General features: G+C 41.2%; 3 protein-coding genes and 1 long non-coding RNA gene across 14 annotated transcripts; 1 reads left to right on the forward strand and 3 right to left on the reverse strand.

Annotated features, from left to right (window-relative positions):
* Positions 1 to 3152: 3152 nt before the first annotated feature.
* Positions 3153 to 16433, reverse strand: LOC124303115 (synaptic vesicle glycoprotein 2B-like). 9 transcript variants are annotated; one of them, XM_046759959.1, is made up of 12 exons: positions 16226 to 16432; positions 9271 to 9324; positions 8943 to 9104; positions 8428 to 8554; positions 8028 to 8149; positions 7032 to 7276; positions 6515 to 6690; positions 5533 to 5716; positions 5356 to 5470; positions 4579 to 4738; positions 4344 to 4471; positions 3153 to 3355 (listed from the first exon to the last, which is right to left on the reverse strand). In XM_046759959.1, the coding sequence occupies exons 1-12, from the start codon at positions 16278 to 16280 to the stop codon at positions 3303 to 3305; spliced, it is 1581 nt and encodes a 526-aa protein (XP_046615915.1). In that variant the 5' UTR covers positions 16281 to 16432; the 3' UTR covers positions 3153 to 3302. The 9 variants fall into 9 exon arrangements, 7 of the variants coding, with proteins under 7 accessions (XP_046615915.1, XP_046615895.1, XP_046615905.1 ...); XM_046759939.1 differs by having other exon boundaries at positions 8428 to 8590; positions 16226 to 16431; XM_046759949.1 differs by lacking the exon at positions 16226 to 16432 and adding an exon at positions 9415 to 9487 and having other exon boundaries at positions 8428 to 8590.
* Positions 16434 to 19038: 2605 nt separating this feature from the next.
* On the forward strand, positions 19039 to 22936 carry LOC124310248 (brachyurin-like). The gene is made up of 6 exons (XM_046774060.1): positions 19039 to 19080; positions 19814 to 19980; positions 20429 to 20598; positions 20939 to 21040; positions 21106 to 21251; positions 22404 to 22936. The coding sequence occupies exons 1-6, from the start codon at positions 19039 to 19041 to the stop codon at positions 22578 to 22580; spliced, it is 804 nt and encodes a 267-aa protein (XP_046630016.1). The 3' UTR covers positions 22581 to 22936.
* A 26834-nt stretch (positions 22937 to 49770) lies between these two features.
* Positions 49771 to 59471, reverse strand: LOC124297549 (uncharacterized). Its single transcript, XR_006906630.1, has 3 exons — positions 59153 to 59471; positions 50003 to 50446; positions 49771 to 49926 (listed from the first exon to the last, which is right to left on the reverse strand). It is a non-coding gene; the product is annotated as an uncharacterized LOC124297549 (long non-coding RNA).
* A 401-nt stretch (positions 59472 to 59872) lies between these two features.
* On the reverse strand, positions 59873 to 103612 carry LOC124302623 (uncharacterized). 3 transcript variants are annotated; one of them, XR_006907748.1, is made up of 7 exons: positions 102581 to 103612; positions 95167 to 95552; positions 73579 to 73721; positions 68693 to 68786; positions 67523 to 67902; positions 60202 to 60260; positions 59873 to 60064 (listed from the first exon to the last, which is right to left on the reverse strand). XR_006907748.1 is itself a non-coding variant. In XM_046758971.1 (5 exons), the coding sequence occupies exons 2-5, from the start codon at positions 95365 to 95367 to the stop codon at positions 67732 to 67734; spliced, it is 585 nt and encodes a 194-aa protein (XP_046614927.1). In that variant the 5' UTR covers positions 95368 to 95552; positions 102581 to 103612; the 3' UTR covers positions 65807 to 67731. The 3 variants fall into 3 exon arrangements, 2 of the variants coding, with proteins under 2 accessions (XP_046614927.1, XP_046614913.1); XM_046758971.1 differs by lacking the exons at positions 59873 to 60064; positions 60202 to 60260 and having other exon boundaries at positions 65807 to 67902; positions 73579 to 73697; XM_046758957.1 differs by lacking the exons at positions 59873 to 60064; positions 60202 to 60260 and having other exon boundaries at positions 65807 to 67902.
* Between the last annotated feature and the right edge of the window lie 40567 nt (positions 103613 to 144179).

Genomic DNA, 144179 nt, shown 5'->3' on the forward strand with positions numbered 1-144179 from the left:
AATTCCAGACTCTTACAGATATAATTCCGAGCCAATTCCGAAGCTTTCAGGTTTTTCAGTCTCCGCAGACTCTCGGTTGGGAAAAATTTAAGCCACTCTGTAATTGACTGACTGAACGCTGGATGTCAACAACTCTGATTAAAAAATGTTAAGCAATAGTACGAATTGTACAGTTGAATGTAAAAATGATAGTCCTTTTGTCGATTTGAACACTATAATTTTTTCATCATCAACCGAGTCACAGATCACATCTTACCGCGGTTATTTGTTATTGTTAACGACCAGACATGTTACATAATTATTTACCGTCTCGGGAGGTGTTCGGGACTCGAATCCAGACCGGAGGAATTCCAGAATCAAGAATTCAGCAGCCCCGCGTTGACCTCGAATTTATATTCAAGAAGGCATTGGAATTCATGGTTTTCGCAGCGAAGCATTTCTCATTTAAATCAGAACGACCCTCCGGGACCCCATTGACTCTCCGAGCAATATCCATTTCGTTGTACGTACGTATTTACGTGGGTGCATGACAAACGGATACCTCGACACACCGTCCGGAGGCAATTAAATTGACAAGAGGAGCCTGCTGCCGGGTAAAACTTGCGGGGAATTTAATATTTCGGCAAATACATATGTATGTATAGAATTTGCGAGGTCCTAAGCCCTGGGATTCGCATGTGTGCAACAACAACGAACCGCCTTCCATCGTGGCTGTTATCCGGGTAGCGCTGCTGGAGAACTTGCGGTCTATGTGACGGAGTAATTAACAGGAACCGTAAACAACCGGGCATAATGCTTAGCTTATAGACCCACCGTTCGTTCACTTACCACTCGACTTGGAACCCTGCCGCGCGTTACAATCGCTAGTTATGCACGGGTTGAATGCCGTTCCAGATTACGGCTATGGGGAGACGTATACGTATGTATGTAAACTCGCGTAGGTATGGTAAAGTCGAGCGATGAATCCACCGAGGTACAAGAGTCACGGAAACTCCGGAAATCCTGTGGAAGAAGCCTTGGGAAGGTGAATGAATCGCGTCTTGGACGTCTGGGAGGTGTTGAGAATTCACGGACTGATCGTAAAAATCTTTACACGATTGACGTGATTGGGATGAGGATTCGGGAAAATGTTGGAAACGTGAGAAATTGGAAAAATTAGATCGATGAGGTCAGAAAATTGTTGACAGAATCGAATCAACTGTGCTTAAATACCGCAGAAAGTTATAGTGATATATTATGCTCGGAGAGTTTCGTTATTCGCTTGGAAAAGTTTTTCACTTCGTCTGAGGAATAGAATAAAGACCGTTTTCTTAGTTGGAAAATAATTTTGTTGAAAAGCACGGCGGATTATAATATCAAGGGAAAAGTTTTTCAGAAAGCTTTTCAATGAACCGCATGGTATATTCGTATACTACAAACAATTTTACCATCCAAAGCTTATGGCAATTCGACAATAAACGCAGAGTGTAATTTACAATGATAGGATATTTTGTTCATGACCAATTACTTTCGTTATTGCCCCGAAGTTTTGAGCTGTTGATTGGATTATTTTTAGTAAGTTGTGCCCGCTGATTCTTATCGGGAAAATACTGGATTTTCAGCGCAAGGAAATAATAATAAGGGAGTTCTTTTCCAGTAGTCTGGTATAAGCGGAATTAGCCTGATGTATCATTTCGCCAATTTCACGTCCAACTTTCCGAAAACTTGGGAGAAAATAATCACCGTGCTGTTAATTCCTCGTTTGTGAAATCGCTTGAAAAATTATTCCTACAAAAATGAATAACAGCCGACGAGAATAAACGAACTTTATATTACGCAGCCGAGTCATGTATTTAGATTTCTTGGCACATTCTCTCGCATTTTTAAAGCACTGAATGTGTAACGCGCAAGCAGCTTTGCGTATCAGCTTTGAAAAATACTACCGACTAAGATTCCATTGTTGTTTTCGCGACGTTTTCCCACGAAAGCGAAGAGCAATAATGGCTCTCACCCGTTTACCAAATGTACGCAAACTGCGCGCTTTGCATACGAAATAAGATTCCCGACCGCACGTCGCGTATTATCGGTCACAAAAATCGCAAATCCACCCTTCGATTGCCGCTTGGATCTACAGTCACTTTTTTCCTTTCTCTATTTTCCATAAGATTATTACCGGATTTCAGTGTCGGGTCCCAAACCGCATCGCTGGAATGCTTTTTGAATTCAAATTCTACACAAACCCTGCAATTCAAGCCAATTGTGCACTGAGAAACGTTTCATTTATTATGGTCACTAAAAAATTCTAGTAAGACGAGTGCGTCGTTGCAATTACGATCCAGATGTCGTTGGAATTACAAGAAAATGAGGTACACCAACTAAAACTTTTATCCGTGGTAAAACTTGAAATAGAATTATAGTAACGTGAAAAAACAAATTACGCGATTCCCTTATTTTACCGGAAAGATAGTAAATCCAACACTAAATTTTTTCCGCGAGTGACCATGATTCCAAAAAATAGTAATATATATTCTGAATTATCTGGTCACTGCTAGGAAACTTGTTTTCATTTCGTACCCAAAGTCCTATTTTTCAGTTACGGTGAGAAAATTAAAGTACTAATCACACTTGTAAAACTTTCTCTCGGTATAAATAACAGACGCACGTGTATGGCTGATAACAATTTTAACTAGTGACACTATTTTCATCGAGTATCACGCCAATCAACAGTTTTCCAACTTTTATTTCGTTCACTTCCACTGCCGTTTGATTCCCCGCATAAACCAGAGATGCATTGTACGCACCCACGTACGATAAACAAATGGAATACACGTATTGAAAATCGATGGCATCTCCGTATTTGTGTATCACCTTTCTCTCGCTATCGCTATTTTTCGCTTTGCCACTTTGTGGTTCACGCTGATGGTACAATTGTGAAAATAAATGGAGACACGACAATATTATTGGACGATGCGAGAATACCTGCGTGTATTCGTTCACGTTAGGAAAATTCATCCATGACCGTGCTACCTCAATCGTTGTTTGGCTGACGATCGTTTTATAATCAAACTTACATTTCCGACACCTTGATAAAATTTTTCTTGCAGTTATTATCACCTCGGCGTAAACAATTGCAGCTATGCATTATCCAGTTTCAGTCGCAACAATATCTTGTCTGTGTGTAAAAAATATTTTATTCACTGCTCTAACTGCATATACGTGAAAAATGCAGTTAATATCACTAATATTGTCTCTATTTACAATTTGTTATTTTCCAAGATTGCTCGAATGCCTGATAAATATCCTCAGTCATCAGCACCCTGTTGCTACGGTAGTTTTCCCGAATATTTTGACAGGAATATTCCCAGCACAAAGCACACTGAAACACATAAATCAACCTCGATGATTAACCGATAATAAGGATAATAATTGTTTATTTATGGGCTGTTGTTCCGTCATAAAAAACACATTGGACATTTCCTAACATCGTTTTTCCTGTGCCTTTGCGAGCCTCTCTCAACATCTTTCAGGGACGCGAACGGGAATTAAAATATAATTGGTTGGATGCAAGAAATTTACTTCAGGAACAGTGCAAGCCGTGGTGTGCACGCAAACACTACTGCTTTCAAGAAATTACAGTAAAGTAATGACAGAGATGGATGAATTTTATTACCTAGGTACGAAACTAGGCGGCACACCAAGAGCGTAAAGAAGTCGGGACTAAATAGTGTAGAATTAACCCCGGAACGGTAACGGGGGATGAAAAAACAACCCTCGTGAATTTAAATTTCCCGCCGCAAGATAACAGCTTATGTTTTCGATTCGAGATACCGATCATGATTCAATTTCATTATCCGAGAGTAAAAAAAAGTGTTTTGGCCCGAGTGATTCTTTACTAAAAGACAAAGAACATGAGACCCTGTAAGATCCTGGACCATATCATCTATGCGAGAGATGAAATTTACAAGATTGGGGCGTTTTTCCGTCCCCCCGTTACCGGAACAGGTAAGAAAAAAATAACTTTACCGTTCCAGTGTTAAAAAGGAGGCACGAATACGATGTTTTTGAAAATACGATGTAACAATGTGACTTAATTCGGAAATATTATTCCAACTTGTGAACGTTGACTCGAACCGTTTCCACCCTTAAACGAGTTCCAAGTCAGCCGGTATAACAAAAACAACAATCTCTCGGTGACCCACTCGGTGCGGAGCAAACACTGTAAACTGGAAAGCTTAAAGTGTCGCATTTCGCGTGAATGCACCAAAGTTCTTGGCGCAATCCGAGGGTGTTCGGTGCACGTGCTTTGGGGTGTATTTCGAGCGGGTATATAACACCGCAGTGCATGTGCCGTTCCCGTTACTCACACGTGAGAAATCCACCGATGTAGTAGAACGGGGCGTCGCAGGATACATTTAGAAGTATAGGAAACAATAAATTTCCAGTCAGTGCTCCGAATCTGCCCGTCATCAGGGTGACGCTTACAGCGGTAGCTCTGCAGAGGAGATGACAACATGCGAGGGAGAAAGAGTAGCGTTGGGTAAAAACCATCTCCAGGATTATCAAACGGATGGAGGAGTTATTTCACCGTCCGAAACCTACCTCAGGCTCGTTGGGACGACCTCGATTATCATCGAGGTTATCGCGTTCGTCGATATACCCGTAAGTGCGATAATCGCCGAACAAAGTACGAGGAATATCGTCGTCGACGGTGAGAAGCTCAAACCCAGATAACACGATCCTCCGGACACCAGAGATACCACTGCGAAAAGAACCGTGATACACCTTCAACAAGTGTCCTGCCGCGAATATAAATGCGACGGAAAAATGAGAACGGGGCGAAAATCAACGGTTCAAAAATTTATGTCAGACCATTTGTTGAGACGTCATTTGCATACGAAGCGAGAGCTGAATTTGCGAAGAAAAAATTTAAAGGCAGATTCTTTCAGCGAGATCGAATTCAATCAATTTCTGTTTAGTTTACTTTTTCGAACCTTGATTTTACCGCTTCTTCGATTTAGGTAAGTATCTATCCGTGACACATTATCAAGTACAAATATGTAGATGAACCTCAGTAATGGAATAGCGTATTATGATATTCCTTTTTTTTTTTTTTTGTTATTCGTTGTTGTATATGTTCAACTTATTCACATTACTAACAAACCGATATCATCGTTAAAGATTAGGAGAGAAAAAAGAGCAAATCGTTGATGGTAGTCAGTCATTACCAAAAATTGAAAGGTTGATTTAAACGTATTGTGTAGGATGCAAAAATAGACTCCACCTCTTTCCGAATAAAAAGAAAAAAGATAAGAATAAGAAAAATAAAAAAAAAATGGCAAGAAGTGTCTTGTGACCAAAACACCTAAAAGGTCTTACGCAAAATGCTTTTCTTCCCGACCTTGTTGACGATGGCCCCGACTAAGAGAGAGCCCGTAACTGCGGACGCGGCAATGATGGTAGCATTGGTATAAACTGTGGTTGAAACAATCATCTGAAAAGAGAAAAACCGAATAGCACGGATACCCAGCAACTATGAATATAAGAAAAACTCACCGGAATGCAAGTCTCGGTTGTATTGCCAAGAGCAAGAGCCGCCTGGGCACCAAAAGCTTCGATGGCTTGGACGTTAAGTTTTTCACAAATTGTCGGCACGATGGGAGAGTCGTCCGACTCCTTGGGGTCGAAGTTGTTCAGAATAACGATTAGCTGGGGTAGCCACGATTTCATTACGTGCATCCTTTGGGCAGAAATTTAATTACTTCCTCCGAGGGAAACCGCCATGATTAAGCGAGCTCTACAGTCTACGTGCACCTTCTGCGCGTTGACCGGAATGAAAAGCCTTGAGAAAATAAATATCCGCGGGATTCAAAGTCGATCCTCGTTGTGTCGAAGAATCATGTCTGCTGTTGCATTGCTGCTGAGATGTATGTTCATCGTTTCTCAGAAAACGTTTCTCGACGCACCCGAAAGTCGATAAGTTAAAGCAATTACGAACCGTTTCACCCTGGCTGTAACCATTAACTTAAGGGTGCTTGCTAACCGCGTGCCACCGTGATATAAGGTTAATAGAAAGGCATCATCGGTGGTCTTAAAGACTTCGTCGTGATATCGCACGCATAGAGGTGGGTGGGGAAAAAATTCATACCAATAAAGCTTCGCAAGTTTTCTTTTTCCGACAAAAGGATTACTTATTTTATAGCAATCGTACAACGTTGAGCCGAAATTTGGTTAGGCGTTTCTGATACTAATTGCAACGAAGTATAAACCAAGAAAATGAAACACAATTCAATCAGCACCTTACGTTTCGAATGACTTCGTTGCTGTATTGCAAAAGTATTTTATTCCCCATTCTTAGCGCCATTTTTGAAACCTCACGAATGGTATTCCCAAGTTTTTAATTTCCAAAAAATAAAAGTCATGACTGGTTCGTATAACCCAAAATTATAGGTTCTGTACTCAAGAATTTCCAGAAGCAGCTCATTAGAAAATCGCCGAGTATTTGAAATCTACATAAAGAACGATATAGTTTACTCACCCGGTCATGCTTGCGAAAATAATCACATTGATGGTGAATAGAGGGAATATATACGGTGTTGGGAAGAGGAATTTCATGCGATAAAAACTTCTCCGCGGTCCATCACGAGATGATCTGTTCGCTGGTTCCAATGGCGTTTGAAGCTTGGCCACGTTCTCTATTCGCAAAATTTTCACCTGTGGAGTGAAAACATGTCGTGTAAACGAGCTTGCAGCTATTTTGCGACGCGTCAAGTCGCAAGCGTGCAAATTTTCATGCCCATTGATGCGCAATTGCTTTATCAGCTGTATTGAACGGGCAGCAGGCTGTTAATTTCGAGTTAAAACGACGGAGTTGTATCAGCAATTGTTAACACGTCAACAGGTAGAGTTTATAACGTTTGCATTTCGTCAAATGTAAATATGCACGCGTTTATACGTATCTACCTATTTGGAGAAACAATGTTTGATCCGTGAATCTACTCCGATATATCAATTACAACGAGTTGGCCGGGCAGAGCAAGCGTGATTCAGTTTACCGGATAATCGTCCTCCGGCTTTCCAGTGTTCATCGAATACATTCGCCGAAATACTTTGAGAGCCTCCTCCGATCTCCCCTTGGTCATGAGGAATTTTGGACTCTCTGGAAAGCTCCACATCGCCACGAATCCCAGAAACGGTGGCAGTGCGCAGATCAACAAAAATATTCTCCAAGCGTCAAAGATCAGCGAATTGTTGAGTAGCGAAAACGACCATGTCCGGGGCAACACGGCTCTGGACAATGCTGCAGAAATGACATTCAATCGTATTTCAAATTCGCGATTTACTGTCGCAGTGGAAAGCCTTTTGGTGTTCGGAGACGAATCGGCCATCTGAATCAAAAGTTAGAAAGTGAGAAAAAAAAACTTTTTGAAAAAAACCTCCGGCAACGTTATTTGCTACAATCGTAGCGCACAAGAATGAAACAACAATTATTTCATATAATAGAAAAGAGTACGTGCAAATTTGAATAACTTAAGCAGTACGATACTAATTTTCTGTCACAAGGTTGTGATTAGAAACTTCAAAACGATCAGACTCTGGTATTTTTTATCATCCGATTTCAATGTTGTTGGGCTTGTTTTGAATTAAGACATCCTGAGATGAATAGATTTGTCTAACAATAAGTACCGTACAAAAATATTTATATACACATAAGATTTCTTTTTAAGAAGCTTTTTCAGTCAATTTTTTGGGTGATCTGATCAACGAGAAAAATGAGTCTAGAAACATCAGAAGAATCTGTTAAAAAAAAAAAAACGCGAGTGCAATCATTTCTATCGTTGTAATTATAATACCTTTTGTCAAATTGACGACGTCTTAGTTAACTTTTGTTATTCGAATTCACTCAGATTACTTTCCATTACGTACAGTGTGTTCCATCATATCGGTCGACTTCACTAAAATTGGTGCAAATAACATTGTCGGAGATTGTTCAAACGGTTCCTTCCCCAACTTTTGATTCATCGTCAAAATATCGTGTAAACAACGATTACCTGGAACCGCGACGTTTCCCAGGGCGAACAGCGATCCCGTCCACATAAGAACTCTGCTCCGATGACGTTCGCCATGAAATTCAGCGATGTACGTCATCAGGATAGCAAAAGGACCGCCAACGCTGAAACGAGATGAAGTTAGGGTTAGCGATAAAGAGATGGGTCGTCTGTTGTTTGTGATTTCCTCCGGTGTCCAGGGTCCTTACACCGTATTCATAAGGGTTGGAATCTGTCATTTGTCACAGAGTATTTTGGCTGAGTGAGTGGGAGTGCTTTTGTGTCATGACGGATAGTTCTGCTGTACTAATTTCGTACAAGCTTGCTCTCCCTGCCCGTATGGTTAATTTGATGGCGAGAACTACGCCTAATTACACGTCAAACAAGTTGTTGATCTACTCACATTATACCGCTGGTGAATTTGAACGACAGGTAAACGTAGTAGCTCTGGGCGGCACTGCCGAAGACGTTGCAAAGCGTGTCTGACATCAGGCCGAAGAGCAAAAGGTACTTTCTTCCTATATGGTCCGCTATAAAGCCCCACACAACAGCGATGCATATCATTCCTGAAAGAGGGAAATCCTGTTCTTTTCCCATATCGCGCGACTCTCGCCAGTGCTCGTGACCGCGTTAAATTTAATAATAAAAACACTCCAAGGCAGAAATGATTCCCTCTCTCTCTCTCTCTTTCTCTATATTTATGAAAATTAAAAGCAATGCGGATGAAGGCAACGAACATCTTCTGGATAATCAGAAACTGTTCACGAATCGCGAATGAAAAGGATATAAAAGCACTGGCTACATTCCCGCTTGGACAGTGTAATGTTAGTGAAATTGCAACACCGGGAGGAAAAAATTATTGCACTAAACAGCGTGTGTTTTATTCTCGCATTATTTGGATCAGCCGATTCTACGTACCTGCGTAAGTACTGGCGGCCAATAACCCTTTTCGAAAAAGGCTTAGATCAAGCTCACACTCCGCCGATGGCATTATGAATGCGGTGGTCGAAGTGTCGAAGACCGTTGTCCATCCGGCCGGAATTGCCGCCATCAGAAGAAGCACGTTGAATAGTCCATACCCTAAATATTTCCACGTCTGCATGAGTGTACGACCATGGGACAGTACTCGAAGGCATTGGATATGTAGAAGGAGGGTTGAAAAAAAATTAAGAAACTTAGCAGACCGTAATTACGTGTCGCGGAACAAATTCGCGCTAATGGGGATAATGAAAGTTGAAACACTCACCAGTGGCCGATACCGCAGTTTCAAAGTCTACCGCAGCTTCCGCGCTCTCGTTTTCTGCGGATTGTGTAAATATTTAATTTTTAATGTTTTATCCGGATAGATGAGGGTAATTTTGTCATTCATTTAACCCCGTATACTTCTCACCAGGTACTCGAGGCACAGATTCCCTGTCGCCATTAACTTCCATATCCGACTTAACATGCGCTGATTGAAAAATTCTTTAAAAATCTAACGCTCGAGTAATAATGCTCGGATTTTTACGAATGGGTTGTTCATGAAATCTCTGCTACGTCATTTTTGGCTAAATTTAACGCGGTCAATCCTTCGATTCCGCGATATTCTCGAATTCATTTGATCCGTATCACGAGAAAAATATTTTTTCTCCGCAACCTGAACTCTGGACCATAAAATGAGTACCTAAATTATATATCAATTTAGCGAAGAGATCCGACTGGCTGAAAAATACGGCAGGATAATTTTCGTCGATGCATAATCTGCAGTCAGTCACGTGGTCGAGCAGTGTCTTTGTATTGATATCTTTGCTTGAGTGTAAAAATCTGTAGTCTCACTGTCAGAGATAAAATTAATCGCTTTGCCATTCAGAGAATGTATCTGACATTTGGTATTTATTTAAGAACGTCAGTGACGGTCTTTTGTTTCGAAAAAAAATAGGATCTGGATTTGAAATGTGTATATCGCAGGTAAGAAACAAAAGAATTTTCTCACAAGCTCGAAAAGTAAAAATCAGAAAGGAGACACGAAAGTCACTTGTCGGTGATAATAAATAGAAAAATACATGCAGCGTAACGAAGTATCGAGATAAGTTTAAGACTCCAATTAACGTGCGCGTTATTTTGTTCGTTTTAAATGCAATCCTACATATTACATCTTTCCTGTTCTTTTATCTCAACGACGCGAATACCTATCCGGGGATGAGCTTTCATACGCGATCGTCATCAATTACCCCGCACTTTGAAATCTCGTTTTAAATGCCAAGGATGAATTACACCGGCTATAACTCAAGATTTCCACGAGTTTGGCCCAGTTTCGTAGCCAACTAAAACTCGAATAGCAAATCTATAGACACGGATAGTCCTGCATTCCACTGTCTTCCATCTCGGTTATCGTGTACTGTGAAAAATCTTTTCCAAATCAATTTTAACGGCGCTAATTATACTACACGCGAATGCAACCGATCAAACCATTTCGATGAAATTCTTCTTCACTTTTGTAATGTAAATTTCGCGATCAGTAACACTTCGCATAATCCGGCAACTACGCTAATTTCCTTAAACTTTTCCACTTTGCACTTTTTACCAGTAGGGTTTTAGATGAAGATATCTTAACGCAGCTTTACGGCTCGAGAAGCAATCGGCATCCACCCTACGCACAGCTACGCAACCAACTGCGTCCTCATGTTACTCCAGTTTAGTTTACCAGTTGACAGTTTCGCTCGTGACTTTGCTGTGACAGGTGCGAGGCCAACAATGCGACGCCGTTATATTAAGATTTAGAGCCCCTAGATTTTCAGATAAGCCTCTAGCTGCTGCTTCCACGTGCGTATAATTGCACTCACGATCAGACAGCAGCAGCCGCTGCAACCGTTCATTCTCAACATTCCAGCCGATTGGTAGCTGTAATGGTTTGTGCAATTTTTAATCAGCATTCTTTTCAGCTTTAACCAGATTATACGAGCAAAGCGTGAGGCCATTATAATCGCACTCATCTCCCGCCAATGAAAATTATAACAGTTCATATAATGACGGTATATCTTAATATGAACGTAGATGCTATCGTTGAAATCTTTAATTATATCACACGATTTTCGGAATGGTAATGAAATCAGCTGCACGCTCGTCGCAACCCTTAATAAATTCAGGAGTTCCTCGAAAATGGATTACCGATAGCAAATTAAACCAGCTGGAAATATTTCACGCTGTTCGTCATGCTTTGACGATCATTTGTCTAGTTGGGCGTTGATTACTTTAATGAATAGATTTATCGCGTTTCCTCCAATTCCACTTCCAAGTGCCATAAGCCCATCGGGCTGAAATTTGGAACAACGTAGTTATCAAACCTTTATCAGTTCTGATACGCCGTATTTAGTTGAGCGCATCTATGCAAATGTTTTGAAATTTGTGTATTCTGTCAGTAGGAGGATGTGGCAATCGTCTGACGGCCGTCTGTAGCACTCTCTGAGTATTAATCTTTCTCATAATTAACTGCTTTGATGAATGTGTACATCATCACGACCGCGGCTGCTTTGTACAAACATCGACTGCGGTGAGACTGAATCAAAGTCAAGTACCGGCTGTGGCCCCTCTATGGTTACCTTCAGCTATATGTGTATATGTTAAAAGTTGTACAACTACACCATCCGTTATTGGAGAAAAACTCTATCAACGCAGCACTGATTTATACACCTACCAAACAAAGTAAACTTCAAATTTTGGATTACGATCAGTTCCTGACGTTTTTTTAAGCTTATTGAAGCTTGCTACTAAAACTGGATCGTGGCGTATAAGTATAATTACTTTAAAGAAATTGTAAAATGAAAACAAAATCGACCACGATATTATCATAAGCACAATTATTTTCCTTTATTTTCACTCCGACTAAACTTCTTTGCACTTTTTTAGTTCGCATGTTTTTTCGGAAGATTCTCTGACTTGCTTGCCTTGTCGAATTGTCTGCATGATGATTCCTACAGGTATAAGTCAAGAATGAGAATAATTAGAACTGCGGTATTTGGAACTGAGTGTTGGTAAAAGTGGGATAAAGTTGGCGTCGTTGAATAATATATTTCTGATGAGTGTTTTTATTGCTTCGACCACGAGGTATAGTTCTTATCAAATATCTTTACAGTCCTTATCAACGGACATGTCTCGACAAATTATTTGGCAAGCTTGCAAATATAGACTTGAGAGAAAAGGTTCCGAGCACGACCACCATATCCACCATGCAGAAACGCTTTCGCACGTCTTCGAAATGTTCATAACTCATCGTCAGCATTCTCAGACGATAATTTTAACACCCCGTCATAAACATCAACCAGTTACCGTGCCACGACTGGTGTAGCCGTTGGATTAGGTGATAGTCATCAAACGTAAATATCAAAAAACTAAATACGTTGTCACCGACATGCATGCGTGTATTGGTAAAAGGTATAACTCAGGTGACTTTGAATCCATGAAAGATGGCTCCACTTTATAGATGAGTTTACCCACGTTCGAATTTCTCCTAGGACGCCTACTTCATAAAAATTAAATGGTTAAAAATTCATCAGAGAAATCATTATTTATTTTCCTTCCAAACTAATTGCAGCGTCAGCAGCTGAATAAGCGTGTATATTTTTCCGACTGTCCAAACTATAATTTCTATGTTTGCTTCGAATGTCGATGATCGATTAAGTTTCAATTTTGACCAGACTGGTGAGTGATAAATGTTTCAGATTCGTATTCATACATTTTTTACTGGAGGCAGTTTCGAAGAAATGTAGACTCGTTCGGTAACTAATTCAAAGATCTCCGTCGGTATATGAGAAACCTTCAGTGATCGAGATTGTTGAAATTTATACCGACTGTCAGAACCGTTCATTATTTTAAAATAAATACCAGCACGGTTGATTATACGGGTTACATATTACAGTGCTCGTTTTAAAAAGAGTGAATGACTAAACTTAATCTACTACTCATTTGGGGACGCATCATCGGAAATTTACTTGCCGGTTCTTTTTTTTTTTGGGACAGCCTAAATTAGAGAGCCAAATTAAGAACTTTCACATATTAAAATCTGCCAATCGTAACGCTATCGAAGCTTAGCTGTTTTCCAAAGAAACGAAAATGTGGATCTTTTCTCATACCATCGAATTGCTTGATAATTTTGTTTTTCATTCAATTGGAACGAGATAAAACGTGAGTTGTAGCTTGCATGTGATTCCTATTAAGCTAAAAGTCACTCTGAATTTGATTTAGGAGCAATCATTTGATGCTGCTACGTCACATGATGAGTTTCATATCTTTATAAAATTGAATAATATTTACTATTCATTAGATTTTTTAGTTGGCATTATTTTTTAGTTTAGTATAAATTGACGGCCTAGTTGAAAGTTATATGCACACTTTTTAGGATACCTGATATTGAAATTAATACCTACGTATAAAGATCATGCAATCTAATTCGGTATTTCATACCTTTTATAATATCTACAATAGCATCAAAATGATCCATAATAACTCGCGAAATGTGCTTTAATGACAAAAGTAGAATATCGTATCTGATTATTATGCTATTAAAAAAAAAAAAAATTCGATCCGTTAACACTAATCGCGATGCGCGTGATGAGTTCAGTTAAAATTTTTCAACGCTGGAATTCCAAAACTCGGAAGCTTTTTCAAGAATCATCGGTTATACTCAAATTTCCCTCGGATACTTCGATAAAATTGGATACAAAATTTCAAAAAACATATGTTTCTACTAAGAAAGGTTGAATTGAAAGATTTAATAACTGATTAAGAAGCTTGTAGATACATGCGGGGATAAAAGTCGATTTTTTATTACGACAATTCTGGTGCATAGATTGTCAATTTGTCATGCATTTTAAAAAAGATTGACCTTTATTCCAAATTTATTCCGAACTACATCTTTGCGCGGGGATTGATCGATACAATAATTTTCAACCAGAATTCAAAGGCGATTTTCAAAACCATTCCAGCGAATCAGTAACGCGTGAAAGTCGCTCCCGGGTTAGCTAGAATATAGGTATCGGACTTTCATTAAATAGTAGGTATAAGGTATATATAGGCTTCGCCTCTCACAAAATGGTTAGGGTCACACTCAAGTGCCCATCAAAGATCACGCGGACATTACGCCAAGGAGTTTGCTGTACTACAACGTAATCGACATTCCGTATCACGAATGAAGATCAAGTATCGAACAATTACGTCGAAAGTGTAGCGCTGGAAGCAGTAGCGAATCAATTATGTCTGTTCGTTTATTATTAGGGTTAATTGAACGTCTCGTTCAACGTCGGGCATTCAATAATTTCACCGTATATAAATCAAACTATTTGCGAAACGAAGGTTCAGATTCACGCAGATTCACGCCGATTGCACTTGGCGTGCGCGTTAATTGGAAAGTCGAGAGATTGTTCAATTACATGCCGACTAAACCGCATTCTCGCAGTTTGCTTATCATGAGCAGTCTCGATGAACGACGGGAACGAGGAATTGAGAGTGGAAACGAAAATCCACTGGGATTGCATTTGCCCATCGGACTCGATTCCGCTTCAAGATATGGATTTCAGTCTCCGTAAAATGATAACACACACCTGGTCTCTCTCTAAACACTTTGTTTTATTATCAACACTGGTTCATAGCGTTGTATATTGTGGCCAGAACCCGGTTTAAAACGAACCTGAAATCAATTCAGCCCTACTATGAAACATAGATCATGTATTTTTGTGCCGCTAATAATATGCCACCTCTACGAATAAAAGCTCCAAATATTTGAGTTGATGAACATACTCCTTGTTTCAAAGGACGTAGAATTACCCGGAAGTAAAGTTTCTGTTTACTCGGATAAAACCCTGCCATATGCAAATGCGTCAGACTGAGAGTAAACAGAATTTTAGGAATTGATTTTGACACCGGGAGGGATGAAGAACCGATTCCAAACTTGCGGTAATGATTAATTGACTCATGTAATGGTAGTCCTTGAATGAAGACATATTTCTGAGCCATTCTTAGTCTCGGCCAGACTTGATCTTGATTTTTTCAATGTCGAATGGACGCATATTACTTGGCTGAGAATCGCTGGAGAGAACGGCTCGTCAATCAACTGACTACGTGACTATACAGTGTAGTATAATCGACGCGTGGCGTGTGTTTGTAAACTTTGTTTGCGGTCATTTGTATCCCGGAAATCATGCGGCTGCAGCATCATTGAGCCCGCAAAAAATTGGACTTTGATCAAATACACTGATTGTGAGAGAAATATTGAGTTCCGGTTACCGCTCGGTCCTTAACTATTTTCATCTTTTACCACAATCGAAAAATATAGTTCTAGGTACAAAATGAAAATTAGTTTTCTAGCTGTTACCGGAAAGTCTAGTATCCGTTACTATTCTTTCTCATTACAATCACTGTTACTATATTTTCTTGCAACTATTGCGAAAATTTAATGCTTGTGCAACAATAAATTGATGTTAAAGCCTTATTTAACTAAAAAATTTCAGTAAACCGAACAAACTGATTTTGCGTTGCAATTACCAAAAAAGGAGCGACAATAGCGCAAAATGGTTACGCGTATCTCGGTTTTCGTAATTCCAAAAATATTGAAACAGTTTTTTTTTAACGATACCTGTTGTACTGAATTTTTCTAGTTACTGTAACAAATGAAATTTTTCGCGGTGTACTTTGGTACCCGATGAGATTGGTGGGCATAGAAAACCTTAGTGATATACCTTAATTCGTTTAGACTACATAGTAACACGTGCTTGTCCGAGAAAACGTTTGGTGAAAGTGACGACACAGTCACGAGACTGTAAGAGAAATTCTCCTTCGGAACTGGAATGACTTATGTAATAAACAATACAATACACAACCTGGCAAATTATTTTTCATGCTCAACTCGAGGCGCAATCTCTGCGAAATGATCTTACGCTGATATGCACGCGCACATAACACGCCAAATGACCAATAAAAATTGCACAATGGTTTCGTAAGAGGAAGTTGGATGAGGTGGGCAACGTAATATGCCTTGGAAAATTGGAATTCATAAGCTTTTGTCGCCGCTTTAACGGCTCCGATATCAATGCCGAACCATGCAACTATTTTTTCAACGCAGATCAATGACCTGGTCTAGTCGCGAAGGAAAATGAATGCCGATTGTCCGATTGATTTATATTTAAAAAAAAGAACGGTTTTGGTACAGATATGATTGAAATTTTACTTACCACGTTCGGCAGTCGATATCACGTGATAACGGGTCTTGTCAACGATCAGGGCCATCTCAAGACCTTGCCGATCTCATTTATACCGTGAAGAAAATTTTATATCCGCAAACTCTCAACAGATTCACTACAACTACTCCTGCAACCTTAAGCGCCGATCTTCGACTCCGATTTTTTGGCGCGTGCGAAATCGCGGCGCTCAAGTCGTGTATTATAGTGCCAACTATTGTGCCTGAAGCGTACTCAAAGCGCCATCTGTTACGATCTATGCATAGATGAAAAAAGAAGAGGAACAAGTAAGAATAGAGATGTGCTTAGATATTGAAAATTACGGCAGCACTTGAGTCATGGCTGCGGGCAACGGCGGGATTTGAACACTTACGCAAGTTCTGTATTAGCACAGCTCAAGCGATATTTTCAATGTCATATCACGTGTGGTCTACGCTATCATCTATTGTTTGGATCTCTAGTCAATGCAAATTTCTCGATGGGTCTTAAACGGTGTTTTTACTACTCAGTGATATCGGCATTCGGTTGTAAACTCACCTCATATTGAAAGAATTCAAAACAATGAGAGATTTCGAAGCCAATGCAGTCACGCCTTTTCGAATGGATCTTTGAATTGACGTATCGAATCTTCAGGATTATTTCCCTCTAGAAGTATGTAGTTCTAGTGGTAATTATTTGAATCGTACGACTGAATTACCGACAATGTTCCCCGATTGTTCACCTCACGAATCCAACACGGCTGTTTAAATATGGATCCAAAAGCCGGTTTAGCGGAGCCCGTTTTTCTTCACAGAAATGACAAAATATAGGCCAGTTTTATAAATTCGATAACGAAACGAAACTGTTATAATTTTTGAACAACTTTTGGCCCCGAATAAACACGTCGTAAGCACTTGTATACTTGGTCGTTAATATATTAGCGCGCGTGACTAGAAATGATAAGGAATTCGCATGGCATAGGCGTACGTGCAAAACATTTCCACAGTTATACCGAAGCGTACATCATGCCGTATCCAATTTCGAGAATACTCTCTTCCATTTACGGTTACATGGGTCTGATTGCAATTTACTGTCTGTTCCTAACCGCATTGATTACTGCGAACGCGTGATGTGGTGCGTAGGAAATTGTTTTCCACCAATTCAGACTTTGATGACTGAAGCTAAATTTAACAGTTTGCGACAAGTGTTGGACTCATCCGAATTGTTCAACGTCTACATTTTCATAAAGGGTGATTGGTGATACATGAGAAGTTTGTGCTACAGAAACTTGGCGTGTCGACAGTAGACATGGAACAAGAAAAAGCTCGTTACTAAGCGAACGATGTTGAAATTTACTCGAATCATTTGACGCGCTTGGATTCATCGCCACTCTCGATATTGGTACTTGATGAACGGCTCAGCCACTCGTGATCCAATTGGTTGTATTAGCGTATGGACGGCAACACTTATCGTTAATTAGAAATTCGATGTTACGCCTATGCCATTCCTATTCCGCGCTATGTCTCAACGACTCTTTCTCTCTCTGGTGTGCAAAAAATTCGCGGCTAAAACTCGTTCGCATCATTTATGCAAGCTTGTATAATAATATACGCATGTATCTGATGCATTGTTTTTTCAATCGCGTACTCAACACTGTCTCCGCCAGTCGTTGAGGCAACGAATTTTGCAAACGAAAAATTTGTCCTCTGCATGTAACGTGCAACGTCAAATAAATTGATCTTGCGGCAATCGATACGACCGAGAAAAAATATCGGACGTACTCAGTTTATGCTGTTATTTCGTCGTAATGAACGCGGAAAAAAATAAACCGGTTGACTATACGGAAATAAATGTCTGAATATAGTTAATGACACGCACAAACTATCGCACCGGTACAATGACCGGTTAACGCGATTATCAGGTGAGTTGAACAACTTGAACATCGTTTCCAGATGTAACTGGAACAGCCTAAACTGGTTCACACTCTGCAAAGTGTGTACAAATGTAGGTGAAATGTTTCAATTCTTAAGTAAGAAACAGCGCGATCACTGATATCGAACATCGTGTTGATGGCGAAATGTTTGGCTACGCGGTATTTGATTTAAAAATCGATTACGATAATTTCACACGAGTTGAATCTTTCAGTCTCGTTGCGTAATTAAGAGCAGAGTTTTAAAGTCTGTAATGCCGTTTTCTTCTTCCATACCTAATGTAGATATCTGAAAGAGAACAAAGGCAGACGATGGAAAACTCGTAAGCATCTCGTAGAAGCTGAGCTGGAGATAAAAATATACCCTCTCTGAAGGGAGCAAATTTTCGAACACCTTCTCACCGCGTCGTGTCGTAATTCCGTTTGTTTGCGACACGTCGGGTTTGAGTTGGGGGCGCAAAACAAGGGTAAAATTTTCATTCTAGAGTTCCATTATACCCGCGTCTCTTTATCCGCCGTTCGCTACACGCCATTTACGATCTTCAGCTTAGGGGTATACGTATGTGTCGTACACACCGTCGATAGTGGAAATAAATACCACCTTAATCGCAGATAGCCAAGCACTCGCCGTTTCTCACGTTTCAAGTTCCGTCCTCGTGCTTCCTTGTTTTCTCTGCCTTCCTCTGTATTTTTCACGCTCAAATTTCTTGAAATTGATAAGCGGTTGTGCAATCTCATTTGTCCTATATTTCGTACGTTTACCTTGGGAGGAGGTGAGCAGTTAAACGCAATTTAACTAACTCGAAAACGTAAACGACGAGAAATCCGCATATTTTAGATAACAACGGCCGTATAAGTATAAAAGCTTTTGGTGAAAAAAGGGTTTTCAGTCCCGATAATGCGGTGGCTGTTGGTTGCGTTTCCCGTTCTCTTGTTCTCGGTAATAAAACCCCGTCTGTAGGGTTTCCTATAGCGATTGGGCAAACGCAGTGCGATGGGAAAAACGAAAGTTCAGTTTTAGAAATCACTGCTGCAGCTTCAGAAACGTGAACAATGATCGTCATGCCCGTTTTGTGTACGCATGCGGCTTTATGCACCTACTCGCGTGCCTTTATTCTTGTAATTTTTAACTTTTGTTCCCATGCTCGCGACTCTCATTGTTGCTTTTTGTCGTTGAAAAATTTACGTGGGCCGGATTCACCTTTTGTCAAATTCTTCCTCTTTTCATGGCACGTTGGCGTTATGGGATGGGGCTGGACATCTGTAATGGTCAAAATACCGAATTTCCAAAGAGGAAAAAATCTGTTTCATGCAAAAAATGCAAGATGCCGGACTGTCAAAGTATAGAAAGTTAAAATACCGAATCGTTAAAATAAATGACACGGAATAGTCATAATTCTTTGGTTTTCAATACATTACCTTTCTACATTTCGACTATTCTATAATTGGACTACCGATATTTTGAGAATCTACGAATCGGCTTTACGCGTCATTGAAAATTGGACATCGCGACCTTTCTACTCTGTAGACATTTCACTTTTTTGACCGATGCTCAAATTTTACAGTTCATGATTGCAATTCGCGTTATGCAAAAGTTCGTACAATCTCTTGCTCCGAACTCGGCGTGGAAAACTTTGCACAATTTCTGACCTCGCGTAAAACTTCTATCGTAGATCAACGAGTTCGAAGCCTTCGCCCATGAGCGGATCATAGGAGGCCACGATGCAGCTCCAGGAGAGTTTCCTTGGGTTGCAGCGATTTGGGCGGAGGGTATCTTCTTCTGTGGTGGATCCTTGGTGTCGCCATTATACGTCTTGACCGCTGCCCATTGCGTCCACCGGTGAGCTAATTGGATTACTCCAATAAATACTCGCCTAATCCTCGTTGTGCCAATTAGCCGCCCTGGAAATCGGAGTTCGACTCCAAAGGCGCTTATGTTACGCATTTCGTAACGCGGATTAGCTGATATGAAAGGACAGTGAATAATCCAAAGAGTAAATTCGTTCGCATTTCTTTGAGTCTCGTTATAATTTCGAGATGCCACTCATCGAGAGGTCACAAACGAGACGAGTTCAAATATTGTCTGATGATATCAAGTCGATAGTTCCATAAAGAGAAATATGCTGTCGATCTAACGCCATATGATGTTAACGAAACACTGTCAGCTGATGTTGAATCTTCGAATGGACCTCAAAAACTGTTCTATTACAGTAGTTAGTACCGGTCAATTATGATCAATTTCACCTCCGCCATTTTTTAAAGTACGAACTGTTTTTTCACTGGCGCAGGTTCAGTAATTTTTACGTCATCATGGGGGCTCACGAGTTGTACGTCCGGTCTGAGGCGACGAGGCAAAGTAGAAACACGACAACGGTGATCATCCACGAGGATTTCGAGCCAAAGAGTTACAAAAACGACATCGCCCTGCTGCGTCTGAGTATTCCATTTTTTTTAACACGTACGTACGGCGTTCATTTCTGAAGCTATTATCGCAAGCCCATCACATTAGCGTTCTGCTCCCCCTTGAGTAGAGGAGAAAAAAAAATCGGGGGTAGGAGAGAGGAATCGCAGGGGTGTGAAACATATCATCGAAGAAAATATTATCACCTCCATGGTTGAAACGGTTTACGATCTTGGCATTACATTTCCGTAAATACAGCTTGTATATATAATACGTCTCAGAATTTGCTATTCGCCCCGCGTTTGCCAATTTTTCAACCCTTTTTACGCCATCGACTGAACGTGGCAGTCGCTCGCCGCTGCCCTTATTCACTGTTTTGATTGAATTTTGATTACAGCTTGGGTAAGAACAATTCGGCTGCCGTCGGCCCTTCGCCGGAAGGACAATACGCTCGACCTCGAAACAGCGACCCTTACCGGATGGGGTTTGGAGCAATATGGTAAGAAATTGGCCGGCCCAACGACGATGTAAATTAACACGCTAATTACGCCGGTGTCATTACAGACGCTCCAGAACTCTCCACTGTACTTCAGAAATTAGATCTCAGGTTAATTTCGAACGAGTATTGTGCGCTGATGTTCTCTCAACCCGATGTCATCGGAAACATTCAACTTTGCGCAAACACGACGAAGGATCGGTCGCCGTGTCGGGTAAGGCAATTGCTGTGTGCCTTGGTACCCTTTTACAGCTTTTATAATAACAGTTCAAAGCAAACACTCGTCCTGAGTTTTACTCGAGGTGCCAGGGGAATTTCGCCAAACTAATGAAGACGCATCGTCGGAACAATTACGTAAATTCCCCTCGTAAAAACATCTCATTGCATTTCGTCAAATGTTTTATACGAATGTTTTATCGCGGAGAGTGAAATTGAAAGTTGTTTTTTTCTTTCACTTCATCAACGAAGCGACGGAAAAAAGCTCTCTGGTATTTATTCTAGCATACAAAGGGTGCGCCGAACGGGATTCGATGTGTGGGGTATTCTCTGTGGACTGGATAACTTTTTGAAAAATATTTTTTTGAAATTTCTTACAATCTTACTAATCATAACGATGAGGCAGAGCGATTTTTAAAATTATCTTTTCAATGTTATGAAACGAACCGTTTTGGTGGCCCACTTTTTCATAAATGGATACAACGCAAAATCGTGAGTCGTAAGTACGGAATGTGAATTTGAAAAGGTTTCACTTTTCGGCTGTCTTTCTGATGCAGCTTTAGTTCTCACTTGAGTTACAATATTTCAGTCGTTTTTCCTGAGAAATTGTCGAATAGTAGTTTTCTGCGAAATGACAGGCTTTTAATTCACTTTTGACAATTGTACCAAATTTTTCACATATTCTGCAAAATTTAAGTAGAAGAAAGTTGTGGAGTGGAAAACATGCGAATTTATACGACAAGAGATAAGGATCTCACAACTTTGTACACTATCGAACCATTTTGGAGTGAAATCATTTCTGCGATTATGCATTTGTTCCACTTTTTCATTCCTGAATTATTTCAAAGTTGCCACTTTAACCATTTTGAACCAAGTAATTAGTAGTACGATTAAAAAATGTCTAAAATTTTAAACAAACTCAAAGTGTAATATACTCAACGAAAATTATTGTAATTATAATAATTATAATCATGAGTGAATTGACAAGTCTTGAAAATGATGTTTCAATCTCACAATTGTGAATAATTTACAACCGGTTTCTTTTAGCAGTAATACTGTTTAATTAACTTTAAGAAAATTTCGCAAACTTTTTGCCAAAATGGTTCAGTTCGCGAAGAATGTCCCACAATCTTTTGTTTTACATTCGCAGGGTGACAGCGGCGGTGCTCTTACTGTGGTTGAACATGACGGACGCAGAACTCAGATTGGAATTGATTCGTTTAGTTCTGGTGCCTGTTCAGAAGGGTACCCGGAAGTGTTTTCAAGGGTGTCTTTCTTCGTGCCTTGGCTTCGTAGCAAAATGGGCTTTTTAGCCAACTTCTTGTAGCATATGAATCATTATTTAGTCAAAGTTTTAAATAATTGGTCAGATGAAGATCAGAGTGTCGATTTGCGTGGTCACTTTTCATAAAAAATTAACCAGCTCTTCGCATTTGTAAGGATTTACATTAAAATCATTCAATTGGTTTAATAAGGTCATGGAAAGCTGTGAATACAAATGATCCGTTGAATTTAAGGTTGAACAAACGTTAAGAGTTTCTGAACGCTCTTAAATTTATTTTGTAAAGATTCATTATTTTCATTGAAATTTTTCAAGCGGATCCTAAAAGCTTTCGTTGCTTAAATTTTCAGTAGGTTCATTCAGGTTATTGAAATTTCTGATTTTACACTCTGCAATAGAGATTGACGTTGAATTTCAATTCTAGTGTAACAGAAAACCGAAAGTTTTAAATAAAGAAATTGTAAGCAAAATTACTCCTAAATTTATTCATGACCCTTAATAATTAGTCCGCAAATCTATTACAGTCGTTTTTTAAAGTCAGCCAGAGAAGTCTAAGTTCAAGGACTCGAGTATTTGTGGCACGCTAAGTAATATTTAAAAACTTTGGCTTCTAGTATAAATAACAAACGTGAATGTACCGTCCACCCTAAAAATAATAATATCCAAGATCGAGGTTTGTCTCATTAAACTGAAGTACCATTTCCGATTCCCAACTCCGGATCAGTCCCAAGTGACACTTGTATTAAATTTCACCTAGAGAAAATACGTATTTCTCGAGTTATACGTAAGTTTCAATGGGTCCTGAATATCGAAGCAGTTTCTTCTGAGGGTAATTTTTTCAAAGCCCGTGCAGCCTCCGCTTTGAGATAATCAGGTTGACCCGGCTGATGAAAGCTACTGCGGGGATCAAATGTCCGCTTCAAAAGATCAGGTCAAAGTTTACGCGTTCGCCAAGGCCGGGCTGCTACCGTTATAAAGGGTGTAACGGGTAAGCGATTACCTTTTCTAATTCAGCGCATTAACCTCCCTGACATTCACGCACGTCTCTGCTCACCTTCCACGAAAAGCACACCGCTTTTCTCGCTAACGGAAGAGCAAAGACTAGTTCCTGCATTTTGCTCCCCGGAGACCTTGGAGCCTTTTCTCCAGCACACGATGGGCTACTCGAGGACTTAGAACTTGAGGTCCTCTGTCCTGAAGCCAATTCGAACGCCTTGTAACCGGGACGAGACCGGCTGCTGCTTGCCCAGGGTCACCGTCCTGAATGCAGAAGGCAGTTGCCAGTAACCAGTCGAGTGCCTCAAACCCTCGACCCCTAGTCAAACCAACTCCCTAATGAGTTTTCCAGCCGGGCGTATTCGATGTAGAATGCGGGCGCTATTCAAACTTCTTCTAGTCTCTTCTTCCTGTACGTTCTGGCAAATAGCATTACCGACGCTGCATTACCGGGGATGAGAAATTTTCTTTATATTCCGAACGAAACACGCCTGTACAAACAAGCCTTTGATGCGAAACCGATCGCGTCTGTCCGGACCCTGGTTTGAACTTCTGGAAGGAAACGGCGGATACTTTTGTTCCAAAAAATTCCGGCTATTGTTTCTCCTACTGTTTGCTTCGAACGACAAAAGACACTTTGGGTCTGTACGGTACAGCGTGTGGTAGAAGTACTCGATATGCTCTGAATTCTCAAACTTTCGACGACAAAGTTACGGGAAATTTTCTCGTGATTATCACTCTGCGTTACCGCAACCGTGCCGCGTGGCGAACTGCGCATTAATATTTTCCTCAGTTTCACAACCCTACATTACAGAAATTTCGATCGATATTTAATCACGGTCCTCGTCATTATCCTCCAAATTACGAGCCTATTCAAAGCAACAATCAATTAAAAGTTGAAACGACAGATTCTGAATTCTACTAACACACCCGCATGAATACAGTGATTGCTGATTCAACAATTTCAATTGATATATAATTAGGAGCTGGATGGCGTATTGCGATTACAGGCTGGTACCCTCATCAAATTCTTGTCCTTGTATCCGAAATATTTGATAAGCTCAACCCAATCGTTAGTCCCATATTCCTCATAACTCAGAGCGTAAGTGTACACTCCATATATATGTTTCAGTCCTAAACAAACTTCAATTAATATTTGCAGTATGCTACACTCAGCGTCGCGGGCATGTTATACGTTACGTCAGGCCTCAACCTTGCGAAATTGGCGTTTGACGAACTGTCGGTCAGTGAAACGTGAGCAGACATTCGAATTTGAAATTGAACTGTTATTAAGCATTTGGTATTCAGGATATCTTCTGATTGAAACATCTGTCAAATGTATTATCAGTAGATACCGAGTGTCGAGATCAATCCAATCAGTCGAATCCACGGAAATGTGGCTTCAGCAAAGCGATGTTATTGGAATCAATGTCACACGTCCTTTTTAAAAGGAGACCCCATTTCAAACATCGCCTTAAAAGGCATACCGATATCGTTCTTATAAAGTTGATGAGCTATGCTTGGGAAAAGGTGAGAGGCACGTACTCTGCCGAGTCTTGTTCAGCAGGCCAGCCAGCGCCCCGATTAAATTTTGGCTAGCTGTCGAGCGCCTGAAGAGGGTCTCGACTACATTTCTACACGGGTGAACCAAACCAATTTGTGTTTAACTCAGCCTATTTTCCAATCACGAATGTATCTGACCTACTGTTTGAGACACATTTCACTGCTCGACGACGGTCAATTCGTTCACAAGTTCTGAGAACCGCCAGTATATTACTCTACAAAGTTGATATGATCCTTAGCTGTTTGAGGTACGTATACCCACTGAGGCAAAGGGTACTCTACGTCAGTTCCCGGTAATTAAACATCTATCCAGCGTCCCGAGGGACCTTACGAAGCAGTGGCTAGTTTCTGGACTTCGCGATGCAGGATTCATCTAGCTCTGCTGTAAGAAGGGGTCAACTGTTTCTGCGAAACATCGTTACTCCACTTGCCGTCAAGATTCCAAGTTTTCGCCAAATCGACGCAACTGTCTTACAGTGACGCATGTGACATATGAAGAAAAGTCAACGAATCAGACAATTAGCGATACACGATCACTTTCACGATCAATTCTTCATTTTTCAAACGGGTACAAGTTACGTTAGGAATGGTTGCTCGGTTTGATTGGCTTGGGAGCAAATGTTATCCTCTATTAAATTGTTTATCTCTCACCCACTCCATGGAATCGTTACTATAATCACCATCGCTCCATTATCAGCGCTGTTCTTGAAGCCGAGCTTCACGCTCACCCTCGATTGATTTGGAGTCCAACGAAGAGGTCTGTTTACGGTCACGTCGCGGACTGAGCCGCATGTACACCGGACTTTAATTGCTTCGAAGTTGGGGTTGGGTTAATAAGATATAATGGTACCGTTGTGGCTCCGGTGTCAACCCCGTCCGCAACTCCATCAATCAATGGTGAACCCGGACACCCGGTGTCCAACGAACGACTTCGAAGTCCCAACAAGCAAGAGAATATCCAGCCCGAAGTTCAGTTAGGGTGAAACGAGCCAATGGCGAATGAGGGATGACGGAAGTCGGCGGTGGATGACGCCGAGTTAACGAATGCGCCACGGTGACGTCACCATCTGCCGCCCTTCATTTGCATAGATATATGCAGGCGTAGCCGGTGATCGAGTCCGGCCGCATAGTTATTCGATCCCTTCAATTATACTTGCTGTTCGTTTCAGCGATATCACTCCATACCCCGCGGGATGCTTTCTTATAATTACCTGCAGACTTGATTTGGAATAATAATACACGACCGAGACGCGGTTTGGAAGCGAGTTATTTCATCGATTTTTCAACTTCGGAAGACCGTACGAACGGTCGGCAGCGCAACTTTGGTATAATCCGGTGTATTCCATCCCACGTTCTCTGCGTCTGACTGCTCTGGGCATGAATGTTAGCAACAAAATTGGCTCCCAGATAGCCGGATAGAACGAGATGGGCACGATGCAAAGCCGACCGAGCTCAACATTTGTTAGATTCACTCGCAGTGCCAACGAGTGGTCCGTTGTTCCGACGATACGGTGAGCATATTGGTGTATTTCACTCGGCATTGTGCCGTCCCTATTAAACGAACGTATCCAAAGCGTTTTCGAAATTGCACCTCAGTTATTGTCATATGATTTTTCAAATCGACGAGAAAAAAAAATTAACAGGAATTTATTGAGATTTCTTTTTTAACAGGATGAACCGAGTTATTATGTTGTCAAACTTAGTCCCTATGAAATGGATTAACGTGAGTTTCGAACAAAAGTTTGGGGATAAATATACGTCAATTGTCAGCTGTGGTCAGATTTTAAATTAGAGCGATCAAACTGGATTCAAGGAAAATTCTGTTATTGATATTTTGATGGATTAATGCAGGGCTGTGTAGATTCATAAAATTTGTGAGCTCTACATCGTTTTTCACATAGTCTCGCCAATCAAGATTCACCGAGTGCGACTGTCTTTCAAGCCTTGGCGAATTTCAAAAACGCTTTTCTTTCAATAAAATTCAACATCAATTATACGAAGTACTTTCCGGCAAGTGTTAATCTAACACAAATTTCCAAATAATACACATATATTTCAAGCTTGAAATTGAATCGATGCGGTGTTGCAACGTTCATCGATATATTCATTCTCATCTTTAGCTGGTCTGCTGAATATCGCTCAGACTAATATCTAAAAATCAGAGTTCCAGAGTCTGAGGTGAAAGTGTGATACGGTGTTGCCTGAAAATGCGAGCGTCTTTGATCCTACGGCATGGCAGATTTCCATACCCTTGTTGTTCTCTGTCGAGTCTAGACGTCGAGTTTCACGGTTTTCATCCGATTAAGACATTACGAAACGTAGTCAAGATTTCCATTCAGCTGTGTAAAGGAAAAAGATGGATGTTTGCGTTGGGTAACAGAGTATTTTGCATATGCAGAGCTCTGTTTTCCCTCGAAGAATGTCGATCATGGGATCGAGAGACGCGCCTGTTCAAGAAGAGATAAAGCGGCCGTCCAATTAAAGCTCGAATCTGTTGCCAAATTCGAATTAGCCTTCGGCCACGGTAAGCGGCCCTATAGCTATTTCCGTCAGCAGAATTGTGATTTAGTATTTCCAAGGAAGAGGTCATTAGCGCTTACTCCAATTAATACCTACCTGCGTGTCCCTCGAACGGATCGGACTTCCTCTAACCCGAAAACAGGGTACGAACGACCCCAGACTTGCAGGGTTAAATAAAAGAGACGGAATCGTGACTTGCATTTCAGACACAGAGCGCCGAGTAATCCGCACCGATATTATACAGCTGTATATTACACCTTTTCTTTCCTCGTTCAGAATCGTCATATCGCCTCGCGTCCCCAAGGAGAATAGATAATTGCCCGGGAAATTGACATTTCCACCGATTTCGACCTCCGTTTTTTCCTTGAATCGGGACCTTGGGACATTGTTTGCACACCAATGAGGACTCTGGTACTAATGAAAGGATCGTTGGCTCAGGTATCACGGCGGGATAACCGCAATGAAAAAGTTCCGAGGTTCTCCTTTACAGCCATTTTGCCATTCCCGGTTATTAAAACGCGGAATTACGTCTGCGTTTTACGCTGCTTCTGATAGAAGAAAAAAAGAAAATCAACCGAAGGGTAAACATCTCCCTATCTGATTTCTGCATCCTCAAACAAGGAATCGATCTGACATCCAGACGCCGTCTCTAATCAGCGTCGAGACAAACTCTCGTCGCGCATATTTGCTCGTGCTGCAGACGCCTACGTAGCACTGTTGCCTTCTTAAACGTACACGTCTCCCTCATACATTATACACGTAAATTTACAGCGTAACGGGGGGCTTGTCAACGTATGCAAATTCTCCCCGAGCAACCCTACCTCTGCACTAAAAGCTAATGACACAAAGATAACCCTATTTACTGCTGCGACCCTGTGCTTGCAAATTAAGCTGCGGATTGCAACGCTTCGTTCGCACCTCGCCATGGCCTCGAAAATTTTACGATCCGGTTAAAAATCGTACGATTCTGCTTCGAGAAGCAAGCTTTGCAGCATCGGTTCATTTTTCCGACCCGATTAGAGGATTTGGATCAACATTTGACTGGTTAGAATAACGAATAACTCACAGATTTTCAGGGGATGAGAAATGTCGATCGACCCAATTTTATTTCATCCGAATATCTGCGGCGATGAGTTTATTTCTCAGCGCGTAAGTTTATCACAGAGATACATCGATGCAGAATTACTACAAATTATTAACGAGGATAAACTTGTGCTTAAATATTAAAAAACTTGAGAATCAGCTCCTACCCTAAAATTAACTTTCAACGGCACATTGAAAACAATTTTTAGTTGCGACTCCTATACTATCCTAGGTATAACCAAAAAGTATAGTTCCGGGTAAAATGTAGTATAAGTATGTATCATTCTTTTTGATTAAGCTTACTCGTACAATATTTTCTTTCAACTGTTACTTGATGTTGGTGCGACAATAAATTGTCGTTAAGGGGTTAGGTAACTGTGAAGTGTGGTAAAGCAAGCAAATAGATTTATTGTTTCCATAATCAGAAAATACAGCTTTGAAAACTAAATACTTGCTCGTACCACATTTTCTTGTAATTCCAATGACATTGGAACTGTTTTTCTTACGATAACTATATTTCGTTCGTAGGGAAATGCAATCATATTTCTTGATACACTACACCTTGGGCATGAAATAAGAAAACTACGATTGAAACTAATTAAGCAATTTGGTTAAATGCTGTAGGCTTGTGGAACACAAGCCCCCGAGGCGAGCGCTCCTGGGCCGTTTGTTAGCATTTCGGAAGTAACGCGGGTCGGCGACGGGCTAGATAGAATTACCAATTTGTCAATTACCCGGGTTAATGAATTTCCCAGTGTATTCTTGATGATTATTTCATGCCCACCAACAGCGCGCCTCCTCCTTTAGGTTTCTCGGTTGTTAATGGTTGGTAATGACGTAATAATAGGCCTAGGTTGAGGTGGATCCAGAGGCGAGTAAATAATTAATTTAACGGAGCCTCATAATCCGTTTGAGAAATAAGTATTCGTCAAACGTCGCCATTCTCTGCGGCAGCTGTGTCGTGCAGATTAAGCGTCTACAGAAAAAATAACAAAATAACGATGAAATCAGAAGAAACGAACGAATCTTTGATCAGGGTAGAAAAGCTTCAGAGGGGAATGCGTGGTCTGGCTTCGCTTGACCGGTTGGATGAAAATTGTTAGAAATATTAGAGAAAAATTGGAAATTTCACAAACAGACAAGCGAAAAAGTACAGCGCAACTCGTTATCGTGAGTGTGAGAATTGAAACCGCTCCCGCGTATCGCGGCTGGTAGAAATAACGCGGGGAATTGTTTCCACTTTTTTTTTCTCTTCTTTTTTTCACTTTAAAAGTTAAATGAAATTTGAGAACCGTCTGAAGTGCTTGAGCAGAGCGGCCATATTCACCCAGGGTTCAATTTAGGTCAGGTTAGGTATTATTGGCACGTGAAACAGATCCTGTCTCGTACGGTAGAAGAGCGAACCATCGGGGACTGAATTGCCTCAAATGGAATTGTCTCGATGGAAAAGGCTGGCAGAATTTCCTCCCCGCGAAAAGCACCAACCATTTTCATGATCCCACCGTAAATTTGCCTATATACTTCTTTTTCCCCGTCCCGGCTTGCACCGAGTTTCCTATAAATAAGAAAATTGATAATTTCCCGGGAAGGGAGAGGCACCGAAACAGATAAACAAAAACTTTCCCTCAAAACTTTCCCCCTACGCACTCTACTTTCTTGATCAAAGCCACCTTCTATGCCTCGATTACTTTTCGATATCGCTCTTATAACCCGCCCGCCGCCCGCTTTGTTCGCCTACCATTTTTTACGAGACAATACACTTTGGGCAAACAGATCGGCTGGTGCATCAGACTAGGCGGAAGGGATCGAGGAATGATAAAAGTTGAAAACTTCGGTATCGACTGCGCCGTCGCCCTCGCCGGCGGCTGACTTCCGCCTTCAGGATCCATCGGGCTTGACGATGAGGAATATTGATGCCTCAGCCAGCAGGATACACTCCTGCGTCTCGATAAGATGATGGATATTAAAAGGAGGAGGCGCAGACGCGAGGATGCGGATGTAACTGACGTCGACAACGACCATCGTGAACGTCTCCAAAAACCGGGGCGTCAGGTCGAAGGAATTTTTCAACGGTGAAACGGATTCTCCGCTTTGTTCCTTTTCATCGCTCTAAAGAAGCCGATGGAAATCCGATATCACGTATCCTAATATTCCAAACACAATTCAGCAACGTGCATTTTAGCACCGAATCAAAGATTCGAACATTTGGAGGATATCTCGAATTTACAATTAAATTTTTCCAGCAAAGTACGAAGTGATCACGTTTTAAGCCACACGTTGCAACGAATGATATACGTCCGAATTTCCAAGACTCGTGGAAGTTCGTATGTGATTTAAAGAAGGATCTGAGCTTTCGAAAACGTATTATAAGATGGTTAGAGAAAAATCAAAATTTCAATTCATCTTCATAACGGTAACTGAGAACTTTGAACACTGATTGAAGTCTTGAGTTTCGAATCAACCGAACGCTGTTAAAGTAAAGGAATTAAAAATTGGCGTTCTCAAAGTCTCTCTCTCTCTCTTCAGCCTCTTTTCGCGCGGAGCGATCAATTCGATGAGGCTAATCCCATGGAAGCGTATCCCGTCCCATCAACTTTCACCGTTAAGATCATAGTGAAAAGAACGTATACCTACGCGAAAAGCCTTGGAATAAAAAGAGGAAAATTCTCAGGATAGCCGGGTGTACGTATATACGTAATACACGTATAGCCGCGCTATCGGGAGGAAAGGCATTGTGCCAAAGAAAAGACCGCAGTCTCCCGCCGATCCGCCAATATGAAATATCGGTTCGAGCGAAGCGCGGCGCTCGCCTCCCCTTTGATTCGTCCTGCAGGAGCTGCCTCGCGACCCTTAACGTTCGATTCGCGAAGGGCTCGCGTATTGCGGGAAGACAGCCGCGGGGTGAAGGGATGAAGACAACGTCAGACAAGAAAACTAACGATCCATCCATCCATCCGTCCGTCTATCCATTCATCCATCCAGCCAGCCGTGGCTTCTTTGAAAAATCATTCGAGAAATTGGCCGCGCAGATTTGCCGGTTGGCTGCCTCGTTGCTCAACAAAGAACACCTTCGGGGGGCGGGGTGGGACGTCTTGTTTCGGAAAAATAAATAAAAAGTTTCGTAGCAGTTTTGCGAGTTGGGGAGGAGGATCAGCCCCTAAACGGGTTACAACAGACACCTGCGGGCAGCCTATCCAACTTTTTGACAAGCCAATGCTTTTGGTTACATACACGTACATGTCGTACATGCATGTTTTATATGTATATAGAACTATATCGGATTAATCGAGACTCCGAAAATCTTTGTCTTATCACGTTTTTGTATCGAAAAATTTTTTCACCGGATCGTGAGTCCCGTGAGTGCTTAATTGATAAAAGAGTCTCCGGATACCCCAACTGCGATTTTTACTCTGATTGGGACGCTGTGATGCATGAAGTAGGAAATTACACGGACTGTCAAGATAACGCGAAGTGGATCTCTCGCGTGGATTCCGTGACATATGATTGATTTTTCCCTTTTCTTTCCACTACCGCCTCTTATTCCATTTCACCCGACGTCTTGTGTTCGGCGACCGCTTTTCCGTCTGTTACTTCGTTTTTGTTTCTTCATCCGTGAAAGTCAGTCTCCAGACTGAGAGAGCGGAACATTAACTGCCCGTCGAGAGCCGAGACAGACCGTGAGACGAATGAAATGAAGAAAGAAAGAAAGGAAGTGGAAAACGAAGGTTTGTACACTTCTGAAGCATGGCAGAACGTGGCGGCCGATCCTTGTACAAGAGCTTTTAGGGAAAATGATACAAACAAGGTAATCTTGAGGCGAGAGTGTCATTTGTCTTGCGGTCTTCTATATGCCGGTTCGGTTGCCCCGAAGGGAGGATTCCCGTGATGAACGATCCTCTGCCCGGCGTTTATCAACCGCGTTAAATGAGCCAAAAACTATCAGCGCGATAGCGCCAGAAGCTTCTGACAAATAGTGCCCCTGGTATCGGTCAGTTGAAAGCGTTGCGAAGAATTTTATAAACGGAGGCAATTTTTGTGATAACGTTTAAATTAAAAAAAAAAAAAAGGTACAAACTTTCTTGAACCACCTGAGACGTCGACCGGAATTGGTACTCGATCGAATCATACTTACTGCATATTGTGGCAGCATCCACGTACGCGTGGTACCTCAATCTTTATTATCTGAAGGACGCGTGAGGGCGGAAGGCGAGGGGTGAAACGTAGCGCGTAAAGCGGAACCCTAAACGGATTTATGCCCCGGGAAATACGTCGACATCAATATTTTCTCACGGGCTCTTCGGTAATACTGACATTTCAGCGAAAGCACGACAACACTTGACGCCATGTATCACCTTTTCAATTCCCACCGCGACCCCGTTTTCTCACCCCCGGCCATGAAAATGCAGCCCTCAAAAGGGAACCTCTTTCTTTCTCTCTTTCTTTCAACATCAAAACTGACGGATTTCTGTCTTCGACCGACTCTCTCGCTCCCCGCGACTTCTCTCCGTTTTTTTTTTCCTCCTTTCTTATAAGACCTTTCGTTATCTTTATTTTATTTTTCTCTCGTACCTTGGAAAAGTGATGGAATGTACTTCTGGAAATGAAACGGTAGCTTTGGTAGATAACAGACAATTATATTCATATAAATGACATGTGAAAATGAAAAAATTATGAAAAGAAAAAATTAATTTTCTAAAATCATGGTTCAGAATTCTTGTTCAAAATATTGATAAATGAAATTTATGGGGAGATCGAACACGGAAGGGTTTCGAACGTGCTATTCGTCGAAGGGCGAGGATCGATAATAGACGTGTTTTTTTCTTCACGCAGAATACTCTTGCGATATTTTTTTTCTCCCGACAGCATAACTGCCGTTGCGAGAAATCCGACTAGGCATGATCGGCTTACCTTTCAAGCAGCCACTTACCGAATATCAAGTCGTAAAGTACCCTCTGGCTTAGCGACTTATGTTTCGGACTACGGTTCTAGCGCGGACGCGTCGGAAGGTCCAGATAACACTCGAGCTTAAAGTCGTCCAACAGACCATACATTATACGACAGAAGTAACCATTTCAGGAAATACGATTACCGGTGTAAAGAGGGGTTGAAAAAAAGATACGAGATTTTCGCATTTTTTTCTTCAACTTTGATTTTTCCGTCTTTCCAAAACTGGTTTTATCGCCGTTTCGCACGCTTCGCAATCAGTGCAGCACTTGATGAGATCAAGTATCATCTGCTATCGCTTATAATTTTGAGAGTAAAAAACAAAAAGAGAATGACAGGCCTTCCGTAAATCTGTTCTGTCCTGTATACGCGGCAATGGTGAAAGAAAAATTTCACCGTTGCAAAAAATCACACTTTACCAATCCACCTTCGATAATCGATGTTTATTGCGCTTTGGGATCGGTCTACCGAAGCGTCAAACACACGCTTGTGGAGTAATTGAATTGTAATCGTAATTAAATCGGCACAAGAATTGAATGAAGCAGTTTGGAATATAAACGTCAAGTTATCCGGTGGTTGAAATTTGTGCAGTAAAACAAGCACACAACGATTATCTTTGTGCACGTATAAAATTGACCTGATTTCGATACAATCGACACGCGTCGATAGGTTGAAAAAATATTTCAAGCGTGTGGTTACTTCAGTGAAAATCCGAGTCAACGTAAGAAAAAAACTGTTCACGGGAATTTAAAATGGAGTGAATGTATATGCCGCGCGGGGATTTAAAGTGCAGAATGGTTCCTCGAATCTCGTTTAGCTACGTCAACAAACTTTCCTCCCGCGACACTGATCTCACCGTTTCGAGGGACCGTTCCTGCACCGGTGATAAGGGCAGAAACGGTATAAGGAAAAGGGGTTCGAGGAGGCGTTTTGGAGCATAGAGAGCGTTGGGCCACGGGGAGCATCTCAAGTTGGTCCGAGTAACCCGGTCGATGACATCATGCATTATTCAATGCCAATTCCGTGCGACGCTACGCGCTCCATCACCTTGAGTATATCTTCTTTCGTATTGGCAAAGGAACCGGAGTTTCCTCCCGATGCGGTAACAACGCGCTCTCCCAACCGCCGGCCATATTTGGGATATCTCGATTCGCATCATGGCCCCTGGAGATGCTGACCCTGGCAAGAAAAAAACAAATCCACCCACTCCCCGTCTCAATAGTTAATATAGCCGTGATTCGGCCGCCATATTCCACCTGCGGTCTGCCGTATATCCATTACTTCAGACTCAAATAGCGTAGTGCCGAGGCGCCCTGATCAATGTTTTATTGCTACATATCTTCGGCCACTGGGATAGTCACCGTAAGTTCTCATCGTTATTCTTATTGCACCTGGCGCTGCCACGAATTTTTCCAATTAATTTCAAATAAAAAATGTGCGTATTGTTAAACTTAGAATTTTTGATCAGCAAACAATGGAAAGAAAAATTTCGTCTTGGACTTCCTTGGACTATCTAATTTGATGTCAATTCAACAATATCTGGTAACAAACCTAACAGTACCATATATCAATTCGACACTAGCTGATGTCAATTTGACACTATTTGATGTCAATTCGACACTATCTTATGTCAAACTAACAGTGCCTAATATCAGTTTACCATTATCTGATGTCAGTCTGGCATTATCTAATAACAACTTGATACTATCGGATGCTAAACTTACGAATCGACCACAAAAATTGTTCTATAGAATTCTACACCAGTGAATTTCGACGCGACTTTTTTTATGGTAAATATACAGCAAGTGTACGTTTTTTTTATAGTACACTGTGCTTGAACCATGGAACTGACATACTAGTACCATCCGTACAAAACCCACGGGACGAGCCAGTTCACGTCATCCGTTGCACCAAAGCTGATATTATAACGATGGCTCGAGGGTATAACGAAGACGGTGGGCGATTGAAGAAGCTGGGATGAGAAGAGAACAAAGCGGGGGTAAAGAACGGTGGTGAAATAAATTCGAAGAGAAGTTTGAACAAGGTGAAGAGGGGGATCCTTTCCTTCGTTGGGGCATCGGGGGGCGCGGGGGCGTGTCTCACGCGGTGTAGCAGCCTCGGGGTAGCTTCTTCGTTGGTGCGAACGCGTCTCTCATGGGAACGGTTGCATCTAGGGCTACCGAAGAGTCCTCCCTTCCTCTCTGGCTTCAGGTTCAGGATTTACCCCCCGGAGGCTTTTCCCGGAACGGATAAAGAGAGTTACGATAATTGCTATGTAAAGAGCGACGAGGTCACCGATAGCGGTCTGCTGCAACTGCTCTCGGCTTTTCTACGCCCTTACAGCTGGGTGCAATTTGTTCCGAACGTCCTCCTGATCCTGCGATTGTGCCGCACACCCCGCAAGTGCAAACTCTTTGTAGGTACCGATTATAAGTCGAAGAGTGCGTTTCGCCGATCTATATTGCCTAGTTCGGACATTCGGATTCTGTGAAGAAGGAATTGTCATGAGTTTAAATGATAAACGGGTAACGGAAGCAAACCCAGATGTTGAGGATATATGTATATGCTTTACTCTGAAGAAAAGTGTAAAGAATGAGTCGATCAATATGTACATCGAATCTATTTCTGTTATTCCGTAGAATAAAGAAGATTCCTGTCACGTTCACGAGTCCATGTGCGATTGCGGTTTTTCACCCTGCACGAAGGAAAATTTGTTTCGTTGTTACAGTCGGTAGAAAATTTTAGTTTAATGATTATCGTTATAACAGCGTGGTTGCAATATCGCTGGAAATACTAAAAATGTACCCAAATATGTAAATATTTGGAGTAGTCGTAGTTATCGATACTACATCTTCCGATTATTGCAACACACTTGAATCTACTTGTTTGGTCAATTGCGTTTTTTCAGTTAAATAAGACCTTATATTAATGCTTCAATTATCGCAATAGTTACAAGAAAATATAGTACGAGTAACCATAATCATAAAAAATAGTAAGGCATACTCCAACTAGATTTTGTGGTTACAGTTACAAGACTTGTTTTTATTTTGTAACCAGATCTATATTTTTCGGTTATGGTTAAAAATGAAAATGAATATTCCCGGTAAGCTAACCTCGTCACATAGATGATATCGTTTAACTATTGTCGAGTATTACGAAGTGACCAGAAGTACACAACTTACATAATCGAAAGAGTGCAACGGAGGACTATATAAGACAAAGATGAATGAAATTACTACCGACGAGGAGAAACAGGCGTGAAATTGAAATTCTTGGTGAAAACTTCATCCAGGATTCGAAAAGAATCGACCAAGTCGCGTCGAGTGGTTCACCCCAGTTCTCGAATCCTTGCTCCCGTCGGCAGCGTCGGTGAAGGAGACGATTGGGTGAAAGAGGAAAAGGGATTGCGACGGGTAAGGAGAATCTGATTGAAGCCTCAGCCTTTTACTTGGCTTGCCAGCTTCGACAGACTCTCCGGAATTTTGGGCTCGGGTTGAAGCGTCCCGAAGCGACTGCTCCTCCTGAGGACGCGTGGTAACCACGAGCGAGTGGAGAACAAGGACGAGATCCTCCTGAAAGGGACGCGAACGGTAAGGTAAGTTTAAGAAAAAATGAAATCGTCACATCGTGCGAAAGTGGGGAGTGAAATTCTCCTTCTCGTGATTCCCCTGCTTTTCCAGTATTTGCTATCGCAACTTACGCAACTCGAAAGATCGTGACATTCTTTCACATCACATCTCGGCGTCAGATGGGAGTTACCGGATAACCTGAGCTTTATGAAGTGCTTGCGAGGTGAAGGGAAATTCCGGGACTTTTAGATAGATCAACATATTTACGGGGATGGAAACGTAGTGCTGTGAGAACTGAAAAGAAAAATTATACTTTGGGGTAGCGTTTTATTTAAATTTCGTTCGATCGAAGGATAGAGTAACGGTCATTTCCCTTAAGAATTTAACCAACTCGTCGTAGCTTTCGATGAAGATGGTATCGGAATAAAAAGGCATGGTCTGTTGCTAACTTTTGATATTACCTGATGGTAAAGAATCGTATGAATTTTTTAGAAGGCGTATTTGCAAACACAACATAATTTGAAACTCCTTTTCTCACATGCGAAGAAGTTCCTCCTTAATTGATCTACTTTGAGATAAGCTTCGCAAATGTTTACAGTAATATCGAATAGCAATTGCACTTTATACAATTTTATCGAGATCACTCCGTCACCATTTTCAGGATATTGATTATTTAATACCGACCCATTAAACATATTGATTTTGTCGAGTCTAAAATAGAAGATAAACTCCGGTGTGCTTACATTGTGAAAAATTTGTGTAAAACACAAAACTATGAAAAAGCTACTAAAAGCTACATTTCTAAAACTTTTCTAATTTTCCGGTCCCTCGAGTAAGAATTCTAAAACTCGAAACTTTTTTCAAGCTATGTTCGCCCGTATCACAAAAGGGTTGTTTTTCTATTATCCTGGAATAAAGTAAAACCGCAGCCACGCGGGCTTAAATATATTTCCACTTTGTCGCAAGGTGGAATGACTTTGAAATCAGTGTCATATCATTATTTTGTTTCATTTAAATTTTATTTATTTATTTTTTTCCCTCTTCTAAACGGCGCAGTGCCCTGGAAGTGGCACAAGCAAGAACCGATGCGGTGGAAAACTCGATTCCTTAACCGTAATCTTGTTTATGGTACCTCGTTGAAAGTTTAAATTGGGGCATAACTATGGTTTATGTCTTGAGCGAGGCGGGCAAATAAGTTGTAAACTGAAAGTTCTGTCGCAGTAGCGTCGTGACGGGATGTATAAGGCGATAGGCACACACCTCAGAGCGACGCCTGCATCCACCCGATCCTCAAGAAGTTAGGATCTCAACGCGACCCCTCCGAAAGCGTCGATTAACTTTGCCGTAGTTTCAATCTCGAGCGAGTCGGCACCTCGGTTCCAATAATTGTCAAGGGTTGGCCCTTCAGCGCCGCGCCAAATCCACATCGGTATTCACCATTCTCGTCGTTAGCCAAATTCGCGCGTTGCGTTTAACGAAGTGCTTCAGGCTCGCTCACCTGCATTCTGCAACGCTGCTGAACTTTTCATTGTCGAGTCGTTTTTATTCCATTTAACCCTTTCGATCATACATTTTTCCACTCAATATTTCCAGGGCCGCTGATCACGAATCTGAAGTACGAGTTTGAGAATTTCTACATCCAAGATGGCAGACATGAAATATGGCGGATATGAAATCGAAAATTTCGGTGGTTTTTGGGGTTATACGTAGCAATAAGATTCAGTTCAAGTTTTAAATAAACTGTGATAAGGGTAGGGAATGGAAATTTTCGAGGTGGAACGCTGAACATCCCACTGTGACTGAACGGGTTAAATACAATAGCATCCACTTTTATCCTTTAAAGTCATTCGGGTCTACGGGAAAATTGGTTTGGCTCATTTGAAGACTTTACGACGGAGAAAATATTGCACCGTTAAGAACTCGACGCGTTAAATTTATCATGGATGACTAAAAGTGATGTTGAATCTGGGACAAATATACGACAGTAAATTAAATACGTGTTGCATTACATTGCGCAACCTGTTTAAGTACGAAATTAATGTTCAGTGAATTCGTAAAATCGAGAAAAACGAGATGACCTTTTCAGGCAATAATTTAGACAATGAGAATAATCGTTCCTAGATCCACATGTTCGTGCATCGAAATTGTTTATCTTCACTTTACTCCAAGAGATTGTTCGCAATTACCTCTATCATACAAGGAAATGCTTTATAAAAAATTGATTTTTTTTTTATGAGAGACTTTGTAAATCATCGCATCAATGATTAAAACCATTTTGCAAAATCAATCAAGTTTTCTCGATATCAAACAAAGTAAAATAGTGAAAAATGTCTTCAAGTTTGTACCTGAGACATTCCATGCCAACCAAAGATTTCTGCATCGTCGGCAAGGTCTGAAAAGTTTTGGATTTTCACAAGGAATTTCATTAATGCTGAAACTTTGATGCACAGTGGCTAAAACCATGAAAATTGCGATTTTAGACTGTTTGTGCAAAAGAAAACAAAAAAAAAAAAACTGGCAAAAAATGTTTCCTTCCATTGACGTCATCGCGAAGAATTTTTGTATTAATCATTTTTTCGCACAACTGACGAATGTTGGGAATTCTTATTCGTCAGAATGTTGGGAATATAAATTAGTATGGAAATACGAAAACTTCTTAAATATTGAGAAAAAAAAAATTAAAAAATAAATAATCAGGGGTTACCTTTTCGACCCCTTAAATACTATATTAAAGTTCAAGCAAAACCGTATGTGGCCAGGGTTGGTGGTAGGTCAAATTGGCATGGATTGCGCCACCTATATCAGGTCAAATTTCTTCAAGGTAAATAAAATCGAATGATTCTTTTGTATCAAATGATGGTAACGGTATAAAAAATATGTTGTATACTTAATTTTTTTAAAACTGCAACCGTGTCATTCCCGTTAATTTTTGCCTCATTATCTTTGCTAGATTTTTCAACTTCATACATTCAATTTCCTCCACCAACAAAAAACTTAACTAACCGTGTGAGCTAAAAGTATTTTGTAACTCTGTCTCTCCACAGTTTTTCTTTGTTGAGGATAACCTTTTCTTCCACCCTCGTCCATTGCACGCCCATACAGTATTATAACCAACTTTTTTTCCCTTCAGTTGGCAAGTCACTCTAAGCCTTTCCCGGATCTTGGGATCCTCGCTAATCCAATCGCCACGGCTTTCTGGTTTGTCCGAATCTCGCTGCTCCGCAACTGCGGCTAATCCTTGCAGTTTTTCACGCTGGAGATAAATTTTCACTCGTCAATTAGGTACGCTTTTTACGGTGCATCGAGGGAACGTCGTAGAACTTGAAACTTGTACTTTGCGCGTAACTATCGACAAAGAAACCAGCGAAATCTTATTTGTTTGATAACGAATTGGCGGCAGTTTTAAAGTTAAGCCTGAGTGAATCGCCTTGTACTTGAAAATATTTTCTTTCTCTATTTCTTTCAATTGTTGAGTACGTATGAGAAAACGGCCCATTTAAATAAGACACAAACGACTTCCACCACGTGATCAATATTTTCGATCATTAAAATCAGGAAACCAATCTAACAGAAAAAATTTGTAAAGTTTTTTCGTTCTATAAAGCCCAAGTTCCTTTTAAACGGTCCAGTGTGACAAAAAAATTAAATTTTCTCCCCAATGCATCATTGAGTTTTAATTAACAGCTCACACAGCGTTCCGCGTGAATCATTGACTGCTTTAAACGAATACTACTAACGGATAGCTGCTTGGTACATGTACTTTGCCGAGTTGCCTAACCAGTTGAGATTTACATCCGTTGCCAGCGACGACTAGGTACCTTGTTTCGGTACGGAATACGAGATGAGTTTCGGATCGTTAGTAAATGATTAACCACCACATTCCGGGACTAAGGTACGAATCTTGTTTCAGCAGTGTTTGATTAACTAACTCTCCTCTCGAATATAAAACTAAGATTTTCTTCTCCCTGAACACCCTTCCCGGCCCCCAGTGATCTTGATATTTACACAAACTTGACGTGCGGTTTATATTTTCTCTGAAATTGGTCTGTCGTGTTTTGAACAGAAGTCGTATATAAAGCTCCGAGAAAGAATAACACGCTGGATTCTGTTTGAAGTCAGATACGGCGATGCCGGTAAAATAAGAAATGTTACGTATACGCGTATACCAGTATTAGAATACCCAAAAACTACGTACATTTATAACCGTGATTTTAAAATAATGCCCGTAAATAGGCAAGTCATTTTATTAATATATATACTCGCTCAACTCTGGAATAAATTACCTAAAAATCCCCTTCTCGTCAAGTTTTCATAATACAAACAGCAAAATGTATTAATTTACTAAAAACAGTTCAAACCGGTTTTCAAGAAGATTCTAATACATCGGCAAATAAATATTTCCGATCATCTGCTCGCAAACTTACTAATTTTTCTTTGTGATTTCTTTCTTGAAGTTTATGTATCTTGTCACCCTGTCATTCGTCACGTTAATAATGTACCTATTTGAGTAACGTGACTATATAGTATAGTCAGTCTACTTGGGACCACGCTACAATATGATAATTATAAGTAAAATATCACGTATTACAGTAAAAAGAATGAATTGTAATCTACGGTACGCTTTTTTATTAACCTAATGAAATTTAATTCTTTTTTTTCTGCCTTGTAGCCCAACGCAACGAGGCGAGGGTGAGTCATCGCATGTTGGCTGGTTCGTTTCTGAAGCTGGCACTTCGGGACTTCGCCAACTCGTAATTGAGTAATCAGAATAATGTGTATGCACGGGATTCGGAAGATTTATTATCATTTTCACGTTTCTCTACGATGACTTGACTGCACGATAAACAAAACCGTAAATTTAGATTAAACGGAAATGGCAACCCTCGTTTAGCCGAGAAAAAAAAATAAAGTAGAAGGAGAAGGAAAACAGTCGGAGGGCAAAGAATTCTAAACTCGTAACATTTTACTCGAGAATTGCATCTTCCGAAACGTCTTCAACTGTTCCAACAGTAAGCAACGATTACGAGCATTATTTAAAGTTTTTCGAAACGATTTTATTGCAAAGTTCTCTAAAGTTATTTTCTTTTTTTTTGTTAATCTAGCAAATACGGTCAACCAAATATTGTTGGTCTGACGATTTTTTTTTTTTGTTAAATCGAACGAAATATGAATTACAAAAACATTTCTTTTACCAAACTTGGAAAAATCGACAAACTCATTCTCTCGTTCTCTCTACTATATTACGGTGAAACACATCTTAGGACAGCATGAATCACGAAGGGTTTTCGGCTAATTATTCACCCGTTAGATCGTCCCCTAAGTTTGAATTTACTCATCGAAGCGAAATTCCGAAATACACTTGGCCCGATTGCAATTCTCTTCCTCAAAGTTATCGCGTACCCGTGTCGATTATTCCGGAAATACAGGCAGGAAGAATAGTCGAGTAGTCTTATCACGACGAGGTCTGTGCACCGCATCGGTCATCCAGGGGATTTGAGACTACGTGAATCCTCAAGTCTCGCATGATCGAGATCGTTTCTTTAAAATTTTCTCCACGGACGGCCGTCGCAGAAACTCAGCTGGGAGTATTTCGCCTCGTATACGTACAGTGCGAGTAGCCGCGTAGCTGGTACGAGTAAAGTTTACTTTGTCGGGAAGCGGATAAAATAATATCGTCGCAATATCCATCGAGCAAATACGGAAACTTTTATCGAGGCTCGCTGTCCACTCTCCGCCCTCTCGAAAAGCCCCATCGAATCACAACGCCTCGATGCATCTCACTAAATGAAATCGGTCCGCGATTAATTACCCACGAATGAGCGGGCCTCGTTCAGGCTTCGCAATTTCTTCTACCAGCCCTCGACTTTGTCCCGATACGAGCCGGTATTTGATTCCGGCAGACCGGAAGTGCCCGGAATTAGAAGAGCGAAAGTTGAGGGGGCGAAAATGTGAGACGCAAAACGTAGGTACTCCATTGCATATTCGACTCTGTTGTAACATGGCGCGAACTCTGCACTCGGTCATCCACCGGATATGAAAATAATACCTGCCGTCGGTGAAATTGATTCCCGGGAACGAGCTTGAAGGATGGATATCGATGCGTCGATCGATCATTTTTTCACTAGTAAAGTTTCGGTACCTGCCAGGAACAGCTACATGAGCCGCAGGCTTGCAAGAGTTCATCCATCACGAACCCTGCACATCAATACATTGCCCAACGCTCAGAAGCGGCTAATCCTTATGGCGTGGCCGTCGAATCCGATTATACGAAGGAGCAACACCGTACAGTAGCTGAATACGTTTCCGGTTATACGACGCGCTGTCAATTAACAGCGCGAATTCATCTCGTTAGCGAATCAGGACGAGTGAACTATGTATAATTCATTCGCGCATTGACTGTTTGTACAGAAAACTGTTGTCACTACTCATGGTCATGTTTTATCGACTGATTTGATGGAAAAAATATGTCGCGGAAACGGATTGTTACAGGACGCAAATATCGATGTTTTTCACGTTACGATACGTGTGTAAATGTATAGTTTACTATAAATTTTTTACGGTTATGAAAAATTCGTAGTCGATTTTTGCCGGTTAAAGATCCAAGTCCATGTTTTAAATCATCCATTTATGGTCGGTATTAGTACGTTGACACATGTAACGTCCGTTTTTCAGCGAAATCGATTTGTTGCTGTAACGTTGAAGGTACACGTTTCCGTTGGTTGAGTTTTACTTTACAAAGAACAGCTGTTCTCGTCAGAAAACATTCTATTTTCGCTTGAATGAGGAAACCTGTGATTGAAAAGTCTTTTTTAGGATGTATCGTACACGTATTAGACTTGATGAAAATGAGAGAAAAATACATACATCGTTATTTTTTACCATAACTCAAGACGAAAATGAAAAGCCAGAAATCATTCACCACACTTGAGCAGAAATAGCGTGTCTTATGAAAAGACATGTGGCTTACGAAGTCAAAATGCTTGAACGGAAATGTGTATTTTCGACTTAACGATAGCCAAGTGCAGTTTTGCTGAAAAATCAACATATGTGCCGATCTGTGTAATGCCCACGAATCAATGACGTAAAACACGGTGCTCGATACTCAAACGGTAAACTTCGCGTATAAATTTTTAAAAACTTTCAGAATTTATAGTCCTTTTTAAAAAAATGTACGTGTCCCCTTTGATTTCAATTCATTAACAATAAGCTGACCTGACAATGTCAGTATAAAGCATAAGCAAACGAATAAATTAAGCATGATTAAAACTTTTGGTAATTTTGCGTTTCCCAAAACTCGATGACAATGCTGTAAAACCACATATATTTGTCTTTCATGGATCTCGGATTAAGTAAATTTCAGCAAAGTACCATATACAGATATATCGTCGCGAAATGTTGGAAATAATTACGGCTGTTTGTTTTTATCGTTAATTCAAATATGTACAGAGGTGAAAATCTGAAATATATTCAAAATTCGTATCGCAGGTTTGGGGAAATTATACTGCCATGTGAAAAACGTAGCAACCACTTTCATAACAATTGTATAACTGTAGAGATAATAAACACTTACATTTCAATAATCTTTCGCACTATCGCATACGAAGAGACGACTTATGGAAAAATAAAAATTGAGAACGCAAAAATCTATAAATAAATTTACGCAGACTTTTTTTTTGTTGAGAATAGCCAGGATTACGAATGGCAAAACATTGAATCACGAAAATACCGAACAGTCAAAAAGTCGACGTTTCCAATGTCAGACTCGTGCCTTTTTCAAAAATCTACGGATCAGAATTTATCAATAACGACTGACCAAAGATTCGAAAGGTTGAAATCCCAAAACCCACTAAAGACGAAATGACCAAAATGCCGAAAGGCTGGATGACGTCAGAAACCCATTATATATTCTCTGCAAAGCCACACGTCTGGCATAAATCTACGTAACTATGACAACAGTATTGCGGCCTTTCGGCTTTCTGGCCCTTCTGTATTTTTTGGATCGTAATTCTGCTCCTTCTGAATTTTGATTGTCGCCAGCTAATTTCTTGGATTTTGCGGTTGTTCGAAGTATTAGCCGCTCTGAATATTTAATTTCGGAACGTTCCTTTTTCTGTATCTCCACGTTCCGTGCTTTGGTCATTAAGAATGCCGACTGTTCTGAAAATATTTTATCGGATAAGAGAGCGTTCGGTTAAATGAACTTTTGGGAAAACGGTTATTCCACCGGGTGACTTATCGAAAATCTGAAATTCGGTGCGCTGATCATTCTTTGTTACAAAATTCGTATCTCGTAAATTTCGGGTCTTCGACCAGTCGACTTTTTGGTCTGTCACCCTTGAAATCCATGGTGTATTTCATACCCCTCTTATCGCGTTAAATCTTCAACGTTACGTACAGATGTTATGGGTCACTCGACCCGTAAAATCGTCCGACGATCAACTTTGCTCGACTCACCGCGTCGAGCAGTATTCCAAAAAAGGAAAAAAGACGTCTTGCACGTGTCACATTCGATTCACTCTCGGGGCTGCCATTGCGGAACGATTCGTGTTCAGAATTCGGCAAGCAGCTGTATCAACTCGAAGGGAAAATAACTTTTTCCGTACTCTTCTCAACGCGCAGTTGAATATCCACGGTTTCGCGTTTATTCGCGAGGAATTTCGTGCGGTGTCAAATCGCGGCTCTCCTCGCGAGTTTCGCGCTCCCTAACGGAAGCGGATGCAAGAAAACGGCTCCGAAGAGGCGGTGAAAAGTTTTCCTGCTTTGCAGACGCTGGGGGCGGAAAGGAGGGCAAGGACCCGAACAGCAGCCTTCCATTCAGAGGGAAGTTTGCACGCGACGTAATTTGAATAAACAGAATTCAGCCCTGCAGCGGCCGTCCATTAGACGTCGATACACTATTCAGGGGAAAGCCGGCTGGCCAAGGCACTCGGGTCAGCTGTATTTCAATGTTCACATAGGTATACAGCCCCGAATGCATGTACATTGGCGGATGGAACCACGGCAGTTGTCACCCTCCAGAATGCCGGAGCACCTGCGTCTGGTCTGACAAGGTGTCGTCTTGTGCGTGAGGAACTAGAGCGACGCGACGCAACGCAGCCTCAATTTCCGCCGGAAATGCGACTCGTACCGCACTGAAAGAAGCGTATGGTAAAACCGTCCTCAAACTTCGTTCGAGGTCACAATGAGCCATTAAAAACGTCATCCCGACCATGTGAAGAATGGTAAAAACCTCCATGTTTTGGGTAAGCCAAACCATGAATGGAGGTTGAGGCACAAACGCGACGATTCATCCACCGCATTTTTCTCTCTCCAGTGTACGGTTGCATCGTGGATTGAAGATGAGCACGCGATGGACGAAGGAAAAAAGACGCCAACGCTGCCGCGGCGGGTATAATAACAGAGTAATTGAATTTTATACGACAAAACTGTCTCCCAAGGGTTCTGAAAATTCCGGGTTAAGTCACGCCAGTGTTCCGCCGGGACGTCATGTCAGTTTTACCAGTTTTACCAGTTTTACTCGGGCATTCCTGCTCTGCTAAGGTTCCTATCCACCTCAAATTACGACGGGGCTTCTGTAGCCTGAACCAAGACCGTGCGAGAGAGATAAACTTTTTGAGGCACCCACTGAAAATTGGATTCTTGCATCTTTTTCTCAGGGTTTGCTACACTGTGGAAGATTGGTGAAGTTTTTGAGGGTAGTTATGGTTAGTTCGCGGTTTTTTAGAATATCGAAGTTACAGTGAATTCATTTCGAAGTTTTTAGCATAGGTACAATATGAGGTCATACCTTGTTTAATTGACCCAGACATAAAAAGACGCAGCCTCGATTTTTCCCTTGAAATTTTGAACAAATTTATAAAGAAAATTTAGAAGCATTACGCGAGAACAGTTCAGAACAAACTATTCCTTCTAAAGAATTAGGAATTAAGTGGGAATTAATGGAGAAAACGACTCTCGTACGTTCTTTTGAAAGTTACTTCAATCTTTTCAAATTAAGGAAATTAGTCTGCCGGAAGAGCGTGAGACAATTTTTTTGAATCATTTTAATAACGAATCTCGCGACATTTATGATACTCACCATATTTAACCGAGTTAATTGCGTTGCTATATATTGTGTGCTGTAAAATTGAACAAATTGGTTTCTCGTCCTATATATCACTTCGTAATTGGATTTGATGCATTGTACACATCTGCGTCAGACTAATTAACTTTCAAAAAAAAAGAACACTTGTATCCCCATAGCAGTTTGTCCCCATCTACCCGAAATTGAATTTTTTACATTTGTTGTACGAACGATTCTTATTCAGATGACCGAGGAATAAATTCATATACATGTATATTAAAAAAAAAAAAAAAAAATCAAATAAACATGGCGAGTTCAATTCAGTGAGTGGTATCTAATTAATTAGCTTTTTCGCAATTGAACGCTAAATTTGTATAATCTAGATCAGCTGACAGCGCGAGTTTAACAAAGCGACATGCGTAATGCGACTTGTTTTCGAAAAACGAAAAGAATATAAGCATTAGATGACATCGAAGGCAAGGATTGTCCGAAAGCTTTTGAAACAGGCTGTTCGAACAAGGGGAAATAAGGGAACAACAACAACGCCATGGCTACGCGCGCAAGATTCATCCCTCACAATTAGTCGGCCGTAACGTAATCACGGGGTGGTCGCGTCGACTAATAGATGCAGTGGTACACTTAATCCTGGCAAATGTAAATAGCGCGTTGGGTGTTTCGATGCCATTACTGCAGGGAACGTGCATGCACACACCTGTGGGGAAGGTGTAACGTACACCTAGAGGATGCAGACGTGGTTGTCGAGTGGTTAGAGGCGTATCTGGATACCGTATACACCCATCCACCGTCCAACGGAGTTCGGAATACTCTGAATAATTTAATGGGGGTGGGCGACATTTGCAGCCAGCGTGAGAACGATACAGATGTCACAGATGCGGAGTCAGCCTCCCGGGCCTCGTGTTCATCCCCAAAACGCGGAGTTTTCCATCTCCGCGACTCTCATCTTTTCTCTTCCTCTGTCTCGAATGAAAGTAGAGGAAAACACGAGGTGTCAGCCAATTGGGAGAAAGCAACGTAGGGCATTTATTTCTCTTGGTAGTATTCCCCGAACTTTAAACGCCGGTAATAACAGGCACGGAAGAGCCTCGGTCCTTTGCTTATCTCAAAGTTCTACGGCAGGTAACAAAAACAAGCCGGTTAGCCGGAAGATCGTTAGCAAAGTTACCTAGAACAATGTGCTACGTCTTGCCGGCAACAATGGTATAACTGCAGTTTGCCGACAGTTTGAGAGTTCGAGGATGTTTCTACCCTCGTGTGCTCGTTGGTTATAGCTGACCTACCTGTTAGGTGTATATCCTACTGTCACGTTACGTTGTTACGGGGAAATTATCTCCTCTTATCAGCTAACCAAGATTTCATTCCGCTTATTAGAATCGTCCGGCAAACTTTCTCGTCCCCCGTTATAACTCGGCTCTTGCAGATTTCTCCGCGTGAAAATCGAGTTCATCGTCAAAAGTCCCGGTAACAATGCAGTTCGCAGCTCTTTAGACTCCCGCTTAAAAGAGCCTTTTGTGCCAAATATGCCAATGCTTATGGATTTCAATAATTCTTCGTTCCCGCGAGTCGCGAGGACGATTAAATTTTTAACAACCCCTCGCCGTTTCGCACAATCATTTACTCTGCGACGAATATCCCGTCGTCAAGCCAACATTCCATGACCCTCCCGAGGGAAACGTTGCACAACTTTTCGCCCTTTCGTTACGTTTTAAAAAACTCATTTCCGAGGCACTGGTCTGCCACCGAGTTGTTGCAGTGAAATAGATTTTCCTAAGAACACAAAGTTGGCCAACAACAAGCCGACTTCGATATCAGTGAAGTACTTGTTCAGTTTTGGTGAAATAATTAAACAAATCAATTTCGGTATCAGAACTGTTGCAGACAATAAAATAAAAAATCACAGTCCGGCTTGTTCTTTTCAAGAAAAGTATCTTCGCGGCTATTTTCACATGCTCCAAATGTGTATCGGATGAACAGCAAAAGGTGAGACAACACGGAGCAATGAAAATATCCGAAACACTCAAGGTGGAACTGTTTGAGTTAAAAAAAAGTAAGCTGTTTACTGTGCACTTACTGATCCGTTATGACGGTACAAGCATCGTGGACAGGCGTTTACATGTAAATGTCAAATTCAACTTTTTTCTTCTTCTTCCATGAATGCTGAACGTTAACGAAAACTTTAGGGTAAAAATAATCATTGTGCAATTTTATAACGACTTTCGCGAAGCTGACTTTTCAAGACATGAGCATGTTTTTTTATTACGGTTTACTAAGTTTTAGACTATCCTCAAGGCGCGAAGTAACAATTTTTGTTAAGCATGCATCGTTGCAGCAACGTCACTAATTTCGACCCCGGAATGTCGAGCTTACTCAGTTTCAACGGTATTTCAGAGTCACTGTACAGGCACAGAGTTGTAAAATGATGTATTCTACAGTTTTATAAATAATAGCTTTCGATCGACACCATTGTACTTACAATTAATCTTCTGTTCTGCCTAGCTGTCCTTGACCCATTTTCAACGTTGATTTCGACGTTACATATTTTTCTGGCATAGTTTCAACCCGATCCACGATCTCAGAATAGACGGTTGCGTTGAAGGTGCCTGCAGCTTTTGAGCAGGACCTGAAATCCTCGAAGCTTTGTGCTGCGGTTAGAAGTTGAATGAAATCGATACGAAGTACTCAAGGTGAATAAAACGGTTGAAAATATTTACGCAACGATTGATTAGAGAGTCGGGAACTTCTCTTGGCTGCTTCCTGCTTCCTGCTTCCCGCACCGGTTGTCTGGAGCTTTTACGTAGGGCGGCAGGCAGTTCGGCATCCTCACAAAGGGAATCAATTCGCACCGCGGTCTGAATTATTCTAATCTTATTTTATTGCGTTACCTTTGGTCGGGCTTTGATGTTATTCCTGCGGCTTACGCTCCCGAATCAACGTCTGCGGCGGCCAACCCTCCCGCAAGCTCTCTCCTCCTGGGACCGACGGACGACTTCAACCCCGTCGAAGTGGCTTTCCTGATCGAGTACAAGCCGCGTCTGTGTGCGTATATATAAGCGATGACTCGGACCGCCGAACCTTGTGAGCCTTTGAGCTTACTGTATCGTGTGCAGAAAAGAAAGCTCGGGCGTCGTGACGCGCCCCGGGAGCTCACCACTTTCCTGTAAATAAACAGGGCGTCGTAATGGAGAGCGACTCGAGGAGGCACTACGTGAGACTGTCTTCGTCACCCGCTGGTTTTTCGACACCCACGTACGAAAAGTTGGCGCCGCCTAATATTCCTGGTCTTCGATGGTTTTACGGTCTGCATCGTGTAGGCTTCGATCAGCGGCTACCGGAACTACTTTATGCCTAGCCAAGGTGTTGTTTGGCTATTTCAGGCTTCCTACACAGCTGTTAAACACTTACGTGCCGCTACTCCCAACGCTGAAAGTGATAGAAGAAGGAAGGGGTCGGTTTTAAGGGAGGTGGGCGATTACAACGGTATACTTGGTTTGTTATTAATGATCAAGTAATTGAATTATAACAGTGATCAATGTAAAGGAGTTGATTTGAGGATAGCGCTTGGATTGATATGGAGAAATATAGTTAGAAGTGACTCTTGTGAAAGCTAAGATAATAGAGTGAAGAGTTAAAAGAATGTGGGAGACTCGGTAGTTGTAGTTTAGAGATGAAGAGGATTCAGCACTGTGAAAAATTTCATTTGTCATAGTAACTAGAATAATTCAGTAAAACAGGTATCGTTAAAAAAACTGCTTGAATATTGTTGGAATTATAAAAAACGAGGTACACGTAACCATTTTGCGCTATCGTCGATCCTTTTTTGGTAATTGCAACGCAAAATCAGTTTGTGATAAAATATAGTAACAGCGATCGTAATGAGAAAGAATAATAACGGATACTAGACATTCTGGTAACAGCTAGAAAACTAATTTTCATTTTGTACCTCCAACAATATTTTTCGATTGTGATAAAAAATGAAAATAGTTAAGGACTGAGCGGTAAACGGATCTACAAATTTATCTCAGTGAGGGTATAAAGTGACCATAAGAATGTGGGAAAGGAATATAAGGTCTGAAAGCCGTAACGGGACCTCCATTGGGCCGAAAGCTTGCAGGTCGAAGGTGCAGGAAGAAAGGAAGGGAACTAAGCAGTGTGCCTGGAATCCTGAGGAGGCAACGGACAGACAATCCTCTGCCTTATCTGTAGCCTAGGTGATTGAATTAGCTGCTATTGAAATTCAATCATTTCGAGCCACGATACACGGCGAACGAAGCTTGCATGCTGATTATCTTGTTCTTATCAGCGAAGACGACGGTGCTCGAATCAGGGCGCTCTGTACGTGTTGAAGCGCTGTCTTTGAACCTTTGTACAAGCGTGTATTTATATCTTTGCACACCCTCATCCACCCTCTGACTCGCGACATCGAGTTGCATATTAATCAGAACTCAGACAATGCTTTGCCCAAACTCGACCACACCGCTGCAGTAGCACGAGGATCACAAAGCTTTCGAGATTATTCGCAACTTCCACAATCAATTCCCCGGGCCTACCGGTCATTATAAGAAGTTGACGAGCGTAAGAATGTGAATTTCGTTACTTAACAAATTCAGTTGATTCGTAATCATGTGTTCGGAACAGAACATTATTCTTAAAAGTTACGCAAGTGTTAATAGATGTACCTTGTGCAGCGAATTAACGTTAATTGAGCATGTATCGTGCTTTTATGAAAATAATTCATCCGATGCGATTTGTACGGGATTTATTCACGCTTATTAAAATGAGCTCAAGTCCATTATAATTGATGGAACGGTATGTTGTTGACTCCGAAAAAAAAAAATTCACTAATGTTGTAATTGCTCCGAAATTAATTAGTAACTTGATTTTTTCCGGAAAAAATTCGTGGATCACTATCATTGCAGCTTGATCGCCAGACTTTATTCGCCTCTTGTATAATGTGATAAGCAAATGCTTATTAGAATGATAATTTGAAAAAATCCAATTACGTCAATTAGGGTTGGTCCAAGACGACGTTTCGGAGGAATAGAAGAAAAACGAGAACGCAATATGAACTGCGAAAAAATATCAAGGAAAGAAGGCTGTAGATTTTCATTTCTAAATTTTCATCGCACCCAAGTACATACATATCTGTGCATATATTTTCTTGGGCGTAAGAAAATATTCCGTGTAAAATGATAAGCGCAATCTTATACTTGGAATTTTCTAGGTTCTCCTGCCTTCCTGACTCGTTCCTTCCGCACATTTTTCTTCCTGTACTTTCTCCCCTTTCTCACCCTTACGGACGGTGAAAAAATATTCTATCGAAATGTGAAAAAGAGGATGTCAGAAAAAACAAAGAAAAAAAAACATTCACAGGGTATAGCTGACGTAGAATGTAAGTCTGACCGTAAAATGGTTACGCGATACTTTTAGCCTGATTCCATAACTAATGGATTTCTACTGGTATTAATCGCTTCAACGGTCGCATGTTTCTTTAGCCAGAAATTTTGCTGAAGGTTTACGCAACTGCTATTGGGAAATGCTAACTACATATCTTCGCGGGGCAGGGTTGAAATTCCGAATTTGAAAAGGATCGAAAACGCCAGGTTTCGAATCATTTGGCGGCGAAACTTGAAGCAAAGAAATCAAACTTTGAGGAAACATTAAAGTTTTCAATGATCTGAAACCCGACACTCAGTTCCGAAAGTGATAAGATCTGAAAGCGCAAAATTCCGAAAGGACAAAATGCCGAAAGGGCTTAACAAAAAGTCAAAGTTTCGAAAGTGCGAAAATGAGAAAATTGAAAAATCTGAAATATTGAAATTCCGAATAAACGAAGATTTTTAGATCCGTGAATTTCTGGCTTGGTGAAATTTCGTTACTTTGATCTTTCTTTGTTATGGATTTTCGATATTTTTACGTACGATCAATCCTGGTCATTCTTATTTTAGGTTTTTCTGATTTTTTACACCCACTCGTTGAGCAAACTACGCTGTGTGAGTATATTTTAGTTTTCGGAATTTTACCCTATCGAAACTTTATTTTTTGGAATCCTGCTCTATCGTAGCTTGAATTTGCAGAATCTTGCATTTTGGAACTTTGAGCCGGCGGGCCAGTTTTGACCATTCGAAACTTTGTGGTTTCCTAAAAGTATGATTTCTATAATTTTAGTTTCGCCACCAAATAATTCGGAATTAGGTGCTTTCAAAACTTTTCAAATTCAGAACTTGAACTTTTTTAAAAAAGGAGGATCCAAATTCTTGATTTTGAAGTTCAGGACTAGCATGTGAATAACATTTACTTGTAAAAAATAACGATATCAAGTTCATAAGTCGCAATCCTTTTACAAACCAGACAATTGAATTCCCTCCTAATTTGAAATGGTCTTATTTAATTTCCTTCAAAATTTTACGCAAGCTTTCAAAGACTCCTGCATGTACTTGATTTCGAATAAATTTCAGAGTCAGACTACCACTCCCGAAATAATAATCACGTGTATTTTTCACCTCCCGATTAGGCTCTGTTCTAATTACAGCATGTCAGAAGCCCGCTGCTCTGAAATGAAAACTCACCCAAGTATCAAAATGACGAGAATAGATTTAGTCCCCTTGATTACACATAAGGATAAAATTACGCTGAGAGGGCGGGAATAATAAACAGCCTGTATCTAATTCCTATACCTATCATTGCGACTAAAATTGTAAGGAGCTTTCATGGCCTCTGGGATAATTTCCCAATTTGTGCAAGATCGAGAATAGTTGTCATGCGATTGTTTACAAGACGAGATTATACACACTGTAAGTAAACGCTGCTCGTGACAAGCAGCTGTCGTGATAATTCGTCCGATGTGTGCAGCTATTGTTGGCGCTCCAGGGGTCTAATACACATATATAGATTATACGTCTCGTGGAGTAATTGTGCTGTCAACCCCTGCTGCGAGCATCGCAATTTCAATAACTAATTGTACATACACCTTCCATTCGTCTAATTTCAATGCCACAAATATCGTGTTCCATTCGGTGGTTATGATCGGTATGATACACGTAACCTACGTTTACCGAGTCCTGAACGATTATCCCGGTATAAATTGAAACGATTCTGGTTTCGTTGTGCAACTCGTACAACCTAATTCTCCGCCCTTTCACTCTTTCCTTCTCTCTCTCTCTCTTTCTCTCTGCGGGAACAACGATCAATCAACTAACCGTAAACTAATTCAACCGAATTATCATAGTCGAGAAACTTCGGCGCCTCTGCGCGCCGGGTGCTTAAAAAGCTCGTTTCTAATAACAGGGCAAGTGCAATTAAAAATGAACCGTCGATCATTGCGGAGCAACGTTTTAAAAGATGAGAGTCCTCAGAGTTACAGATATCTACACCATGAGCACACCGAGAGGCGACGTTCAGCCCGTCGCGTACTTAATTATCAAAGAGTCTTACTCTCGAGGTTATCTACCCCGGACGACGTTTACCTTTTCACCACTTGCGAGTGTAATTCACGGCTGTTCTGAAACCGCTGCAACGCGTTCCGTCGAGATCCCATTAAGGAGCTAACGACGATATTATCAGAGAAGGTGGCTGCTTCTGTACAGGAAATTTAACGGCCAATCTGTACTCGTGTATCAATTTTTTTTCACCGAAATTACGCCGAATGATGAATTGCGTCTGGAAGCTCCGCGGAATGATACATCTTTCTTAAAGGTACGCGCACACGTGCGTGATGCTTGCAAATATATACGCGATCGGAGAAAACGATAAGAATGTGTCGGCTACCTTTGCCGCAGTTTTGTCTTGTTTCCTTTCCGCCCTCATTTCCGAATGAAAATCAACGCGGAAAAAAATATACGGCCTCCGAGGCGGTGCGGTTAAATCGTGACGGTAATTTCGAGGAACGAAGACGTTAGCTCTGCCACGTCCGCAATTTTGGCGCCTCGGATAATATCTTTCGGAAAATCTACCCCCTCCCTTTCCTCCCTCTCGCCCCTCGTTTATACCCTTGCTCTTCTTAGTTGCCTATCGCGAGGAACGAGAAAAGCTGGAAAAAGTAAAACAGAGGGAAAATAAAGCTGCAAATGTGGGCGAGTTTATCACCTACAGGGATTTTCGCGCCTGCTAAGATCGGGATTTACCTTTATCCTCTGCATACGCCTGACGCAGCCTCCTTAAATCGCTCTCAGGGAATCTTGCCTGAGTTAGGCGGTACTTCCGGTCTCATGTCAGAACTTTGGGACGACGAATGAGAATAAAATACAAGGGAAGTCCTGGAAATTGGTTGACGAAGTGCTCATTCATTGATTATTGTGTATAGGTGTGGTGAAGAAATCATCCAGTGAGGTGGAGAATAAAAGTGCGTTTTTAGAAAGTAAACTCAAACTATTAATACCGTGTGACAAAAAACTTTTGGAAGTATGTATTTAATTGAATAAGTAATAAATAAATAAATGCGATTCGTCAAAATTTTTCTGCACTTGACCGAACATACAGTTTCAAGAGCAGAGGTTACTGATTATATTTTCAATAAACCGAATGCAATACCGTTTCGTGCTCAATTTGAAAAATTAACACTGGACGCTGTATTATTGGATTTGTTATCTATGTCGTGAAATTATGAGTTCCTCAACGTGCTCCAATTATTTGGACTCGTTCAACTATTTGACAAATAAATTTATCGTGATTCCAGACTGTTGATTAAAATATAACAAATCCTTTCTCAACTGCCGAGTATTCGTGCATTTACAAAAGTATAACCGTATGGATATATCAAGTTTGGAGTTGGGTAAAATCATAAATTCAATATATGCGTAATCAAATTAAAGATGATACAGTGAAACTAAAGCTCAATCTCCATCTTTCATGAGAAAAAATATTTTACTTTAGCACGAAACAAAATTGAAAACATGAAATTTTAATGAAAAAAGTTTAGTTCATTCTAATCACTTTATTGTTATAAATTTTTTTTTTTATACCGTATTCGAATTCTTTATCCAGTTCTGATGGGTTAGGTTTAGAAATGAATGTTCAATAAATTTAAAGTATTACGTAACAAGTCATTTGTTCTCAATTAAAAAATCTGTAATGAGTCTGTGTACCAAATTTACGATTTGCAGAAATTTATTCATGAAAAAAAAAGAACGCTAATTATCATTTTCGATTAAAAATAAGGATTTGCTATTGAGAAACCAGTGAATTTCGAGCAATCTAAAACTAATGATAACTGATTTTTTGTTCGAGATGCTTGGTTAAAAAATTTTCACCCATGTTTAGAAAATATTTTTCAATTTCAATACAACACTATCGGTTTCCGGGACGATTTTGTGAACATTTTTTTTTCAGTTTTTTACAGACTTTCAGCTGGGAACATCTTTTTACTCGAACATGATTATCTTACTCAAAAATTTTATGCAAAGATCGTTAACTTCGAGCAATCCATTATAACGCGCAGATTATAAAAAAAACGTGATCACAATAATGCAGTGTATATGGTAATATGGCTTCTTTAATACATCACAAAATAAAATACCCTAGATTTGAAAATTTATACTATCCAATTATATGTACTCAGCCGATTATTCGTCTTAGTATCTCTACATTATTACTTTTATATTATTATTTCCGCCATATTGACACATACGTTGACGTTTAACTAACTCACTGTCTAAACTTTATTACCTATGTATCACCTGACGTACACTCCCGCCTTTCCCCGTAATTAGCAATTATCCGTATTAACTATTGTACGTGTTTCCTAATATTATTATTCTTTTGTATTTACTTGCCCTGCGCTGCCTTAGAGGATATTTCCGATGGCTGTAATAAACCCTACTCTACTCTACTCTGTTCTTTGATTGGCAAACCGTAGCTGCAGGTGGATAATGTGGGATGTTGTACGTGACACGGTGAAGTTTTCGGCGGCATATAAGGTCGAGGATTCGAATCGCGGGTCGGGGTCGGGGGTTGAAAATAGTAGCGAACATTGGGGTGAAGAGGAAGGATGGGGGTGGGGGGGGGGGGGAGGGGGCGAGAAGGCCTTTGTATGCAAAGCGGCTGGGTCGAATTTACCGCACGGTGGTTATGTAAATGCTTTCAGATTTATGTTTCAGGTATTGCACATTGAATCACTGATTTAGCGTATTTTTAACCCCGCGTAGCGCAGCAGCCTCCTTTACGAACCGCCGAGTAACGCGGCGTAACATTATCGACGTATATACAATATAACATCGTATATCCGTAATACTTTTACCCAAATATGTGCTTCAAAGCCGTGACAATCTCGAGTGCCATGCGACTCGAGAGTCACTCGTAACTTCACGACGATTGTTTCACATCGACCCGCTCGTCGTCAATTCCGGTACACTTGCGCTATTTGTCGGGAATAACGAAAGCTCCGGATACGGAACGTAACGCGATTATTACTGCTCAGCAAGGTTCGAGCTTTCCGGTTCAAGCTATAAACGGGGTTTGTACGTACGACTGTAGAGGGCTGGAAATGTGAATGAATCTTTGGAGTTTATATCTCGACAAGTAATTACGTAATTCGATTCAGGTTCGCAGTGTCGCTCACCGTGGGAATCATGAACAAGTCTGCCAGCTCAACTACATGCGAAGAATCTGGTTTCAGTCCGAATGTGGTATTCTTACAGAAGGTGGAATAAAACGTTTAGCCCCCCCCCCCTCCTCTTTCCGATCTACTAGTCGTCGTAGATAAAAAATATACAAGAGCTTTTGGATGTCACAGAATGAATAAAGCTTCTGCGTCAACCAGTATTATTGTAAAAATAGTCTTGTTTCTGACTTTTATCTAGAAACACGTATCGCCAATAAAACATAGGTACTACAAACGACTCGTTGATAATTTCGTGTGAGAAACGATAAACCTGCACAAGCTTTGAAGTGAACAATGTGGTTTAGATTAATCGGTGCAGTTAGGGATTGAAAAGAATTCTTGATTTTTGGAATAGCGATGGAACGACGAAGGAAACTATAATTTGTTGTAAACCAACCTGCAGAAGATGTGTAATAATTTGAAAGTACACGGCGAAAATGTCGAATCAACCGAAAAAATCGAAGTGACGATTGCTTGAAATTTTAGAAAAATTATCGAAACCCGCGGCCCGAAGATATTTCAAATTTGAGTGAAAAAAAATAAATAATCGTTTTTGTATTAGCAATAACAAATCGCATCGTCGGATATTAGAAGACTCGACTTTGATCGCTCAGAATTACAACGAGTAATACTTGATAGAGGAACGGCTTATTGGCCGATATCGATAAAGACATTATCTACAGCTGGGGTATAAAAATGACAGAATAAGTATACGCAGAGACACAAGCTCTCGAGATTTGAAAATATTGAAAATAGATATCCACATTTACCTGTATCTACGAAAGAGGCTTAAAATCGTTTGAAAAATTTACGAAACTTGTATGCTGATACATGGTAAACATTATAACAGTAATTATCACAAGTTTAGATGTCAAAAAAAATTCATTCATTTCATCTCCTGCCAATTCAAAATGACCGATTTTTAATTCATTCAATCTTCTCGCTCTCGTTCGAGGGAATCTCGCAGCTTTGCGAACTCGGAAAATCCGTCCACTCTGTTCAACTTTAATTTTCACACTCGGTTCTCCAGCACATTGAATCTTGATAAAAATTCTCAAGTTTCCAAACTGAAGGGCAACAAAATTGAAATTTATATTCTAGTTGGCTACCGTGTATTGAACATATTTCCCACACATAACTGGTAATTAACCAACATAACTGCAGGTACGATGCAATAATTTTCTCTCATTAACCGTCTTTTTTTCTCAAGCTCGTCGACGAACTTTCAAATTACGTGAAATACGTATACCTAGAAACTCAACTTTACCTTGAACTCCTTTTTTCCTTTTCGGTGAATGGTAACGAGCTTCCTTGTGAAATAGAACGAGCAAATGCCATCGTCCGTGAAATGAGGGAGAACTCACACAACTGTAAAACTTTTCAAACTAGAATTATAACCACGAATCTTTTTGTTTAATTGTCAATTTTTGAAACCCTCACCGTCGGTTTTTCTTATCAATTTTTGTCCGAATTTTCATCCAACAAGCTTCACAAAATGTAAACAGTACTCCGAACTTGTTTCAACACTAATATCGCCAGATCTGTAACCGTTCAAACACCGAGAGATCTTGACAAGTGTTTATCGCGCAGCGTTCGCTGATGGACTGACGTTCTCGACACTTGATTACAGTGTAACCGGTAACTTGACTTCGATTATGTTTTGAAATGGACTGACAGTATCGTAAATAGTATTAGCCCTGTACGACCAATCGATCTGCTCGTTTGTCAACAAGACGTTCTGTCCCACTGTGTTTACTTCGCAATACAATAATCCTCACAGAGTAATTAATTTGTAGCACTGAATTCTTTCTCGATTACAAAAATGCTTTCACTGGATCGCAATTATTTATTTATTATTCATTCAACTAAAATGATTTACATAATAATCTCAGAATCGTTAAATGAATCACACAGAGATAATCAAAGTTACCTGTTCGTGGCCTGGTACAGAAACTTGAAAAAATAAACAACTAACGACGTAAAATTTTCCAGGTCCGTGGATTACACCACCACGCAATATAGTTCATGTCTGGTTCTGATTCCAACCACGGCGTGGTTTCCTCAAGTATAACTCGTACTTGCATGCAAATGACGGCAGCAGCAGGTGTTGACCGCACCTTCATGACACGACTGACAGTAGTGAGGGTCGAAACACTTCCTCTTCGTTCTTGTTCAAAAACTTAAGAGAATAAAGTTTGGATAAATTTTCTAAACATATAAGAAGTGACCAGTTGAGTTGAGGCGTAATAATTCCGTTATTTTTGTGGTTGAATTGGCTTAGAATTGACTTTACCTTAGGTTTCAGGACCTACGTACCTTTTCTGGAATTGAGGCTCGACGTTGGCGTAGAAGGGTTGGTGGTGGGGGGCTAACAACTATGAACAAAGGGCCGGAGGTTGCGTAAATGTAACATTTATTTGGCATAAATTATGACAATAGATACATTGATTAAGTATAGATACAAAATGAATTGACTTAGACAGGACTGTGGTGAGAATACAATGTAAACTTATCGTGTTCGATACATCGTCCATTCAATACATCGCGTACTGCCTGCATTCATAACCGTCTTATTATCATTCCATTCGTCATTCAGCGTATCAATTTCGGTGATTATATATACAGAGACGTTAACGCAAAGTAAGAAATTCGACGAATCCCTTGGGTATCTTATTGGTCGATGGTTAAGCGCCGTGTGATGTCAGAGCGTTTGAAAACTATATCTCGACGAAACGAACACTTTACGATCATAAGTGAGGCCAACTGGGAAAAAATCAATTTTCGATTTTTAATGACGATTTGATTTTAAGCACCCCGCGTGTATGCAATACATTCGTATCGAGAATTAGAGGCGTATGTAAGTAATTATACATCAATATCTGCACAATTTATGCAATCAGTCGGTGTTTCACCTGCCTTCGCAGAAAACAACGTAGATGGTTTATAATCCTTGATTACAGCTGATTTCAATAAATTGATCAGGTGTTATTATATCGTATGTACCACAATTCTGAGTTGAGATAATTGCTCGAGCTTATCAACTGATTTCAAACAAATTACGTGGATGTTTTTTCTTCACGTTCTACGGGCAATTCAGATATCAGCGTTAAGAATCATAAATTCATTGAATCGAGAATAACAACAAGGATTGAATATAATACATTGATTATTAATTGAGCGTCTCGTTTATAGCGTCAGATACATTGCACTTCAGCTAACCGCACAATGAATATATTTACGTATTATAATACATATTCATACGGTGAGTTTGAAAATTAAATATAAACGCTTAACCGTCTTGAAAATATCAATTTCTTGCTACAATATATATATATTATTATGTATGTATGTATATAATATAATATAATATAATATAATGCGATAACCTACGTACGTACAATGTCAGATACAATTGAACCGTTTTTTTTTTTTCTTCTTTTTTCCAATTGTTTTTAAATATGATTAGTATATGGGATCACAGCCATTGCTTTGAATACGAATCTTCAATTCGTATTTTAAGACCAGTATAATAATATAGTTAATGTTGGCGTAAGTGTATATTTTAAGTTCGATGATATCTACGCACTAAATAACTACCACATTAATTACACTTCAGCCGACAGCCGACAATAATACGCAGCTGCAGTCAACGATTGTAAAAATACAATCTTCTTATCAACAATTATACGCTCGCTAAATTGCCTTTCCTTTCTCTGCTCACTTCGCGAGGCTCGACTCCACGATTTCACGAACATTCGTTTCTTCTTCTTTCTTGCACGTTTAATTATTTGATAGTTAAGAAAATCGAGCAACAACTGCGCATTGTTCCGGCAGTGATCAGCTAAAGTGGTTGTTGAACCGTTGCACAAATACTGCACGTATACCGATTCGATTTCATGATCATATTAAAATTGCCGGTTAAATGTTATTTGTCACCTCAAAAAAAAAAAAAAAAAAAAGAAAAGAAAAAAAAATATCCTTAAAATTGCGTAATAGGTGAAAAAAATTCAACTTTTAAATTTACAATTTATTACAGAAGTTGAACTACTTGATTTACAGTATCTGCGCATCGACTATTCAACGTGTAACATCTACATAGGTATTTTGCATAGGTATGTAATCCAGAAAGACGACATTAACTGGTTCAGCTCGCTATGGATTCTACGGACTAAACAATACCCTAGAGAATTTACCTCGAAGAGAGTAATTATAATATACAGCGCCGCTTCCAACGTCTTTAACTCGTCCTTTAATTCTACAACTTGTCTAATATACAAGAAAAAAACCGTGCGATTATTCAGGCAAAAAACCTAATATCATCTATCAAATCTATGATCAGCGAAAACGGAATCGAACTATTTTCTAATTACGTATACTTTTTGCACCTTTGATCGAGAATTTAGTCCTGCAAAATGTCCTGCCGAATAACTACGCCAACTTTTCCAAACTCCGAATTCCACAGTGGTTTTAGTCTGTTTGTTAGCAGAAGGCCGCATAGTTCCGAATATATATATATATATATAGACTTCAATCGATGCACCGTGGAGAGTCTCTTATATAACTCGGGCCTTTCTTCTTTATCCTGTTGCTACTTTCTCTCCTTTGACCACTAGCTATTTGTTCGGAAATTTGGACAGAGGACGAAAGGTACAGAAGCGACGCATGATACAATATGAAGAACTAACAGACCCGTATGCAGCTGTTAAAAAAAAGGCTCAATTCGCATGTTCTACAAAAAAAAAAAAAAAAAAAAATTGAACAAAAATCCATCTATTAGATATGAAGGTGAGAAAAAAATTTGAGCGTGCATTTTTGGGTCTAGGATACTACTACATAGTTAGGAGGGACCGTGATATCGGACGTGAACTTCACTTATAAATCGTTCTAGGGGCTACACAACGCACAGTAGTTTTATAGTAAACCGAGTTCAATACACAGTTATCCCACAACGATATATTAGTCGTGGTAAACAGCGACTAGAAATTTCCTTATTCGTATACGAAAGATTCCTAAGCAAAATCAAAAAAAAAAAAAAAAAAAATAAAAAATTAGCGTGCGAATTGTACGAAACGTCACATTTCCATTCGGAGTGAAATATCTCAAAGTAATATTTCATTCGTGTTGAAATTAATGTTTAAAACTCGATTCGTCGCGAAAAAAAAGACAAATATTTATACGTAGAATATTATTTTCTATTCGTGAGCGATTTTAGAATCGAATTGCGTTGAGTGTGGAAAAATTTTACCGAGATACGCGAGTTCTCCAAAAATATAACACCCCGGGGTGTGCGTTTCGGGTCCAATAAAACAAACTGACTGCAACTGGAAATCCGTTATAATGGATGGAGCGTAGAAATTTCTAAAACGCTTCCGTGCTCTAAACACCTGGCGTTAGACAGACGTAGGTACTATAGCTCTAACGCTATACGAACCCAATCCAGAGTGGATAAACTAATTAACTAGACGTCCGGCGGGTATACTAATCGTAAGTCTATTCTACGACTCGTGTTGACTAGGACAGTTTACTTAGTCTAATTAGTGAGTTTTATCAGAGTGAGATACCTAATTATAGGATAAGTAAGTGAGAACGTAACTATAAGTTGATTATAAGTGTACATACATGTAATAAGAATGCAGTGTACAAACGAGCTGGTAGGTATAATCCGTATGTATACATTATATTAAGGTGTTTCAGAAACAAATAATTTGCGATGTTCCACCATGTCACCCCCTAAAAAGTTTGCTCAGGTTAAAAGAAAGATTCTGTCAAAGGGTGAGCGTTCTACGTTATGAGTAAGATGGCGCTCAGTTGATTTTTCACTTTTATACATTATTTTATGTTTATGAAGTATCTTGAATAATTTTTCTTTTTTTTATTGCTTTCATCAATCATAACATCAATTCACTTAACAAAGACCCACACTTGGAATATCAAGTCTCTAGTTGATGTTTGAGAATTGTATTTGATGACTTTTTCACTATTAATTCAATCTCATAAAATAGTTATAACCTAATGTGAACTTTTAATTTAGGAGGATAAGATTACCGGATGATATATCGTTGTGTTATGGATCGTGATCTTTGGGTTGAATATAAATGTCGGAGAGGAAATAATAATTGAAGTGCTACAACGTGTTCCTTAAAAAATTTAAAAATCAACCGAGTGCGATCTTCCACATAACGTAGAACGCTCACCTTTTGAGAGAATATTTCTTTTAACCTGCACAAACTTTTTAAGGGGTGCGACGGTGTGAAATCGTAAATCGGTTATTTTCTGTAACACCATAATATATTTCATATATATATACATATACCTGCTGCATTTAACATCGATGAGAAAATTGAAGATCAATTATCGTTTAGTTCAATTTAATTTTTTTACAACTATTTACAAGCATGCCAATGTCACTTTTCCCCCCGTTTGTTAGAACAGGAATTTTTGGCGACGATGCGTTTATTTACACGCAACAAACAACTCGGCTGCGACATCGAAATCATCATTTTATGGACCAAACGCGTCTGCTGTTTCCGCAGCTAAGAAGAACGCCGTTTGAAAAAGACGTCCAGCGAAACCCTGTACCGCGCTAATTACTCAGATAAATTTTAGTCGATAAAAATACTTTTATTATTATAATATACAGCTACACACAGTTATAGAATATAGAAATACGAGACCATTCGCGGCTTGAAGGTATATCATCGACGTCGGAAAAACTTTTCCCTACGACATGCAGATCGATGTAGAAGAGTTATAAAATGCTAGAGGAACGGTCCAGACTCCCGTTTTCTTCTTAAAACAGTTTTCGAACATGGTATTGCCGAACTTTCTTACACCTTCGTCAAAGTATGTCGTGAGAATCGCGAACGAATCTGCATCTGCACCGTTGATATACGAACTCGTTTTGCATGTTCCTTGTTCTGGTATTTTTTTTTTCTAGCCTTTTTTTTCACAGACACTCAAGACGCAGGAGATGAATTGACATTTTTTTCATCTCCGCTGTGAGGACACTCTAGGATGTATCGGAAAAAATATATATTTTTTTTCAACAGTTAAAAAAATTTCATTTAGGTATAAAAATACGTCTGTCAAAATTTGAGCTCTTAATATTGATTTAATGTTAAGCGCTCGTCGCACTTTTCTATTTTCCGTAAGAATTACACGGGAAAATGGTTTTTGCTCCTTCTGTTTCTTTTTTTAAAGAACCTTAAATAAATTTCAACCTCGAAAAACTTTTGAAACAGTTGATTCGTCGTAAAATGATAAGAGACCTTTTTTGTAGAACGTTCAATTCCCTACAAAAATGTTTCTGTGAATTTCCTGTACAACGCATCTTTAGCTAGTTACAAAAATCAGCAGGAACAAAAAACATTTTTCCCGTGTTAATATTAAATCAATATTAAGAGCTCAAATTTTAACAGGCGTATTTTTTTACCCGAATGAAACTTTTGAATCTGTTTCCAAGAGAAAAAAAAAAAACACGGCTGTTTTGACACACCCTTGTACACACGTATCCAGCAGCTGGACGTGGTTTAATCCAAATTCAAAGCTTTCAATAGAAGAGAAAAACATGGAGGAAAAACACGGATTTAGCAGCACGTTGTTAGTTTATTTTCTGCATGCAAGCGGTTAATTTTTCGGACTAACAAAACGAACCTGCAATGATGGATGTGCAGGTTTATAATTTCGGCAAATCGGATTCGTTTATTGATTATCGGCCATTGATGTTGGTTTTACGAAAACAGTCATAGTAAGATTTTGGGACAAGCATGTTTAGTCTTAGATCTTTTTTTTGTTGGATTGATTCACAGGAAATGCATTTTTTCTTAATGTTTGTAAAAAATGATTTTATTCCAACAAAAACTTCTTTTCCATAACTATTAATTCAATAATTACTTAACAATTAATCAATTAACTTACTCTACGTAAGCTTGTGATTCGTTCATTTCCGTTTTACGAAAAATACTACCAACGTGGCAAAATCTGTATTTTTCTAATTCGTCAAAATTCCTTCACGTATGCAGTATTGCACTGATTTCTTTGATTCGTACAGTTTTTTCAACTCTTCGATTTTTCTTTGGCTTTGTTTGGCTTGACTTATATTTATAATAATACCATGCATATTTGCTGAGCAAGGAAGGAAACGCGTATTATTACATGACAAGTATATTTTGACAACGATCATAATCGCAGAATTCTACGGCTGTACAAACTACAGTGAAGGTCGAAACCAAAGACCAACCCTTTCATCGGTCAACTGTATCAGGGCATCTTTGGCAAATGATAATTATACCGACCATTGAGCATATAATTTCGCATTTTGATTCGGATACGAGCAATTACCGTACACAACGTACATGTTACACATATATATATATAATATATTATAATGAAAGCGTTGTCTGTTAGCAAAAATAACTATCGCGTAGAACTGTCAGCATCGTTTATATTTGTGTATAATTATAGTAACGGACGACGTTATTTTTATGAACATTATGAAAAAAGAATTCATCGAAAAAAGGGATGCAAAATTTTAATCTCACATATTTACATGCTATTCATAAATATGTGTTTACTTACGTGTCGAGTATATAATAGACATATGTATCATTGCATAGTACAAGATATATATATATATATATATATAGTATGTTTGTAATAATCGCGCGTAAGATTTTTCGCTGTTATAATTTCATACATCAGTTTAATCAACTGACCAATTAGGCGCTAAAAAACGAAACGTCTGCAGCAACGAAAACATACAATGTAGTCGAAAGTTTAAATTGAAGAATTCGTTATTAGTTTTCAATATGTTACCGTATAATTAAGAGTATTACTTATAATCTAAGCCTTGACTCAAGCACTCGAAAGGAACTCGCGCCCTTGCATTCATTCAACGCTGCAGGCATTCGCGATGAGACTAAACTTACTCGTTAATACTTTGGTAAGGTTACATATGTATATCGATCGGATCGCTTTGGTTAATCGCTAATTCCTCATTTACATTATCACGTTTCAATCGATCCGTTCACCCTTTCTCCTTCTTTCTTTCTTTCTTTCTCGCACTTAATCAGGCGACGGTAAAAGTTTAACCTAAATCTTAAAATATCTGGACGTTTACTGTTTCGTCGGGGTGCCCCCACGGTTTCAATGCATACCTATGCACACACATATGTATATACGAAATACTCGTTAGGTTTTCACAGACGGTAGGTATCGTCGTAACTCGCGATTTACGACGCACGCTCGACGGTTGGAAAAAGAAAAACAACGCAAATTAAAACGACAACAATTAAACGAGAGTCAAAAAAACCTCTTTCATCGTCGTCGATGAATAAAGAGCTTTCGACCGAACGTGAATTTCCCTTCCCTCAACGAGTGACCGAGTTATAATTCCCTTAAGCCCTTTTTGATTTTCATTCAAAGTCTGCTCTACAGTTTTGATTCAAGTTTTCATTTTGTTTCATTGAGTATGATATCTGCTAAAAAATCGTCATGTCACCGTTTTATGCGGTAACGTCAACTACACGCGCAACGCATACCGTGTACATGTTATATCAGCGTGTTTAACCGCAGCCAAAAAATGCCAAACACTCAGCCAAATCATAGCGCGGACTATAATTCCTTAATCAACACCCACCTGAGCAGAAATCCTCCATCCGTCGATCAATAAGCCTAGGTCGAAGAATGAGAAAGCTTCAGGCCTGTGCGCGGATACGCAATGACACAACTGACTGATTTGCATCTCCTCAATACTCGACTGTCACAGCTCGTCGGGGGCACACCTTATAATTCTTACGTATATCGCTCGTAGTCCCCACACTCCGACGATGTGGGTGTCTCCGGACACTAGGTGGGGTGGTTCGGCTCCTCGTAGGCCTTCTCGTAGTCCCGTCGACGGATCACAGCGAAGTGCGTCATCTGGAAGGAGTTCGTTTTCTTGCAGCCCCTCTCCAGGGTCCCGGTCATGCTGTACCCCATGTTGAAGTCGCTCGAGGAGACGTTCGACGTTAGGTAGAGCTGCTCGGAAACGGGAAGGATTGACAGCAAATATGCCGATAACAACGTTTTGAATAAGAATGCGATGTATACGTGCGAATGTGTAGTCATGTTCGTTTAATCGTGTGTGAGGCTGTATCTAAAATGTATTCCTCGTTTATCTGATCTACGTAATAAGAATCACGTAATTTGCGGAAAAAGAGCATAATATGTGCTCATACATTTTTCGCATATATATTTTTCCACGCATGTTGTAAAATTAGTATCGTTTACTTCATTTTTTACCCCATGCCGATCAATGAGTTCGTTAATTTTTGAACGACACCATGTTTTTAAAAGTGTCTTGACTTTTTTTCAACAATTTCTGTGAAAGAGAAAAAAGACGCGTATTTCGACGTAATATGGTAATACTAGGTTCATGAAAAATAGGCTAAAAATCGGAAAGACGCTAATTTACAAATTTTCACATCCCCGGTTCTTAATTTAGAAGTACTTGGAAGTGCATTTTCACCTAATGTTCGTTACAGTCAGGAGCGATGAGAAACGTCATTTCATCGACGCAGTTCAATTCTTTGAATGGAGTAAAAACTAAGGATACAAAAGTTCGGAGGAGGGCGCGTTTTGAATTTTTTTTATAATATTTTTCAAGAATTCAGACTCATCTGAAATTTGAAGCCACGATATGAGGACCAATTAAGGAAATAAGCGTTTTTATTTTTCTTACACAGAAATAGAAAGAAACGATCAAATCGGCGGCATCGAGTTAAATTCTTCACACGCAATGACTCGACATTAGCGATGGGGAATTTACCTTGAAATCTGGATCCGTCGTCATCCTTTTGAAGGACCCGATGATATAAAGCGTCCCAGTGCCAGTGTCGACCATTTTTGCCTGTGTGCTGTATCTGGAACAGAAATTACGGAGATTTGTTAAAGGGGACGACGGGCAGAGTTTGTTTACCGCAGAAGTTGAGGCAGGGAGAAAAAGTGATTACCAAGGTATTCGCCGTAGTCAGGTTTATAATGTAATGCCAAGCGGAATAAGAAAATCTTCCGGAAATTATCTTCATACCGAGTTTGAAACAGATCCTTTCCATCGTCAAAACGTCCGACTGATTCCATCCCCCTCTTGGTCTGGAACTTCGTTATAAGATCGCGCAGCCATTGCTACAATGACGGGTTGGTTGAAGGGAGGAAAGAATACCGTCGGAAAAATTTCATTCTAACTGACTAACAAAGTTAATAACTAACCAACCGAGTAAAAAGTTTTATTATTCAAACGAAGATAACAGCATCTTTAAATCGTCCAACGAATCTCAACGTGGATTGAGGAGGGTTCATTGGCGTTCGAGGGACGTTGAAGTGTCATTCATTTTGAACAAATACCTCGCAGGGTTAATTAGATAGCTTTTCGAAAAGTCACTAGTCGAAGTAGCAACAATCACGGTGTTTGCACAAATATTTCATCGCGATGGTTAACTTCATCGAAAGCTCATCTGTCAGATTCACATTGTGCTTTTCGCTCTCTGTCTCTTTTACGAAATGACGAGGAGATCGTTTCGGAAACAAAATCATCGCAACATTAGAAGTTTTCCTCGTCAGCGAACAACTCTAGCGAAGTTGATATGCTCGTTTGTGTTCCCAATCCGGCTGTGAAGACAAGCTGATACCGAGAGACGTACTTGTTTGCGCATCGCACACCCTCCGCTTGTCACAGCCTCGAGGGTCTTATGCCAGCAAAATCCAGCGTACGGTATCCTAGATAAATCGTTACCCAGAGTCTCTCTACCAGAGGGATAAAGCAGGCATAGACGAGAGTTAGGAAAGACGTTCGAAATTGGAACTCCGGTGACGAAAATTCGCGTCAAAGTTTGACTGGGAACTTCTCGGATTATCTGGCATCTAATCGACTCGGGATATTTCCAGCTGTTTGATCCGAAACTCGAAAAGTTACGTGATGAAACCGGGGACCCGAAAACCTAGAGAGATTACAGGGATCACGCCGAACGAACTCGAGAAGCAAGCTCGGAGCTGACGACCTTACCGAGCTAGGAGATCCCGGTGAAAGCTCCCGATGCGCATTTTCTGCCGTCTTTTTCCCCGGATATCTTTGGTTTGAAATTGACGAGTCTCACCGTAAAGCACCGCCTACTTCTGTAACTAAACGCCGGTTCAAAGAGCCTGTGGATTTAGGCTAAGCACCGAGGACCAAACGCGGTGGATCAGACTCTGAGTTCGAAGGACAAGGGCATGGAGGGCGGATAGCTACCCTCGAGATCAATGGAGATTGTTAAAAGTGTAAACGATAGGAGATCCCGTGGAGTACGCGGGATCAAGCGCTCGACTTTTATCGAAATTCCAGCCTATACGTAGCTGAGCTGTTTGGACGCAAACGAAATGGAACAAAGGCACTGAACGTATGACCCTCGTTTCTAAAATCCTTCGACGCGCATCAGGAATCAGAGCCACGAGATAAAACTTGGAGCCTCCTTTTCAACGTATGTTGTGTAGCATTGGGTTTTTAAGGGTATTTGAGTAATGGCGCGGATTAAGTTGGGAATGTTTGAGTGAAAAGCGAGCTGTACGCTTCTTTGAGCTTGCAAACTTTTGAATCTCGAGCGTTCGGGAAACTCCGGGTGGAGGAAGTTTTGGAAAAACGTTGATTCGTTTGTTTTTTTCGTTTTTCCAAGCTATTTACTCCATTTATTGCTACCGGATGATTTTATGTCGAACAAAGTATTCGTCAAGCTCGTAAAGCGAGCGGATATAATGGCTCTATCCTGCAGCATGCTTTCACCGGACTTCCTTTCATGGGAATTTCGAAGTACCGATGTTGTTATACCCTGCGTCGTTAAAATTAAGCTTCCATCCCGCGAGTGTTTTTACTCTCTCGAAAATGTATTCCACACACATCACGTAGATTATACGTATAAGTATAATTTATGTACCGAAGATATTCTCAGAGGCGGGAAAATTACTTAAAATCCTCCATTCAATCCCTTTGGGAACGGCTTTGATTCTATCTGACGATTTGAGCTCTGCACACCGAAACACACGAGTCAGGCAACATCAAATGTTGCATTGCTCCAAAACCTACCGAAACCATGGATCCCTATCATGGTGCAGAATCTGTGCGACAGGACAGCACAATATGAACCGTAAAAAAAGAAGCACCATACGACCCCATGTTATTCTAACCTTTTCCTCGAGGATGAAAAGTACGAGGAGTTATTTCACCGGTGTGAAACATCAAAAATATCGTTGTCCCCCGACGAGTATGTGGGGGTTGTGAATCTGCGGTCAAGAAGCGGAAGGCTAGTGTAGTACGGCGAAAGCTGCCAACGGCTAGCCAGCGTCGAACTATCGTGGATATTTCTGAGCAATTCATGGCATCTGCGGTCGACTTGAACCCGGGTCCCAGGACCCGAGGCTTTTATTCGAATCCCTTGGTGAAGAGGTAGCGGGAAACCGTCGACATTACATAAGCCGTGGTGTCTGGTGCCAGGCAAACCACCCTCCGGAGGGTAACTCCGACATGTAGGTACGTACCAAGTCCATAAACAACTCCGTACCCACCTGCAAACCTGCGGTTCACGCCTCGTGCGCTCAGCAAGAGTTCTAGAATCGTTACGACTTTAGAGAGACGCGAATTGCATGAGATTTGTGAAAATTCGGTAGTTTAATCCCATGACTCCTCAGCTGTGAGGGTCAATCAATGTCAAGTAAAAAAAAAAACAAAAACCACGAAGAATTTTGTTCGTACATGAGAGATCTGGGGATGAGTGATGATTTATAAAAGAGATCGTTTTTCACGTACACGTTACACATCGGCACGCTGTACTTCGAAGACAGTCCATTAACATGAAAAAGAACTACCGAAGCGAGGAAAGATCGTATCGCAGTTTGGTAGCAAACCGGAGTGTAGACTGCTGGTGCCTGCAAAGTCGTGAAACGTGGGTATGACATGGAGGAACAGAAGGAGATTACGGCAAGGCAATGGGACGAGTATCTCCAGTTCTAGTTTCCGAGAGAACTGCAGCTCTAGCTCTGTAGCTACGCGGTGAGTGAATTAACTCAATCCTCATCTCCCGGGAGAAACACGGATGGAGATGAAACCGTCCGGATGATATTTAGACCGACCAGACCGCCAAAGACAAAGAATTCATCTCGGTGCCGTAGGAATTGCAATGCCCTCGTATCCTCGAACGGCAGCTAGCCAAAATTCGAGATCAAAAATTACCATGTCAAAAGTGAACGGTTTCCTTCTTTTGCGTTGAAACCTGTGCCAAGAAGAACCTCGCTAACTTTATACTGCTCCAGTTTTCCAACTCACGTGTGTTATATAGACGAGTCGTGTGAAGGAAGAGGATCAATATAAGACTTGGTATGTTTTCGCGAGTTTTTTTTGTCAAGGTTTCCATTACAAAGGCCACTCACAACGAGCAAAATTTTTTGTCACTCGAATCTAATATCACAAGAACGAAGTGAAATAATCAATTTGCAATACTTTCGATGAAGAGAAAATCAAGAATCAACAATTTCAAACTTACGAGAATACGTTAAAACCATTTTTCTTCCACATGTAAAAGTGAAGTTTAAAAAAAATAAAGCACCATAGACACTTGATTGAAACTCTGTACACCTGCACCTCTTACAGTTTCATTTACCGTGATGTGGAACTGCGGTGTCGACACGCAATATCCGGCTCCGTACTACGGTACTTTTCGAAATAGAGGTTAAAATCAAGATATGAAAGATACTTCCGGGAGGAAGGAACAAACGATCGCAAAGAAAAATTATCCATACTGGTTTTCATTGATCGAGTGGATATTAAAGGTAGCAGAAGGACGGAAGTCCGGAGGGTGAGGCGATGAAGACATCAGAGGAAAGAGGACAAAGGGAATCGAAGGGAGCCAGCGACAACGCCATTGGAAGCGACGCTTCCGTGAGAATTACGCGGTGTACTGGCGCAACCCAAGACGATGAAACAGGGAGGTGGAGGTATACGGTACGATTCCATAGCTGGGCAGATATAATGAGGAGAGCACGTAGCATCGAAACAGTCAAGGGAACCTCGCGTCTTTGAATTGGCACTGCGTGCCCAGAATTGAACATCGCGTGGCGGGATTTCGCTCGATGAATAATCAAGGTGAGGAGGGGTTTTGCAGCAATGATCAGAACTCTATGTATAAATAATTAGCGATATTCCGCCTCACGGCGTGCATTAATTCCCTCGCAAGTAGAAACTCGGTGTATTCTTGGTCTCGGCTTCAGAATTGAGTCGCGATCTTTGTGTCGAATCGAACGTAATTTATGACCCGAATATTGACGGTGAAGTGCCCATAAACATTGTATATGACCCTTCCGGACGGCAAGCCACGACGTATTGTGCCAGGATATTTCCATCGTGTCCGAGACCGGGGGGCGAGGAGGAGTATACGGGGAGTGCCAATCGTTCATCCCCCACGCATCGATAGCGCCGTGCCATGCCGACAGATATTGAAATCGTAAAATTGTTAAGGCGCGCAACGCGCCCTTCTTCGATTCGCGAGCGAAGAAACGAGAAAGAAAATAGATCGAAAAATATGTACAGGGGGAACTTTTCCAACTTATATTCTCGGGGAAACACCGGCGTCAGAGTTATCGTCCCGCCAATCATCGATTCGGGGGTGAAAAATTGACTCGAAAGTCTATTACCTCCTCGTTCCAGCGACCTCGACCACCTTGCAGCGGCTTCTGCTCCACCAGAACGGCGTCAGGGTCCAGTAGGAACTGCTCGCACTCCTCGCCCAACCCTCCTCTGGGAATAACAGGACCTGGAACAAGAATTGACCGGTATTCTATCAGTTGGGGGGTAGGTAATAGATTCGGTTCAGCTTTGGGGGGAGGGGGAGGGGAGAGAAGAAAATGGCTCGTTGAGTTTAGAGGAACCAAAGCCAAGGATTCCGACTGTGCGCTGTGATCTTGAGGGTAGTTTTCGACTGATTGTCAGTTTCGCGTGACAAACGCAATTGTGCAACTTTGCAAGGCGTGCAGAATTCGTTCCATTACGGAAGCCTGGAAGCCGCACGTCACTGAACATTCTGCGCAAACGTTTGGGTACGTTTGTCAGAGAATCCAAGTTTCAAAGCTCACGCCAGTTAGCGGAGTCAGTTAACGTCAGCCCCGGAAGTTGGAGTACCGCGCTGTATCACGCGACAGCGTGGTTTTCCTTCGAGGATATCTCGCGGCGCGTCTGAGAGCGACGGAGAGTTGAGAAATGAGTTCAGGTGTAAGGCGATGGTCATCGGCGACTAAAAAGATGACGGACGCGAAAGCTGCGGCAAAAAGCATCCGGCGATATGTCGGCAAGAAGAGGGGGAGAAAAAGGGTTGAGTGATCGGAGGGTACGATATTTTTCTACCCTGCGGGGGTGGAATTGAGAGGATTGGGACGAAGGGGAGATTCCCCGGGGAATTTGTGTTCGGGTTACGTATACACTAGACTTACCTATACAACCCGGCACACCGTTGAAATAAAATAAAGCTACAAGGAGAACGGGATGCTGACTGAAACGGGAGGAGAGATCATTGCGCAAGAGTGTCAGGGGGAAGAGCAACCGTCAATGTTTGCCTTCTGGGTTCTGTGGCCTGGCTTCGCGGCAGTGCGAAACTATCTGACGGAAATATTGATATTCTTGACAGACTCTGCATGGCGTTCGGAAATCTCTGAAGTGAACAGATACGTTCTACCTTATTCAAAACTAGATGTGATTCACGCCTTCGACTGTCAAGGATTTTTCCCTTTACGAAAGAATGTTTTATCTGATGCAGATGACACGTGATTGGCACTATTTTCTTCACCCTTATGCTAGTCGATAATAAACAATTTCAACGACGCTGTATGTTCGTTGGAAGTCATACTGTTCGGAAAAATAACACAATAAGTGATTATATTGATTAGTTAATATTGTGATGAAGTATGAAATGTACTTAACTACTAATACGATATTACCTTATTTTTGTATTCAGCATGACAAGACAATTTATGTGAAATATTTTATGTTATCTGCAGTATCGTGAATAAATTATGTCGGTTTTGATCGATCGGGTTCCTTGCTGAATATTCTCTGAATTCGTTAAACTCATGAATTTTGGGATAAACGCCTGTTGAAGTATACACATTTGATAATACAGTGAATTGATTTGGTAGGTAGGTCGGTAAAATAAGTTGTCATAGTTTGTTAGCAACAAATGAAGTTTCAACTCTAGTCAGAGACCTTATCAGATCTACAAATTAATCCAATTCAAATCAGTCTCTATACAATGTATACAACGTCCAGGAAATAAGATCACTGTTGATCCGTTTCGTAATCCAAGAAAATAACCGACAGCGTATAGCTGAATCCGAAAAACGAATAAAGCCAACTTGGAGGGGGATTTCTTTCCGATCCGTTAATGAAAACATTATCCAAACTGTATGAAAGTGCATTGAGCATGTGATTCAAATAAAGCAGACATCCATTGCAGCACGTAGCAGCAACAGCGTTTGAGAGGTGTGTGGGTTTTCAATTTAGAGAAGCAGACCGCATGAGTTGTTAAGCCATAAAGCCATTAGTCGTGGGAACCTGCGATGTCTAGCTTTTTTCATCAGGATTGTCTGCTGCCTCGCTTATCCGAGCAGTGCACCGAAACCGATATGCATTTTCGGAGAAAATTACAAGACTTATTGCGTACGTACGCGTTAGCGTGTGTGTGTATACTGTACACGCATCGCGGGATGTCGAACCGATTGAAAGAAACTTCTTAACCGGCGTCGTTTCGCATGGCACGAAATCCTCAAGACAATTTACCGCTCTTCTCCGCTTTTCCGACCCCCGCGACTCCGGAGGGAAGCATCGGAATGAGAAGCGGAACGACGGGAGAGGGAAGAGGGAACGAGAGCGCGATATCGAGATTTAGATCGAGACCAAAGGGTCGTCTGGAGATTTTATCAACTCCCAGCATCCGCGCCGGCGGCAGCAAACCGCCTCGGCAAAGACCGCTGAGAGCCTGAGCCAAAATCTCGGATCTACCGCGTAAACAAGAATATTGAGAACCGACTCGAGGCTCCCTCAAACCCCGTCCTCCTCCCCCTTCCCACGGCTCAATCTGCTGAGTTCGTTCGCTTTACGAGATTTATTTTCGTGCAGGGTCAGGAGACTGAAGGCTCTCGGATCTCGGAGGGAAGAAAACCGGAGTTGGCAAGCCTGAAGGAGACCCGAAGAGGCTTGAGGACCTCCCCGATACTCGGAACAGAAATAGAAACTTTTTACACTACACCGGGGCAATCAATTTCCCTCTAAATGCACCGTAACTTTGTTTGTAACGGAAATTAACGCGCAGCTACTACTCGATGCAATTTAACGAGTGCGAATATTCATGCACGCCGTTGGCTACGCTGCACCGAGCTCAGTCTATTAATTTCGGACGAAATTCCACCCGGAAATTCGCATCACTTTGATCCTACCGGCCGATGAAGTTTCCAATCTCCCGTCCAAAGCGTCGGGAATGCAAATGATTCGCATAATTTCACATTTGTCGGAGCTCAGAAGGGTTATCCGGTTTATCTCTCGGTGCTCTTGTCCGGTACAACGAGTTTCTTTCGCCATTCGCAAAAGGCGCGATGACGCAGGTCTTTCCGGCATACTCAACACTCTGAATAGTTTTAAATATTTTTTTTCACCGGCATATTACGTCGCGCGAATTCGTAAGACTGTGAATCAAAGGCTCAATTTACGGTGTCCGATGAAAGAACAGCGGGCGAAAGAATGCAAAGGAGATAAATTATTCGTGAGGAAAAACTGCAAAGTAGAAGGATGCGCGGAAGAGGATATAGAGCAGGATCGGGAGAGTGGAATAAATAATTAGGAACAATAAGAGTGTCGAGAGTAGTTGAGCTTTATAAACGTGAATAAAGCGCTACGCCGATGCAGCGGCAACAGCACTCGAAAGTTCCAGCAATATTGTTGAATTTGTAATCCTCTTACGATGCTCGAAACTGAGAAAAAGAAGAACTAGAGTAGAAATAAATGAAGAAAAAAAAAAAGAAAAAAAAAGAAGGAAGTAATGAGAGAAAGAGAAAAAAGCAAACGCGCGATAGAATATAAAGAAAAGAAAAAGGAGAACTCGTCCAAGGGAAATGAAAGCTCCTCCCGTTCCTCCGTGTTTAAATGAGAAACACGAAGCACTGGCTGAAAATAATTAGGGAAATACCTGGCAGCTTCCCTCAGCCCTCTGCGAAAGAGGCACGCGTTGTTCTTCATTCTAATTATGAATATTGCAAACGCCCCACGTGCCACACCGGAAAACAAAGAAAACTTGGAAACTCGTCGTCACTTTGAAATCCAGACCTCTGTCTCCCATAACCGTGACATGAACCGCGACACGACGTAGATTAGCTTTTAATCTCATCGTCGAATAAACGTAATCCGGACGATTTTTTTCGAGAATCACACGATCGCGTCAATTGTTCGGCCAGAGATATTCCAGAGGAGAGTTTCGGCGGGGTTTCGCGAATGGGACGATGGGAAAGGAACGGGATAAAATAACAGGAGCAAACAATCCCTCGCCCTCTTCTATCGCCCGGACGAAAAGCTAGATTGCAGAGATTATTGGAGCTGATTGAGCGAGAGCTATAAGCCGGATGATCGGCACAGCCTTCCAGCTGGACTCGGATCTCGCAGCTGGCGAGCTTTTCGTCCGTTGAACGGAGCACCGAGGTTGAGCCGCAACCACTTTATACGCGTTAAGCGATGATCGGCAGATTCTCCCAATTGCACGCCCTGGAAATGATATTAATTCTCATAAACATTCCGGAAATTGTTAGCAACGGGCGCATGTCACGTCCTGCTCTCGTCAGCGCGTCAAGCTGACGAACCGCACGAGGACTGAGCGTGAACTCCAACCTCTGGTATCCAGATATTAAATACAACCCGACCCTGCGGGATGTCACTCCGATTCAACGGTAATAAACCGAATTAATTATCCCTCGGGATTGGTAGTGTGCACTGCGAAATGATGGACGTTGGATTCCGTCGGAGATAACGCGATGATAATTTGCAGTTTCATTTCGCGTTGCAGCGATTGGGAAGAACGGCGTAACGTTGATTTAGCGCTGTAATTGAGCAAGTTAGAAACGTGCCAGTCTGCCGTATAACTGTGTAACAAAGTGCAGTGCAAACCCCGGCTGCAAAGTTAGCCGCAAACTCCGTGATCCTCGAGAGGGAATGCAGTGAAACATGGCAGAAAGGCGAAGGTAAAAGGGTGGCGTGTTACATTACTGGCGTATTTAATTGAGACTCGAAACGGCACGTTTGCTTTGCTAATTTTACCATTAGCAGCTTATTCGGCTAGAAACTGCTCATTGAGTGCTTCTTCAGTCCTCGAACCGTTATAACGGCTCTTCGAGTCTTTCGCGGTCAGAAACGAAGCTCTTAGAAAGCAGAGTTTTTCATCGTTTTCACGAGATTCATCACCGTGGCGGTGAGCAAACGATGATGGTTTCTCAATTTAGGGAAACTGGACTGTGAAGCTGTTTGTATCTTATTTCGAAGATATTCGGCCACGCATATTGCACACGCTATGTTTCAGCAAAAGTCTCGAGGGTTTGTTGACTATGTAACCGGATATTAAACAGCCTTTACATAAATATTATAATCCCACGTCCAACCCGGTCAAGACCGCTTCCACGCGTTGGAAACCCTATTACAATAATCCGGATTAAATTTGGTGCAAATAAGCCGCGTCTAGCCTCGACTTCCAGGTTCAACAGCCCAGGACCACCCACGTCCTCCAGGATATCCAACGAAGCGACGCGTTAAACGAGATGTGGCAGTGTCGTTTCTGCGTTAATCTACATGTCGTTAATCGTGCGATTATAACGATCAATTTCTATCTCACGCCGAGCGACGCCAGTGGTAATCCTTTCGAAGGACAAGACGATGCAGACAAAAGCCATCGCCGAGCTGACAAACATCGGATCTGAAAGATTGTGCAAAATTCCATCGCGTTGGATTGTTCAAACTTAGAGTGAACGATACAGTCAGGCACCATTGAGCCGCCGGAAATGAGTATTACCAAACGAGATGGTCCCTGGCAGCGCGGGTGGTGGGCGGAGTAGAGGAGACCACTGAAAAGCGTGAGCAGGCAGGCTAATGTGATAAACCAATGGTGCGGTTGGTTGAGCCGGAATCTAGTCGCTTATTCTGGCAAATTTGGCCACCCCATTACCTGCTTCTCTCTAAATCGTATAGGTACATCATCGGGGGGAGAGGCGTTTGCTTGTCGAGGGAAAGGCGAGGGTGAATTGACTCGAGGGGTTCCCTCTCGGGACGAGAGAAACGCAAAAGGGTATAGCGGTGCGTGTTCGCGGCTCCGGGTGCATGGAAATCCGGTTTAAAGTATCCGTATCGTTGATGTTTCGAGAAAACGATACCCCACTTCAACCCCTGGGAGTTGCATGGTGAAAATAACTCCCCTAAGAGGCACGTGGAGTCGAAAATATATTTTTAGTTGAAAGAGCGCGCAATTGTATACCCTGGAGTCAGATTCACACATGCTGTTCCACGCCTATGGAGATTGATGATGACGACTCGTGTTCGGCCCCAAGGTGTTTTAACAGGGAGTCGGAGTCTCACGATAGAATTAATATTTCAGTGTAACATGCAATGTCATGCTCAACGGTTACCTCGATTAAGATGATGGTATATTCGTAAAATTAATTCGATCAATGGTATAATGAAAATAACGCTAGTTCAGTTTCTATAACAAGACAGTCTACAGTATAAACTAACCCGTCCGAACCATTGTCTTCTCAACTTTCTCGCTGTCGCATCAAACATTTGACTGGTGGTAAATTCAGTTATTTCAAATTTCTATAGCACGGTTTGCACCTGACTTTCCGACACTAATTACCGTCTATTGCTAAAACATGTAGAACCGGACATCATAACTCCAACCCCCGGAACTCATAATCTCTTCGACTAGGAGTCCCTCCTTAAACAATTTTTGCCAATTAGCGGAAACTAACAAATTTCCACCCTTAGAAAATTTGCAACCCTCATTCAGAGGCTCATTAAAGAACTCCTAGAGTTATTTAGACATCGACTTCCTTACAGACCAGACATAGAACAGACATAGCATCACTGGAAAACTTGACGTAAAATTCCACCCCTGTAATATATTATAAAGAAAATTATACATCATAGTTACGTATAATTGCTGTTGTGATTGTTTCAACTAGTGCAAAGCCATCACGTCACCCTGACATATCCCTCCTAAACAAGTCATGCGGTGTTACCTGCAGGTTGCAACTCTGACGCTGAAACTTGTGTACGTCGGAATCAGGTACTGTAGTGCGATAGAAACTGGACCAACTGCGAGAGGAATTAGCTTGCCACGAAAGCCAGCATCGAGTGAAGAGCTCAGAGTATAAATGTGCCAGCTAAGCAGAATAATAAGAAAGAGAGTCGTGTAACGCGTGTGCCTGATGGAGGCGAGGCGCATTTGCAGTGATTCTCGACTCCTGTAACTTAAACCACTCCGGTACATACACGGATCACCCCGGTTTCTGGGTCAGAAATTTTACACCATGCCCGGATTAGATCGCTGGCTTCGCCTGAGACACTGCGTGTGGTGATACCAGTGACACTTTTAAGTCTCCAAAGCTTTGCTGGCTTTTGTGAACAGAGAATTGTCACTTTCGATAGTTATTGCAATATACTGTCAATATATCATCTCTCGTAACGGAAGTCTCACCCACTCGATGCGCAAAGAGAAACTCCTGGCTTAGAACACAGGGTTCTCGTGTGTTTTTGGTAGCGGAGGTCAATTTCCTGGGTATTGTTCAAAGTGACGTGGCGTGGAATGGGATACAGAAGTACGTGCTTCGACTTATTAACTCGACCCGGAACGTGCATGCATGTCCGTTACTCAATCCATTGTCCATTTTTATTTACAGCTACCATAGGAGTCCTATACCGTATATGTATGGTGCCGTACAAGTTCCGAAAGAAATGACAATCAAGATTGGCTGCAACGGTCGGAGTATCAATCGATCGAATGACTTGGAATAATCGGTATCAGTACTTTCCCTAACTCTGGAACGTAATCGAGGAAGTCTGCAAAGTTTGTTACTATAATCAGCTCGAAAAATGAAACCAGCACTATCCATCTTGCAGCAGCAGCAGCAGCAGCAGTTGTCAGAATTACATCCGGTCACCGGATTTCTCTGCATCGTTCTCCGCAACTTGAATATATATACAGGTATATGTATATGTAGTATATATACATTGTATATATGTATATACAAAGTTGGAGAGAACGTCATGCGGGTAAATGTGTGCGGCTGCAAGTGTATCGATTTGCCAAAGTTTGCAGAAGTGGATATTCCAGAAAACGGGGTACGACATAGCGCCTGTCATTTGTCAAGGGGAAACCAATGACGCGGGATATTGTAGTAGCATAAAAGTGGCGCCGAACTACGTCACTCCTCGAATATATAGAACTTCCTTCGGCTTCCCGCGTCCTGACACACCGTTCGACTTTATACCGGGCATGCAATTCTCCCGTATCTCTTATGCTTTATCGACTTTGTATTCGATGTTTTTTTTTTGTATTCCTCTTGGCGTCAATCGACTAGAAAATACCTAGCGGAACTCGACGTCTCGATCGAATATCTCGAGAAGAGACTTTCTCCATCCGTGAAGGTGAACATTTTCATTTAATTTTTGATGTTTTTGTTTGCTTCGCTTTTTTTTACCGATTTTATCATATCGATTGCAATTTTTAACCAGCGTACCGCTGACCTCAGCTTCGCTTCGCGGATTCACTTCAATCACGCCTCGCATCCCGGCATTGATTTCAATCAATCCCTTTGCGCCCCGCGCATCGCCGCGTTCCTCGACATTTTCTAATCGCCTGGTGAAAAATTGGCTGTTCGCGTGCTCTGCTCCGACAACCCATCCCCCGTCCCTTGAGAATTCATTTACATCGGACGAATTGCCTTCATTATCGAATCGAGGGGCACAAATTTAACCAGGTTCAGGCCTCGACGCAAAAACAATGGCCTGTAAAATAGATAAAGATTCACTCGCGACGTTGTTATATAGGTACGCAAGGCAAAATCAATCCGGAGCTTTGGAGGTAACTTTGATCAACCGCGACACAGATGTGCACATGATCGTTAAAGACGTACCTCAAACGTCATTGAATGAGGATAAACACTCGAACACGAACCCCGAGATATGTGTCTTTCCAATTATATCGATCCATCAAATAAGCTACGCTACGGTTAAGCCTCGTTAAGCCATTGCTAAATATTTGCCAATGGGCGCGCAGGGTGCGGATGTGTAATTTTGATTTTAACGCAATTACGAGACGACGACAGGTGGTGTCTAATCAAATGTTGTTTCGGATGATGATTAGCGATGCTCGTCTAGAATTGTAGAGAGAGCTGCACGTGTCGATGTAACAGTTTTTTGCAGGCCGCTTTTACGCGACGTAATTGATAACGAGCTTAGTTTATACACGTAGATGATGTGCATGCATACGTGAGTTACAGGAACAAGTGCGCGGAGGTGATGAATGGGTGGCTTTTAGTACACGACGATCAATCCCAAGTCCCAGGGTAATTTTATCGTATAAAGCCGAGAACTAATTAATCCGCGACTCGTCCATTAATTTGCAAAAAGCCTCGTAACAAACAATTAAACAGCGAAACAAGGTAGCAGTCGTTAATCTGAATTTGCCCCAGTGCCTTCTTGACTACCGATTTAACGACTTATTAAATCGCACCGTATTCTCTACCTGAAACTCCCACGGATCGTTAGACATGCAAATTATTTCAAATTATTTCAAATTATTCGCCCGGTACAGAGAAAATCTTGCCGCGATGGCGAAAGAACAACGACAAGCTGGAATTAATAGTGCTTTAATTATTGGAATACCTCGACAAGTTTTCTTTCAAGGAATTTCTCGCCGGTTAAATTTTTCACCCGGTAATCTTCGACATAATGCGAATAGATTATCTCGCAACGCGACGATGAATTTCACTGAGGAAAAGAAATCCAACTGATTCTTTCCCCACGAATCTTGTCGCAAGCACCGTTCCAAGCCCAATGTCTTCGATAAAAATTCACCGCAAGTTCCTCCTAATTTGGTGAACATGACTTTTTCATGACGTGACCAATACCGCCAGCTCAGAGACTCCGCAATTTCCGGCGGTGCTTGAACCCTTGCTCACGGTGCCATGATCTTGTTATTCCATTTTCGATCGAGGGCGCGGACGGCGGAGATTCGTGGAACCGGGCAAAATGACCGATATTCATCGGGCCATATTTTCACAAGGTGCCTCCTCCCCCTCCTCGGGTGGTCTCCGAGTTTGTTTGGGTAAGCATACTCGTACACCTCTCGAGGGCCAATGGGGTAAGTATTCCAGTTCGCTGGGAAGTTATTCAAACAAAGCCAATCATGGATTCCATATCGGTTTCCAGCGTCGCGGAATTCGACCGGCTAACGAACCCCGGCGCAGTGACCATTCTCAGATTCGATCTGTTGCCCAGCCCAGCACCAGAGTCGCTGAAGTTGTTGAGTGGTCGTACCATTTGTGGTCACTGTGCCAGCTGTGGACAGCTTTATAGAATTCTGTGTTCATCAATTTGGCGTTTAACCATTTCGATCACTCGATTCGTACGTACGACTGAAATGTAAAACAAGTTTTCAATATTCGGCACACTTTGTTGGTTGAAAATTGGTCGTGTTTACACGGAACGAAGCACCTCCAGGTATACCATCTGTGGCCATAAGCTCAGATTACGTCTGATGAATATGGCCACAACTGGTACGAATATCCAATAACACGTGGTAAGAATCTGGAGAAAAATAGGATCAAACGATTTGGAAGCCGACTGACGTTATAAATGATTCTGTTTTCACAATATTATACCTTCGTCTCGATGGAACGCCGCGAAGTGGTTTCGAAAAACAAGCTCAGTGGCCAGAGCATTGGGTGGTCGTAGCAATCGATATACGCGTTACACACAAGGTGTTGAGTACAGTGGAACGCAGACGTAACCAGCTATAAGCTGCCTACCGGGTAAACAATAACGAGGTTTACAGAAGCGGTGCGGAACGACGCTTCGTCATCATCCGGGGTAAAGTGGAAAAGGGGTTAGAGGCCTAGGTCAGGGGCGATGAGGTCCTGGCTACAAAAGGTTTCGCAAGGGGTTCAGACAAAAAGGCTCGTTAGGAACAAGTGGCGCCGACTAAAACTGCCGGCACCATTAGGTAACGGTCCGAACTGTACATGCCTAACAGCATCGCCAAACCGATGCAAAGGTGCATGTCTTGTTCAGAAAAGTATATTATCTAGAAATGGAACGAATCGCATGCTCGTTTTAATTGACTTTAGCTCATAACTCACGCTTACCTTGACGAAAGATGTCGTCAAGTGATTTTCAGTTGTACCATTTCGTTTGCTTGATATGATTTTTTCATCTATGCAGCTGAGTTCGGAGTGAGATTAGATCCAAGCGATAGCATAAACCGTTCGTTTTACAAATTACCGGATTATAGAAGCTACTCCAGCGTTTTTAGGCGCTTCCATCAGGCCGTGTATTTTAGAAAAACAGGCACCAGATGCGGGACCGAGCTAGCGAAGTGAGAACCGATCAAAGAAATTTCAGGAATTCTTTAGCATAAATTAATTATTCAACTATCGATTACGGTCCTTACACCAAATGCTCGACGAAACTGACTTAACGACCTGACCTTTCTCCACATTGACAGTCGGCGGGGATGGCTTTGTTGAAAGCAACAAGAAGTGCCGAAACTGCCTCTTTTCACACAGCGACCCTCTTACGGTTGACGTAATGAAATGGGAAAATCCTGATTGACCTAGGACACAGGGATATGCACAAGATAAGGGGATAGAATAAAGCAGACAAAAAGCGAATCAATGGATACTTAACTGTTTCAGCAACCAAAATTGGTGGAAAGCACTCGAGGCATCGATCAATTAATGATACGATCGACGGTTGTCCGTGGAAAGAAGTTCTTCATGATCGTTCTTTGTGATTCTCTCAACGCATTCACACTTGAATTGAAACAACGAACCCATTTTTTCACTTTCTAAAGCCACGGTAGATGTATCATCAAGTCTCATGGAATCTTGGGAAAAAATGAGACCAATCTACTCAGTATTCGGATGAACAAATTGTTTACAGCTATTTATACACTGTCCTTCTATCTGAGCTTCCAATGCGACGTGATTGGAAGCTCGTCGAAACGGCGCACAAAGAAATCCAACTGAAGAATATACATGCGGCGACTATCGTCAGGTGAAAACACCTGGATTTATCAGTGTCCTGCATTCGTTGACAATAGTACTAAAGTATCTAGGTACAGTGAATTAGTCCTAGCTAAAAGATAAAACAAACCAGAAGCTCTCTAATGCAAGCTAAATTCATTCACATCGTAAGAATCTCCAGATAATAAAAAAAAATCCACTCATCCAATTCCCCGTCCATATCAAATGTGACCCGTTGGACTCTTGTCGAAAAATTGTTCGACTCGTGAACTTGGGGCAGGGAACGCGTCAAAGGGTGAAAAGGCGGTGTCCTGCGGAAATTGAAATGTGTTCCTGCATCAGGCGCGACCCCGGCAGCATGGAGGAGTCCGAAATCGAGTAGGGATAACTATTATATCGGTATAATCGGAAAGCAATGCTTAGTCGAGGCTCCCGTCCACCCCCGCAGAGCGCAGAACAGCCCCCTTGACGGGTGCGAGTAGAGGGTGTTGTTCAGGTCGGTCGCCATGGAAACAGAATGGGATCCTCTCCGATTCTCCCCCGCATATCGCAGTGTTCGGTCTTCAGGCGGGCAGCCCGGCTGGAAACGAGGCTTAATGAGAAGGTTGGATGACCAAGAACCGATACTTTTTCTTGGATTTGTTAAAAGATAGTCGTACATTGAGTATTCATCGAGTTCTTATATGTTCCTAAGCTGGGAAGATCGCTCTTAGGAATGCAAGAATGAAAAAATACCGCAGTTGTAAGCAAATTATGCTTGGATTATGGATGCTTCGTTTCAAGTCGATTTAGATTAGTTGAACATTCGGAAGATTAATGGTTCGATTTTATTCTACGATTTACGACTATTTTCGACAGAGTCGATCGAACACTTTTTTTATCGTCTTGGCATCGTTGAATATTCAATTTCGCAGTTTTATATATTCGATGTTGATTGTGACGATCAAATCGCAATATTAAACCGACTGCTGATGTACAAGAGAATCTGTTTTAGCAAACTTGTAAAAAATAGTCCTCGGAACGAAACGACTTACCGCAAAGTGAATTTTAACAATGCTGAAGTGATTTGAAACGAAGCTTCTTTTTGCAGATTACATTATTTTCGATTTCCGTACATTTCGAAAGAGATCTTCGTAGTTTACGAATACAACAATTTGATAATTGGTCAATGTTCGACTACCTCGTTAAAAAATTATAAGAAAGTATCAATTTCTCCTGGACCAACGTCCTTAAAACGCGGCCATTTCAACTCAGCCCTTCGACGCTCACTTTTCCTTTCGTTTCTTCTCTTCTCTTCTATTCTTTTTCTTCTTTCCGCTCGTCTGGTGCGCCGGCCTGCCACCGTACGCACGGGACGTTAATGAGACTGGGGTATTCTGCTTGTTAAAAACTAATTACTTTCCCCGTCGCCTAACCCGCCGCCTCTTGGGTCTGGATTTAAAACCCTGGAACCGGATTCATTCACTCGTGAATAATGATATACCCTATCTCTACGCACACGGAAAAGATACCTCGCTGGATTCTGTCGAGCCCGCATCGCGTATATGAGGTTTTTCTCCAGGATGCAGTGAAATTATACATTTACAGAACATCTAATATATATATATATATATATATATATATATATATATATATACGGCGTTAATGAAGATTCGGCTGGTTCGAGTTCGTGGCAAGAGTGGCGGTAAAAATATAGAAGGATCAAAAAATCGAAAGGCTACGATATCGAGTTTATAAAAAAGGGAAAACTTGACGGATAGAATTTAAAAATGGTGATTTAGATATCAAATTTCGAACAAGCCATCGAAAATATACTCTCAACCAAGGATCAATCGTAATCTCGATCAAATATTACTGTTGGTTAAACACGCAATAAATTGAGGTTGACAAAGTACAAAACTACACAGGTTTTACAGTATGAGAAATTAATTTTCAAGTTTATGAACAATACGCAATATGATATATGTATTTATTCATATTTGCTTATCAGATGAGGGAGACTAAAAAATGTAGAAACTATAAAATAAAGCTTTGAAAGGGTAAATTATATCTCTGCAAAGAAGGCTTGGAAATAATCTGAGAATATAGAATCCGTTGAATCTGAATAACCATACAAAAGTTTGTGATTCCGAAACACCGTTTCAAGAGGAACGAAAAAAATCATTTACCAACGATAAGAACCATCGGAACAAATAAGTTTTTTATTTTTTTTTTTTTTTATTATTTTTAATGCAAATTTTTGCAAACTTGATTTTCGTCCGATCGCGTGTACGATCGTCCCACACCTGAGTTTAAATTTAACGTACGTGTATTAAAAAATTGAATCAATTGTGCGTAAGCGGTCCTTTGCTGCCGTACGATAAATTATACTATAACACTGCAGAAGCCCTCAAAAATAACTCCCCCGGCGGATTTCACGCAAGGGCACGACTACGCCCTGTGGATTAAGGGCAGGTACGGATATACGCATCCACACATCGATCGTTACACGTGGACGGGTTCGGGTTACGATTAATCACAGTAGCTCCACAGGCGGCGGGACCAGGGCACAATGCCTTGGGACCCGGTGGCGCCACTGTCAACCGACAAAACACGTGTCACGGTGTTAAGTTGGTGGCACCGCTCGTTAATCACTAAACATTATGCCTCGGTGATGGATTAAAACCGCCTCTTTCTTCGGCTCGAGTAGTGTTACTCATTTTTCAGCATTACGCATACCGCGGTTTTACGCACCTCCCAAAGACCCGAATAGTTCTTACGCAAGCATTATGTCCTAAACAATGGATTCTACACAGTTTTCCACTCGTTCGGGAGGTAGGACCAGGGGCGTAACAGGAGCAATGCCGCGGGGCCCAAGACTGGGGGTGAAAAATGCAATTGCTATATAATTCGGATTCTTTATCGTGATGTCTGCTCTTTTGTTTTCGTATCGTATTTTCAGATGCATTCCCTGAGGTTTGGTTATAGTTCATTAGTTTGCCGTTAGATACCAACGTGTCATTTCAGCCAATCTAACGACTTGTCAGTTGCCTAACAACGGCAAATAATGCATAAATCGTATATCTTACTGTGTTATTGGGATCAAATTGATGAAGCGTGGAAGGACAGGCTCCGGAAAAATATTTTTCATTATTTACCCAAAAGGCCCAAATTGAGTCCTTGTCTCGGGGTCCCTAAATGACTAGTTACGCCCCTGGGTGGGTCGGGCTTTTGTGAAAGCTCCGTACAGACTCTGTTTCTGGGCTGAAAAGGTTCCGCGGATCGAGTCAAAATTTAACGTGATCCCTTGATTCATGGTGATTCAATTTCACGGATGGGTGGACGTAATTATATTTTACCAAGTCGACTGACTGACAATGAGTGCCTGGAATTATTGTAGGGGAACCTGAGGTACGACGGACCCCTAAGCCGTTGACTATTTTTTGGGGCTTTTAAACACCGGGTACAAGTTGTTTCGATCTATCTCGTAAAATTTCATCGTTATATTGCCATAATATAGAAGAAAAAAGATTCCGGAGTACGACGGACCGCCTCAAAAAAATTATACAATACATTTTTTTTTTTTTTTATTCTTTTCTGCAAATTTGTCAAGGGGTCCGTCGTGTCCCACGTTCCCCTGCATATAATTCTTCTGTACGGAATTAAAACTTCATGATTGATTTATTCCTTGATTTATTGTAGGCTCATAATCTCGTTGCCAGTTTAAAAATGAGTTCGTGATTATTTCTTTCGCTTAACTGAAATTTAGAATACTCGTTCTGCTTTGCACAGCCGTTCCTTGCAGTTTTCACATTTCATCCGATGATTAATTTACGTCGTAAGTACGGTGGATATTAGGGATGATTTTTATGGAATACGTGGAGATTTAAAATAATTTTTGTTTGCAGAATCGAATATCAAGAATCCCGTATGTGTGGTCTGGGAAATGAGTATCATCTCACATTCTTTACGTATCAAGAAACGTTGAGCAAAATGTCAAACGGGAAACTTGAAGTAATTTCCGAGTCAATATAAACGGTACAAATAAATCATTGCAACCCAATTAACCGAAATATTCGTGTAATACGGTACAAGCTTTGATGTTTCCACAGATTTACGAGAAAGAAAAAACTGGCACATAAAAAGAAAAAGAAACTTCGGCAACTAATTACTTATTCAAGACAAAAAGCACAATTCCATTCTTCTGCTATATTTTACCGGATGAGAAAAGTTCATCAAAGTGAATAATGTGACGAAGGGAATACGGCGAAAAATTCAATTTCGTTCAATTTTTACGGGTGGATTTACGGGTACAGCAAAAACTCTCGACCATGTTAATTATCCTCGGATAAACGGAAGAGCACGTCGATTTTTTAACGTGTCTCATCAACCGTTTATTTCACTAAATGATCGGTTATCCAAATATGATAAGGTTCGTATGAAAAATTCAGATCCATTTTCGCAGACATTTTTTACATTAAATCATCAAATAAAGATGAGCGGAATGGATCTGCGCGTTATGTCTTTCCAGATATTTGATGGTAGTAGTTAAGAGTGGCTGCAGGAAGTTAGACGTGCGCATCTCGGGCTGAGGATGCGAATTAGGGGTGGAAGGAGGGGGTAGAGGGAGAAGCTTTTCAAACTTTAACGACGTGGAGGCCATAAGTATAAGTCTTTAAAATGCTGCGCAGAGTGCGCGCGTTTCAGTTTTCAGTCGACGTATTTACCGAGAAAGAAGACGGAAAAAAATCGTCGTGGAAGGTGTTTTTACAAAAAAAAAAAAAAACTGAAGACTAAGAAAAAGAGAAACTGATCAATAAGACACGAAAAATCGTAAAGAAAAAATCAACCCAGAGTCACACCTTGGTTTAAAAATTTAGGCCAACATTTTTTCGCTTCTGGATAAACTGGGATTCCGCTAATGAATTTACGCGACTCACTGTTTGAAAAAATTAGAGAGATAATTGTTTTGGTGTGGAACAAATTCCAGAACTGATTCTGCACCGATCGGAGAAGAGACGGTTACTGTTGAATGGTTATTTTCTATAAGGAATTTCGAAAACCCTGTAAAAGTTTAGAAACTCGAGACATTACCCGAGTTCGAAAGTGGAGCTGGGATGTTGATTCACCCTGTTTGCCCTCGGCATATAACGGCTATTCGGATATCGAATCGATACATTGATTCTCTGCATCAATTTTCCCACGCTGAGGAAGAAAATGCGCCGCATTTAAATGGCGAGTAATTACATTTACTTGATTTACCTAACGAACCACTTCACCTTTTAGTTTACTTCGATGCAATTTGCAAATGTCGTTCGTCACTTGAATGTAATGAATTCATTCGTTGTGGTTCGATTTGATCGAATATTTTTACGAAACAACTAAACGAATCGTTCTAAGAATTTGAGTCCAGCGTTTTAAATGAACTTGCATGAGAAACTATCGAACATTTATCAAAGAAGTATAAATGAACTTAATATTTGATTGGATACAAGAAGAACGTATCCTTCGAATATAATCACTTGACCGTCATTCGTTTAGTACAATAATCACATTGTATAATTAAATTTATAAGAATACTCAAATTCGACAAGTTTATATCAAACAGAGTGTAATTCGGTTGAATTAATTAAACTGGCGGTAGGGGGATTAATTACAGTTACAGAGAATTACCTTCTCTGGTTAATTATTTTGCTTATGATAATAATAGTAATAAGGATTTAATAAAGGGTTGAGATCGAAGAGCTTCTAACTAATTTACCCGCTTCCCATCAGCGATCATTGAAAGTTTATTGCGGGGAGCTCGTTAAGTGGTGCAACATTTGCGGCACACGCGCGATGCATCAGCCACTAAAGAACCGAGTGCAGACGTGATTCTAGGTACTATCCAGACAGGTCTTCGAAAGTTAGTTGAAGAAGTGAGAGGGAATCGCGTTTCCCGTAGCTTCGGGAACGTTGGGAAGCAATAAAGGGATCCCAAATACACTGAGAAGAATGAGGAAGCGAAGGGGAGGTTAAAATAAATTTGAAGAATGCGTTGAATCGTGCTGGAAAAGGGAAGAGAAACTACCTTCGGAGTGCGGAATAAAACTGATACGACGGAGACTGCAGCGGGATTCTTGGCTCTCCGACGGCCAAAAAAATTCCATATTCAAAGCACCCGTCGGATCGTCTTTCGACGAGTCGACTCGAGGTTTTCACCCGAGACAGTCGAGGAGCTGAACTCGAGGCTCGGATTAATTATTTAAAACCGCGTATTACAATCAGAGAAAAAAAATCATTAGAATGAAATATTTTTCGATGGGTTTTATTTGTTTTCCCGGCGTTGAGAAATATATACGTGCGGGAGGGCTGGTCCCTTAAGGAAGTCGTAAATTTCACATTTTGAAATAGAATAGTTAACCAGGGAAATCTCAAAAGGTTCGTTGGACAAACATCGATACTTTTTATCAATTTCGTTACGAGATATTCGTACATTGAGTGAATATTCGTCAACTATGAAGATTGCTTTGTAAAAGTCAAAATTGAACACGCTGCAAATTACAAAAAAAAAAGCTCAGACATCGATGCTTTATTAAATAAACCACGTCAGAATGGATTGGAATCTGGATCGTTTGTTTGGTTTCACCTAATGATGGCTCATTTTATTCGGAAGATTATTTTTTACAAATTCACTGACACACTTTTTCTCTACGTTGAATATTTAATTTTACAACGTTACAAAATCTGTCTTAGCGACTTTTTATAAACTAATTGTTTGAATGAAATGAGTCATTGTAGAGAGAAATCGAACGAATCTATTAGATTTTTAACCGTTCATAAGAAATTTAAAATGAAGCTAATATTTCCAAGTTTTTGTTTATCATTCCAGTATTTTTTATTCTTGTACATTTGAAGAAATATTTGCAGGTTAGTAATAGAATAATACGATAAAGACTCAAATTAATTATCGGCATTGATTTTTAACCAACCAATTTTTTTAAATGACTGAAATACTTTTTGAAATCTATCGAGATAACTAAAATTATTGGAAACGCTTACAGATCAATTCGAATTGCAAGTCTTGCGATAAAGGGCAAATGGTTTCAATCCATTAGCGTTCTACCGATTACTATCCTATCATGTGGTTTCGTTGATCTCCAGTTTACGTTAAGTATGATTTCCAATGAATTCCCAACGTTGCAGGTGAATTCTCGTGATTCTATCCAATCCGGAAACCACTGAAAATCGCCTCAACTCTTCGAAAATCATTGAAACCATGGGTAGCATGTAAGTCAATAGAAGTGACTCGGCACGATATAAATCAGCTAAACTAACACAACGAGATAGAAATCAAAGAAATCACTCGAAATCAATTTTAACGCATGGGAATCATTCTTTTGATTTCCAAGTAAATGGCTCCTCGCGAATAAGTTCAAAGCTCAGCTGCAACGAATGTCACGTCTCTGGGCAACCAAATAAGCTGTAACTGAGGCAGGCAGGCAAATCCCTATCGACCTCGTGGTCTGCAGAGAAAGAGAAGAGAAAGAGAGAGGGAGCAGGTAAGAAACTTACAAAGTTTTCACGTGACATTTGGGATAATTCGGGATATCTCGTTGCGCTTGACGAGTCGCAGATTTGTCCCTGGCGAGAAAGCAACTCTGCAGGCTGAGAGGAACGAGGGCGGAAAGCGAATGCCGTAATTATTCAAATCAGTAAAATATTGCCCAGCGCGGGCGAAAATAACACTCGGGATTTAGCTCTCGTCAGCAAAACTAGGCTGTATCATTGCATCTTAAGGATCTGCCAAACGCACAGAAATGTGATATAACAATGGTTTGAAAGTGCGACTCAAGCCCATCGTGTTTAATTTAATTGAAACGATATTTCCCTCACGTAGAAAAAATTAAAAACCATAAATTTCATCTACGATACCTCGATTATTTGTGACATTGAAAAGATTTCATTACAAAATAATTTCTCGAACGAAAAAATCGCATTGCTTGACCGATTTTAATGTACTCGTGATCACTTTCATCGTGAACGAGTTCTGAATTTTTCACTGGGGAATTGGAGTATTTTTTATCAAGGCATCGCTAACAATGATGTCTCTAGTCACATTTATATGACAAACTGCAAGAAACCAGAAAACAAGTGAGCCGCGATATGTTGAAATCGGTTTCAATATGTCAGTTTTTTTTTAATTGCAGATATCATTCGATGTTGATATCTCTATAAGGGAATTATTTTTCACGCTGCGATGACAGATATTTTTATCCTAGCACAGCAGAGTTCGAAGCAACAGTTTCGTAATTTCGCCCGCTTCTACAGTTCTGCAAGTAATTATACGGAGTGATCGAGATATTTTCCTCACGGATAAATTGGTTCCTCGATCGGTCGAAGCCGTTGGAAGGAACCGGCGTGGCATGATTGGAAGGTAACAATGCGACAGCAGCCGGCTTCTGACATTCTGCCAAGCGCCAAGAGGCTCAAGACTTACTTTCCTCGTAACTCGATGCAATTTCTGCAATTTCTGCAGTTGTTCAGAGCGGAATTTATCGAGTTATTGCTCCCGAGGTGACCCAAGGAAAACCTCCATCGATATTTCCAATATATTTCTAACTCCACCGCACAATATTGTCGAGATACCGCCACCGAGAAATGTCACCTGCCTCGCCACCACTGAACAAATCGGTAAACGTTGTTCGGAGATGGAATATTTTATGAAAATGATCGGAAGCTTCAACTACGACTAGGCGGAAAGATATCCGGTGAAAAGATTTATTTTTACACGAAACTATGAGAGCATTTATTTATTTATTTATTTTTTTTTTCATAAGTATTGAGTGAGTATTCGGAATAAGAGCAACTAAATTTGGAATTATGTAAAGAAACATGTTCATATTAACTGACAAACGATTTTATTTTTAGTGATCACTACCTTTTCTCACAGTATTCCAAACAGTTTTAACACACGACGAGGAGTCTGACTAAATCATTCTAATCGGTTGATTTGCAGATCAAGTAATTTTTTCGAATATCAAAAAACCTTGACAAAAAATTTGTTGGTAATGTTCAACTCGTATTTTTCAAAAATAAAAATAGGAATTGATTCGAAATATTGTACGATAGAAATCGGAGAAATAAACAAGTTATATTCAGGAGTGATTTTGGGATATGTCTCTTTTTACCGTGACTAGAAATCGAAATACATTGAGAAAAAGTAAATAACGAAACAATAAAATTGGATTACTCAATGATGTAGATCCTACTAATAAATTATCCGAGATGATGCGATATTTGATTAGTTAATTCAAGCGATAGATTTTCATAGTTGGGCTGCCGCTATTTTGTACCTAAAAGTCGAAAGATATTTAAAAAAATGATGGCGTATCTGAGAATGAATGTGTCAGCTATAAATAGTTGATCCTCTCCTCAAATTGCATTCAGATCAATTTAGCCGTTCGTTCGAAACCCAGAATATACATTATCAGAAATGTTACAAATTTCAAGAGTTTCGTGACACGTTTCCACCAAGTACTTGACGAATCCTAAAACTTCGTCCAAATCACTCGAGCAATTCTTTTGTAATTTAGGATACACGAAACGATTATTGAATAAGTTGAAAAATTCGTAGCAGTTTGAAAAGTTTTATGAATAGAATCGTTCTTTCGCAGTTAATAGCCAAGTTTCTCTGGGTGTGAAAGCCTTTCATAATCATGAAACGCAGAACTGAACGCGATAACTAATTATCGGTATCCAAAGTAGAGACGCGACCAGAGCAATATGGCGTCGCACTGAGTTAACAGCTGGTCGGTTTAGCTGAAATATACCGACATGTCGAGGCACAAAACTTCTTGCAAGAGTGATTCGACTTCTGTTTAGGAAGGATGAATTGATACCGAGTAAAATACACGGTGAAGAAGGACTTCTATCGTTAAATATCGAGCCCGCATTTTTCTGCTACCAGATGGCTGGCATCATTCGATATTTGGAGCTTACCTTGTTTGGATATCCGTTGTACCGCAGGAGTTTCTTGCAGCATTTTCCCCGGTTCTCGTAGTAGAACATCTGCACCATCTCTGAGTGATCCGTCGCGGCGCTGACGGTGAATGGACCCCCGTTTCCGTTGATGTTCGGATTCTGCGGGGGCGGAAGCTGCCGACGCCCAAGCGGCACGCAGGGGCACCACCCCGAGACCATCCCACGGGCCCTGAGTCGCCCCTGACCCGAGGGGCCCCCGTCCTTCGCCCCACCCTCAAAGGGACAACAGCCCCTAATCCCGTGTGTCTCGTTCTGGGGCCCGAGGCCGCCTCAGTCGAAGCCACCAAAAATGCGCCGAGAGAAGCTTGCCATTTTGAGTGTTTCCGACGATTTCGCGACTTTGCCTGGAAATAAAAAAAGGGGCTCGTTGTTACCTTTGGAATTGAAGAAAGTTGAGGATTTATCGAACGTACAGTCCAGTGAGAACCATGCCCGAGCGGAGGATTACGAAGTAAAAATCGGAAAAGTGAAGCTTTGATCGATTATAGGTCGAAGTAATGTCCGTTCTCGGTATATGAAAAAATAAGATACAATGTTAATGATTAATAATTTTTGAGACATTGTAGTATGCTGCATTCGTCAAATAAGTTGCAAACATTTATTGCATATTCGATATTACATCGAATACAACTTATTTTGTTACGAGATGGAAGTTAGCGGTGATTAAGTCTGTTTAAAAATGAATAATCTAACAACGACCAAAACGTAAATTTTCACTCAGCTCTTGAATCGAGCAATAAAGGCAAGTAGCATTTAAGAAATAACTACTGCTATATTTTAAAATGTATTCATGGTATATCAAAACTCCATGCCGAGTGATTTTTTGCAGAATTTATGTAAGAACAAAAAGAACCTAACTATTTGTTGAAATTAAATATGCTTTGCAAATCTTACGCTAACAAAATGTGCTCGATAATTCAATCTGTCTCAGATAATTGATCCCAAATTTATACGGTCAGAATTTTCGACTGTCAATTTTTGCTTTTCTTTCTGTAGTAACAAGGGGATAGTTTTTTGATAAGAGTTATCGGGACTTCAATCAGTTATTGATTCTACACTTTTGTTTTCTAAAATATTTTCACATTTTAATACGTTTTCGACTGAACTATGAACCTGATTCAACATTAAGCAGTGAATTGAGAGGGAATGTGCAAAATATAATGACACGATAAAACTTGTACGAGTAAAAAATTTGAAAAAAATCACTCCAAGTGTACGAGATGTGGATTAAGTTTACGAATGGTCTAAGTTCGAGGTGACAACTATATTAATTTGATATTTCAAACGAAACGTAAGTTTCGACCATTGCATAAACAATGCCAACATGCTGAGAATTTAAACGAGAAAAGATTTTGCACAAACCAATAAAAAGTTGCGATGTGAATTTCGCGATGCATAAAATTTTCGGTCGCATAAAAAATCCGTGGTGCACGAGGAACAAAATTCTTCACGTTTCAAAGCTTGCGTTTCTCCAGCGTTTCCCTTTCTTCTTCTTGTTCGTCCTTGATATCACGATTGGGCGGCAAGGCGGAAAGTTAAAATGCGAAAGAAGCGGTTAGGAGGATGACGAAGAGGGTGGCGTGGCCCGCACTCGAAAACACCCAGGAGGACTCTTTCGTCCCGTGCAGGCGTTTAAGGAGGGCGAGACTCGAGGGGGTCGCCTATTAACCGAGCTGTTATTTTACGCTAGTAAAATACCCCGGAATCGGAGGGCTTTCAGAATTTTAATGGATTTCCCTGCGCCGTCTTTTCCGACACGACGCGGCAATTTTAACCCGCGCGTCCTCCCGACGGTGGAAATTAACGAGGCTTTCCCCGGACCTGACCTAGGAGGAGGAAACGGGACCGGGACGCCTCTATCGTGTTTTCCGAGGAGATGAGACCGCCGGTGCAATGGAAGAGTCCGGAAGAAAAGTGAGCCGGAAATACCGACTGCACGGGTCCTTATCATTATTTATTTCACTAGCTCGCCTCCCTCTCATTTTACCGAACATCTCTGCGCTTTTCTCTCTTTTCTCTTTCAATTTTCTCAACTCCCCCGGCGAATTTGAAACTCCGCAGACCTGATCACCTCCTACACATTTCTCCGGATCACGGGATGCGCGATATTCCAAGCTCCAGACGTCTGATTTATAAGCTCCCGAGTTTCGAAGTGAGCACGTCCTCTAAGCTTTCTTGCATTGGTTGAGAAACTATTTTTATGAAATCAATCTTTGATCTGGTCGAACTCGAGATTGACGACGATACAAATCGTCACGTAAGGTTGCTACTCTCGATAAATTTTCGGTAAGGTTTTATCCAGAAAATTATATCTTACTTTAACATTACCGCGCATCTGTGTGAAAATTTTTTATCCATCTATTTTAATCGGGCTTCTTTCCCATTCTACGTTCGTAAATTTCGAAAATTTATTTTTTCGTAAAAAAAAAAAATATTGATGTTCTCCGATTTCGAAACATTCGTTTATGTATTGCCTAAAAGCCAAGCTCATTCAATATTTCAGACATTTATTTCTAATGTGATATAAAACCGGACCTTCTTTGTAGTATAATCATTAATACTAACATCAATACTAATAATAACAGCTTTGCATGTTCAAAATACACGAGAATTTTGGTAAATCTTTGTAAAAATACCTTATGATTTTTAGTGCAAATTAACTCGAGAGCGTTATTTTTGTGGCTTCTTCCTTGCAATCTTTTCAGTATACTTTAGTCGACAAGTTGTGCAGAAATATCGTAAGGAGAGGATTCCATACCTCTAAAATTATCAGCTGAATATCTTTGAATCAAAAGTTTATATCAAAGTGAATTCGTTATCCGATTAACTGGTATTGTCGATCAAACTGTTGCTCAAGACCCTTTGACTTAAAATTGTTGGGCATGAAAAAAAAAATTTACATTGCCACATACGGCATAAGTTAATTTTTTTCTTCCTTCACCGCACGAAGTTTTCGGTGAAAGTCTGCGACATGATCGAAGGAGCAGGATTTTAAAATCTGAGGAAGCAAAATAAAAGAGTAAAGTTACGCAACTGAGCTTATGTCCTTATTCGAAAGCTAACGTATTTGGATTCCCGAACTTGGTATAATCAATTTCGCCGAATTACATAATTACTGAAAAAACCAACTATGAAATTCATTTTCACGACACGCGAAACGGGTCGCTATTCGTATTCTAGATACAGGTTAAGATATTCCCCGCAGTACAGTTTGAATGCGAAACTAACCCCCGACTGTTTGAGCCTACGCGCAATTAATTAGCCTGATCGTTCCCCGGAGGATCTGCATTTTCATCGAATTAACAGAATATATCCAAGACACAATTTGGTTTTCCCGAGAGGCGTTTATATCCCGAGAAAAAAATATGATTCAGAAACGGCAACAAAAGGATTAAAAAACTGGCATTACACACTTCTGCAAAGAAAAATTCAGAATGCCAAAGAAAATGCGGGAAATTTCAACAATTTTAACCTTCCAACGGTGCCGTTCTTTCCAAGAAATCAACGGTCATTCAAGCGAAAAGCACATCTAACCAATATTTAAAGACCCCTGGGTGAGCCACGAAAAATTTTCTGAATATAACGATATCACCGCGACCAAGGAAAAGGGAAAAAAAATTGCCGATGCATTAAAAGACTGAGAGGTCGATTCCCCGTTGGTCGTTGAGAAAAGTTATAGCTGCAGGGTCTTGGAGAGTTTCTCCAGGGCAATTCATAGCGGCCCTTCGAAGAAAGTCCTAAATTAGTAAACTTCTTTCTCGACTTTCTCCGACTCTTGGTGTTTTATTTTTATTTTTTTGTCGTTTCTATTGCTACGTTTTTTACTCTCCTTTTGCAACCTCCTGCTTCGTTTTAATTTTTTAATCCTCTTAGCAAGTTTTCTTCGTCTTGTGCATATTCGCAACTAATTTAGCTCACGTTGTCCTCGAACCGTCACCGCGTTGGCTCCCCAAGATCATCAACTTCGTATTTCACCCTCGGAGCTTCGTACCTATTTTTTTTTTTCTTTTTTTTTTCCCCACCGTGTTTTCAGCCTTCCCTATCCGAGATACTTGTCTTGTTCACCTATGGGTGAGGCGAAATCTACTCTGCAATTTGCACCGTGAAATAGAGAACACGCGGACGCCTACGGCGATAGCAACTGGTGTCCAGTCTAATCTCTTCGACCCTCACGAGTAGGAGTTACTATCGGCTGCGAACGCGTATGGACGTGTGGCGTTAACGTGTATCTACCACGTGTAGATACATACGTGGCAATTTCAATGATAACCTGGAATCCTGCAGCCGAAAAGTACAACGATGGATGAATCATTTTTATTTTAGGATGTATAAATTGTTGTGCCAAAGGTTTCAACGGTACTGCAAAAGTTAATCGAGTTCAATTTGATGGGAAAAGTTTATAAATGAACTTCTGTTTAATTAATTATACGTTGAAAGTTTAAACTGGTAAACCTTTGGCAAAAAATTTTTATACAAAAACTGCCGAAGGATTCGGCTTTATTTTTTCAGTATTATTTATCAAGTGCCTTTTTTTTTTCTTTTCGGAAACGATGAATTTAGGTATCGCTGAAATTTATAAAATACTCTAATTTGTATGAAACGTAATTTGTAATGCGGATGAATTTTTCATCCAATTGGTAAACTGATTTTTACGACTCCGGCAAAAGCATTTTCATTTAAAGAAGACTAATTTTCTCGCAAATATATTCACAAATAACCGTTTGGTAAGAAAAAAAGTATTACCTACGTAAAGTTACCAATCTCAATGAAATGCCTGTTGTTTTTTTTTCTTTTTTTTATAGGAACAACTTCGCTCAACGTACCGTTGAAAAAAAAAACAAAAAAAAAAAAAAATTATTATTTCCAGAATAAAGAATTCTGCATTAATCAAGCGACCTATAAGAGTTACATTTGCAGATGTGCTGATTCGCGAAATGTATATTACAACCGGACAATGTGGCAGGTCTGCATTGCAGTCGCGGAAAAAAAGCTTGCGGGCGAGTTCGCTTCACAAATAAAGCAAATAACGCTGTTTTCTCTCTCTTCTTTTTTCTATGCAGAGAGAGAGAGAGAGAGAGAGAGAGAGAGAGAGAGATCTCCCCGGGAGTTTGCACCTCGAGTTTTTGTGTCCCGGAATCCCGCTTCTTCGCGCACGCATTATATAGGTACATATAAGATCCTCTTTCGACGGTGGGATCGAACCTTCGACGTCCCGCTTCGTATACAAGCTGCCTTGAGGGATGCTAGCTTTTTACGCACCCTTCTTCGCACGCTCAGCTTTGACGTGTCAGGAATTGAGACGAGATCTTGTGACGACTTGAAAATATTCAAACAACCGCGGAGGCCAATTTGAAATAAGAGATTCGTTTTTATTCCCTCACAGAATCAAATGATTAAAGTAAACAAAAAGTTTCGGAGTATTAAATTGCAGTGGAGAGTATCGATACATCGAAATCTGTGGAAAGCATGTATTAAATTTTCAATTTTTACTGTACGGTAGTTGAATAAAAATACACTAATTTCTCAACATTTGAAAACAATTTTCTGAACTTCAGCTTATGATGAGGCTGATTTATTGATAAACGAAATAATAGCAACACTTCGGAACTATAATTCAGTTTACATAAAAATGCGCAGGATCTTTTTTAATTAGTGGATTTTCTGAGGCGTTCACGATCAACGATACGATCTTATCACAATGTCTCGAAAATACAAATGCATTTGCGAATTCCGGGAAAGAATCGAGGGATGTGATATACGATCGTCCGGTGTTACAGCCAGTGAATAGTGGAGAACGTAAAGAGCCTACGAAGTAAAGTCGACGGACGCGAAGAGAGATGCGGAAGCTGGGTGATATCGAGGAGGATCCATTACCCAGGAGAAATCACTCAAAAGTTTGATTGATTCTATCGTAAGGGAGAATTTATACGATGAAATTGGAAGACGAGCTGCAGGAATAGAAGCGAAAGCGGGCGGGTAGGAAGTCAGAGAAAATTGACTTAAAGATAACAAACACACGCGATGCTAAGGTGAAGCCACTCTCCCGTAAGACAGACCAAAGTGTCAAACTCGTCGACGAATTCGCTCGGCTCTCGGTATTATAGCGGGAAAAAACGGCCTCAATTTTCACCCTAACAGCCCGAACCACCCTGCCAACTGTCAGAGAGATAAGAGAGTAGAAGCTGGAAAAGAAGAGAAAGTAACCGTCGACCGGTTGCGTGTGGGTGTATATAACGTACAACATCCTTAGATCTTGTGTGCGTGGGGAAAAGTTTTCGAAAAAACTGTAAGGGGGAAAAAAAATCCCTAAACGAACAAGAGCCGCAGACTCGCACGCGATGTTTCTTCGTCAGGTGGAACGGAAAGGATATAAAGACGCGAGAAGACCGCACAAAAAGAAGAAGGAAAAAATAATAAATAAAAAATTCAAGGAAGATCGTGAAATTAATTACACGGTTTGTTATACCTGCGCCGCGGGTCAAAGCTGTAACGAGAAATTACCGAGAAGAAAAATTGCGGCCTGGAAGTGACTCGAGGTCCGTAATATTAATATCTTCTTAGGCAACGCGTATCAACGCAAAGGGCCACGTGTCACCTCGCGCATCTATCCGCGCGTGTCAAAGTTTGTTTTCCTATTCTGCTTTGAATATTTTTCCATCATCGTTTGTTTGCTTGTCCATTTTGTTCGGTATATTATATACTATACGGTTTTTTAAACCGCCACGCGCGACTGGAAGGATCGGAATATCTGCTCCGTGTCCGCAGGCTCTCGAGGAATATAAAAGTACGAAACGACGAACCGCGAGGTTCATGAAATTTTAATGGAAATGGAAATAAGCAATGTGAAATAACGACTCACCGAATTCGGACGGAGAAAATGGCCTTGTAAATTATTCAGGTCTCGTTTATCTCTCATCTTATATTGGTATATCGGTGTTAGGATAAATGTATACGACTCTGTATCGTCGTGCTGATTGAACGAATACAATCCACCGAATGAGCTTTCGAATAAACGATTTTCCGATAGTTGTATCTGTAGGATAAATCGGCCTGCATTCGAACGATACAGATTACGGTGAATTTCCTCAAAACGCGCCTGCATTTCGGCAATCGTGAGTACATTTTCACCGATCGGCATTTGTCTCGTCTTTTACGATTAGTCGACTCCTCCTCGCTTTCCGAACTGACGATCGGTAATACGGACCCTAAATTGCATAAATGCAGGCGAATTTAACACGCGATAAGAGGCCGATGGTAAATTTCCAAGAAATAAAGGAAAATTCAGCGGGACAAATTTCTGGCGGGTGTGATTCGTGATACAGAATAAAATGAACGGTTAACGAGCGAGTCAATTAGTCGGAAACGTGCTTACGTTTGGATTCTTTCCGAGTCTCTCGAGCTTCCGGGCAGATGTCGTGTTTTCTTAGAATCCGTTTATCAGGCACACCGTGTACTCGTTTTTCTCCTTTTTACTTTAGAGCCAGGTTCAAAACTGTCCAAGCATCTCTACTGTGCGTATACACGTCTTAAGAAGGGCTGGTGAATTTGTTTCAGAAGTCCATTAGGCGTTTTTTGTATGTTTACACGGTTCCCGCGTTCAAACAAACAGCCCAAAAAGAGGATCCGGGCTTGAAGAAGACAGGGAATTAGGTAGCTCCGGATGTACCGAATGAACTTGGAACCGTTACTCTTGGCTCCTCGTACCTTGATACCCCCGATGATTATTTCTTCAGTCCAACCCTCGTTCCAGCCTTTCACAAAACTCGTATCGATCTCACCCGGTATTGTATTTAACGCGAAAATTAGCTCAGTCCCTCTTCGGCGACGAAGATTCAATTTCACCCGGATCCAATTTTCCTCGATGTGAAACCGATTGAAATTAGTCGATTCCTCGGCTGAAGAAAACAGAATATTTCAAGCTTCCGGTTCAGCTGAACAGTTCCGTTTTGAAAATCGTATGTCAAACCGGCAGACTTCCGTTAGTGTCGATTCAAGGTGAAGAGCTGTCTAAGAAACACATTTTTCGTTCCTGGTCATCGGGTTTCGAAGAGTTTCCAAGCGAGCGATCAGCTCTCCTTGAGTTCCCTGATCTGTCGGCATTTATTTTTCCCGCGAAACTTTCGTCGAAGATGCAACAACATCAGACCGGATATCAGAAGTTCGAACGGTCGTTCAGCTGTGCGAAAAAGATTTCGAGAATCCTGATGAGGGATTGCCACGCTTACACGCTCGGCGGAATTAACGGCGATAACCGAACCGGGGGAAAGCTCAAAGCTCGGATTCGTTCCCCGGTCTTTTCCAAGGGTCAAACGGCGCTTTCCAGCGACTTTGATACGCGGCTACCGATACGGCGCGGAGAATTCTCTCTACTAATCTACGGGCGAAGTCGCGAGGAACGCTTCCTACGGCGGCGCGGGGCGTACTGACGTCGGAGGCCTCCGGACGACCGAATATTCGTTCGCCCCCACGAAGAGCGGCCGAGACGTGCTCGTGGATCAGTCGCGTTCCTCTCATCCTGGGGGATCCGGGCCATGTGCGCGGTGCAAACGGAGAAACCCGCGCTTGCGTTATGCTCGCATCCCCCAGCCTTGGGAATGCGCGAGGGAATCCGGCCGCTGCACTCGCCTCTCGATGAGAATTAGCAAATTCGGGAGCCAAAGACGTTTGGGACAATTTTTTCTTTTTTTTTTTTTTACCGAGGACGATGCGAGTCGACGATTTTTTTAACGGGGAACACTTTCGTCTCGACGAGATGAAAATCGGACCGGATTTAAGCTTTTCAACAAGGGGAAAGTTTTTCAATGATTGAATATCGAGGAGGTGGCGTCGATCTGATGAGACTAGGAAAGTTATTCCTTAAGCTGACTGTCAACCTGATTCCTTGATTAATCGGAATACTTAATCCAGTTTTATTCAACTTGGAAAAAAAAAAATTCACAACAAAGTAAGAGAAATTGATCGTCACACCTACTTACCCGTACGAAGTAGTAAATAATTTCATACGAAATTGAAGGAAGTTTTTCAGACTTAATGAAATTATTTTATATTACAATCGTAGCGAAGATATGATATTATAGAAACTATTGTGTGGAATAATTTGATAAAATCAATGAATTCTGATCAATTGTAAGGAAATATTTACGATAATATACTTTCGACTAGTAATCAAACTTTTCTTCTCGAGATAGAGATTTTTTTTTTTTTCGAATCAAGTATAGCTGAATTATATCGTAGAATTCAAGAATCGGAATCAAAGAATATTCTTTATCAACCTATGATGTGAAAGATTCGAAAATTTAGCCATAGAAGATTCTGATAATTCAGAATTAATTTCTGACGATTTATGGAACTTCTGCTGTATTCTTATGAATCAATCTTAGTTACAGTCTGTAATATAATAGTCTACTCAAACACTGTAAGAACCGTGCTCAATCATCTTCGCAATAGCTTTTCCCCCACTTGAGCGGTAGAGAATTATTTACAAACCTGATAACGACGATTTTTGAAACGTTGATGATGAGAGTTCGAAGCACACGTGAAATGAAAAAAATTCACTATCGAATTTGTCGGGAGAAATCGACGTACTTAATCACCAAGAAATTTGAGCACCGTGCAGTAGCATCAATGACACACCTACTCAACGCTTCGAAGTCACGAGAACTGTACGATCTGAACAAACCTCGAAGTTAAATTATGAAATCCGGGGCGTCGCGATGTCGTTAGCCGTTGTATACGAGGGGAGACGGTATCAGCGAAAAGGAAATCGCCAGGCCACCCATAGACTCTATGGAAATGCTTACCCCAGTGAATTTGAAACGGCGAAAGGAAGTTTTGACTGAGTAAAATAACAAAGGAAAGGGGCTTCGCGACGCAGGGAAACGAGTTGAGAACGTAATTGAATTTACTCTGTTGAAAAAATTGGCTTTCTTCTTTTCGTCGTTTCAAGCATCCCACTTTTGATGGCTTCAATTTTATTTCGGCCTGAAAACAGGGGGTATAAGAAATTTTTTTTGCAAGAGCAAGATTCACGCACCTGTAATTTGGTATAATTTCCACAAATCAGTATTCCAGGGTTTCTGAATAACTAATTCCAAATCCCGGTCCCAAGTATTCAAATCTGAATCAACACCTCGAGTGTAGCAGCTGGCCTAGAGACTGCAAACAATGCTTGAATTCCAAGGGAAGATGCATACTTAATTCCCAGAGTCAAGGATCGTCTATGCTCTCGGTATTTGTTCATTCAATCGAACGTAATGAGTATAAAGCATTCGTTCACGGAGAGTTTCGTACGTTGCACAACGAGGAATGCTGCACGTACATTTTCTACATCAGCAACGCGTTAGTTTGTATACCGAACGGCACTCTTAAGCCACTTCCTCCAATTGTGACTATTACGCTCGTCACGCAGTCCGGACATCTGACGCATGTCGATTTCATCGTCGACGAGTAAGGACGGACTCACTCTTCCGTCGCAGTCGCCTAATATGACGAACTATTTTTTTTCTTCTTTGTTTTGACACGTAACGGCTGAAAAATATCGGTGACTGAACTCGGAATCAATTCGACACGGTGGTAAAACATCGAGCATTGAAAATTATGACCGGGCACTGACAAGTTGCGTTTTTCCCCATGAAAGGATGCCACGGTGGATCGGTTCCTACCGACTGAGTGAAATGTCACATACTTGGACTTGGTCGGTAATAGTATCACTGTGAAAAATTTCATTTGTTACAGTAACTGGAAAAATTCATTAAAACAGGTATCGTTAAAAAAAACTGTTTGAATATTGTTGGAATTACGAAAAACGAGGTACGCGTAACCATTTTGCGCTATCGTCGATCCTTTTTTGGCAATTGCAACGCAAACTTAGTTTGTGAGGTTTCTCTACTTTTTTAGTTAAACAAGGCTTTAACGTCAATTTATTGTTGCACAAGCATTAAATTTTCGCAACAGTTACGAGAAAGTATAATGACAGCGATCGTAATGAGAAAGAATAGTAACGGATACTAGACTTTCCCGTAACAGCAAGAAAACTAATTTTCATTTTCTACCTAAAACTATATTTTGCGGTTGCGGTAAAGATTAAAAATAGTTAAGGACTAAAAATTTTTCTCAGTGTGGGGAGAAAAGGTATGCTACTATAATAGTAAAAATAACTGACGTTTAAAGCGATCGGTAAGAAGTGACTATCACATCGTCTCAACAGCCCCGAGAGTGGGAAGTTATGAAAAGTCCGGCGTAGTAATCCAGTAGCTGGTCCAGAAATTGAACCCCTGAGTAAGAAGCGAGTTTCCTCGTCCTCCTCCACGTGCATGGCAAAATGTATAATACAGCGAGTTCAAAAACCTCGAACCTCGAGTATAAACGAGGGTCTGTTTCGGCCGGATCGGTATTAATTATCGCAGATGTTAATTAACCTCTCAAGTCTCGATTTCCAAGATACGGAGTGACCGCGGTACAAACGGCGTTGGGCGACGCGACGCACGTGACGAAGCCACTTTGAACGCTGCTCTCGGACCCTTGAAGCTATATGGTAATTCACGTGTCGTCGTCACCGCCGGAGGAGAGACGAGCTTTGGGTGCGACACCGAGCTATGCGACGAGGCGGCGATCGGCAATCGTGGCATTTTGAACGCTCGAGTGCTGCCAGTCGAGAATTAATTGCTGATAACCCTCGATGGTGACAACGACGGCAGTGTAGGTAGCTTCAGGTTGGTAACGACACGTGAACGATACCCGAGGTTTATCGCTGTACAGAGTTACGGCTCTTCTTGGAAGACATTTTTATCGCCCTTACCACTGGCGTCCCATGTTTCAATCAAATACTGTAACTTTTTTTTTAATCGTTTTGTTTCCGTTCCTATACCATAGACTCGGTGGATATACCTGCGGTATCACGTGATTCTGGTTAAAAATTTAACAGCCCTATAAAACGTTTCTTGATACAGTGTGTGAACGGAGAATATGATCGCTTCTCTAGCTCGGTCTTTACTTTGGAAAGGCCATGGACTTCGAATCACGCGTTTCCTCGATTTAAGAGTGAACCAGTTGACGAATGACCTAAAAAACTTTTCACACCAAACTTCGATGCTTTGTCCAGTTGGATTCTTCGTTTCTTTTTGGAAAAAAAAAAAACAACCGATCAGTAGCAAATTGATCAAAAGCTGCGGTGACGCAGCTCTTGAAAATGCAATTTGTACAATTTTTGAAGAGTCCAAATAGGCGAGGAAAATCTGACGAATTCTGGCCGGGTTCCAAATGAGATTACAGAATACTTTTTTGCTACTTCGAAGGTTCATCGATTTCAAGGTATTTCTAAAGCTCCAGAGCTTTCGCGGAATCGCTGGACACCCTGTTCTTTAAATCCAAGTGATCCCCTCCACTTCCAAAGCCTCTCCATCGATCTTGTCCGACCTTTGAACTTTATATCAAGTCTGATAAATTGCTACCAATTGTACTTGGAATTAGATTACAGATAGGTCTGGGAATATTCGGAGGCGCTTTGTGTCGTCTATGTTTCTTTATGCCGATGAGATTATGGGCGTGCTTTAAGCGATCATATTAAATTACAGGGTCAAAAAAATTGTTCCGATGAATTTAATGATCGATAGTAGTTGAAACGTGTATAGTTTTATACCACAACCGATCCGTTTATTGCACGGGTTTTCACTTGATATTCGCCTAAATTGACTATGAATCTGACAATTCTGTATAAGTTCGACTGACAATAAAAGACCACTTGTAATTAATTGTACAAATATGAATTCAGAATGTTAAAAGTGGTCAGTTTTACGAGGCTGAAGTTAGTAACGTTGGCGCAACGAAACGTCAGGGACAAAAGTCGTCATCGTGCAATATCCGAATGACTTTCAAGAAGTCAACTTTTCGAAACATATCAGTATATTTTGTTTACCAAATTTCAGATAATCCTAAATGTGCAAAGTGACGCGATTTTTCCTTAATATACATCGGTACTTTAACGTTACTAACTTCACCTCATTAAATTTACCACAAGTTTGGGCAACTGTCACTGGATTCAACCAAAAGTCTCAGGAGCTTGCACGACAATTTCAGTTCAAATTTTCAGCCCCTGGCACTGGACTTTGCAGTAAAATTTTGAAAAAATACAAGGTCTTTCGTAATAGAAAAAGAAATAATAATGATAAAAACTATCGACCATATTTTATTTATTTTTTGTCTTCCGGAGCGAGGGTGCGGTTTTGGAGCCTATCAAATAGCGAGGGTGCGATTCGGGTAACGGGGAACAAATGAGGATGCGACCCGACTTCCCTCCCATCAAGCCTAGCGATATTCGACCGAACGACGCAATTAGGAGAGCAAGTGGCGTCGCCAGTCTGTGCAGACAATGGGGACTTGGCTGAACGCGTGGCGATGGTGGTGATGGTGGTGATGGTGGTGATGGTGGTTCAGACAGAGGCCTGATCCCGGTGCACCTGTCACGATGCGTGCGTGTAAGGCTGCGGACCAAAACGAGGCGACGCATCGCGGCCGACACGTACTTCCGGTCTCCTTTTGCCTACGTGCACCGAGAACGAGTGGCGCGGGAGAATCTCGTCAGCCCCCTTCGGCGGAGGGAATTACGATCGCCTCTCCACTTCTCGCTTCAACGGGTGTTCGGCTTCGCAGTCACTGCAGGATGAAGAGTGTCACGGATCCCGTCCGATCTCATCCCCCCTCCGAATGGATGTGCGTCAAAAATGCAAGAGGATTTTCATACGCGCGCGATGATTTCGGTCTTCGCTCGTATCGCGTTACCTTACGGATCCGGTTTCTTGTAGCCTTACTTTATAAAGAAAATCGCTGACATCTTTTCTAATTTAGTGTTGGAAGCAGTTCTTTTAAAAACCATTCAGCGAGGCTGCGGCGTGAGATCAATTGAGATGGAATGAATGGCTCGATTTATTCGAAATCATTCATCTGTTTCATAAATTTTGGAACGAAACTTTGAATTATATCAATCTGCAGTCACAAGTCACGATCAGTCGGGTCACAATCGGTCTAAATAAAGGTTTCCTTGTTTACTGGAATCTAGAAAATTTCGGAAAAACTTTGTTACATTTTTTGAACACTGTATAAAGTATGTAAATATCTCAAATGCTCGCTGAGTGATCTTGACAACGTTGGAATTTTTCAGTTCTCGGAAGAAAATCATCTGTTAATCCATCAAATCCAACCATTATATACACATAGCTGGCTGATTAACGTATCAAAGTTTTAAAAAAAACGATGTTTCAAAATCCAGGGCTTTTATTTCCCACAGTATTTTTTCTACGAACGTTTCATGATAAATCCTACAGGAATCTTAATATTCGTCAGATTGAGTAAAGCGAACTGAATCGAAGACACAATGATATTGCGCGAAAATCTCTCCTCGCGTGAAAAGTCCTGCAATTCGTTTATCCCGGTAGCAAAGAGAAGCTACGGCAAAAGTACATACATTATACACAAGCCGTAAAGCACTTTGTAACTTTATAGATTTTCGATAACCACGAATAGGTTTCCGCAGACGTATATGCGTATATTTTCGATAAACGTCACGTGCCGAACGCTTCGATGTCGCAAACCTCGTTTGAAAATGGTCAACATCTACACTCTCCAACACTGTGAAGGTAAAGTAAAAAGATCAACTCAAAACTGACTCGAACAGCGTATAATCCGGTTTTTCCACCGTTAAAAAATCATCGCGCGAGCTTTTCCACCCTTCGTAAAATTATCCATGCGGTGGTTCTGCAGGAAGAGGTGAAAAGCTTTAGACCGGGTGAGTACATTACACGAGTATATGCCCACGTTAAAGGCTAAATTGAAGCTGGGACGCGTACACAAAGAGATCGTTTGAACTTTGTAATACGCCCCCAGCGTCAGGTCGTGATTAAAATTTATTCTCCACCCACGCGGAGACGTACCTATTTTACAAACAACGAGTCAAATAGGTCGAATCTATTAGGCAAATATGCACCGATATCGACGGCACCTCATCCCCGAAAGCGATAAGTCCCAGATTTCGGTAAAGGTACGGAATTTTGTAGCGGACTCATGGCAGCGCCCTTCGTACCGTAAAACGATGTCGTTACGGTTCGCGAGGGTTCGCTGTAAGCTCGGTCCGCAAGCTGAACCTCTGATACATCTCACCCTTCGCACGCCTCCGTTCGCGACGTGTGCGAGGAATAGCGGATGCTGGCAAATACATTAGCCCGATTGTGTTATCGCATTATACTAAACGCCTCGTCAAAATTGGATCCATAATGAGATACGCGAAACGCTGCAGCATCGCCGCGGCTCTCTCAGATATATACGGATTTTGGCCGAGAGCCGGGTGAACCATTCGTTAACCAATTTGCTACGGGTGACGCAACACTGCGGAGTAATTCTGACGCCCCGCAAATACTGTCTCGAGCCCGGTTTTCCCCATGCGAAAAACGGATCAGAATTTATTCACGACCCTCAAATAAAACATTGTAAGACCCTTAAAGAGAGCTTCACTGAAATTTAAAATATTTCCTGTTGGCTTGAAATTTTAGCCGCACTATCCGAGTTTCGTAAAACGAATGTTTTTCTGCCTACACGGAGAGAAATTTTTAGTTTCGGTTACCGATCAGTTCTTAACTATTTTCATTTTTTATCAGAATCGAAAAATATAGTTCTAGGTACAAAATGAAAATTAGTTTTGGAGCTGTTACCGGAAAGTCTAGTATCCGTTACTATTCTTTCTCATTACGATCACTGTTACTATATTTTATTGTAACTGTTGCAAGAATAAATTTTGCTAGTTACTATAACAAATGAAATTCTTCTTAGTGTATATTTGTATTTACGGTACTCGGTACAGTAATTAATGACTGGATAATAGAGAATAAGCAATGCAAAGTGAAGAGCTTGAAGAAAGTGAGTCTGTCGTCTATTCAGTAGGTTTTTGGTTATTGCAGATTCAAATACCGTTAAAATTAGTAAGTTTTAGAAGGTTCTAAGCGGCACTCTAGTTTTCCTTACAAATATTAGAAACAATTTTATAACTATCCCGAAAACACACAGAACAGAAGTTAGTGTCAAACTTCTAATATGATAATTGACTATCAGATTATGTCACTTGTTTACAATTAATATTCAGATGAATTTAAATTTGAAAAAAGAAGAATTTAATCTCAGATTTTATAGATTTTAACACATTTATTATACTTCTCTTGATTTGAAAGTTTATTTTTTCAAACAAGTACAATGATTTGAGGATTTATCATCGGATTGCCAATTGAATAACCACTTTTGGCGCAAGGAGTTTTTAAAGGAGCACTAATTTTTGGGACCATACCAAATACACTCAATTCAAACCAGATTGAAGTTAGTAACGTTAATATAACGAAACATTGAAACTAAAATCATAGTTTCGCAAATTTAGACCAACTTTAAAGGAGTTTAATCTTCAAAATCTGAATACACTTTACTCGTTAAAAATAGATTACTCGTTTCAATTCAGAAAAACAGGACGATGCTTGTTTTCTCGAAACTATATTGATACCTAAAATTGCACGTCAATCGAAAAAGATTGAAGATTGACTGACACGTCCCCATAAAACGGTCCTACATACGACTAACAATAAGAAAACACTGGAACCCCATGCCCATGGTGAAAAGAGAATGCCAGAAGTACTGGCAGAGAACAACGGAAAGCTTTGTGGATCTCTCTTAGGATCCCTGCAACCCCTTCGCAGATTCCGGGGGCTTTTTCGCCCCCCCCCCCCCCCCCCCCCCCCTCCTCGCTGCCCCTTGGCGTCTCCCCTTTGCTGTACGCACTCTTCGGTAGTCTCCGGATGAGGTTCGCCCTCCTTGATTAATAATCCAACTAAAAACCACAGCAGGACATTGTCTTAACGTTTCTATGGGCTTCTCGATGGGAGGAAGAGAGCCGTGAGGAGGGATGACTCACGACCCTATCAAAGGTTTACCTTCGCCCCCGGCAACGTAACGTGTATGCCGTTACACCGCCGAGCGACTACATCCACTCAGAATTTTCACAGCTACGCTGCCTCGCTTTTGAGAAAAGTCTTCGCGATTCGCTGATCTTGGAGCGTGAAAAGAATAGCGTCTCTTCTTTTTTCCCTCCCTCGTTTTTGTTTTCTTAACAAGATTGGGGCGCGAAGGATTGTGAGTTTTCTTAAGTTATGCTTCGCTGAAAGTTGAAATGTAGGTTTACTTTAACTCGTTTGAAAAATTTTCATCGCTTTTACAATACATTCGGGAGAAATGATCGTATTCTTGTTCCAACCACGTATGAATTACACTTTGGCATAGAATACTGTTGTTCAAAACTCGGAAACCAAGGTATCAAGCGCAGGATTTTCTGAGTACAATTTTCCGGATAGCTAAACATCGTTGATTATCCCAAAATTATTCAACGTTTTTTGCATATAATTTAATATAACGAGAAGCGACCATTAGCGAAAATTAAGAAAGCTCACTTATCGAGCTTTCAAGTTAGGCAATCAATTCTTCAAAAATCTGCCTTGGATGATTAATAAGTCACAATTAAGATAATTGAGATCATTCCTCGGGAAAAAAAGCACGGAAAATGCAGTCGAGTTATAGATTATTATTATCACTACAGCTGAGTTCTGTAGGAATGTAAAAACCTGTCAGTACTAAAATAATTCATATTTGACTCGTGAGTTGGATATAACGAACGAATTCACCCGCGAATCCGCGACCCTCGAAAGAGGTCTGCAGGCCGGATGCCTCGCAATTTCGACGCGAATAATTGGATACTTTTTATCCCCTATAATTGAAGCATTTTCGTTCCTGCGCCCCGACACATCAATGCGAATTTTGACCGTGGAGGGAAGTATGGAGATGGAACGTGTGCAGTATTCTCTTCAGCGAATCTATATGAGAGTGCAGCAACTGGTACAGGAACTCTACAGCTTGGTGTCCAGGACTGCATGGCACGTTTGTTAATGGATGTACCGAGGTTGCCAACGGCACATAATTGTTCTCGTTTTTCAGGACTTTGTTTGCAATTTTCCAGCCACTACGATTCGTCCACCCTTGTTTTCCCGCGTCTGTCCGTGTGTGGGTGACTATATTTCTGCAAAAAAACATGCACACATACAGTGCAGGTAGCGGTTGGTACGAAGAGCGGCGCCACCCGGTGAACCTATCCAACGATGGACCAGACCGTAAAATTTTTCATTTTCGTTGAGAAATAATTTCTCCACTTGCGCAGAGATAATCGGAGAACGTTGAAATTCCGTTGCCGTTGTATGTGTAACGTCGTTTCGTTCATCGAATGGAAGATCAGGGCGTTTGAATGCTCGGTGTTTTGGTCAAATTCAATGAAGTTTCAAACCAAAGCAAACACGGACATGGGAAGGGGGAAATCGGCTTTCCAATTCACTTGTAAGAGACGGAGACTATGGGTTAGCTTATTATCTCCGAAGCTACGGAGCTCCGACTCCGAAACGAGTCTAGACGGATAAGCGTGCCAAAAGTACCTCTAAAAGAAAATTGACCTATGAGTCACCTAATGCTTTCTACACTGATAAAAAATACTAACTCTCGCCAAGTTAGTATCGTGGATAAATATTTCCTGAAAATTATATTTTTCGAGTGGTAGATCAGTCGATATTTTTGCTATTCTCTAATTCATTCGAGACGAAAATTTATTATAATTTTTTTGCTAACTCGAATCTGTTGTGCTTGAGAGAGCAACGAACAAAAATCAGATTTCAACATTTTCCATGTAATGAACAACGCAAGATAAAGTTTGTAAAATATATTGAATATTACTCGCTTCCTGAACTTCGAAATCATCCCTTTTTTCATAACCACCAGTTTATATTTTCTACCATTCGGGGAGGCAAAAATTATTACGCAAAACCAAAATCGCATTCTCGCGCACGACTCATTTTCCAAACATGCCACATACAATTTGCCTGCAATCAAACACGTTGAACAGAGATCAAACAACAATCGATCCTGTTGATTGTGCTCCAGTAACTTGGTAGTAGCGAAATCAGTATGCTCAAAGCTCTAAACCATGCGTTCAAATTTGCAGCAATCAGCGCTCGGTAATTTTCTTCTCGCATGTTCAAGTTTCAAATGGACCCCAACAGTTTTGTACTTCGATAATCGGTTATTGGACCGAGCCAATCCTTATCGGAGTCTACATTGGCTACATCTGTGTAATTGAATTCCACGAAATGCCATTTCAGTTAATGAAGCGAGTAGGTGTTGTTGGACCGTACAAGCATAAGATCTTCTAATTATCTCGAGAAAATTGAACGGGTGGTTTTAAATTTTTTTTAATCATTATCACAGATAAGTCTTCACTCTTCGAGTTGGCTTTACAACATCTAAGCGTTCGAAAATATCACCCAATGATATAGTACGTGTAGTACCTTCACTGTCGAAGTGACGGCCAGTTAGAAAGGCAATAATTGCTGCAGGGAACGCGATCGTTTGAAGTAGCTGCAAAACATCCAAGCCCCGTGAGTCGTAAAGATTTCAAATGTGTTTGTACTGGGGATGATCGCCTAGACGTGAGCACCGTCTAGTCTAAGACCAAACTAGCCGGACACCTGTTGGAAAAGTGGAGCGACATGCGACTTGCGAGCATCTTGGCCAGCGTAACTTTAAGGCGATTCATTTTACTTGGCAAAACGAACGGCGGTGATTCGTCAAACAAAAAAGAGTGATCGATACCTGATTCACATAACCATTTCAAGACTTGGATATCATGATTTGCGATGACTGACTTTCTGCGTGTTTCCGAAAGTCTACACTTGTATGGTACAAAGTCAGAGTTGCGGATGACAACTTCAAAAGTGATATTCTCTGTAGTAGTGGAAAGGAGTCTAGGTGCAAACATCGATAAAAGTTGTAGGCAGACGCTTTAAAGTCGAGGAACGCTACGGAGCGAAGAAAATAAACGTTCCTTGGAGTCGTTATTTTACGTTCTCCTCCTCGGTTCAAGCTCAGTTGGGATGAATGTTGAGCCCTTTTCTTATCGCATTCACAAACGACTCGTCGTTTCAAATGTCGACCGAAACTAAGACTGGCATTCCAGGCATGCTTCGAATCATCGGCGAGTCTGCGGCCTTGGATTCTATCACTTCTTAATCGATGCTGATTACGCTTATACTTAGGACTCTGACTGTTTTTCCCGACTCATTTTTCGTTTCAACAGAACTAGAGAATAAAACAGCTTTTTACCATCGAAGAATGAAGAACTAAGGCTAACCGGTATTCTGATTCAACAAAGTTCATCAGCTGGCTAACAGATTCGCCAACGTTCAAGGTTATTGATGTGGTCCTCAACTTTGATGAGCGGTAAAAGAAGAACAGAAATTGTTCACATCAGTCCTTTTGACTTTTGGCACACCATGCTTGGATCAATTGAATTGGTTAACTGATTCCATTTAATTGACGTACCTTAAGCTGGAATATTAGAGTTCTATCTTCACTGTACCACCAGGCTTGGTTGACGCTTGTCGTGGAATAGTTTTCCTTCTCGATGTTCACCGGTATAAAATAAGCGACCAAAAATTAGCGCAGGCAGTAAATTCACATGACCAGTAACACTGGCCTCTGTATTTCACTATGGCATAGTAGTCCACACACTTCCAAGGTCTTATATCTCCCCCGCAACACAAGATTTGTATCCTCATATCGGTCAGCCCCATCGTTCACAAACCGTATTAAAGACATCGATCAATCGAGAAGTCGCCCGGTAGGTAAGTCTGGAAGCCAAAAACCCGCAGCAAGTCTGTCCCAAGGATATCGCGTCGTTTCGATTTAGTTCCGTCGCGAATACTTCACTTGTTCGGTCCAGAGAAGGGGAGCGATGAGGGTTTTTATATCAACGATTGCCGACTCAGGCTGCCGGGGGACACCAGCGGTGTTATCTCTGGCTGAACTGGCCCGGACATGAGCACAATGGACACCCGGATCAGGACTCGAACGAACCTCGAGCCTCTCGGTCGGCATTGTCGGTTCTACTCCTTCTTGCAGAGCAAAATGACTTCCAGGAAAGGTCGGAGCACTCCGCCTTTGCCTCTATTTTTACCTTTGACCCCGCCACTCCCGGCGCCGGTCTAGAAACGAGCGAATACACGGACTGACTGACGGAGTTTATTCCAACCGCTGAATGTTCTGTCTTGATGTACGACTGCAGACTGGTGATATTGACTGAGCTGGGATTTAGATCCGTGCTGGAACCCGACGCCCCATCTTCGAGATTGACTCGACACCGCACAGTGTCGATATCGCACCGGGATCGAGATCTCCTTTATACCTCGCTCGCGTCTCTCCTTAGGACAAAGTCGATTGACCCAATGAACGATAATCCTCCTCAATCATTGGCGAAGGCCTCATTAATTGGCTTCGGATTGAAGATGTCGTTATCTGAGCAACAAAGATTCTGCGTTTCTTACTGTGAACAGGACTTTCACTGGATCATATTCGTTCATCTTCTCATCGGACTGCTGGATGGTTGAAAATGAGATTTGTGCGTAGCACTCATCTCACAGACCGTGTTCGTTTATTTTCAACCTGAATATTTGTTCTTGGTCGAGTTCTACAGGCACCTCGATCATTGTTCTTTCCGTCTGTTCAACTTTGCAACATTTCTCCACGTATTGGCTGTCGTTCGAACCATTAGACCATCGTTCCCCAGACGGAATCCCGTGCTATCGGCACGAAACAACATTCGTTCATCAATTATCGGCGAAGGACGCTGTCCAGGAATATAAATAAAGTATCCATCAATCTCTCCGTTCGTATTTCGTTCGCATAGCAGAGGTACTTAGATATATAAGATGTATCGGCGAGGAGGATACATCTGCTATACCGATGCTCGGATTCGTTTTAGTTTCCGGATCTAATAAACAATTCCGCGAGGCCTTTCTACGGCAGACGAAATGTGATTTCCGGAGAGATCCGCGCCGCAGTGTGAATCTCGGAAATGGAAATCAAGCCTACAAAGTATCCGAAGAGGAAAAGAGAGCCGTCCGTGATGACTCGAGCTTTTACCCCGTGACTGGTGTGATCTATCGTTATCGTTCCTTCGGGCGATTCGGATATTTCATCGGCACCTTTTCCGCCGTTTGATGCCCGTTCCACCCGCAGGTTTTCAAGTTGGCAAATCGTCGCACGGCTGTGAGCAACGAACCGTGTGACCTATTTATAACAATGAGAAGAAGTAGATTATCCTGAATTGTGTTGGCTGACGCGCCAGACAAAGATACTTAACGAGCACCCAAAGGAGTATGCATAAGAAAGAGAATGGAAAAGTATTATTCGGACGTGGATGTCGCGGGCTTTCAGCGCAGTCCGAGGATCGATGGTGCCGGTGGTTGGTAGGTATGCATCGCGAAAGGGAACCGAGACGGCGAAGAAACAAAAGGACCCGCGGATACACTCCAAGCTCTGCATTTCCACTCGGAGACGCTTTACTTCCACGCCGCGATACTCGAGGCGAAACTCCTCAAGGCTTTATGCAGAGGATATCCTTCGTACAGTGACGAGGTCCGACCGACGAATTTAACGAATTTATGTAAATATATTCAGCACGCATGCCAGAATCTCAAGGAACAACGAAGACCCGGGAAACTCGGAAGCGTGAAAATACCCTGCCGACAACGTCAACGAGGCGACGTTCCTGCAACACCGAGACAGTGTGCTTTTACCTCTACGTATTAAGAGAGGTAACATATTCGGCAACAATGTAATTTTATATAGGTCATTCTCGAATTTTCGCAACAAATATGTGGCCTCGCTTTTGCGAGGGGATGAATTAAGCTGGTCAGCGATGGTTTCTTTGCGCCGAGATATTTGAGTGGCCTTAGGAAGATTTGACGTCGACGATCCTAAGAGTAAGCGTAGTTTTTCGAAATTGCCTCCAGTTATTCATTTTATCGACAATTTCATACATGACTCGAAGAAGCAATATTTAGATGAAAAATTCGATTCTTTTTTTTCATAACTTTTTTGTTGCCCTATTTTTTTCCGTGAATTTTGTTTTTGAGAACGAAAAAGTTACGACTAATATCATGATTGTATTAAAAAACATGCTCCTCCTTACAATACTTCAATAGCATAAAAACTAGAGCCAATCTTAGGTATACAATGACGATTCCGTTCGTAAATTCTGCGTTCTCTAACATCAAATTTCACGGAAAAAATCATGCCAACGGAAGAAAAATCTTTTCTTTTTTTTTTGTTGAGCTGTAATTTCGCATTCTGACATTCTGATTACTTGCAGCCGAGGGCGTACCTGTAATAGATTGACTAATGAAAAAGTGGTAAGACGATAGGTTTATTCAATCGAACGTTGCGACTCCTCTACAAATATTTACTCGTTACTCGTGCGGGTGAGGTTTGACCAGCCTCTAAACCTCGATATATTGACACTGACATTGTTTGACCGACGTGCCTTAACGTGACCGATTTGGCTGTCCTTACCGAGATGTTCGAAGAAGAGACGGTTGAGCTAGGCGCGTGGGTAAATTCGCGTTATTGATTACTGATAGGGGGAAATTCGAGGTGGCGCGAAGCGGCCTCGGCAGGCGAGGAAGATAATACTTCCGAAAATCATAACTAACGAAGATAACCGTCATAAATACAAAACGAACATTCCGAGGCCGTTCCCGCAACGACGAGCCTCGAGGATCTAGGGGAGCCAGGCATTTTATCTCCGGCGTGAGTTGTTGTCTGTCGGGGGTTGAGGGGGGCGGGGTTCGTACCCTAAGATGAGTCGGCAGGTGGGGGAGTGCTGGGAATTTTTCCGAGTGATAAAAGCGAGCCGGCGGTCATTCCCTCGCCAGCAGCTCTCTTTCCGCGCTGACGAGAGGAGAATCATCCTCGGAATACTAAGACGCTAAAAAAGGTCCCCGGGGCTCCGGAGGGCCGACTATGGATCCCCGGGACCGGTCGGCCGGATGTACAGCCGGATTATACATCCTCTTGGGAATAAAAATCTTAATCCCTCGTTCACTTGGGCGAAAACAATTTTCGTCCCTCTCGAAGGGGTTGCCGCTGTCGCTCGAGACGAGATACTCGTAACTACACGCGCTTTACGGTCCGTTGGTTAGTTGTCGTGGTTTACAGTCACCTTCCGAATTCCTACCAGTTATAGGATTTTGCCCGTTATAATGAATTGTTGACTGTCGAGGTAGCGAAATTGTGCGCCAAAATGCTTTGTACATCGTTTGTCTAATACCTATGACTTTTGGTATGTGTTTTGCAACGAACCTTTCGCTACAACATTACATACAGACGTAAACGCAACGAGATATATATAGTTAATAGCGAGAGGTATAATTTATTCGGAGAAAGATTCTCCTGTTAGATTTATTTTCAACATCTGATTTGTAACAAAAGTCTGAAACTCGACTCATTCGTAATATTTATAATTTACTAATGTTGACCTTCGGAACTTTACGTACTCAAATCTTTTCAAACAGATATAACAATATGTCTTCACTTGATTGAAAAGCAGTCACTTTTAATTTTTAATTGTATATGAGGCTAATCAATATAATCAATAAAGAAAAAAACAATAAGGTATAAAAGACTCTAAATCGTTTAATGATCGAAAATTTTCTCTAGACATAATTTAGTATCGAATCTACAATCCATCGACAACGTAGAAGGAGAAAATGACTTATCTTATTACGATTAGAGGCCGATAATCGCTGTCAAATTTCCTGAATATATCGTGTTGTGTAAATTTTGAATAGTCGCCAAAGGTAGGGTTAAAAGAGTGGTGCCGGTCTAGATCATTCTTACAGCATCTTTCCTTTCGATCTAATTATGTCGTCAATTACGAGATTGGTATCGCTTTCGTGGGTCTCGGGGCGATTTATAAAAATGAAGTAACACGTGAGAAGATAAACTGGGCTTACCACAATATACGCAGAAAAGAAACGATGAACAAACAAGTTGATATTGAGATATAATTATGTTTAACTATTCGAAAGAATTTAATTGAAAATAAGTAGACCCATTTGGAAACAATGGATAAGAAGACTAGACAAGACAAAACGCCGATCGCTGGCTGCACGGTTAGACGAAGAGTGGTTTTGAAATAGTAGAAAACGTCCTTCTTTGTTTGTATTTTGACGCCATCAGTGAAACGAACGACGTAGTTCAGTCCCTAATTTTCAATTTCGCGCTATTTACGAATGTCACAGTTTTAGCTTACCATTTCAAGGAAAATGAGGAAATGGCGAAAAGAGTTGAGGCACGATGTGATATCATTTATTTGGTATCTCATAAAACTGACGTCACTATCGTTAAATTGACACAGACTGGAAGACGGAACTTATGCTTGTAAAAGAATATTTCCAACAATGGAATTATAAGCTACAGAAAAATAACGACGTCGTTTTCTCCTTAACATATCGTGTGGTATTATAGCTGCGTAGGGTGAGAGCGCAGAATAAATTCGGTTAAATTTCACGAGAACAAAAGTAACCAGGAAGAAAAAGCGAAAGAGAAGTTGCCTTAGGTGATGCGAGCACTTCGGCCGTCCAGCGCCCTCATCTCGGATCCTCTGCCTTGCTTCGGGGCAAATCGTGACTTGACATGGCAAATTTAACCTTCTACAAGAACGGAAAAAGAAAACAATATCTATCGGTACGAGGCACTGGCCACGCCGAGAGGGTGAGGGAGGGTTGCTTTTGATTCGTTGTGCACAATTTCGGTGCAACGCATGCAGAACACCGGAGTGCAACGATGGATTTTCATGAAATTACTGCATGGTGGTTGAACCTCTTCAAAGTACTTGACGGAGTGAAAACGTGCATTAATTTCGGAGAATAGATTGTTCAACTTGTTTATTTCGATCTGTTCAATAGTTACCAACGATAGCTCAAAGATGACGGACAATCTGCAAATGAAACCGAGAATTTCAAACAGTGACCTAGAAATAAAGCTCAATTGTTCGCCGATTGTCTGGCAAAGCACGATATGAAATATTCATCCACATTTATCACACGCATCGTAACCGTGAGAAAATACCGACAAACGTGGCGACGACTTGGATAATGGAATTTGCGATAATGAATCTATCTATAAAATTTTCACAGTTTCACAAATTGTGAGCTATTCTTTTCAGGCGCTTAACCGGCTGATGAAATTGGATTCGAGATCCGAGATAAAAGCCTGATGAAACTCCGGACTGTCGTCGGAATGAGAACAAGTAAAACGACCTTGAAAGTTTATCCATCCAGCTGAGGCGATAATCCGAAGTCATCGAGCCGCTGGATCGCCGAAGAGAGTCATAAAGAAAAATCGATGCGCGTTAATTTTTTCGACAGATCAAATTTCGCTAAAATTTCACTGAATTTTATCGTACGGGAAGAAAAGCACGCTCGCCGACTCTCTGATAGTTTTTAGTTCGCCTTTACGAAAGTACCCGGTAAACGCGGGTCGTTCATCACAGCAAGTCTCGCGAGGCCAGCGAGACAAGACAAATGACCTTACTCGTACAGCTTGGCTGCGAATACGTCGAGGAACGAGTATTCGCTCCCCGACCAACCTTCAGGTATTAAACCTTCTTGGCTGTCGTGAAAAGCTGAACCACAAAGAGCAGCCACCGAGAACCTTCCCTCAATTTCCGCGCCTCGAGACGCCCTTATTGTTCCAGCTAATCTGTCTCGCCAAGGGCCAATCATAATCAGCTTCAGGAAAAAGTTTTCCCAACGATAATATTTTTTTCCCATTTTTACCAGGATCGAGCCTGAGTTTTTCAGAGTTGGTTAATTCGGTGGAAAGGTCGTAGGTGCAGAAAATTCTGCGGCCTTGAGGTTAAGGTATAAATTTTTATAACAATTGCGATCGGTCGGCGCGAGACGTGCGCATCGATGAAAAATAGGAAACGCTCAAGGGATCGGGGCAAGGATGCTGAGATTACAAAGACCGAAGATAATCCTTCCGGCTGCTGCTCCGTATAGATTGCGTAATATCGCTCCTTTGATAGAACCTTCCCACGTGGGGTGAGGCTCGACAGGATGCAATATAAAGATTGCTTCTGAGTGCGTCGATAAAGACAACGGCGACATCGGGAGAGTCTGGGAGGAAGCTGCGGGAGCGGGTGAAACGGGAAAAAGACCTCGTGAAGAAGGAAAAACAACAGGCGGAGAAAACTCGAGGGAACCCGGAGCTTCGAAGCGTTTCCGCTGCCAACGAGAAGCTTTCGTTGGCTCTTTGAAAAATCAGCCAAGAAATTCGCCTCCTTGCGAAATATTTCCCGCTCGAATGCTTCTGCGGCTATGGTACGCGTCTCGCGGACTTTCGGAAATCCTTGCGGAGGCTGGTTGGACCCGGAAAATTTATAACAAAGGTCAAAAAGTTGACCGACGATTTTTTTTCACTCTTGCAAATTAAGACCCTAACGATAAATCGCGCGTAATGTAACTAGGCGAAGGTTATGGCAATTTTTTTATTTTTATTCTTTCAATTATTATTGTTAAGTTCAATAGCAAATATTCAGTAGAAGTTTATATGAAATAAGTTTTTTTCATTGCTAGTAAATGATCAGGATAAATCTGGAAATTTAATATTAGAAAATATCTTTGGATTGATATATTATTTCAAGATTATAAATAGACGACCAGTAATCTTGAAAAATTGCGACCAAAGATTGTTTACATATTTACACGGTGAGTTAGAGACTCATTTTCGAAACACAGAACTAGGATTTTTTCATATAGCCCAAAAATCATGAAAATTTGACGCTTCGCATGCGTCGAAGATGTGATAAAAAAATACGATCTTACCCGAAATGAAATGTCGCCATGTATGTTTGGCACGAAGACGAATCAAAGGTAAAATATAAAACTGATAAAAATTTCGTAGCGTGTGAGATAGTCGGTGGGGAAATTGTATTAATGGACAGAAAAAGAAGGTTTAATTGCAATACGGATTAATTATTTATCCAAGGTCGTACTCGACGAGGTAAGCTCGACTATATTGCGGTCCTATATCAGAATTAACGCGTCTGCAGCAACCCGGTTTACGATGTACAGCCAGCTGAGGCCGGAGCTTAGAAGCAGCGGGTACGAAGCTCTTCGGCATGGCATGATTCCGTCTTGCACATCGGTCGAAAGATAACTCGGTAAAAATAGCTCTGCGAGGGCAATAAATAAATTAGAGAGAGACTAATTGACAAATCGGTAATTTCGCTGCGGTCTGCGTCCGTTTTGCGGGGGATGGTAACGGATGGGGCAATAACACCGCCGTTCCGCGGAACCAGATCTGACTCCGCAAAGAAACGCAATACCGCACTGCTCGCCGAGGAAAAAGATATGTTTCAATGTGAACCCGTTCAACGGTTTATTTATGACAGGTGAATTTTTATCGGTCATGAAGCAAATGTCTTTGGAACGAAGGAAAAATCATTTCTCTCGGTTGTGGTTACTACCGCAATAATTAACAATTGATAAATTTAGAGAATTTTACTCTTTTCTTGTCGCAGCTGTTCATCTGCCACGAAAAAAGTAAAATACACTTGATTTATCAATTGTTAATTATTGCCGAAGTAACCGACAGAGAGAAATGATTTTTCCTTCGTTCCAAAATCAAAAGTATTTTACTTTTTTCATGGCACAGCTGTTCGTCTGTTCAACAGAGCAACGATAAAAAATAATCGATTTTCAACTGATCGTTTTTTTTTCAAACTCCATTAATCCACCGATTCGATTATTTTTCCTCAGAATTGGTTCTTGCTCTTTACTCGTATGAACGAAGCAATGCAATACCAATTTATGTGATCAGAGTGTCAATTATTATTGTTGTCTTACTTACTAAGCACCTACTGGACGTAATAAGTGAAAGATAAGTGAATATTTTTATTTGAAATTGAAAAATATTCGAATGAAACTATAAATAATCAAAAAACTTTTTCGCTGTTTGGACTACACATTGAAATTTACGAAATTTTGTTTTAAAATGTAACGTTTCAAAAAAATACGAAGTCATCGATTCATTTTTACCGATTCAATCAAGTCGTATTCGATTATTTTTTCAGACTCGATTAATCGATTCATCGATTATTTTCAGTTTAGTGGTCATCGCTACAAATCCGTCCACCAATAAACTTTTTGATAATTGAAAATTTAAAGCTTTCGGGCAATGTTCGCTGTTTTTTTTTTTTTTTTTCTTTGCTTCTATTCGGTTAATGCGGCGAGCTCTTTGAATGGAATAATCTGTCGTTGCATTTTGTGTACGTAGGATCGACGTTGCAAAATTAATGACAATTCCATGTTCCTATAAACTCGTTGTAATATATAGGACCGAATGACGCGACGCGAATCTGACCGAAATGGGGATTAAAACCCGTCTAGTTGTGGACGGGAGAAATCGATTTGACACTCGAATAAATTTTTACGCTTGGCAACGACTAGGATCGTTTGTAAAAGCTCGACCTCGGTGGGATTGACGGGATGGCAATTAAAAGCTTGCATTTCTGGGTGACCTAAACTCTACTCTACACGCGGCTGTACACGCAGCAGAGTATAAAATCGTGTAAAGTGTATCGAGCTGTAATACCCAGTATACCATTACTAGAATATTCATGTGTAAAATTTTTCAATTTGTACCCTGTATTTCTCGTCTATAAAAATAGATCGGCAACCGATACAAATATCATTTTTTAATCGGCTTGACGAATTCTCTTTCGACTTTTTGAATTTTATCTTGACAATAACGTGATTCCAACAATTTCACAGCGATATTTTAACGTTCATCGACTAAAGTTTCGTGTGAGTATGTAAAAAGTTTTCTCAACATCGTTGAATGTTTAATAAATTTATACCAATCTTGGGATCAAGGATTTCTTGACGCTGTTCCGGATAAGAGATTGCAGAAATTATTTCACGATACCTTCGGAGAAAAATGCATGGGCGACGAAATTAGGCAGCCTCTGCGCCAGGCTACTAATTGTTTTCGGGAAAAACAAAGGCTCGCTTTATCAGGTGGGCGATTGTTGGGCGTTCGAGATTAGCCAAGGCGTCCGTTGGATCCTCCCTCATCCCGAAGCCGCCCCCTAACGCGCACTTAATGTTGCGGCACTGACAAATCGGCGGCCAAGAGAAGCCCTAAATAAAAATAACCCCTGCGGCCAGACGTTAGCCGCGAGCTTTTCGATGAAAAAACAACGTCGCTGAACGGGAAACGCATCAGTCTTGCAGATTCGAAAAAAAGGGAGATGAAAAAACGCAAACGGGTCCGTCGCGCGAAGCCGGGGTTGACCGAAATTCAGCCTCATTCGGAAACCAAGGTGACCGAGCATTCGGTTATTCACACTTCGCGGAACAACTCCCGAAATAATACAGTTTTCATGGGATCTAATTTCACGGGGTTTGCCGTGTAGCTAATTACGAAATTTAAAATGGCGTGTGGAGTTCGAGGAGCTGTTCTAAACGGTATAAATGACGTGAGAAAATTTTACAAAAGATTCAAATTCGAAAAAGTTAAATTCAGAACGACAACAAACCGCTCAACTTACTTAATTTCTGTTCGCTATTTGCAATCCACTCGCGTTAGTTTCTGAAATTCTTGATCAGATTTGAGATCCACCAAGAAACTCGCTAATAATCAATCTTCACGTAAATTAAACGGTGTATTTTACATTTCCAGACTTTTATGTGCTTTGCGCCAGATTCCATGTTCCATCCCCTAAGATGAAGGCAATGTAGAAATTTACGGCAAGTTCTCGTCGATAAGTTTTAAGGATTCTAGAAAGCTGTCACTGCCAAGTTGGTTGAACTCAAATTTCGCTGTGAGGCTTTAATGATGAAGTTTTTACTCGTACATTGAATTTATAACACCGATCACACTGGCTTATGAGTGTTTTTGATAAATTGAACCATCGTCTTTTAATCTCCGAACATTCTCTCATTGTCTAGGACTGCACGGTTAACCAATAAATGGTTGACTTCGAATGATCGTTTTTTTAATTAGTCAATTACTCGGCCCTTTGAATTAGTTAGTTGTGTTTTCTATTTCTCTCAACGCAAGTCGAAAAATTGCCGAACTTTTCCAGTTGTTCTTACAGTATTAGAACATCGGCTATACTCGAATGAGTTTCGAACCTTTACATAAAGCGAGACGTCGAAGCAGCGGCGTGATAAATACACCCAGCGAATGAGATTAGGTGTCGAGCGAGTACCCGGCAATTTTTTTTTTTTTTTTTTCCTATCCTCCCCGGTGTATACGAATCGCTTGAATTTGTTACCAACGCCGCATTAACCCGTCGCGTACGGGAATGAAAATTCGAAAAGTCTGAAGCCAGCGAAGAGGAACGAATGAAATGGCGCCGGGTAAAAAAGGGCGTCGAAATAAAAAGGAGAAAAATAAAGTTAAGAGGGAAAAATCGAGATGCCAGCGCTCTGAGTGCACCCCGGTGTCTCCGGAGCCCGAATTTCGGAATTGAGATCAATTTTCGCCGACGACGCGTGATTCTGCTGCCTTGCCGCTAGGGCTTCTTTTTATCCAGGGCCAACAGCCAACGGCCAAGGGCCAACTGCCCGATCGTACGTGTATTCGCTTCCTACCCCATCGTACCAGTTTCGAAGGTATACCAATCTTGCGCACAATTTCCAGCCAATCTTCTTCTGCTGACGTTGCCTCTTACGCCCAAATACGTACATGTATATAATCGGGAATTCCAGGCGAACCCAACCTAACTCTGACCCTCGCCATTTTTGATTTGTGTAAAATTTTTTCTGCAACTATCCCAACTTTGGAAGAATACCCCGAATTTTTTCACATTTTTTATCCAACTGCTTTATTATTTGTGAATATTAAGAGTGATTTTGAAAAGACCTTTTTTAAAATTCTTAATAACTGTATTCCCTGTTTTTTATTATTTTTTTTTTTCTTCTTCATTAGGATATTCGATTTTTAGGATCAACTGAAATATTGTTCGAACGATCTGAAAATATCCAGAAACTTCTCAGAACTTCCATTTTTGACTTGCAACATTTTTAGACCGGCTCCATTGTGGAGCGATTTTTGTCTATTTTTTAGCACATTCAACTTTGTTTTGTCAATTTTACATTGATACCGGTTTAGAATTGTTTTCAGTGAAAAACAGAATTAAAAAAATAAGATAGACCGATTAAATTCGTTCCAAGTCCGGCTCTAAGACAATAAAATTTATTTGTTATAATTACGTTAAAACGTTTCAGTTGCCAAAAATTGATTGCAAAATGGAGATCAAAGGTTTCGTTAGTTGCATTATTTTTAATAATTTTCAGTAATTACTTTCCGATGCTACACAATTTTTAACAGATTCTCAAGACCTAAAGATTCGATTCTCATTTACCGCGAAACAAACAAAATAAAACTGACAACGAGATGTAAAAATGGGCCACTCCACGTGTAACCATTCATCTGCAAAATACAACAGAAAGTGAGATAAATTTCCCTGTGTAGGGGAAAAAAAAAACAAAATGTGATTATAACAATTAAAGGACATTTCTGAAAATACCGAATTTGGCAACCCGCATGCGATTTCAGTGAAACCCACCGTTTATACCTGATATATCCGTTTAGCGGCGAGTGAGTTAGATGTAACTTTCAGAGCTGGGGCGTAGTGGAGAGATAGCCGTAAATTTTTCCTATCGAACAGGAAGGATCGTTACGAATTGTTCGATAACAGACGGGAGTGAAGCGGGTCCTTTGATTCAAAGTTATCGCGTGTTTCGCCGGGCGTGTAAACGGCGAACAATTATAACGCTAATTAGAAGTTCGACGCGTTCTAGATCCATGCAAATAGGTACCTAATTAATTGGGAACGTTGAGATTTCCTAGAACGGTACCCACTGTTATTGTAGCGGATATGCCCGGGGTGTGTTTATCTTATTCTACGTAGAACAAGCTGATATAACTGAAACAACAATCCGCATCGGCTGTTTCCGAGGCAAACAACGAAATAAAACATTCGCCAAGGCAATAAAAGATATCATCTCAACTTCGCCCCACCTTCACTCCTTCCGCTTCGACTATCTTTACTGTCCGATCGCCCAATTCAAACTGCGAATTCTTGGCTCTGCCAGATCACTCGGGGCTCTTGATTGTCCCGTGATTAAACAGAAGCCCCTCCGCGTTTTGCTTTCTTGCGGAAGATCCTCGGACGATATTTTTCGCTTTTTTACTTTGGCCATTCGTGTAACGAGAATGACTCGTACGAGGATCGAAAAGAACGAGAAGAAAGTTGACTTCGAGATAATTTAGTCTACGTAACGATGATCTTCGACATTACGTATCGCAAAGAAAAATATTTGACGCTGAAAAATTGCTTGGCTTTCGAGAATTGTAATCTGTGTAGTTATATTAGTTACGGAAGATCAAACTGTACGGCTGAAACTGAATTGGATTTCTTATGACGCTATCTTGAAGTAAAAGGATCCGTATAGGATCCTGTAGCCAAATCCGACTTTCCGGAATCTGCCATTTAGATGTATCGAGGAAATAGGTACCGCCATAACCGTGCCAACGGCAATTCGGTGTTCGGGTTTCTTATAAAAGCTCGTTTATTTCTCCATCAAGTATCGTTTTCTCTGCGATTCCATCGACTATGAACGTATATACTTCGATTTTTAAACTCCCACTCACTCTAGTTTTCAGAAAATATTGGAAATAATTACAGTCACCGATATCGATCAGGATTTTTGGTCGTAATAGAACTTCTTACAATATCTCGTCAGATTTGCAGTTTACTCACAGAGACCTTTTTATCGGATAACTTTCTCGACTTCTTTTTCTACCTAACTGTTTTCAAGGTCAAACTAATTTCTAACTCTTCGTACATACCGAGTTCCTAAAATCATACGAAAATTACTATTTCGATTCTCCGTCGGCTCGGAATCTCCGTTTGGACGATAAAACAGAAAATGTTCAGAGAGAACAGAGATGAAAACGAGTATCGATCGGTATCACTCGAGTAATTAAGGTATCACGCAATTTACGAAGGAACTTGACGAAGCGGCGATAATTGAATGACCCCAAGGCGTCGCGGCTCTTCGGGAAACTGAAACGATGAACTAAGCAGAACCGTCGAAAATTCTCACGAACAATGAATACTTGTAAAAAATCTCTCTGCGGTTGTAGCTGCAGGCTTTCTAAGCCGCGAATTTCCACCATAATACCGCACCAGACGAAGTTGAAGGAGGCTGAGAACGGGGTCCAGCTAGATTCGGACTTCTCGTGGTTTTTCGATAAGCGGGAATAAACGCTCGGAACAAAGCGACGTGACATGCCAGTATATTGCGTGGGGGCAATGGCGGACGGGAAAGAGACGGATAATCCTTGGGGAATCCCCGAAGGATACCGAGCGACACGCACGCGGCCCACGCACGTCACTCACTCGCTGGGAACCTGAGAGAATTCACGCGTTCGTGAAAATACGCGCTCGATCGACTATCGCCGACGGCTCTTCTCATCCTCTCTCCGAGAAAATCACTCGGCTCTTGTGCTCCCGGACTTTCCGCGATTCAATACCTGGAAAACAGATCGCCTCGTCCCGCTCTCTCCGAATTAAATTGCGGTTTTTTAAAACCTTTTTTTTTTAACCATTGTCGGGACAGGGTTGAAATTGCGAATTCGAAGAGCTCCGAAGACGCCTAATTCCAAATTTTTTTGCGGTGAAACTTCAAGTAAAGAAATAAAGTTTCGAAAGCAAAAAAATGACGAAAGAGCGTAAAGCCTGACAAGTCAAAGTTCTGAAAGTGCGAAATTTTGAAAATTTAAAAATCTAGAACGTCGAAATTACGAATGATCCAAGATTTTCAATTCCGTGAATTTCTGGCTTGAAATTTCATCAATGTGATTTTTTTTGTTTTGACTTTTCGATATTTTTACGTTCGGAATCCTGGTCATTCTGATTTTGAGCTTTTCTGATTTTTTATACCGACTCGTTGAGTAAACAACGCTGTGCGAGTATATTTTAATTATCGGAATTTTAGTTAATAGAAACTTTATTTTTCGGAGTTTGGCTATCTCGGAACTTTACTTTTCGGAACTTTGCTCTATCGTAACTTGAATTTTCAGAATCTTGCATTTCGGAACTTTAAGCCGTCGGCTTTCCGACCATTCGAAATTTTGTCCTTTCGTAAAAGTTTGATTTCTTTGCTTCAAGTTTCACCACCAAATAATTCGGAATTAGACGCTTTCGGAACTTCAACCCCGTCTCCAATTTTCCAACGCCGACACGGAACGTTGCTGACAAGTCGTGATTCTATGATAAGTATCACGCTCCAGATTTTATTGGGAGAAAAATTATTCCAGTCACGATACGTTTTCCCGCATTTGCACGATTTGCACCGCCTTGTACGGGGTTCCACGCAAATCGACATTCTAGTTTCACGAAATTGATGTGGACTTACAAGTAAAATATCAGACATTGAGACGAAGACGCATCGCTAAAAGTATCAGTAGTGTCTATGATTCGAAGGTTCGATACTCTCTCCTTGTAAGCTATTTTCAGAAGCGATTGAAAAATTACTTCACTTCATTTTGTGAAACGAACCTTTCGCTTTTGAGACGATGCCTCGAGCCTTGAATGAACCACCGATAATATCCTACCGAAAGAATCTCAGGATCCCTTTTTCATCAAATTTTACAAACTTCTCAAGAATTTATCAAAGAGGGCGAACATTTCACTCGCCGCTAAGCTCTCGCGTAATGTTTCCATGCGACGTCTGTCCGGTGCAACATTCACCCAGCCACATAATTTCCACGGCTCTTGTGTCTCGTGGTGCGAAAAATAAAGCCAGATCCAACATCCATTTTTTACCAGACTGTAATGAGATTGTACGAGTAAAAATAACCGGGTATTGCTGCTGTCCCATGTAATACCAGAGAAAAAGAAAAAAAGAAAAACTTGCTCAAGACTCGGGAAGATCGTACGTAACAAATAGTAATTGAAATAAATGAAATTTTGACAGTGATAAATTATGCGACTCACGTCATGTTCGTATCCTTGTTCATCTTTTTCATTTCACGTTAATTTCAAAGCAATGGATTTCTCGGTTGTCTTAACTTTTTAAGGGATCGTTCAACTTTGAAACTGTTTACACTCGATAAGACCCAAAGTTTGTTTCAATTGTCTCGAGAAATTACGCATTTTCCAAAAAATTACATGTTACTTTCATTTTTATCCGCCGGTGTCGTTTTGACTTTTAACTTTGACAACTGCAGCAGGATGATTTTCAGATTCGGTTAACGAGAAACGACGATTAAAATTATCATTCAAATGACGAATGATTTGTGCTGCAACATATTCTCCACTGACACCTTGAAAAGTCATTGTCAATACTTACTTTTAAACGCAAATTCGTTATTCATGCAGATGCGATTGTGCAACATACGAACAGAACCAGCTTCAACGGTAGAAATATTTGATTGATATCTGACTGGTGATTTCGTTAAACTAAACAATTCTGTTACTAAACTTCTCCATACTACATTATTGACCCGTAATACGAAATCAAAGAATAGTTTTAAACTAACCACTGGATGAATACGGTCTCTGGGGTTCTGTCTAATTTCAAAATATCACGATTGATAGTCATCACCGCGTAATAATACTGTTGTTAATTCAATTACAATTTCTTATACCAAGCAGTAGAAGCGGAACATTAACAAACCGTGAATTTAAAATTCATTCGGTCAGAGATCATTGAAAAGTGTTCCAAAGTTTGGCAAAGAAGAAAATAAACACGAAAGTCACTGACCCGATGAACAGTCTATTCAAATACGTACAAGTCGAGTGAATTCGGGTTAGTAAACTCGAGATTGCTCGGTACGATGATTTCACACTGTTCATACACATCTCTACTCCAAAAGTAAACGAGATTTCAAGTTGTCTTCAGCCGAACGTGGTTCGTTAAAAAGTTACAAGATATTGTAACCAGTTATCTCAAGTACAGTAGAAACTTTTTCAACGTCTCTGCGGTTGGATAAAGTCGAACATTTTACAGACGAATACGGACAGGACACCACTCATTGCTAAACCTGGCACCTTTTTGCCCCATTAGCGTTTCCGAAGGGTGCATAAGGTGCAATATGCAATTTGAGTGGTCATCGCCGCAGAGTTACTAACGCGAACGGTAAACCAGCCGTAATATTCATCAAACGTAAATGAGTTTATTCCGGAGTATTTGATCAGGATATATCCGCACCCTCTCCCCCCCCTCTCTCTCTCTCTCTCTCTCTTTATAATATTCTGCAAATGGTCACCGATCAAAAGCTCCCCAATACAGGCTGACGACAAAATTGTTTCCAATTGGTTTTGGGAACTAAAGTATCGATTCTGTTGCTGAAACGGGTGGAACGAAAGCACGCTTTTCAAGTATTATAACCAAGTATCCTGCACGTGTCACTGATGTTTGGAAAATTCGAAAGCTAAGTCTCCGAGTACTCTTATCTAAGGCTGAACCATTTCGGAGGCAATATCGCCGACCGTGCAGCGATTACGGAATAATATTCCTATTGACGATCACTAAAATAGACATAGCCCACACAATGCCTGCAGAGTTTAACGCTAAGGTGACGTATTATTCTATTCACTCGTAGAATACGACCCGGTAGTATCCGTAAAAATATCGCGGGTCATCGACAGGTCGAAGGGTGACTCTCTGAACCAGAAGTGGAAACACATACCTCGTGTTCCAAGTGGACGCGCATAAATATAACCCCTGACAAAGAAATCGGTGCCCGACAATACGTTGCCAGATATATATATAGTAAAAGAACCTTCGGAGATAAGGGAGGAGAGGTCTTAGGGTGGGTGACTGGATTTTTATGACGAAAGGAGAGAAGCTTCCCGTCTTGCGTCGGTCGCTTCTCTTCTATCTCCTTTGAATTGTTGGTCCTCCTTCGTAAATCGAACAAGATGGCCAATTCTGCGGCCAGATTTGAGAGCCTGAAGTACTACTCAACCCGCAACCCGTAACTATGAATGCCTATGCTCGGGCTTCCCAGACACGAGCGTTGACCATGCACTCGAATCTACACCCGCTCTTCGATATCAAAGAGATTACAGGTTTCACCGAATACCGAGGGGTTCCTTTGAATTCTGTACAATTGAAAACGAACCTTATAGACGAGACAGGAACACGATTTTCGGCGTTCTCAGTCATCCACTGACTACGGGAAAACCATTCGGCCAAAACTTGCGGTACTTTGGAATTTTGGCAGCCCTCAAAAATTACAGGATCAACTTTGTGAATTCATTCGAGCTTTGGATGAAAATATTGTGTCAGTGTTAGTTAGTTGATGAACTTTGATTCACAACTTCCTATGCCTTGAGATAATAACGTGTAAGGTTATAGAATCTTGCTTAGCTTGTTCAAAAGATTCGTAAATTATTAGTGAAACAATTTGACGCAACACATAATTCGATATAAGTTCGGCGAAAACGAGTCGGGAGTAATTATCTGTAATTTTTGTCTGGAGCTACGCTAGCTTTCACGATTCAGAAAAATAGATATCTACGAACTGTAAATTTATTCGAACAAAAAACGAAGTTTCGATATCGGATATTCTGCCATTTTATTCATATTGCGTTTACAGAGCTGGAGTTCAATCTTCTGCATAACTTGACAAGATCGACTGAATAACATCAGCGGTCCCAATTCAAGCTGAAGACAGTAATTCTAGTCTGGTTCCAAGGGAAACATCACAAGTGGATTTATACAGAACCCCAGAAATTATACCGCAAAATGCAGTTGAAATCGCTTCACTGGTACAAGCTGCACGAGGATTATTGTAATGTGCAAAGTTGATGCGAGCATTCGAGATGCCGGTCCCAGCGATGATAGCCTCATATCAGCGATCTCTCGACAGTCTGAAGACAGCAATTTCGAGTCGAAAAATCGGGCATTTACACCCTCGGAAAAAATGGGCCCTGAACCCAGATCTCCATTCACGGGTTTGTGGAGCCAAGAGTCGAACAAATTGCCGCTTCAGATACACAGTTCAATCTTTCACAGCGCGATCGTGTCTATAAGCCGCGTCGGTTTTTCTCGTTCGCGTCTCAATTTCTGTCCGTCAAAGCTATGAGATTGGAGGGACTTTGAAACCCCGCTTACGAAGGACGCGTGATAACCGGCTCTAAATACATCGTTCTCGTTACCGAGAGTCTCGAGAGAGCTTCACGTGCCCTGATTCCTGGGTCAGGTGGGTAATGTATAAGCTGGTTATACCTCGGCAGAATTTGCAGGCATGAGTTGGACGGTGGACAAATATTGACGTGGGGTAATAGCGGATCACCGAGAGAAACGCCTTCGGTTTGTTTATAAGCCGGTGAAACACGCGAGCTTGACGACACGGAGCGAAGAGATAGGCGAGACGAAGCTTCGATGACAGTTGACCGATGACGACGAGCACAAGGGGTAAATATTGGATGTTGGGAGCGAACGCCGCCGGGAAAACACGGAATTTCCTGAGGTGAGAAAACGCGGGTCATTCTCGCCTCAGGGTTCGCAAACCGTTCGGAGGACGAGCAGATCTGTTCGGATCGGACGGTCCAACGACGTTATCCGCATCTGGCTATCTTATCGTATTCCGATCATTAGACCGGGCCGCAATCCGCGCTCCGAAATTCAACCCTTTTGTACCCAACGACAAGAGGCACTTTCGCATAGCCGTTGTAAACGGAACGGGATTTCCTCCGGCACAAAAGAGACTCGCAATTCTGACTGAGGCCCTGCCCTGCTCGAGGTGAAATTGTTACTCTGAACGCCAGCGGAGGGAAAGGGTGAAGAGACGTGTCGCGAAATTTAACACCGGGAGAGAAAGAGATAGAGAGAAAGAGAGAGAGAGAGAGAGAGAGAGAAATTTCCGCGCGATAAAGAGTGCTTTCGAAATAAATTCCATGTTTTTAGGGTTCCGTATCTCGAAAGGTAAAACGGAACCCTTGTAGGATCGCTTCGTTGTCCGTCCGTCGGTCTGTCCGTCTGTAGAGACTCTTTTTCTCAGGAACCGGTTCGAGTATCAAGTTGCAATTAATAACGGTCAAAACCTTCGAACAAGGTGCAAAAAATTCAAACTTCCAAGTCAGCGTAATCAAAAGATACGCCCGTTCATGTCACATATTTTGATATGCTCAAACTCGCTCATCAAAATCTAAATCATGAAATTTGGAGAGAAGCGACGTCTCGGCACACAAGTAGAGGAGAAAATCCGAAAACAGTTAATTCGTAGTTATATCAAACAAAAAAAAAAGACAATCAACTTTACACGGAACTCTCAGCGCGCAAGATCCACTCGCATTTATCCGGTTTTTTTATGTTTTTATTTTCTCATTTTCCAAAAAATTGTCCGTCTGACGGTAAGTTGAGGAGAAAATTCTTTCGAGAATCTAGCTATGCCTCCTCGACGAGGCTCCAACTTTCAATGGTTGGATCCTTTGTGCAGCTCGCGTGCTCCAATTACCGCTGCGGGGGTGGACCAAAGTAACCCAGGACTTAACTTCGTTTTGTCGAACTTTGATCCCTTGGTACCTGTGACGCGTTTTCCCAGTGGTATTCAATCTCGAACTATCTGGTTGTGTTCTCTCTGAATGCGAGTTGCTTTTAGCCCGGAATTTCGTTATGAGAAATAACGCGCGGGCTGAATCGCTCGCCATTTTAATTGCCGGAACGCGTCGAAGGATCGAGAAATATGATCGGGTGTGCGTGGGAAAGGGAAAGACCTGCCGTAAGGTGGGAAGGAATTTTACGTAAGTAGAGGGTGGTAAAATGAGCCGGGTAAATAAAAAGCATAATGCACGCAATATTATGAGGAAAAAAAGTTTTTCTCCTCTAGCCTGCACAGACGTTTCAAGTTAGCCAGTTGCCCCGTAATTTCAAACGGCTACTGACGTTGGCGGTAATAAAGAGTGAGAGCGAGAAAGAGAGAGAGAGAGAGAGAAGTGGGGAGGAAATTAAAGATTTTTTCATGTAAATTTTGGCTAATATGATTTTGCAGCAATTTGAATAGAGAACGCCCCATAATATCAGTTAGCATACATTTGAATAAATTGTAAGTTATGGCCTCATTAAGCTACACGAATTTTTACAAGATACTCGCTTGGCCGTCGGCAAACTTTACCCCGGTAGGTAGCTACTTGTGTAGACACACAGCGGCGTCGAGTAGTCTCGAGGAAAAAGTCGTCGCCGTTGTTGACCAAACATTTTGATAATTGCAGATCGGTTCTCATCGGGATTCGCTTTTGCGAATTCCGGACGCTGAGCGCCACTGTAGCTCAGCGGCTGGGGCTGAATTGTGCGTGCGGATCAATAAATAGCGTTGCGTTATACGTTCTAGTGTGCGTCGACAGACGCCTCCCGAGAAGACGCCTGGCGTCGCGCAGACAGGCGGCCGACGGATTCACCGGTTCAACCGGTTGTCGCCGTCGGATCGACGCCGAGCGTCGCGACGCGCCCCTGCCGCTCTGGATAATGATTCATGCATCACATCCGCGTGTCTCTCCCTCGATCTACAGCATCGGCAATTTCGGAAAAGCGAATGTCGGCCCAGTTGTAAACGCTGCTTGTGTTCGCCAATCATTCCCGATTTACTACGCGGTCACCTGTGCCACTGTGCCATCGGTAGATGAAACTCGATGAAACTGATAGGCTAATCGTAAGTACTCGAGGTGTGCCTCACGGATTGTTTTTTTATTCTGGGACACGTTGTGTAAGTACGTATAAAAATGTTGCTCATTCGTCCGTTTGAGGGGTAAGAACAACCCCTAAAATTTACCTGCAAGTAATTAAGGATGATACGCGTGAGGGTAAGACACTGATAGTGGATAACTTTTAATTGATTTTGTGAGTAAAAATTTACGTCATGATCCAGTAATCTTCACCGAAATCGATTTTTGACCCGTTGACCGCTGAATTAGCATATTGACAAAATTAAAAAAGAACCTCGCAAGTATTTTCCTTCTGAAGAAAAACTACCTTTGAACTCTCGCAGTTCAATGAACATACGAGGTCATCATCACTGTTACTGAAATTGATCAATTAGATCGATTCATCGTGAAACGATAAAATAAGATAAAGATCCTAATCCTCCTGGATAAATTTTGGCTTCTTCTACTTCTCAATCAATCAATTTTATCAGTAATCGATCGTTTCCATATATCATGACAAGAAATCTTCATATGTGACTGTACAAATTCATTTCCAAGTTCTTTAGAACGCCTGTGGCTACGAAAATGTTGCGGATCGTTGTTGAAAGAATTTTTCCAAGAATTTAACGTGCTTTATCACGACTACTTTTGACAATCTAAGCTCGACATTAATTTTCGAAGAGTTAACTTCGAACAAGAACTAATCACGAGATATTGAATTATTCTCCTACAGGCTTACATCGCGTGTTATGTAAAAGCCTTGAGCTCATCACGGGAACTTTTACTAATTGAGAGGGTTGATACATAATATACCTTAGAACGAAGAACGTTTTGCGAAGTCGGAGGGAATTTCTTGATAACCAAGTTCCACGTACCTCGCGCTTCGAGCTTGACTGCACGTCGTTGAAACATGACTGAGTAAAGCTCCGAAGTTTCGCTACGTTCAAGAATTAAACATTATTTTTTCTCCAGGACTGCTTTAATTTGATGATTTTCCGAGTACCGCAATCCAATTGAGAGTTTCTGATGTCTCTGATCTAACGATGCCCCGGGTGATAGAAATTTAGTGAAGTACGGTTAAAAGGTGAAGGTTCGGTAGGCCTAAAACGGAAGGGCTAAGTTTAACGGAAGTGCCGAGCCGCAAGGATACGGACTCCCCTGTGCTTTGGAGCTTCTGCCGCATTGTGGCCTCGGGCAAAAGATTCGTGGTTTCGTGTCGAGCGGTTAGAGTATAAGGCAGGCTTGCCTGATTGAGGTGAAAACGAGGAGAAGGCCCCTCGAAGGCATGTGAAACAAACTGTTTTAAACTCTGCATCGTCGCTGTGCCTTACCTAGAGGGGGTGGAAAGAATGCCAAGTGAATTTTCCCCGAGGGTACGCCACGCTCGGCGGTCTGGTCTCTTTTCCTTTCGTTATGACTCTGGATCAAAGCGAATAGCGTAAAGAGCGCGCGGAGACAGAAGTTTTTCACTTATCGAAATACGAGTCGAATTCTACGTCATGGAGGAAATCGCGGGGAAGTCCGGATCTCGACAGAGACGTTATAATGACTTCTTAACAAGATGGGAATGCGCGCTTCCGGGAGTCCCGCGGAAACGGATGGAGGCCATTTTGGAGCTCAAGTCCCACAGGATATCCCCTTACAGTCTTCCGACACAACGAGTCTCCCTCAGACTGAGACCACCGGCTTTGTTCCGTACTCGAGTTCGAACAGCACGCTGTGCGTCTGTCTCTAATTGCTGCCGCAGACAGCGCTTTTCGCTCGAACTATGAACAAGTGAAAATATAAACGTGGGTACATACCCGTTTCGAATTTTCGCCGGAAATTATTTTATCGAATCCTGTGATCTGATTCGCAAATGAGCATTGGAGAGGGCAGGTTGTTAAATAACTGCGCTGCACGTGAATATCTCTGAATCGGTTATGGCACCCAACTGTGTACATAAAATAGCTTATAGTACCCCGTTCTGTCTACATGTGTGCACAAATGTTCCCGCGGGTCCATTCCCATGCAAATATCTGGACTGATCTGAACAATCGGCTTTGAAGCTGCACGTCCCGAGTGTTAAATAGCAGTATACTTTACGCACTTGTAACGGGAATGGAATGACAGTCTGCGCTCAATGTCGACACAGAGAATCCTTTATCAGGACAACTTTCTCAAGTCAGTTTGGAAGATACTGTTTTCTTGTTCTTTAAAATCCGCTCTGCGTGAAGAGAATCTACACTTTATCCGTCTACATGCCATTAAAAGGGACTTGATATAACCAGAGGAGTAATCGCAAGCAGAATTTTTATACTTTTTGATAAATAATACATCAAAGGCACGAGCTGACTGAAATGCAGAGTGATCTTTGAGTGTCTACGTGACATTTGATAAAATAAATTCCTTGCGGTCTGTTATGGTTATCCGACTGAGTGGCGTAGTTTTTTGTAATCGAACATCGTCCTTGGAGAGAAGGGATTCATCGAATTTCATACATTCATTTCAACAGTAGAATTGACCATCGAAATCAATGGTTGTCGAGTTAACAACGCAGATCATCACAAGTGCCTAGGATTCGTGGGAAGAGTATCGGTTATGCTATGGTGGTTCCTTTGTTCCTTATGCAGAAGACGCCTTGACTGGAGCGATAAACTTACAAGAAGGAAAATAAAGGAGCACGGACATGGTGAGCAAACAGAGAAACGCTACGTAAGCTCATTGACAGTCGCAAAGTTTAAATCCTTGCTGCCAAGCAGTCTCACGTTTTGACTGAAGAGTCCGTGTCATCGAAAAGATTCTGGACTCCCCTTAACGCACCTTTTGTGGCTTATAGCCCTCACTCGCGTCACCGTCACGATTTATCGGGAGGCTGTAAGCTGCAACGTCAGCAACCGAAAGCTCTCGTTTCATCGACGAGTCCTAGAAACATTGAAATTCTAATGGAGTACCAGCAACGATGGATGCTAATGCACAGCTTAATTGAATACCGCAAATGAGCTGGGCGATGTGCTTTTCGAGTATATTTTCTGTTTCAAAGATTAAAGGCTTTAATTCTCGAATCGGTTTTCAAATTGAGGCTTCTTTTTTTCTCCGAAGAGAAGGTAAGCCGGAACACATCGGGATAGTTCCAGACGATAACGAAACCTACCGTTAAGTACCTACTCCATTATAATCCCTGTATCATCAAAGGATTCCTGATGGATTCAAGCTCGCTGCACAGACCTTCAATAGTGCCCCACGTCGATATCATATCCTTTCTAGCCGAATGATCAACTAATGCATGGAAAATCGAACCACGTTTAGATTCTGAATGAGTTATATTTAGACGAATAAAATGGTGATGAATGTGCAAATGTTACATCAATTCATTGACCTATATTCCACAACGAGGTCTGACTCAAATAATTATTCGATTTAAATCGTGAGTCTTGAATAATTAATCAAGTTGGTACTTGAAATGTACGAGCAAAGTGCACCTAGTTGAAAAAGTCTAGCAAAATATCACGTCGGTTCGAAGTTACTGAATTGAGTGATGCGCGACTTATGACGAGCGGACGTTTTGAATGGTACGTGAACAGACGGATCGACAAATACCTGTCGCGATTCGCGGCTTTCAGTATTCAGAAAAGCACACGATGGTACTGCGAGGACATTTTTTCGAAGCAAACTGTCAAACTGGGACTCGATTGTGAGGCGAGCGTGTTTATAGGAAAGAGCTTTAACGCGTAACCAACGAAAGTGAGGACGATTGAAAAGTGGAAACTTCACTTACTCGCAAATGGCGTTCTTCCTTTCGATGTTTTAACATTAATTATTCACCTCCATGCTAGGGTGCGAATCCCGGACAAAATCTGATCGCGAACATCGAGGTTAGTGCCGGACTAAATTGGGGGATTAACAGGAGCTGCGCTTGATTCCTGTCAGGGGGTGACTCCGCGGTACAGTAAATCAAGCATCGAAGCTCGTCACGAATTGGGTGGCAAAATAATGGAGAATAATTTATAATTACAACGAACTGCCATTCGTTTGACTTCGAGTGTAGGGTTCGTTCAAAAGTTTGATTCGGAGTTAGTTTAAGGAGGCGAATTAGCCAGAAATCGAGGTTCGTCGTTGATTTTATAATGCGGTTATCGTAGAACTGACAAAGAGAGTATCAGACTTCGGGTTCCCAGATTTTCCTGAAACTTACAGGGACGTTTCTTTGGGCCAAAAATTGGAGTTTCTAATGCGTGGTTTCATCCGTCAGGCCTTACTTCGCTAGATTTGCAATGTATCAGGTTGTTACCGATATATATTTAATTTTACATTATTGCATTGATATTGATTATGATCAACAAATGGCAGTATTGAATGAAGAACGAAAGAAGAAATCTGTTACAGTAATTTTGTAGAAAATAGTCTTTAGAAAATATTGAATTGATTTTATCGAGTAAACAATTTTGACTCCTTGGTTCGTGACGTCTTCTGGCACGTGTTTAAATTGAACGCTTGTTTTGAACCGACTGTTTCACGGGTGATGAACATCCTGAACAACAGTGGGGACAGAGTTTGAACGCAATGCATTTTTGGGTATTGATTCGAGGTTAATTATTGCGTAATATTTTACTTCAAACGCACGGGAAGAATAAAAGTGCAGATTTTACTCAAAACCGCAGGAAAAAAGGGATACATTAGGTTGTTCGGTAAGACATACTTCGTAAAATTCAGAATTTACTCTAGAAACGGTGAAAACCACTGTGTGCAGAATAAAATCTGTAAATTTATAGCAATCATTTTTTGACGTGGGTATTTTCTACCGAAAACCTTAATGGCTTCTTCTTTTCTCGTAGATTTGAGTAAAATCTGTTCTTTTTCTTTTCTCCGTGCGCGAAAGGTTGAACCCGAAACTGTCCACAAGCGACACGCAGATCCTGACTGAAAAAAAGTTAATCGAGCGAGATACTCTAACCAGGTTAAGTGGATACTCTTAGAGTCACGTATGTGTCAACATATGCGTGCAAGTGAATTTGTTTGTAGATAATTTTCCACTAACTAAACTTTCAACCAAGTCAGCAGCGAGCGATCCTTCCTCGAGTCGTAAGCCGCATGAACCAAGGTAAACCGGGTGATGAATTTTCTAGGTGGCGGTTTAATGAGAGATTTTATTAAAGCCTCTTCTTACTTTCCCCCATCTCGTCAAAGTTAGATGCACGAAAAATTTACGCGCTGAATATTTTTTGAAACAAGTCACCGCGGGACAAGTTTGAATTTGTTTTCAACGTTCTGGACGGTATTTTTTGGCATCTCAAATAACGCACGCGGGACGGGACGGGTGGGTTGTATAATATTTTTCACTTCACCCCTAGCTCGTTGACCGATGCGATGTCGAGAGCGCCCGAGGGCTCCGAAGTTTAGAAAGTCCGGAATTGAATATATATTTAAAATCCGCGACAGGACCCTCGCGAGTCTCGGCCGAATGGCGGGGGCGGAGAAAAACGCAGCCCCTTTCTCGAGGAGGGCTCGAAGCTCGCGTAAATTCTCACCGTAGAATTTAAATGCGCATAAAGTGGTAAATGATGCTCTCTCTCCCGACTCGCGTAACTCCCCGTGTATGATAAGTCGATGCGCAATGACGCCGAAATGGTAATAGGAGTAGGTAGGCACGCGCCACCATTCCGTATTCAATGTTTCCTCACTCCACGGAAATTTAAAAATTTCTCTCCTCCACATCGAAATCTCTTTTCACGTCTATGTATTCTCGTTGCACTTTGAATGGATAAAGAACATCGGTATTTCGTCAGTGAATTTCACCGAGAACGTTCGTATCCGTCATAACTTCCGATATGTAAAGTAACGTAAATACACACGTACGCGTATGTTACATGCATGTATGTATCAAATCCAGCCGTTATCATCCAGCCTCACAATGTCGGTTTTAATACCCGCATCGTACAATAGGTTGTGTAGAAACACGCGAATACCGAGCTCATATTGACATTTCATGAATATTTTAGAATCACGCGTTAATCAATCATTCTACACCGTTATCAGAGATTCAACCTAGGTGGGAAAAAACTAGAACATGGTACTTTAAAAATTCATACTAGCATCGGGGTGTTACTGACAAGAAGTAACAATTCATCATCCAATAAGAGCGATGGTTGAAAAAACTGTCCCGTGTACTGCTCAATTATTTGAAACCTCTAAAAGTATTTCAGCAATTGAAAAATTATACGTCACGCTTACAATATTTCGAAATAACGGATGAGAAATGATGAAGAATTTTTCCAAACTCTTGCGACGAGTTATCGAACACCGCGGAAATTAATTTTCAACCGCAAATCTCACTCGCACAATTTTTCACCGCTCGATTCATCTTCACACAATTGTTCTCGACTGCTCGAATAATAATCCCAAAGTCTAGGTTTTCGAAAGTACGTGAAAATCGATCGAGAAAGTTTCGCGCACAGAATTCGTACAGGAAATTTTTTCTGTTTTGAAGTTTCAGTAAAATCGCTCTGTCTGATAATAATCATTATTATTCTCAATATTCTATGGAATAAAGTCCAGCCGTCATCGAATTTCCAAAATGACGTAAAAAGAAAACAAAAAAAAAAAAAAAACGAAATATCGAACTATTCGTGGGAAAAAGATTGCATCGCGCGTATAGAACTGTCGAAACCACATCAGAAACGATGATGGAAGGGGAGCGAAAACGGCGCGGGAACTTCGGAGGTATAAAGTTCAGAAATTGAAGTAAGCCCTCGGTAGATACGACGCGTAGTCTACGCCTGCTGAAATATGGTCCAACTTTTAATCCGCAGGACTTACTCAAAAACGCGCTCCCTCGAAAGAGCTTAGGCCTCGTTCGCTCGCGTCACGTGTGTCCAGGACTTCCGAGCTCGTTGCCGAAGGATTACCGCCGGACTTTATATCCGGTGCAGATTTCACTCCCACCGAGATATATTTCCAGTTTCGCTTGCTGACCAGTCCTTAACTTCGTTAATTTTCACTTTTTACCACAGCCAAATAATTTAGTGCTGGATACAACGTGTGAAGATTTCTTTCCCACTATTATCACTCGTATATACATTGTGTCGTAACTATTCAGGCAATGCGATGTTGATTGAATTGGAAACATTGCGGTAAACTGAACAGATATATTCAATGTTGCAGTGACCAGAAAATTTATAGTCTTAACAAGTGTCATGACACTAAATGGTTACTTGTACCGTATTTTCTTGTAATTAAAACAATATTTGAATCGGTATTGCAACGATACTCATTTTACGAAAACTTTCCAGTTACAACTGCAATAAATGTTATTTTTCTCAGTGTGGTACTTTTTTTCAAACGTGCAGAAAGGCGAATC

The sequence above is a fragment of the Neodiprion virginianus genome, chromosome 1, assembly GCF_021901495.1.
Source record: "Neodiprion virginianus isolate iyNeoVirg1 chromosome 1, iyNeoVirg1.1, whole genome shotgun sequence".
Lineage (NCBI taxonomy): Eukaryota > Metazoa > Arthropoda > Insecta > Hymenoptera > Diprionidae > Neodiprion > Neodiprion virginianus.

What these genes read in the sequence shown, in the direction of transcription:
- LOC124302623 (XM_046758957.1), bottom strand. Translation starts at nt 95,367, where the DNA reads ATGGTCTCGGGGTGGTGCCCCTGCGTGCCGCTTGGGCGTCGGCAGCTT. An exon ending in ACAACGGATATCCAAACAAG is followed by an intron (nt 73,722 to 95,166) that starts GTAAGCTCCAAA and finishes CCCAACTGATAG; the next exon opens with AATACCGGTCAATTCTTGTT. An exon ending in CGACGGATCCAGATTTCAAG is followed by an intron (nt 67,903 to 68,692) that starts GTAAATTCCCCA and finishes GTTTCCGAGCAG; the next exon opens with CTCTACCTAACGTCGAACGT.
- LOC124303115 (XM_046759939.1), bottom strand. Translation starts at nt 16,280, where the DNA reads ATGGCCCTGATCGTTGACAAGACCCGTTATCACGTGATATCGACTGCC. An exon ending in GGCCGCCAGTACTTACGCAG is followed by an intron (nt 8,591 to 8,942) that starts GTACGTAGAATC and finishes TCCCTCTTTCAG; the next exon opens with GAATGATATGCATCGCTGTT. An exon ending in GTCGTCCCAACGAGCCTGAG is followed by an intron (nt 4,472 to 4,578) that starts GTAGGTTTCGGA and finishes TCTCCTCTGCAG; the next exon opens with AGCTACCGCTGTAAGCGTCA.
- LOC124310248 (XM_046774060.1), top strand. Translation starts at nt 19,039, where the DNA reads ATGCGGTGGCTGTTGGTTGCGTTTCCCGTTCTCTTGTTCTCG. An exon ending in GCTGCCCATTGCGTCCACCG is followed by an intron (nt 19,981 to 20,428) that starts GTGAGCTAATTG and finishes TCACTGGCGCAG; the next exon opens with GTTCAGTAATTTTTACGTCA. An exon ending in AGGATCGGTCGCCGTGTCGG is followed by an intron (nt 21,252 to 22,403) that starts GTAAGGCAATTG and finishes TTACATTCGCAG; the next exon opens with GGTGACAGCGGCGGTGCTCT.